The following is a 143,087-nucleotide window of genomic DNA, read 5'->3' on the forward strand; positions in this document are numbered from 1 at the left end:
GTTTATTTAAAAATAAAATTAAAAATCATGATTTTTTTTCTTTTTTCCAAAATTTATCTACGAGTAATTCTATAAATATTTTATGATGAATAAAAATATTAAACTCGTACTAAAATTTATTCTAATAAAATTTATTTTTATTCTACTAAACGTTAAATAAATTATTGAAAAGAATTCTGTTTCCTCCATTAGAGAAGAATGATAAACTTCCATACTTCTATTATGTTATGGTAATAATTTGGCCTGTTATTTTTTAATGTACATAATAATAATAATAATAATAATAATAATAATAATAATAATAATAATAATAATAATAATAATAATAATAATAATAATAATAAACAAGTATATCACAGTAAAAAAGAAAGCACGTCACCAAATAATTTATCATCCGAATTATATATGAATCAAATTGATAATATGAGAGCTAACACTACAAAAATCGACAACAAAGTTAGAGACTTACAAAACCTTTTTTAAGATCATAGAAAAAAAACGTTTATATTTGTGTGATATACAAAGCAATTATCATAATAATAATAATAATATTATTATTATTATTATTATTATTATTATTATTATTATTATTATTATTATTATATATGAGCAAAAAAAGTCCAACGTTTTAAAGTAAAATTTTTTTTAATATTTGATTAAATGTTCTTGTATTTAGTACTTTTTTTTTTGCACTTCCTCTTAGTTAAAAATATAATCATTATAATTTTTTAGTTATTATTGCTAGGGGTGTTTACAGATGTGATATAGCTGAAATTTCGATCCAATCCGCACTAAACTCATTAGATCAAATTCGATATTCGCACTTTTTATGTTTGGATCAAATATCAAATATATTCGTAAAATAAAAAATATAAAAAAAATTATTTTTATAAAAAAAAGTCAATAATTTTTTTTGTTTACTTTTTTAAACATATTTACTTCTATCTGATTAGAGTGTGGATCCGATTCGATCCAATCCGATCATCTTACAGATCAGATCATATTCTCAAATTACAGATCAGATACAGATAAATACTGTGGATTTATATGGATATGATCTAATCTATGAACACCCATAACTATTACTATAGGTTCATTGTTGCAAAAGAATGTTTCTTTTATTATAAACTATTATTAGATTTTAATATACATTAAAATAACTGAATGGTCAACTTAATTACCATTATTATATCCATAGTTGTAAAAATCGAACTGGATCGGTTGGTTTGACCAGAAAACTAGTGAACCGGATTAGAACTGGATTATAATAAAATCGGTGTGAACTGGTAAGAACTGGTGCAAACCGGTCTAACCAAAAGTAACCTCTACTTGTCACTTAGTCATTGCACTTCTAAGTGCTATATTTGACAAATACTAATTATATAGTATACATAAATATCTAATTTAATTTAATTTTTGTTTTTTCTATTTTTAAAATTAATTATATTTTAATTATATACCATTATTAATATAAATATAAATTTCACTAAAAATTTATTAATTTACTTGATCTATTTTATTGCTAGTATTGTAATTAAGGTTATTTGTTTTGATGTTAGTGTTAAAATCTACTGATATTATAGTTAGATGATAGGCTTTGCGAATTAATTATTTTTTTATTGTGTCAAAATAAGATACTATTGTAGTATTAAAATTTTATGGTTTTTTTTTATATTAGTTATTTTTAGAAGTTGAGACTTGATTCTTCATAAAATGTTAGTGAAGATATATATTTCAAATTTTAATTTTAAGTTTTTAACTATTTTATATTTTATATTTACGTGAGACCAGTTTTATCGATTCCACCAGTGATTTATCAGTTGAACCAATAAACCAGTAAACCAGTAGCTTGATCGGTTCGATCACTGGTTCAGTTCTAATAATTATATTTCAATCTAATTTCAAAAATTTCGATTTACTCAATTTAATAGTTATGACTCACAATTGGTTCCTAATCAAGCAACAACAAATTATGTCTCCCAATTGGTTCCTAATTAGTTCTAACAATTATGTCTCCCAACTTAATAGTTATGACTCACGTTGGTTCCTAATCTTATTTTTGTCACTGTCTCACAAAATCGTTAACGACATGCTGAAATGGACTAACGACTGCTACATTATACATTCTAGCGACTATTTGATGTGACAATTGAAATTTTTTTACCTTATTATTTATTTTCAACTAAACACTTAAAATCCTAATATGAGTCACGGATACCTAAGTTAAAAAATCAAACTAAGTAAATTGAAACTTTAAAAATCATATTAAAATTCGAATATAACTTCAAAACAGAACTTTAACTTATGTAGTGATTAATTTAAATGAAAATCAAATAAATCAAAATTCAACATAATTTTTATCAATGTTTTTAAATTCGAAATTTCTATACCAAAATTAACTAGGATTTTTCTTTAAATTAAAAATTTAATGAAATAGTGACTTTAATTATCTTAACCAATGTCCTAATTAATTACTTTTATGTCTTAAAAAAATCGTATATGAGAAGAAAATAATTAATTTGTCTACTTTAATAAATAGTTATTTTACTAAAATGAGAAACAATTTTTTTTAAAATTTTTAAGAACTAATTAATATTATATATATTTTGTTACACTACATTTAATTATAAAAATTTTATTTATTCTAATATTTATATTAAAAAAAAAATTAAATTAGTGAATCTTAATCTATAATATAATAATAATATAGTAATTATTTTATATATTGTACGAATATAAATTAATTATTTTTTTATTTATAAAAGTTTTTAAACGCTTGAGCTTGTTTTATATATATATATATATATATATTGATGAATGTGATATATTTTTTTATGTAAATAATCTTTTAAAAAAAATCTAATAGTTAATCTATTACCTTTTTTGTTTTAGTCCAAATTAAATGTTTTTTATTGTTTTTAGAAAGAAAATCTTTTGAGGAATTTAATAATATGTGACGAGGAACACCGAATAAATTATACCAAAACCAATTAAAACACAACATAAAGATATCTTTAAAAAAAGACATTTTAAGCGTGTTTATCTGAGTGGCCTCATTAAATATAATTTTACATTATTAAAAATATTAATAATAATTAATTGATGACTATAAAATATAAAATTTACTGTCTCATTCTTTAGCATTTCTCTTTCTACTTTATATTTAAAATGGTTAAATGATTTGATTTACCTGTATTTATTAAATAATTTAATATATTTAATTAAATTATTATTTAATAATTTTTAATATATAAAATTATAAACTAATATATATTTTTGATAAAAACTAACATATGTGAAATTAGATTATTCAATTTTATTTTTAATATTTAAAATTAGATTATTCAATTTTACTTTTAACAATTAAAAATACTATTATCAAGTAAAATCCTATTATTTTTTTAAATAAAAAATTTAAATCAAACATTCTAATTTCTATTTATAAAATAAAAAAAATTTAAAAATTAAAATCGTATTTTTCAATTTTTATTTGTAAAATTTTAAAAAATATATAATTTAAAATTAAATCCTTCAATTTTACTTTTTGACAAATGACTCCTGTATAAATAGCTTAAAAATTAATTATATATTATTCTCAATCTCTGCAACGTGTTAGTTATAGTTTGTTCTTTTTTCTTATGACTTTCAAGTTAATACAAAGAGAAAGTAATATATTATATTGTAATTAGTTGGGGATTAGTTTCCTAAATGTCGAAAGATCATTCATAAACAAAACAAAATTAAAAGGGTGGGTATGTATATATGTGGTAGTCTATACGATTTAGTAATGGATAGTACTGTCATCATGAATTCACCCAAATACGAGAAAAAAAAAAAGAAGAAGAAGATATAGTACCGTCATAGAAATGCATTTTATTTTCCAGATTTAAACATTTCAATGACAATGAACGATGGACTTCACTTAATTTTTTTTATTTTTTATTTTTTTATTTTTTTGATGAGCTAGAGGATCAAAGACTCCAAGTAAAGAAGAAAGACAAGAAACAACTATCCAGGCTAAGAGCCTCTAGAGTGCATAAAGTCAAAATAGTCCAAATTTAAAGTTAAGCTAATATGAGGAGGAGTCACATAAAAAATGTGTAGGCCAAAAAGAAGGGTATGTCCATTTTTAGCAAGCGTATTTGTAATATAATTTGTCTCTAAGAGTATGTGATCATTCAGATACGTTAAGCCGTTGGATATGAGTATTGATATCAGCAGGAATTGGTGCACAAAGGTGACTCGCAGGATAACTATTCTTCACAAATTCAAGAATAGAAGATGAGTACGTTTCAATAATAATTCGCCTGAAATTGTTTGCCACGGCAATCTGAAGGCCGCATACAACCCCCCAAAATTTTGCCTGTATAATAGAACAGCTATCCAAGTTAGAAGCAAAATTAATGATATATCTCCCCAAGTGATCTCTAAAAACTCCACCGCACGCCGCACTATTCTGGTTAGTAAAACAAGAGCCATCAACATTTAGCTTAATTTCATTATCATGAGGAGGGAGCCAGCGGATAAGGGTGTTTGAGGTTGGAGTATTGTGCTTCTGCCTCTAATATACATTCATGACATGTAAATATTTCTCATGCCTAGCCTTAATCTAGATAAGAGCTGTAGCGGAAGAAATCAACATATCTTAAAAAACAAGCTTGTTATGGCAAAACCAAAGGTGAGATGCTACAATGCCAAACAGATTTGACCACTTAGATCTCTTCGAGAGATTGCTTTGTAACTAATTCATCATATCTGAATTCAGAAATTAGCGGAACCGATCATCAGTCATGAGATTTCTCCATATACTTTTCGCAAAAAAACAGTCTCGAACGACATGGAGAGTAGATTCAGTATTGTTCCTACATCGGGGACAACGATCATCATTGGTAAGATGGCGTCTTTTTCTCTCGGCATTTGTAAGAATGGAGTCATGAGTAATCAGCCAAAGGAATAGACGCACACGTTCTGAACCTTTCCAACTCCAAACAAGGCTGAAGATGTTGCTGGAGCTGTTGACGGTATTCTGGATATCTTGGTAAGCGAATTTGAGCTTGAAGCATCCATCCAAGGTGAGAGCCCACGCAATCTGGTCTTAATCTTTTCAAGGGAACCGCGAGAGAATCGCAACAATCTTGCTGACTACAGTATCTGAGAGCCATTCTTTAATTTTATCAGCGTCCCACTCCCCTGAAACAGAGAAAAAATCTATAAGGTTATTAGAATAATCAATGCTACTATTGCTTACCTGATTAACATGCATATCAAAACTCTCTAAGTTAGGGATCCAGTTATGTTTCCAGAAGTTAATGCTTTCACCATTGCCAACCCGTCAAATGGTGTTTTTAGTAACATGCTCCCAATTAGCACAAACTCCTTTCCAAAAATTCGAGTTACTTTGTTTTCTTTCCACTCGAGGGACAATGCCATCTCCTCCACCGTATTTGAAATATAATACTCTTGTCCATAGGACATCCTTCTTCTTAATAAGCCCATCCAACCTTCATCATAAAAGCCTTGTTAAGAGTATGGGCATGGTGAATACCAAAACCTCTCTTTTTCTTTTGCTGACCCACTTTTCTCAAACTTAACAAGTGGATTTTTTTTGTTTGTTCAATTTCTCCCCCAAAAAAATTCCTACATCTGCGGTCAATAAAATTATAAGTAGTAATAGGGAGTAAAGCAGTTTGCATTGTATATAAAGAAATAGCAGAAAGGACATATTTCACCAGAATATTTTTTTCTGTCAAGAAAAGGGAGGATGCCTTCCAGGAGTTGATCCTAGTGCTGAGCTTGTTGAAAATTTTATCAAAGGTGTTATTTGAGACCTTGAAATGGTGAAGAGGAACCAAAGTACTTCCCTAAATTGTCAGTTCTGGTAAAACTCAAAGCTTCACTGATTTTCTCTTTGATTGGCCCCCAACATTTTTAGAGAAAAAAACATGAGTTTTGTGCTCGCTGACCTTTTGTCCGGAGCTAGGGGTGTACATGACCCGGCCCGACCCGAAGGCCCGGTTCGGTCCCAAACACTTTAGGGGCTAATTTGGTGTAATTTCATCGGGTTTAGAGCTGGGTAAGGGTCTCAAAAATAGACCCTATCATTATTTCGGGTCGGGTCCAGGCCATAGCTCGGGTCACCCGAAGTCGGCCCAGTGGCCCGGTCATCATGCACAATTAATATTTTGTGTTATTAGTAATGGATCATGACTATTCTTATGTGGAATTTAAGTATTGTAAACCTTAATATTTTGTGTTATTAGTCATTATAAGACTATAAGTTAATGTTTTATGTTTAGAATGCATAAGACTTTAGACTAATGTATAATATTGTGTTATTTGTATTGATTTAAATATTTGGTATAATTAGACAATATTAGTATTGATTGTGGTTATGCTTTAGTATTGATTGGGGTTATACTTTAATTTTGAAGAATGGTTGGTTCTTGTTATATTTTTCTAAGTGAATTTTACCATGTTAAATAATGGTTAGAGTCTTGAAAATTTGGATATTTTTACATACTAGCTTACAAGAAGGTATCAACATAATGTAATGTTAACGGCCCGATTTTCACCCGGTTTTCACCCGGTATAATTGTGGCCCAAAAGTGTATTGGTTTCATCGGATCTAGGGTCGGGTTCGGGTCTAATAAATAGACCCGATGTATATTTCGGATCAGATCTGAGTCACATCAAACCCAGCTTCACCCGATCCATGTGCACCCCTATCCGGAACTCTCACAAAAGCCATTGAGGCATCTATTAATGATACTAGTTTGCTCTATATTTTATAATATGTTTGTTTAAACTTTAAACACCAAATAACACACAGATTAACTCACTGCTAAAACATTAACAATTTTTGTAAGGATTTAGTTAATATATACTCTAAAAGAATAAATTTATTATTAATAAAAAAATTTAAATTTTTTTAATAAATATTAATTTAAATTTTTATATTTTTAATTAATTTTTTTTAATTTATAAACTTAACATGTACTTTATGATACGAGATAGATAAATTCTTTTGATAAATGTATTATTATATGAGTGATATTTTTTGCATATAAAATAATATTATTTTTGTGATTAGGAAACCAAATAAGTGTTGATTTTACCTGTTATATTTGAATCAATATAAATAATTTTAACCAGTATATTTAATAATTTTTTTTATATAATTTAACTAACGTGGTTTAAAGATACGTATTAATATAAGAAGATATGTTAGTAAAAAACTTTTTTATGATAACCCTAAAAGATGCTTTTGTAAAGATACGTACGAGCAAATTCATGTTTGTGTTTTTTGAAAGTGAAAACATAGGAGACTAATTTTTTTTAACCAACTTAAATAATAAATTAAAAAATAAAAATTAATTTTAATTTTAAAAAACAATACATTTTACCCAAGATCTAGCATAACTCTAAACACGACAAATTTCAATTAATGATGAGATGTTAATTTAGTGCAGTAAAGCGACGCTAGGAACATTGACGTTCAAATAAAGGCCTTGTGTTTAGTAAATATGGCTAAAGAATTCCGGATACATTGGTTATGGGGCTAGATTAAATGCTAAATAAACTACGCTCACAGTTACAGTCACAAATGAATGACATTTGTTATATCAGTGCTTTAAATGTTAAAAATTTGTATAATATTTAAAAATTATTAATTTATATTTTTAGAATATTTTATTTAATTTAACATATTTTAATTTTATTTATTTAATTATTAAATTAGACTTTATATTTATAATTTAGAATTTTTTATTTAAATTTAATAAGAGATTGTAAATATTTTTTAATTATTGTAATCATAACATAAAAATGATTAGAAGAATGTCAAAATATATTTTGATTTCGTAATAAAATTATAACGTGGACAAATAAAGTTAAATGAATCTCTCTTGTTGCATAAAAAAATTAAATATAAAATTAAATAAAATTTTTAATTTAATTTTTAAATTATAGTGTGAACAAATTACGTTAAAAAATTATTTTTTTGTTATATTAAAGAATAGATAAAAAAATAAAGTATTGTTTTTACATTTAATTTCAATCTATTCCTTTTAATATATATTTTTTATTCAATCTGAATTTTTATCTTTTTGTTTTTTTTTTTCTTTATCATGTTCATTTATATGGAATATTATACAAAATATATCAAATTGGTATATTTAAAAGGGAGCCACTTAGATAAAGATATCTAAAACATCTTTTTTTAAAGATATTTTTTAGTAATTAAAATTTAACACATATAATCAATTAAATCGTGTTATTTTTGTCAAAATTAGGCCAGACAAATTAATTTGACTAAAAAATGGTGAATCAAATCTTGAACTGAACTAAATTAATATTATTTTTTATAAAAAATAACTACAATATCCTTATTATAAAAAATAACTAAAATACTCCTATTATATATATATATATATATATATTGAAAACTCTAAATCCTAATCCTATAACAGCGGAGAAGTAAAGGGCTAGAATTTAGGATTTTCAAAATTAATATTATATAATAAGATTATTTTAATTATTTTCTATAATAAGGATATTGTAGTTATTTTTTATAAAAAAATAATATTAATTTAGATCAATTTAAGATTTGATTTACTATTTTTCGGTCAAATTAATTTGTCTGACCTAATTTTGACAAAAATAACACAGTTTAATTAATTATACATATTAAATTTTAATTATTAAAAAATATTTTTAAAAAAAGACGTTTTAGACGTCTTTATTTGAGTAGCTCCCTATTTAAAATTATTAGCTAACAAATAAGCATATAAGAATAATAATTTTTTAAATTTTTAGTACATTTAATACAATAAACTTAAAATTTTTTATTTATTTTTGGTTATTATATACTTTCTTAACAAGTGTCTTTATAACAACTTCTAATAAAACCCTATCTTCATTTTCACATATCATATGAATTTGGAATAAATGAAACATATGGGTGGCATTTATTTTCCATGAATACTCATACTCCGTATCTTAGCATTCACGGTGCCCCAATATATTGTATTTAAATCTCAAATAACCCTACATCTTAATTAATATTGTTCTTCGGGCTTTTGCTTGTGATTAAAAGATTCTTTTTGTGTAAGACAGCAATAACTTCAATTACAGCATATAATAATAATAATAATAATAATAATAATAATAATAATAATAATAATAATAATAATAATAATAATTACAAATTAGTAAATTAAATGGGTCTCTTCATCATTATTAAATCTCTTGCTCTACAACATAATTAGCTAGCTATAACAATAATACACAATTGTTAATTTATAAGACCAATTTGATTCAATTAAAATTTGAGAGTTTAATTGATGTTCACTTCTATTATTTATACACATATATTAATATATAGTAGTATATATAGATAAGTTTTATATATTATTAAATCAACGAACCTTTTTTTTTAAGGGGGATAGTAGGGCGTTAAAATAGGCCAAATCTATTGAGGTAGTCTGTTTACTCATTTAAATGGTCGAATTTTACTTCTAAAATTAAGTTCGTTTAAATTTCGAAATAAATGGATTGAACCCGATTAACCAAAAAAAATATAACGGGTAAAACGGACTAATCTACGGGCTAATTAAACGGGTGGCCCGTTTAACTTTTTTTTACATTTTTTCAAAAAAATACCACATCCATCCGGTACTTCTTCCAACCCGACCCGAAAATCTGATATATTAACTAAAAAATATTGTTTGTTTAAAGTTTTTGACTTAAAAGTGATATTTTTCAAAAAATAAAATAAAAAGATAAATGAACTGACTCGTTTAACCCATCAGGCTGACAATAAACGGACCGGACTGAAAATTTATGGCCCTCAAATAAAACGAGTTTAAATGGTCCAACCCATTTAACCCACGGACTTAACGGGTTGGGACTAAATAGGCTGGGTTAGCCCGTTTAACAATCCTAGGGGATAGTACATTATTAGAACACTTAATTTTATTTCCAAGATTTTATCATATTAAGAAAAAATAAAAGAAAAAATTTAGGGGATAACATTTTTGTTGAAATCTGGCCAGAACTTAACCATAAAAAAAATGATTAATCTTACACTATTAGATTTCATCTCACATCATTAAAAATATTGATAATAGCTAATTGATAGCTAAATATCACAAATTCTACTGACCCTAGCACTCCTCAGAATAAAATTGTCAAATATTTTTTCAATGTCCACGAGAATAGGAGATAGACAAAACCCTACTATAGCATTTAAATAATGTGCACAGTATCTTGAGAAGTAACATAGTCGCATGTAATTCATGAATGCTACCGAAATGAATGTAATGTGCCTCACATTTGGAGTCAGAAATTAAAGTAGTAATGACTCCATGCATGAATTGGTAGCAAATAATTGAAGGTATATAGTGTATTGAATGTTTTTGTTATACCAGTTATATATATTGGGAGTCCAAAAATGGAATGGGTTCCACAAATCTTAAGGACTAAGAACCATATATGAAGAAATTTTTGGTGCTGACAAACAATAAGGTTGGTGAAATCAAATTTAAATTGAAAACAGGAAAACTGAATTTCCCTCGTGACTTCCATTAAAATTGGCTGAGTCCCACTAGCTAGCAGGTTTTGAGTGGGGGCATGCAATTACAAGTCTTATATTTAATTGAATTTATTAATTAATTATTATTTATCCTTTAGATAATTCTATATATGCACAACATATTTTAAATGAGTTTTTTTTTTAATGAATAATTAAGTATGTGATAGAAGATAAATAAAATATTTTACGAATGTAAATATTCTAAAAATTCCTTTGTAATATATAACTTAAGTGACAAAATAACCAAAAATGGCATTATTTATATATTTTTGGATCCTATATTAAGGTTACTCAAATTAAAAATATCTAAAATTTTTCAAATAATAAATAAGAAAAGTATAGATAGACAATGAGAATACTAAACAATGTGAACAATGAATATGTCGGATGCTCAATTCAATAGGTATGCAGATGATTATGTTTATTATTTTTAATTAGATGGTTATTTCTTTTGATTCTATTTACTCATACACAGTTAACAATGACTGGATGTTCAATTCACTAGATGTGTAGATGGTTATCTTAATGTTAAGGTTTAGGAGGTAATTTAGAGGTGGAGTGTTTTTTTTACTTTATTAGATCAATTCTAGAGTCGATTGTTCGCATTATTTACAAAAGTCATTGTCTATTTAAGAAAACTGTAATAAATATTCATGCATGCATACAGAACAATGATGCTAGTCATCATCATAGAGGAGGGGGGTGTTTTCTTTTTTATTTTCTTTCTTTTTTGGGTATATTATTGTCTTTCTCTTAAAGTAGACACGAGACGTTGACCTACTATTAGGTCAAAAATTGAAGATTAATATATACCTTTACACACTTAGAAAGTAGAGCATGCATGCATGGGTAAAGGCTAAAGTATACAAAAGAAGGCAGAGAGTGATTATTAATTTTTGTTATGTGTATGTTACGGTTCCGTGATGAACAGAAATGATTAGGTAAAGTCTCTGTTTTTGAAGATTGATGATGGCAATGTCACCCGCGCCAAAACAGGAGAAGAACCTAATAGTAACACTCTCACTATAGCTGTTGGGAGTGTGAAATGTTTCACACTTTTTGTCTTTTTGTTTTGTATATGAAATCAAGCATTATTGGCTATGTATCATTTTGTGAAATAATCGAAGAATATATTATGACTCAAGTAATTGCCTTTCCACACTTTATACGACATACTTGTAGCAACCAACAACCATAAAGTGTTAATTCTGAACACCACCGACCCCCTATTTTCTTTCTTTTTAATATATATCATATATTTTTTTTAATTATTTTTAACTAATTAAGGTATTCAATTAAGTAGCTAAAGCACCTTGTTGTCGTCCATGACACCTTATAAACTATGTTTGAATTTAGTAATAGAAAAGTTTGTAACAGGTTTCGCATTTTGTTTTCTTTTATCAGGTAGTGAAAAAGGAACTTAGTGGTCCAACAAACACAAACTTAACACTTTCCTGAATCCAAGGTGATCACATCTTGTTTTCTTTCAATATGGTGGAGCCCCAAACAAAAGTGTTTAATTATAATTTCCAAATTTAAGTATCACATATATATAACTTAAAAGATTTTAATTAGATCAAATCAAAAGATTAATACTTTTAATTTGGAAAAAAAAAAGGAAAATCTTAAAAGATTAATACTTTTAATTAAAAAAAAGAATTAATTAATGCTGATTTAAATATAATACGAAAGTAATAAAAAAAATGACGGTGGATCCAATAATCCATTGATGAATCTGTTCCAAAACATGCACAATATTATTGTTGTTTATCTTGCTTTAGTTAATGTTCACACTTCACACTTCACGTACATACAACTTTAGTGTCTGAACTGTGTGATGAAAAGTGGATAATTTTTTAATTTTGCCCACTCTACTTTGGGTCTATGTATGTAGCTTTCTCTTCTTTTGTTATGAAGCCTCTTTCTTTATTTCCTACTACTGTATGTTGTGAATGATTATTAGAGATTTGGAGTATTAAATGATATTTGGGAAAGATCCCACTGTTGATGTTCTTAATTCCTCTTATCTTATATATATATATATATATATATAAAGAGAAAATCTCTGCATACAAGTGATACAAGAAGTATTTTGTGTTTACAAGTTTGAAAAGAATGAAACTCACTAAACGCGCTGCTTATGTTACGTGCTTTTTTAACAGACTTTTAAATCAATTCAAATCAATTAACGCGCAAATATATAACTTCTATTTTTCAAAAGATTTCGTTTCTTTTTTCGAGTTTTTTGTCAAATTTGTTGGATCTCTTTCGTGCGTTCTCTATTTGCATTCATTTTTTTTTTATTTTCATGGTTTCTGAAATCAAGCTTTGAAATCGTTTTGAAGATAATAGAACTTCAGAAATACACCCAAACAATTACATAAATACACCCAAACGGTTACAGAAATACACCCAAACGGTTATAGAAAGGATTACAGAAATACACCCAAACGGTTACAGAAATACACCCAAAGAATTACAGAAATACACCCAAAGGATTTAAGAAATACACCAAAAACAGGGGGAGACAATATATTTCTTCTTGAAATCTTTTAATGTTTTGCTGGTTAAGGATGAGGCACATGGAAGAGACAATCTAGAAGAAAAACCTAGAAGAACAGTAAAACAGTACCTTGAATAATGTTTCTTCATTTTTTCTGGTAATTTTTTATGGAGATTTGTATCTTTTCTTCTTGATTTTTTTCTACTCTTCGCGAGGAGTTAGAACGTTTTTGCAGAATCGTAGTTTGTTTTGGGTGTCCCTTGAATTTTGACGGTTTGCGTTTTGATTGAGGAAGAAGAGGAAGAGTAAATGTGTTATGGAAGGGTGATTAAGGCGCGTGCGTTGGACGCTTGATTCTAAAAGAGTGGTGCGCGTGCTTTTTTCTTGGACTTGGAGTAACTTGTATAGCTTGTAAGCCAAAAAGACTTGTATGTGTAGCAGGCCTGATAATTTTTTTTTTAAATATATCGATATATTAGTGTTTCAATAAATTTTAATAGTTGATCTTAATTATATATCTTATATATATTTTTATAATTAAAATTAATAATTAAAAATTATTAAAACACTAATATATTAATACACTTAAAAATTATATATATATAAAATTAGCCAGCTAGCTAGTTTTAACCTTTTATTATTTTAGTTATCCTATCCTCTCTCGACCATACTATAGATATTTGTCATTTAGAAACAATCATTGAGAGATCAAGTCTCTTCAAAGTGGTGATAATTATTTCAATACCGCCATTTCTCTATGTCAAAACAAGATGGGCCAGGGTCATGAATTGTTTCATCATAGAAAGTGGTTACCTAGTATTAAATTCTGTGCTCAAGAAATGTCATTGTTGATTTGAACTATATATATTGTGCATTGCTTCTTAATCTTGTGTCGCAAAGAACACACATGGTTTACTTCGTAATCTCTTATATCATATACAACGATACAATTAGAGGAATGTTATTAGGTTTCTAATTAATTAATAATAATTTCCTATTTTAGATACCTCAATAATACCCATAATTAAATTCATATTTTTGGAATCAAGTAAATAGCTTCCATATTATTATGTATAAATTAAAAAGGCATGTTATATGCAATACTTTTTTATATATATACACACAAAATAATATAAATAATATTTTTCTAAATTAAGTAGCAAAATATTTTTCTTATTCTTAGGCTCTATCAACTAAATTCCGAAGGTTATATCGGAGACACTAGTTGGCAATTGAGATCTGATAAGTGTGACAAAATCAAAATGACCATTGAAGCCATGTGTAAATCAATTTCTAATCATAGAAACATGAATGACATTAGCCAAAAACATACAAAGTGACACACCATAACACGATAAGAATGGCGAGCCCTATAAAGGCCAATGGAAATTGGAAAGTCACCTATGGCATGGAATGAAAAGGTTCTTAATTAGAGACTATATAATTATCATTATTAGAATATTTCAATAATAATAGACAATTGATTGATGGATGGAGAGTGTCTTGTTACTTGCGTTTTGCATTTATCTTTCTTATATGATGCATCCATGCCCTTCCAAGAATACCCTAAAGTGGAATTAGACCTTTTTCTTTTATAATATATATATTAATTTACTATTATATTAAATAAATACACTCTTTGACATCATTATTATTAGTATAATGTAGTATAGTAGTAGGCCTCGGAAGTGAAGTGTAATGGAATTGATTCCTTCAAGTCATTTCTATTTGACAAGTCAGAGCTATGGTGTTAGGGTGACCCTTGATACACAAACTGAGTAGAGCACACTTCTATTATTGAGAGCACCATGATATGTAAAACATTGCATGTGAGAAAAGTCTTCATTGAATAAAGACAAAAAGAGACTAATATATATCTTCTTGTGGTAGAAAACATAACATGCATGTCGATATATAATGATTATACATGCATTAATACACGGATCATGCTATGTATGTTTGTGTGTGTAACACTATCATGTTTACACTATGAATATGAATCAATGTACTATAGACTATAGTGTATGTGGATAGGGCTAGCAATATATACCTTACTCGTGGGTACTCAATCCGGACCAACTCGTTCGGGTAGAGTTGTCTACTCTATCCACTGTAGGTAGAGTAAGATAGGGTACAAATTTGCATGCGGGTAGGGTAGAGTACAGGTTTAGAGTATACCCTACACTACCCTACTCGCACCCTTAATATATTATATAATATATATGTAAAAGTTATGTTATGTAGGAAGAAAGTGAGTCTTGTACTTGCAATATTCTTCTTATGTTGGATTTTTTTAAGATTTTATTATTTTTAATTTTAATTTGAACTTAGTTTTTATTTTATATTTTATATTTTATTAATATGTATAAAATTTGGAATGGTTGAATTTTATATTTATTTGATTTTTTTTTTGTTTCTGCGGGTAGGGTAGGATTTAGAACTTTAGGATACGGGTAGGGTTAAGGTTGAGAGATTCTCAACCCGCAAATAAGGTAGAGTATAATTTTAAAAAGATTTTCAACCTGCGAGTAGGGTTATGGTAGAGTCTAAATCCTACCCTACCCTACCCATTGCCAGCCGTATATGTAGACTTATTATAGAGGAAACAGAAAGTGGAACCAATTTAACGAAAAGGGTTCAGGGTGTCAATCATTAAGGAGGGGGGAAAAGATTTCAACTTCATGATTTTGATGGGTTATATTGGTACATCAACATGCTTGTTTGTGCTAAAGTGCCATTTATATATATTGCTATGTAACGTAAAGATATGGAAAAACTTTTTACTTTTTAGAGTCCATGCAACTACTCATATAATCACTTCTTCACCTACACCTTTCCCTCGCTTCATCATTAAAATGTAGATTATCATTCATAAAGTGGATAGTTAAGGGCTTAATCTCACCAACACTTTAAGAAAAAGTGAAGAATTATTGGTTAGTGTTGATTTAAATACAAGATAAAAATAAGAAAAAATAATCGGTCATTTAATTTTTTTTTTCTGAAAAATAACAAAAATAACCAATATAATAATCAATTAACAAAAAATTTAAATACATACAAAAATTATTCATTTAAAATTTTAAAAAAATAAATATTTAAAATTTTTGCTGCTTAATTTTTTACTAATTATTGTTATTCGTTTGTTCCTTCAAATTTATTCTCATTTCCTCCATCCATTAGTTACACGGAAGGATTGACCTTATATATATATAAGGGTCCACTAAATTGGGGCCAGCAATTTGATGGTCCTTAAGACATAATTTAGAGTAGTAATTATGGATAGGCATGATGATTAATCCTCCAAATTCCATGCATATCCAGTTTTCATCAACAAGTCACAAAATGTTCAACATCTTTTTTCTTAAAAGAATTATTTCAATTACATTTATATTTCCTGAGGATTTGATAATTAAAAAAAAAAAGGATTGGTATTTGAATTGAATGAATTGTCCAGGCTCTGAAGTTCAAAATCAAATGCAACTACTTAAACCTAACACCCTCACCTGCGACCAGATTTTTACACTTCACTGATCACTGAAGCTCCTGTTCCCTAAAGATTCCTCCTCACAGGAGAATAAAATAAGCCCTAACAAATAAAAAAATTACTTAAATTATTAATGTGGAGCAATATATGATGAAGCCTGAAGGACTGAAAATGACATATAAAGTACTACACCCTTGTAACAAAACAAAAAGTGCTAATAGCGGGTGTACATGAATGAATCGGGTGAATCGGATTTATCTTAATTTAGGTTCGATCCTAAATATATACCGGAATTATTTTTTAGATTCTAATTCGACCCTAAACCCGATAAAACTTAAATATTTTTTAACCATAATTATATCGGATACAAACTGAGTGAAAATTGGGCCTTTAAAGATTTAACAATAATTTATAAAAAAAATTTATTTATGATGCACTTATTTATAAAGAAAAAACTTATTACTGAGAAGTTGATATTTATATTTGAACTTGAATTTGTTCATAAATTTTAATTTGATATTTTTTTATTTATTTTCTAATTCAACAAGTATAATTAAAAATAAAACAATAAACTTATAATTAATATAACATAATATTGGAATTAATTTAAAACATATATACATTTTTAATTTTCTTAGGGTACACATGGATTGGGTGAAGTTGGATTCGTCTTGACCTGAATCCGGCCCTAAATAATGACCGAGTCTATTTTTGAGACCTTTATCCAACTTTAGACCCAATGAAATTATATCAAATTAACCCCTAAAATAATTGGATCCGTCCCGAATTTTCAGACCGAACCGGACCATGTAGACCCTAAGTGCGGCTAATACCCTATATAAAATCTATAATATTTTGAATAGAATGCATGTGTTATAGAAAAAAAAGATGAGTTATTAGAAGCATTATTGAGCTAACCCTAGTAATAAATTAAATTATGACATTGCACCTTGCTAAAATCACCATGCATGAATGTCTTGAAAGAAATTAAAGTTAACCTTTCTATATATATATTTGGAGCCCTTTTCATTTTAGGAAATTCTACCTTAAGCTATAGTTTCGGTAACCCTAGAGAAGTAGAGGTTATGTAGTTGTCACATAATAAAAGCCTCCTCATCATTCGTCACGGAAAAGCCTAACTACAATTCTAACGAATTAAACCTTCTCCAACATCCAGTAGCTAAAATCATGATTAACAAGATTAAATTATGATTACTTTCTTTGCGGCAAATTAAAGTCATGACGATAAGTTGATAACACTCAAGAATAAGAATAGAAGTAATATTATTAGTATTAGTATTAGCTCTACTAAAAATACCTAATTTCAAATGCACTTATTATATATATTTTTTTGAGATAAATTATGTGAGATAGAAAAAATGCTACAATAAGATTAAACTCATCTATTGATTGGCTTGGAAGTGTATGAAATAAAATTGCTGAATAATTAAATTTAGAGTAAATGCTCTTTTCGGTTTCTAACTATTTGCTCGATAGACTTTTTACCCCCTAAGAAATTTAAACACCCAAATCGGTCTCTATCTACTTTGATATATGTACTTTTCGGTCCCTGGTTAGGGATTGGAAAGGGCATTTACTCAAAGTAGACAGGAATTGGAACGTACATATATCAAAGTAGATAGGGACCGATTTGGGTGTTTAAATTTTTTAGGGAGTGAGAAGTCCATCAGACAAATAGTTAGGATCGAAAAGGACATTTACTCTTAAATTTATGTTACTGTTCATTAAACCACCAAAAAAAAAAATTCCCCCCTTAATTATGTATGTGATATCACCATGAAGCTGTTTTCATTATATATAACAATCAATCAAGCTACGGTTTTTGCTATATAATAATAATTAAAGGTTTGTGGTTGAGGTTGTTTGACAACTAGAGGTACACTAGTTACATAAAGTCAATTTGTCAATAAAGGAGGTCATCTAATCTTTAATAAACTGATCGATGATTAAGGTTTAAGGTACTATATATTCTGATCTTTTATGATTTTCATAGCCATATAATAACTTTGTAACGACAAATGCATGCTCTCTTAATCAAATCCGAACCAACGATATGGTACTTTCAGGATAAAGCCATGATGAAAATCATTTCTGTTGTGGGGAGACCAGTCAAAGTGGATCTGGCTACTAAGTTGGCGGAGAGGGAAAAATTTGCTCGGACTTGCGTGCAAATTAATCTTGGTTTGCCGGTGGTCCGGAGTGTGATTATCGATGAGTTTGAATATAAGGTGGAGTATGAATGCTTACACCTTATTTGTGACAAGTGCAATTGTTTCGGGCATCCAGCAACTGACTGCAGAATGACCCCAATAGATTCGGAAAGGGTGGATCGAAAGGAAACATCAGTGACCGAGACGGCGGCCCGGGTGGTGCAGCCACAGGAAGCCTCAAAAGAGAAAATTTTTGAATTTGGATGCAATCCCAAAGAGTCAGTGATAGTTGCAGAAATTGGGGAGGAATTAGATGATACGTTGCATGGGAAGGAAGTGGGGTCCCAGCATTTGGAAAATGAGGCTGGCTGGACCAAAGTCAGTGGTAAAAGGAGAGGAAAATTGAGTCAATCAAACAAAGCCCAACAAACATCTAAAGATAAAATGTCGGTGCGCTCAAATCAGAAATTGGACCAGAACCGTGACTTTGGGCTACGTATGAGAGGAGCCGAATCAGGGGTGAAGACCGGGTCGGTTATCGGATCTAAGGCACGCATGGCATCTTCCAAACAGCAAGGGGTGAAGGGCAAAGCTGTCTCCGTTGCGGTGCCGACTTTCACTGCCATTATCAAAAACGGACACAAGAGGTTGCGCCCTTCTTCTTTGCAGAATTCGCCGTCAACTCCGGACTGCCTTGGCGACACCAGCAAACAGCAAATCGGCAAATTGGAAGGGTTGTCAGTGGAGGGACACAGACAAACCGGGCAACAACCGGACAAGGACAAGCAAGGCTCAGGGGGATATGATGGTGGATCTTCATCATCTCGTTAGGGACTTCAGCTGAGGTTGGTCCTTTTTACAATACAAATTGTTTTATGGATTATTTAGATTTAAGCTTTCTATTTTGGAATATTAGAGGTGCCTCTAATAAATTGGCCCGAATTCATAGTAAAGAGTTAGCGAATAAATTTCACCCTACTTTTTTCATTCTGTTTGAAACCCATATTGCTTTCGAGAGGATGAAATCTTTTTGGAATAATCTAGGTTACCAGGGTGTTGGTATTGTTGAGGCTAATGGTCATAGTGAGGGTATCTGGGTTCTATGTTCTAATTCAAATATTTCTGTGAGAGTATTGGATGTAGTTGATCAATGTATCAGTTTTGAAATCACTATGGGCAATACATCTAGTTACTGCAGTGCGGTGTATGCTAATCCGCATATACATCGGCGTAAAGAACTGTGGGGTGATTTGACAAGGATTGCTAATATGATCCACGGACCTTGGATTGTGTTAGGAGACTTTAATGATGTTCTGTTACAGAGTGAAGTTAGAGGGGGGCAATTTAGACTTGCCAGAGCAGAACAATTTGTGGAAACATTGGAGGATTGTGGGATGTTTGATATGGGGACTATTGGGAGAAGATTTACTTGGTATATGAAGGTGAAAGGTGGGGTGCAGGTGGCCAAGAAGCTTGATAGAGTAGTCATCAACCAGGACTGGCGACTAATATTTCCGGAGGCTTATACTGAGGTGCTGGTGCGCCTTCACTCTGATCATTGCCCATTATTCACTAGGTGCAAGATGGCAAAGAGGGCTACCAAGGGCCATCGTCCGTTCAGATTCCAGGCTGCGTGGATGACTCATCCTCTTTTTAGGAATGTTGTTGATACAGCTTGGAATAGAGGAGCTCCGGATGTAGTCAAATATTTGTTGGAGGTTCAAAAAGATGCAACTAGCTTCAATAAAAAGGTTTTTGGTAATATTTTTGTTAAGAAAAGGGGGTTGGAGAGGCTTTTGAATGACGTTCAGATTACTCTGGAGAGTCGGGAGGATCAACAGCTTAGGATCAAAGAGCAAGTTTTGCATCAGGAACTGAATGCTGTCCTTCTTCAAGAAGAGTTGTTGTGGTATCAAAAATCTAAAGAACAATGGGTGAGATGTGGAGACAGAAATACAAAATTTTTTCATCTGCAGACAGTTATCAGGAGAAAGAGGAACAAAATTCATGGGTTATTTTTAGAGGATGGGTCTTGGGCCACGGAGACTATGACTCTAGAAATGGCGGCAAATTCTTTCTTTCAAAAGCTCTTTTCTACAAGGGAGGATATTGACCTGGACGCCATGAGGCCTTTTCCTTGCCCGTCTCTTAGTACTGAGTCTTGTCAAAAGTTAGTGGAACCGGTGACGTCTGAAGAGGCTAAAAGAGCTGTGATGACCATGAGTTCGTTTAAAGCCCCAGGGCCAGATGGATTTCAAGCAATTTTCTACAAAAAGTTCTGGGACTTTCTTAGCAACGATGTGTGTGGACTGGTCAAGCGAGCCTTTGAGGGTGAGTTCTAATTCCTAAAGTGGAAGTTCTCTCTTTCTTATGGGAGTTTCGGCCTATTAGCTTATGTAATGTAATTTATAAAATTATCACAAAGGTTCTAGTTAACAGGTTCAAACCTTTCCTGTCGGAGATCATTGGTCCTTTGCAAGGAGGGTTCATTCCAGGAAGAGAAACCACAGAGAATATTATCATTGCTCAGGAGATTATGCACTTCATGAGGAACACCAAGTCTCGAAAAGGGACCATGGCATTCAAGATTGATTTGGAAAAAGCTTATGACAGGGTAGACTGGCGTTTTCTGGAAGCTACTTTGGTCTAGTTTGGGTTTTCAAAGGCTACCATTAATCTTATATTGAATTGTGTGACTTCCTCTTCGTTGGCAGTTTTGTGGAATGGGAACAGGCTCCAAAATTTCAATCCGAAGAGAAGGTTGAGGCAAGGAGATCCTATGTCTCCTTATCTATTTGTACTCTGTATGGAAATGCTTGCCTGCTTTATCTCTCATAGAGTTTCCCAAGATTTGTGGAACCCAGTTGCGGTTTCTAGGAATGGACCACGACTCTCTCATTTGATGTTTGTAGATGATCTTTTGCTTTTCTGTAAGGCATCAAAAGCTCAAGTAATAGAGGTCATGCATTGTTTGGACTTGTTTTCTAAAGCGTCAGGTTTAAAGGTAAATCTTCATAAGTCAAAGGCCCAGTGTTCCAAGAGGGTGTCGGAGAGGAGAAAAGGGGTTCTCTCAGGGTCTCTAACATCCGGTTCTGCAATGATTTGGGTAAATACCTGGGAATTAACATCGGTCATGCCAGAGCTTCCAGGAAGACGGCTCAGGAGATTATTGAAAAAATTTCGAGGAAGCTCTCCAGTTGGAAAGGATGCCTACTGAATAAGGCAGGGAGGCTTTGTCTTGTTAAATCGGTTATGGCCTCTATCCCAGTTTATGAAATGCAAATTTCTCTTCTCCCGAAGTATGCATGTAATAAAATTGATTCTTTGATGAGACAATTCTTGTGGAAAGGCCAAGCGACTGGAAAAGGGCTGCCTCTGGTCAGGTGGGAGGTCGCCATAACTCCTAAAAAGGCAGGATGATTGGGTATTAGGGATACTTCCTGTGCTAACATGGCGCTTTTGGAAAAGTTGGTATGGGATATAATAGTGAGAAGTTATGGGTGCAGGTTCTGAAGCATAAATATCTCAGGAATCAATCCGGTATGAACGGAAACAGTAGAAATTCTTCATCGGCTACCTGGCAGAACATTGTTAGTGCCTATGAGCATCTCAAGGAAGGGCTTCATTGGAATATTGGAGATGTCCACAAATCAATTTGGTATGATGAGTGGACTCCTTTTGGTAAGCTTTGCAACCTTGTTCCTTATGTACATATTTCTGAATCAGATTTCATGGTGGCTGACTTGTGGAAAGGGGTGCCTTGGGAGGTTGATAGTCTTACCACGCCTATTTCGCATGAGATTAAGCAGTTTATTTGTGGTCTGAGATATCTTAGTTTGACTGAGTTGGAGCCACAGTGGAAGTGGTGGCCTGCAGCAACAAAAAAGTATAGTGCAAGGGAGGGTTACAGATGGTTATTAAAGAAAATATTAAATTGGAATACCAACAGTAATTGGAACTGGTTGTGGAACACAAACATTCCAGAGAAGTTCAAATTTACTATGTGGCTTAGCTTACATGATGCTCTACCAACTGAGACCTTTCGATTCAAGCGGCATTTAGCTTCTTCAGATATGTGTAAGAGAAGGCGCAGGAGACTATGGAGCATTGCCTTAGAGACTGTGAACGATCAAAGGCAATCTGGTATATGTTGGATCCTAGTATCCTGGACTCGACGGCTGGTACTGCTCTTGAAGAGTGGTTTCGGAAGGCCTTGGCTAACAATGAGGCGTCCTTTGGTGCAGGACTTTGGTGGGTATGGAGACATAGGTGCAATGACATATTCAATACTGACAACCCTTGGACAGACCATAAGGTTGTTGCCTTGGCCAGAATTACCGCCAAGGACTTACAGGTTTACAGGAATCAAAGCAATGCCTTTAGGTCTCTCCGAAATTGCCTGTGTTGGGAACCACCGGTAGGCAATAGTTTTAAAGTTAATTGTGATGCAAGCTTGCATATGGATTCAAATTTAGCGGGATTTGTGTGTATTATTAGAGATTCTAAGGGAGATTGGATCTCGGGCTGCTCTGGAAGCATTCCCCCTTGGTCTATAATCAGATGTGAATTATTTGCTGCTTGGAGGGGGCTGGTTTTAGCTTGGGATTGCGGTTTGATGGATATTATATGTGAAACGGATTGCCTTGACATTCTGCCCATCATGCATGAGCTTACAAGTGGATATTCATCTGAAGTAACAGATTTGGTTCACAAGATTCAGGAGCTTTTATCTCGTCCTTGACTTGTTCATGTTGAATGGGTGTCCCGAGAAGCAAATAGAGCTGCAGATTGGATGGCTAAATATGGTGCCAAGAGTAACTCTAATCATGTTATTTGGTCTGAGCCTGGTGTTGATCTCCAACGAATCATCCGCTCGAATTTAGGATAGTTTTTGCTTTGTTTCTTTCCTTAGACAAAAGAAAAAAATCGGAACCAACCATACAGCATGCATGCATAATGCTTTAATTTTCTTAAATAGATTGTAGCAAATTAAATTTGTGAAATTTTCTAAGTATAATAGAAGTAGAAGAAGCTGTTGGGAACGGAGGGAACAAGACCAACTGTGCTAATCTATTGAAGTGAGTCAGCCAACATATATTGTGGCAGCACCACTCACTCACTCTCTTATTAATTAGGGTTTTTTTTTTTTTTGGGGTCAACCTTAGGAATTGGGATAAAACCAAAAATAGCGGAAACCCTTCTGGGGTGCATATGGAGTCATGTTCAGACATGATTCTATTTTCCATGACCAAAAAAGAAAGACATTTCTATTTTTATTTTTCAGACATGATTGATGATTCCCATTATGTTTTTAAATTTTATTTTGGGTACAAATTCTCTTATTATTTTGAATGACTACCTCTCTTTTTTTTTTTTTTTTGGTTAGAGAATGACTACCACTCTACCAGCAGCAGATTTCAGTAATTTTTGGTCAGGGTCCAGGCCCACATATGAGCCCAAATCGCCGAAAACCAGGAGCCCCAACCCTATACAAGTCCAAAGAGTTAAATAAAATAGAATGTGTCCAGAAAAAGACAAGTTGCCAAATTAACACCAGGTGTTACTGGGCCTGGGCCTGTTTAAATACCAAAAAAAAAACATGCGTGTCTGGCATATACTCAAACCTGGTGAAGTCATGGCCAAAAAAAAAAAAATAACACTTGTGAAGTCATTAATTCAAGCGTGTCAAGATGATGACAAATAAAAAAAAAAGCGTCTCAACCAAGTTGGGTTGGTCTAGTGGTTAGCTCACTAGTCCGCTTAAGCAAGTGTCGGGGGTTCGAATCTCGCCTTGTGCATGCAGCAACCCATTGGCCAGCGGCAAACCCTTAAATGGAGCCCAGTACCGCGACGGATTAGTCCTTGACCTGCCGGGTTGGGGGATACCGTGGAAAACCAAAAAAAAAAAAAAAAACCGTCTCAAAATCATATATTTATTGTTTATTTCTTATATAATATAACAAATACAAAAAAGAATTACAAGTTAAAGGATTTACATAACACATACTAATTTGTAGTGATCCGTTAAATTATTTGCAATAACTAGTTGCATGCAATAAAAGCGAAACATAAAGAAATACATGTGTCTCTAAGGAATATAATGGATACTGCATCATCAAGTTTTGAGTTTGTGTTCCTTGCAAGAAATAACAAACCTCCCTTCACATACTTTCCTTTCTTTTCCCCACTCTTTATCTCCACTCAAATGAGCTCATTCTTTTTGCCTCCATATAAAGCTATGCTGCAAAAACACAACAACAGAGTTAGCTCAATCTTTTAAGCCATGGACATCAAGCTTGAACATGACAAAGATGAGGAAAAGCTCCCTCTTCTGCGAAACACAGAGGTTCCAGAAGCAGAGAGGAACCTTGTTCAGCAAGCAATTAGCCAAACATTTGAGAGCACAGCACATTTGGCAAACCTTCTTCCTACAGGCACCGTCCTCGCATTCCAGCTTCTGTCTCCGATATTCACAAACCTTGGCAACTGCGACTCGACCGCGAAGACAATGACTTCTTTCCTTGTAGCTATCTGTGGCGTGTCCTGCTTCCTTCTATGCTTCACTGATAGCTTCAGAGACAGCAAGGGAAACATCTGCTATGGTTTTGCCACGGTTAGAGGCTTGTGGATCATTGATGGATCAACCACTCTTCCACCTGAAATTGCTGCTAAGTATAGCATCAGGTTTATAGACTTCATGCATGCAGTGATGTCGGTTTTGGTGTTTGCGGCGGTTGCATTGTTTGATCAGAATGTGGTGAATTGCTTCTTTCCAGCACCAGATAATGAGACACAGGAAATACTCACTGCATTGCCGGTTGGAATTGGTGTCTTCTGCAGCATGTTCTTTCTTGTTTTTCCTACAAAGAGACATGGAATTGGCTTCCCACTTTCAACAAATTAACAAAAATGCTAGAGAACCAAGAGAGTACCAGCCAAAAACCAGCCAAATGCCTCTGGGTGAATCCAAAACCTCTACGTGGATAGTGCTTATGCTAAGCATTAGGATGTTTCTTGTATCAGAATGTTTCTTTTTCATACTAAATGGATGTTCTTTTATATATTTTATAAATTTTTTTATATACTAAGAATCATGATTGTTGGAAGTTCTGTGATCCTCGTTCCTATTTCTCCAACGTATCATTCAAAATTTTAATTTAGGGGTGAGAATCAATTAATATCAAATATTATAAATTAAAAACAAATAAAATTAATTAAATATAATTATAAATTAGTTAAGTTGTTTACTTTTTAGCTAATCACTTCTTAGTTCCATATACTTTTCCTCTTGGTTCCATATTCGTGTGTGTAAACAATGAGATAATCATGTTTGGAACAAATTATCCGTGAATTCAAGTTACACGTTATTGAAAAATATAAAAATAGTAAGTTTGCACATGTAAGCATTCTGAGATGTCATATGTTCAGAGGATTTCAGTCTTGAATTACATTCCCTTCTTTTTCCGTTATTTGAAAATTCTGTACATAAAATACTCAATATATTCTAGATACAATTTAAGTTAAGATATACTAAATTATCGATCTACCAAAATTTTTGAATGACAGATATCTTGAAAGAGAAAGAATATCAACAAAAGTGTTGATATAGTGGCAAAATCATAGAAAAATAGTATGATTTAGAGTAATAAGGAGAACTTGAATTATACTCTGGGAAAACGCCTCTAAAAAGAGCAAGATTAACCACACTTAGAATATTAATTTAAACCAATATGAAGGTTTACTAGTGAGGGATTCCGTAGTAATATTACACGTGCATGAGATCTTAAGTTCAAATTCTATTTTCTTGTAATAGGAAGGAAGGAAGGAACCCTTGGAATTCCTTAAATATATGGATCATATTGTTAATTTTGACCATCATCTTTTCATAACTCCCAGGAAATAGGGAAAAAGAAAATTCAACTGGATCAATGTCAAGATATGACAATGCAAAATCACCACGTTGGTAAATTTCAACATAAAAAATAGCAACCTGTTTCTGTTTTATTTCATAATTAATTACTCTGACCTATTCCTCCAATCTACCGTGTATAGCTTTCCTCCGTGAGCAAGTTGAATTCATAAATCATAACTGTCATGCATGCTTTCAAGCAATACAAAAACCCACATGGGATACAAAAATTATTCTACTTTGAAAAATACAGCAAAAAACATCATTATCATGTTTTTCAGTTTGTGTTTCTTTCACGAAATGGCATATAACCTCTCTTAGCATTCCTTTCTCTCTCTTTGGAACTACTCAAGTTTGCCTAACTATAAATTTCCAACAATCCAATGCTGCAAAGGCACAGCACAAACGTGACCAAAACAGAACAGAAGATAGAGGCAGCTGAAAGGTCTTTCTATAAGCCATGGATGCTGAAGCAAGTGGTACCCAGAATCAAGAAGAAAAGCTCCCACTCCTGAGCAATGCAGAGATTCCGGAGGCAGAGAGGAACCAGATTCAGAAAGCCATTACCCAGACATTTGAGAGCACAGCAAACTTGGCAAACCTTCTACCTACTGGCACTGTCCTTGCTTTCCGTCTTCTGTCTCCAATCTTCACAAACGAGGGCAGCTGCGACTTGGTCAGCAAGACCATGACTGCTGTACTTGTAGCTATCTGTGGTGCCTTATGCATCCTGCTATGCTTCACAGATAGCATAAAAGACAGCAAGGGGAACATCTGTTATGGGTTTGCCACATTTTCAGGCCTGTGGCTTATCGATGGATCAACCACACTTCCACCAGAATTTGCTGCTAAATATAAACTGCGGTTTATAGATTTCATGCATGCAGCGGTATCAGCTTTGTTGTTTGCAGCAATTGCATTATTTGATCAGAATGTAGTAAGTTGCTTCTTTCCAGAGCCATCTCTAGAGACAGAGGAAATCCTCAGAGTATTGCCTGTGGGCATTGGCATTTTCTGCAGCATTTTCTTTGTTGTATTTCCTACAAAGAGACATGGAATTGGCTTCCCACTTTCAACAAGTTAATACTCATCTTTTACATTCATGTTTGTAATGAACTTCAATTTCAATAATTTTAATTGATTAGTGATTTATCATGTTGGGAACATGCTATATGTGGCAGTCATGTATACTTATTCTCAAATGTGGATAAATTATATAACTACTTCGCTTAGAAGCAGTTGAAGTTGGTTAGTTTCCCATTTGTATGTTGTAATGCTCAATATTGTATTGGAACCGTGTATGTAACCCCAGTCAGTGAATGGATAATAAACCCTTTTCATCATTTTCTTGTCCATGTGGTGATATGTATATTCACTTGATGGCAGAACCTCGTTATTTATATGGCATGTTATCCAATTTAGTTTTCCCTTTTCAATAATTTCGTTTAATATTTAAGGCTGTTCTAAAGCTATCACAAGAAAGACTTATCTATCAACTCATCATTAAGCCAAATATTCTACGGATAATTGATTGCTTCAGAAACCCCTAAACAAGTTGAATCTACCTTAAATAACTTGTCTTGCTCCTTGTCTCATACTTTCACAACCGTTTTCCAGAAGAGATTTGATGCATAGTTAATTTATCCTCACCATAGACTTTTAACATTAGCCTGTCATCTTCCCCTGACACAACCAGAAAGAGGATGGGTCAATATTGTCTCTTCAATGAACATTTATTCAGCATTCAGTAATAGCCATCTAAATATTGACTGTGTTTGGAGTAGATATCATTGAATAAACTACCAATAGAAACTATTAATTCCCTTAGGTGGAAAATTGCATTATGAAAAGAGTGAGGAGCATTTGGAATATAGCCAATTTATTGTAACTAGAGTATCAACTCCTCTTATACCTAAAACAAGAAGAGAGCAGATTATGAGTCATAACAAGTAATTTTGCAATTACCTGAATTTAATTTACCCATTACCCAAGACTTTGGAAAATGCAATGCGCATACATGTGGTATAAAATTTTACAAGCTTCAACTTTCAGCTTCAACAAATTTCTGTTTCAGTTCAGCAAGCAGTAGCTCAGTGGCTTCTCTAACTCTTTTCCGATCCCAAAGTCCAACTATTACTGCATTCCATATTCCCTCATCTGGAATGCAGCCATCTAATACCATCTCATCAAGAATTCGAGCAGCTTTGTGCAGGTCTCCCCTCTTGCAAAAACATTTGACTAAACAATCAAAAGTGCCAACTTCAATTGAAACACCTCTAGTTCGTGTACTAAGATACAACTGAAATGCACGGGGTGGATCAATACTACTACAAAGGCCTTGGATCACCATGTTATGCATTCTAACATGAAGCCCCCAAGTCACTCGACTTGGCTTAATACCGCCAAGCACCATCTCATCGATGAAGTTCGCAGCTTCTTGATAGCTGCATTCAGCACAGAAGCCCTTTATGATTTTCCCGTACAGCCCTGCACTTGGTTTCAAACCTTGAAGCCTCATCCTGTCAAGAACATCCACAGCTTCCCTATGCTTTCCTTCTTTGTATAGCCCATCAATTAAGGTTGTATAAGTGACATTGTTAGGCAAATGACGTTTTATAATCATCATTTCTAAAAGCTCTAATGCTCGTAATGAATGCCCACTTTTACATAAACCGTCCATCAAAGAAGTATAAGTAAAAACATTTGGCTCAATGCTGTTTCTTTTCATCTCTTCAAGCAATTGCATGGCTTCATCCAAGTTATTAGATTGGCACATCCCATGTATCATACTACTATAGGTAACAACAGATGGTGCATATTCTTTCTGCTCCATCTCATCGAACAGCTCTTTTGCCTGACTGACTTTTCCCAGTTTACATAGCCCATTAATCAATGTGCCATATGTATAAGAATCTGGCTGGCATCCCCGGTTTGGCATCTCGCGAAATATCTGCAAAGCCACGTCAATGGTTTCATTGCTCTTACAGAGGGCTTTGATTAAAATGTTGAGGGAAACAACACTAGGGGGAATGCCTGTTCCTCTCATCTCCCTGTAAAAACCAAGGGCCCTCTTTAAATGGTTTTCCTCCACAAGAATATTCATTATTGTAAGATATGACTTCACACTGGGCCGCAACTTAAAGTGTTCCATCTTCAGGAATACCCTCATGGCATCAAGTGGCCTATGCACACGTCCATAACCTCTGAAAATAGTTAAGAATATGTCCTCTGTAACCTCACAATTTTCTTGCTTCATTCTCTCAAGCAATCCTTCTGCTAACCGAAACTGGTTCACAGTAACCAACTTAGAGATCATGATACCAAAAGTCTTGTGATCATGACGAAAGCCATTGCTATATTCAGCTGTTGCTGAGTCAAACACAAGAAGAGCTCTGTGTATATCCCTTTCTGTTTTTATCAGCTGCTCAACCAGGGAATTTGTAATTTGCTTTGGCCACTTAAACAATGTTTTGGAGCCCATAACTCCAAATCATAACACAGAGAAAGAAATGACAGATTTTGAAAACTTTCAAAGGCAAAGCATCACGAACAACATTGCTCAAGGGTAGGAGCTTGTTTTATGCATAAAAGGTGTATGGAGAATTTCATCAAACATGTGTCGTGCATGATGAGGTGGGTGACCAATTCAGCCTCAACCTGGTAGAGCCGGTCAATAATCACATATTAATAATTGGAAATGATCAAAACAACAATAAATAAACAAAGTAATATTCAAGAAGCTCAAAAAAATTTCACCTCACTTACCTATTAAGCAAGTTGTCAAATCCGACCGGTGATCGAACCGGTCAGACTACTGGGTCATTGGTTTAACCGGTTGACCCGGTCTTATTTAACTAAAAATCAAGGTTTTGAAAACCGGACCGGTCATCGAACCGTTTTAGTTACTAGTTCACTGGTTCATCGGTTCAACCGTGGTCTAACCGGAAAAACCGTTTAATAATAAAATAATAAATAAATTATAAATAAACGCCTAACACATACTTGTAGTGTAATACAAACTTAGTCATTCCATAAGAAAATCACCACCATCTATAACAAAATGCAATTCCAATCATTGAATACTATTCAATAGGTCAACACTATTCAAACAAAATGCAATTCTAATCATTTAATAAGTTAATACTGTACAATCTTACAACTGAGTAGCAAGACCTCTTCTACAATTAAGCTCAACCTAATCACCGAACCAAACCTTCTCAAAACATAACAATTATCAAAATTTATCACAATCTAAACTCAAGCTCAACCTAATTACTGAACCAAACCTTCTCAAAATATAACAGTTATCAAAATTTATCACAACTAAACTCATCTAACAAACAGCTCAAAACTCCAGGCCATCAACAAACACTAACTAACATAGGCAACAAAGATCAATGGATTTAAGGTGAATCAAAGAGCTTCATCTAATATGTCTTCTCCATGAATCCTAAGATGTGAAGCTTCATATAAGCTTAAGAGTCCCTCAACATCTGTGGCAAATTTTTCATTGAAATTAATAAATCATTCACAAAATTAAAAACAGCAGCAGCACCGCCAAAGAATTAATAGCAGCACAGAATTAATACTACCAACAGCATTCAGCAACAAAAATTATCATTCAGCAACAAACAACATTTGATTTGATTTCTATTTTACCATTAAGCAACAAACATAACAAAACAGTAACAGCTAATCCCTAACAATTTATAAGTAACAGTAACAATTTATCCCTAACAAAACAGTAACAGCTTATCAGTAGCAATTTATCATCAATCAATAAGCCAGTAACAGAGTTAATCAATCAAGAGCAGGCCAGAACAAGCCAGAGTAGTGAGCAAAGCCAATCAACTAAGAACAAGCACTAAGCACTGACAGAGCATTCAATCTCAAGCACAAAGTAAAAAAAGAAAACAGCAACGCATCACTTAATCAATAATCATCAAGCAATGAAAACAAAAACACTAGAAATGACTATCACTGACCATCGATGAACAAGCACGAAGAGGGTTTGATTTCTGAACAGACAATAAAAAAAAAAAAACACAGAGAACAAGCCACTAGCAGTGAGTATTGACCTTCGACGGACGACGAAGAGCTGTTGAGCGCGCGGACGACGGCGACCAGGCGATTCTTGAGAGCGAACAGGGGATGGAGAGCGAACAGGGGTTGGTGAGATCGAAGTAGCGAACGCCGATAGCACGAAGACGGAAGTTCTTGAGTGCAACGGAGGCGGCAGCAGCAGTTTCCCACTCCTATGAACAATGTAATACAATTACAACAAATTGAACATTATTGAAGAGGATAAAGGGGATGTTTTACGTTATCTGAATTGCCAATGAAGGAGAGGAAAAGACAGCATAGAGCCAGCGAGGAGAGGCAGCGACGACAAGAATGGCGGGGAGACGAGAAGGGGCCACATCCAAAAACGACGAGGAGGTGAGAAGAAGAAACGACACGGCAAGAAGGGGAGAAGCAGTGACGACCCACGGCGAGGAGTGGAGAAGCGGCAACGACCAACAGTGAAGAGCAAAGAAGCAGCGACAAAGAGAGCTCGGACGGAAAATCTTGGGTTTAGGGTTTCGCCGTTTAGGAGAATCTTGGGTTGGTGAGGGTGTGTTTGTTAGAGAAAGAAAGGGGATAAGTCAGCACTGGGTTTTTTGTTAGAGAAAGAAAACGGCGACGCCAACAACAGCCCCGAACCGACCTTAGCTTCTGGCGGAGCGAGGAGAAGAGCAGAATGAAAGGGGAGATGGTGATGGTGGCTCTAACAGGGTTTCGCCGTTTAGGAGAATCTTGGGTTGGTGAGGGTGTGTTTGTTAGAGAAAGAAAGGGGATAAGTCAGCACTGGGTTTTTGTTTTCTCTGGAATCAAAACGGCGCTGTTTTGATTGTTGGATCAGCGAACCGGGACTTGAAAAAACCCGTACGGTTCGCTCGGTTTGCCGGTTAACCACCGGTTCAGCCGGTTTTTTAACCGGTTTTTTGCAGAACGGTTCTATAGGCTAACCGAACCGGCCAAATGACCGGTTCCCGGTTAATCCGGTCGAAACGGCCGGTCCGGTCCGGTTTTCAGAACCTTGCTAAAAATATAAAATAGTCAAAAACATAAATTAAAATTTGACATACATGTCTTCAATAACATTTGAACAACAATCAAGTCTCATTCTAAAAATAACTAGTACGAAAATAGACATAAAAATAAAATTAGTCGGTGCTACTACAATAGTATCTTAATTTGACACAATAAGAATAACAATCCATAAACTATGTCCAAGGAGTAATTTCAAAGTCTAGGTATCTATCTTCATTTGATGTTCTTGGGATGATGGTGTTTCTGATGAAGCCATCTTAAAATCCCATAAAAGAAAAAAAATTCAATCAACTAACTATCTCATAACAAAACAAACCAGCATCATTACAGCAACAACAATCAACAATCAACAATCAACAAAATTCATAATCAGTGAAACCAATTCATAAACCAATTCAACAATTAACAAAACCATTGCATATTCAACAATTAAACCATATTCATAATCAGCAAAACCCCTGCATATTCATATTCATAAACCAATTCAGAAACCAATTCAACATTTCAATTCAACCACTGCCATATTTATTTCTAATCAGCTCATAAACCAATCAACAATAAAATTCACAGCAACAACATCAATGAATCAACCTGGAAAAAAACTGGAAAATAAATTAAATGCTCCCCTGTTGTTACAGAGGCAGAAGGTGGGCGACGAGCAGCAGTTCAGGCGGCAACAACCACGGAAGAGAGGCGAGGGAGGGGCGGAGGCGCGGCGCGGGGAGACATGAGTACTCACCAGGAAGCACAGCTGCAGGAAGAGAAGCAAGATACGGGCAGTGAAGCACACCAGGCGTTGGGTGTGTGATGGTGGACGACGACGACACGCTGCATGGCCGCAGGAAGCACAGCTCGAGCACTCACCCACGGAGGCGCGAGCGGCCGAGCACACAGCACAAACGAAGGAGAGAGGCGAGATGCGACTCGCGAGCACACGATGTGGAGGATCTGCAAGAGGCGCAGCAGACAGCGGCGAGCGTGTGGTGGCGGTGAACCGAGGTGAGCTGCCAGCGCTGTGCCTCTGTGTGGTATGCTGTTTTTGAAAGTGAGAGTGAGAGCTGGGGATGGGGTGGGTTCAGAGTTCAAAGTTTGCTATAAGAGAAACCAAAATCCTTTCTTCATCCTATAAATCTTTGTTGTGATGACATTGATCAATAAAGCAATTACATAAAAAAAAAAACATGACCAAGTGAAGAACAAGTGAGCACTGAGCCACTGACCTTCAAAGACTATGCCGACAGACCGTTGATTCAAATCCACTTCAAGAAAGTAATTAACTAATTATCCAACAGAATCAACAATACCTCAATTGTAATTTTGGTATCAATCCTAGGGCTAGACAGAAATGTGTTTATGAACCAAGGAGATTTCCACCCTGAAGGTGATTCAAGGCTTATCCTAAAAGGTGTTTCACTAAATCTAAAATCAAACAAGCAGTCAGTCAGAAACAGTGCAACAATTGTCATCAAATAATCAACAGAGTCACAATCTAGGTACAATTAAATCACAAAACAAAATAATAAAACACAACACACAAAATCAGCAAAAAATCAGAGCTAATCACAAGACATTCACTAGTCAATAAAATCACAACACACAAAACCAGAGCTAATCGCAGAAAAAGAGCATAAAATAGTAAATAAAAAAACGAAGAATAACTGAACAAGTGAAGAACAAGCGAGCAAGACATTCACTGACCTTCGAAGACGATGGCGACAGACCCTTGATTGACGGACGACGCCAACCAGATGATGGCGAGAAGATGAAGAGAGCAGGGGATGCGCCGAGAGCTCGTGGAAGAAGAGAGCAGGAGTTGCAGACTTGGGGGCAGTGGCTACACGGACGGATGGCAGCAGTGGATCGACGGACCGGCGGCGGCAGCGGCAGCTAGGGTTGGAGAAGGGGGAGTGATATGGTTTAGATCATTATTCTGAGAACCGGACCGGTCATCAAACTGCTCTAGTCATTGGTTCACTGGTCTACTCGTCCAACCGTGGTTCAACTGAAAAAACTGTTTTAGAATAAAATAATAAATAAATTATAAATAAACATCCTAAAATATAATTATAGTCTAATATAAATCTTAAAATATCTTCCAAATTTAAACACTACATGAAATGTCATCAACCAAAGCCATATGATCTTATTAAAATACAAACTCAAAAGTTAAATAGTAAAAGAAATACCTAAATATTAAATGCCAACATGAAAATTTGTCATCCTATCATCAAAATTCACAAAAACTTGTTAAGTACTCAACATTAGAAGCCATTAGTTTCAACTTTAACAGAATACAAGTTCATGAACAATTAAGAAACTCTTTCAATTTTCAAAACACTTTCAACCTCTTGGTAACAAATAAAATGAATAAATTACCTCAATTCTCTTGTAACTCCTGGTCTGGGGGCTGTAGGGCACATTCTTCGCTTTAGTAAAGGGTTAATCAATGATGACTTTCCAGCTCGAACCTTTACAAAATGACATGAATAATTCACTTCAACTTAGTTATATTCATTTGAAACAAGTACTAAAGAGTGAGAACTAGTGTAAAACTTAAAAGAAAAATAAACTTATTTTCGTAAAATGAAAAACACAAGAAATAGCCTAAAGATTATACACAGCAATCAGATAGATTATTTTGGTTATGCAATTTACTGATCCAAACTTTCACTCAAACAATGTGTTTCACTATATTTATATCATTTAGGAGTTATAAGAATGCTGCAACAGATAAAGAGGTACAAAATTACTACCCATACCGTTTAAATTATGTTTTCCTTGTATAGATATTAGATAAGGAAAGAAATTCTTTTGAGCAATAAGAGAAATTCTTTTGCCAAATAATTATTAAAGGAATGACACAACTAAAATTGACACTTAATTGTTACATAACCCATTGGACGAGGAAGCAGTCCTTTGGCTCTGCGTTTAATATATACATCGGCTGCTAATTCCTTTGCTAACCGGCCTAGCTTCATTGTACCCTTTGCAATACATACTACACAGAATTAAGTATGTGGCATGTGAAACTTCCTAACAAGAGGTCAAGAGCTAGAAAGAAATTAGTTTATAGCAGCAGCAGCATAACAAATCCATTTTTAGCACTAATTTCAACAACAGTTACCTATTCCATAGTCAAGTGCAAAACCTGTTCACAAGAGCAGAACCTGTTCGATTCACATCAATTTATATTTTTTTCTTATTCATTAGAACAAAGATACTTAGTAATGCAATGCAGCAAACTGAATTACCCATGACATTATCAGTCTACAACTTCTATGTATATATCATCTGCAATAAAAGGAAACAGTGAAAAACCCAGTAAGCAGCGCCACTAACCTTCGACGGAGAGCAGGACCATGAAGAGACGATGGCGAGCGGCGAGACGACGCGAGCAGCTCGAAGCTTCGAACAGAGAAGCCACAAATGGATGGACGACGTGCCGAGCTAGAACAGAGTCTGGGTTTGGGACAGGGGAAGGAGGAAGCATCGGAGGCGCCGACAACCACGACCGGCGCCCGCAGAACCGATGAAGAATGTAGGGTTTGGTTTGGGTTTTGAACTTTGAAGAGAATGGCTTTGCTTTCCCTTTCTTTGCTGGGGGAAGGGCCGTGGGGGTGAGGTTTCGTTTTTTTGTTTTTAAATTAAGCAAACGGCGTCGTTTTTTAAGAACCAGCCGGTTCCCGGTCCGGTCCAACCGGCCGGTTCTCAAATTTTAAGCGGTTTTCAAATTTACGGTTTTAGACATCGGATTGAATCATTTTCATCACCGGTTTTTTATTGGACTAGTTCGACCGAACAATTCGGTCCAATTTTCAGAACCATGGTTTAGAGTTCTGTAGCTTAAGTGAGTGAGTAAGATGTGAAGAGAGCTGCTCGAGTGCTTAAGCAAAAAATGACACCGTTTTCTTTGAACCGGCCAGTTTCAAGTCCGATCCAACCGGGCAATTCTTGGCCAGCTCAGCAGTTCAATGGTTTTCTAACCAACGGTCAAGAGGCTAATCGGACCGTGATTGCTACCGGTTCACTGTTAGATCGGTCAAACTGACTGATTTGGTTCAATTTTTAAAACCATGGTTCAGACTTCAGAACTAGCCTAGGGGTTTTTGGTTTTTTAAAAATACGTCAAACAACATCGTTGTGGGGTTTTAGGGGCAAGGGTTTTAAATATTTCAGAACCGGTCCGAATTTCTCAAATATGATGGTTCACTAATTTTATAAATTTAACCGAGTCAAACCGGTACTCACCGGGTTTGTTTCTTATCCAGTCCAATGTCTAGACCCGATCAACCTAGAGGCCAAGTTGTCGGCTTTTCAGTTTGACTACTCGAGTCAGTCTGGTTTTTTCAACTATGTCTATTATCAATTCAAACATACTCTCCTAAGTGTTACAACAAAAGAAACTAAGGCTGCATTTGGAAGGAAGGTTGAGATATAGACACTGAGAGATAGAGACTAAGAGACAGAGACCGAGAGACAGAAACTAAATTAAGTTTTTGTATTGTGTTTGGTGTAAAATAAACTAAACTGAATTATGTTTCATTATCATGTTTAGTTTAAGATAAATATGGAGACTGAGAAATATATTTAGATTTTGAAAAGTTAAACGATATTATTTTTTAAAAAAGTATTATAAAAATTTCAATCACCATCTTTATAAATTTCAATTATTTGTGTCTCTATTTTTTGGAAGTCTCAAAATAGTGTTTGGTTGATGCATATGTTCGTTATAGACATAGGCATAAAAGTACATGTCTAATGTTTGTTTTGTAAGGCATAAATTTATAAAGGACACGTTTACTCACACTTGCACACTAAACACATGTAATTTGTGTCTCTTCAAAATGATGACACAAGAATTTTTAAAGCTGGACACATATTATACTATTTTTTTTAGGCAATTTTACCGTTGCTAAATTTATAAAATTCCTTACACTACCATTCTTCCTACATCCCCTCCCACTTCATCTTTCTAAAGGAGTCTCGATTCCTCCATCTCCTCACCTCCATTTTTCTTTTCTTCATCTTGATATATTCCTCTTCCAATATAACTAAATCTTTTTTTCTTCCTCCTCTTCATCTTCGTCCATTCACCTTTTTTCTTCTTTTTCTTTGGCTATTTCTCTGCCTCTTTTACTTCTTGTTGCATCAAACTTCATTTATGCCCAAATCCTCCATTGTTGCTGCTCTGTGTCGTATCTATCATCGTCTCTAATACCATCAGCTTTCAGATCTACCATTATTCTTTTTTTTTTTCGACTTGCTTCTGCCTCTGTCTCTCTTGTTCAAAAACTTCATCATTTTTGCCATATTTGAGCTCGAAGTTACAACAATAGTTACTAGCCTTACTGGTGGATCTTTGAACTGAAGATAAAAGAAAGATCTTGGTGTTGTTGGAAGCAAATGGCTAGAACCGTTTGATGATGGAGCGTTCTTTGCTTTATATATATATTTTATAATTTAATTTATTTTATTTATCTAAATTTTGATTAATGTTTGTTAAATATCTTAGGTTATTTTGTTTGATTAATTTTTTTTATTAGTTCAAGAGTTGTTAACTATGGTAGAAAAATGAAGGTGTTTGTTTAGACAATGACAGAAAAAAATAGTAATAGTAGTGGTGGTATAATAGTATTTATTGGTAAGGACAATATTGATATTTTATAAATACTTAATTTATTGTTGTATTTTGTACTTACTTATTAAATAAATTGAAAAAATATTTGTGTCACTATATTTATATCTTCAATATTTATATATTTGTATTTATATTAAACTATACATAAATCAAATATTAGTTATAATCTCTAGCTATCAAATTCAATATTATGTCTCATTTCTCTAATTATAGGAGTTAAACCCCAAAGTGGTTTCTGAGATTCACAAGTTGCACCGATTTAATCCTTGACTTACCAATTGCACTGTTTATGTCCCAGACTTTGTTAAAAATGCACCACGTTGGTCCCTCTCTATATCTCCGGCCAATTTACCTGCGGCACATGGCACTGACATGCCACGCTGGCGTATATAACGGCTAGCTGAGGTGGCAATTGGAACTATTTGATCCATTGTGGTCCTTTTGCCTATTTTCAGCATCCCATCTCTATCATTCTTCATCTTCTTCTCTTTGCTCATGAAGTTCTTCTCCAGCTTCTTTGTTGTTACTCTTTGAAACTGAAAGCAAAATCATGATTGGATGTTGCCCACCTTATAGAGGCATCCTTCTCCAACCACTAGAGCCTTGTGGATGCCGTCAAGAAGGTGGATGTTGTCATCAGTGCCATCTCTGGTGTCCATATCAGGAGCCACAGCATTGGCTTGCAGCTCAACCTCATTAATGCCATTAAGGAAGCCGGCAATGTCAAGGTTTCATTCAATTCATTTTAGTTTCTAATTTCATCATCAATCAATTAATAGTCTAGTCTTGTATGTCCGTAGCGCTTTTTGCCGATGGAGTTTGGATTGGACCCAGCGAAGATGGGGGAAGCGTTAGAGCCATGAAGGGTGACATTTGAGGACAAGATGGTTGTGAGGAAGGCGATAGAGGAAGCAAATATCCCTTTCACATACATCTCCGCCAACCTATTTGTGAGCTACTTTGCGGGCAGCCTGTCTCAGATGGGGTCTTTTGTGCCTCCCAGGGAAAAGGTCCACCTCTTCGGAGATGGCACACTCAAGGCCATTTTCGTCGATGAAGACGATGTCGCCACCTACACTATAAAGACCATCAATGACCCCCACACCTTTAACAAGATTCTCTACCTCAGGAGACGGTCGAAATACCAAATTTTTCACACTGTTCACACGAACAAGGCTAGTGAAGACAAGAGCTTTAGCTGCGTTAAACAAGAAGATGATGCCAATGGCAAAGTTGGTGTCACATTATCAAAAGAGAAAAGACCTTATGACAATTGCAGGGGATGCTTTGAAAACCAACATCACCATCACCACATTAAGCCCTCTTGTACTTTCAAAATTTGAGCAGTTGCTAATCTTTGCAACATTGGTTGCCAAGAAACTTTTAAAGACGAAAGTCAAAGCATATATTCTAGATTTCAAGCTTGCATTCGAACATTTTTGCATCCACGCAGGAGGCAGGGCCGTTTTGGATGAGTTGAAGAAGAACTTACAGCTATCTCTATGGCATGAATTGGCTTACACATAAGCCAACAGAAGGGTCAAGACGTGATAGAGTATGGCAAATAGCATTTGGTTCTGGATTTAAGTGCAATAGTACAGTATGGAAAGCTCTCAAGACCATTAACCACAACTTCCCAATTAAGGTTCCAAGGGTTTCATCATTCTAATTCTAAACAATGCAATTTCACATATCATTCCTTGACCTTGACTCGCATATCTAATCATGATTTTGCTTTCAGTTTCAAAGAGTAACAACAAAAAATAGGAGAAGAACGTTCTTGAACAAAGAGAAGAAGGTGAAGAGCAATAGAGATGGGATGCTGAAATTAGGGTTGAAAATAGGTAGAGAGACCATAATGGGTCAAATAGTTTCAATTGCCACCTCACTGGAGATGTGGAGAGAGACCAACATGGTGCATTTTTAACAAAATCAGTGATATAAACAATGTAATTAATAAGTCAAAGATTAAATTGGTGTAATCCGTGAATCTCAGGACCACTTTGGGGTTTAACTCCTAATTCTAGTCCCAACTTTCAAACACTACCCTAGAGAGCGCTGCAGAATCCAGACCAATAAGGATGGGAACTAATTCACCTAAGTATGAGTGTATCACGCATTGGGCCTTTCTTGTTTCGGAAAAACACATGACAAATGAGTATACAAAAAAAAGAAGCCCATTGGGCACCATCCAAAAAGGGAAATGGGGCCCACAACAACACGAACCTCAAAGGCTCAAAACATCAATTCGATCATTGCACGCTTTTGAATTGAATTGAGCCTTCAAAAACACAAAATACAAACTTTTCAAAGAACCAAATCCAATGCAAAATTGCAACAAACACAAGCACACTCAGTAAATATTCTCTCTCTCCAATTAATTCGCCAACTATAAAATCAAAATAAAAAATATTAAAAAGAAACAAAATAATAACAAAATTCGCAAAAGCAAAAGCCGAAAGAAAACCTGAGGGTGAGGGGGTGGAAAAAAGGTTCATCAAAATTAAAAACAACGTGGGAAGAGAGAGAAGCACTCACACATGCACACACTAACACAGAGTCAGAGTCAGAGAAACATTTCATTTCATTTCTTCTCATTTTTGTTTTAAAAAAGGAAAATTTTGAAACATAAACAAAAGAAAAAACAATTCTTCTTTCTTTGTGTTTGGTTTTTGTTTTTTAGTTAAAAGGTCCTGTTTGACACGAACATCAAGCAATCGCACCGTTCGTTCATAAAAACGAAATAAAAAGAAAGAAAGAAAAAAGAACAAAAACAGATTATTATTATCACAATTATTAAAAAAGGGGGATTAATTATGAAAGGTGGTGATGGAGTTATTGTAGTCAAGAGCAACTGTTGTTGCTTTTGGTTAATTATTTTAGGTTTTCGATTATTATCTTTATTATTATTATTATTGTTTTTCCTTTGGCTTTGGTTCTTTTATTCTTCTGCATGCTTTCATTTCATTGTTCTATCTTTTCAATCCCATATTACACGCTGCTTTTCCATTATCCTTTTTCAAATTTCCAAATTTATTCACCCAATTGATGATTTTTTGTTATTTATTTATTTTTCATCTATCAGGATAACAATCCTGTGCCTTTTCCATTCCTTGACTACTACGGAATTTTGATTTTTCAAGAGAGAGAAAGGCCTCAAATCAAAGAGAGAGATAGAGAAAAAAGAGTAGCATAAAAAAATTAAACACCAAAACGATTCCTTTTTGGTTACCCTAATTTTGTTTCTGTGCTGCTTTGTTTTTCTTCTGCTGCTGCTGCTGCTACTGGTGCTGCTCCTTTTTCGTTGTTTTGTGGGTTCTGGATTTCTAGGGTTTGAAAGGGGAGAAAGTTTCGATCTTGATCGGGTTCGAAAATGGAGGGGGAAGCTGCTTCGGACGCAGAGATTGAGAACAATAATACTCAGAAGAGGGAAGATGCTGTTGGTGATAACAGCAATGAGAACAACAATGGAAGCAACAGCAAAATTGGTAACTCGAATGAGGGTCAGAGCAAGCCCAAGCGACAGATGAAGACCCCTTTTCAGCTTGAGACACTGGAGAAAGCTTATGCTTGTAAGTGTGTTATTCAGTTCTCAGAAATTTTATGCTGTTTATTTAGTGATGTTTTTGAAGTTGAAGGGTTTTAGTTTCCTCTCCTGGGGTGTGTTCAGTTTTTGTTTTAACTGTTATGTGTTAATTTTGATGGAAATTTTGGTGCTTTTTATTAGTGGAGACTTACCCTTCAGAGACAATGAGGGCTGAGCTCTCTCAGAAGTTGGGGCTGTCCGATCGGCAGCTACAGATGTGGTTCTGCCACCGCCGGCTGAAGGACAAGAAGGATTTGCCGCCTAAGAAGCAGAAGAAGGCAGTGCCGGCGCCAGTGCCAGTGCCAGTGCCAGTGCCGGCACCACCTGTGCCAGATTCTCCTCCAGACCTCAGACTGGGCCCTGAGCAAGTTAATGAGTATGGATCCGGGTCAGGTTCGGGCTCCAGCCCGCTTACCCGCCCTGAGTTTCGAAATGTAGTTCCCCGGGGTGGTATGCTGGGGTACTATGAGCCACCAAAAGCTATGATGGAGCTTAGAGCAATTGCTTGTGTGGAGGCACAGTTGGGGCAGCCACTGAGGGACGATGGACCCATACTCGGAGTAGAGTTTGATCCTTTGCCCCCAGGTGCTTTTGGGGCACCCATAGGTATGTATACTTGTGTCGCTATCTTTGCTTATATTTAAGTGATGTATTGTATGTTATGCTTGTGTTAACTGTATGATGCATTATGTGTTATTAGTTTATTTACTTGGACTTTAGCTCTCTTTGCTCCTGTGCACGGAATGTGATGTTCAGCTTTGTTTGCCATCTGTATGGCTGATTGATCGACATTTTCCTTGTTTGGCCACTCAAACTTCTGGTATTTTCTTGTGATGCAGCTGTTACAGAACAGCAAAAGCGACCTAGTCTTGCTTATGACAGTAAAATGTATGAAAGACACGATGTTAGAACAAATAAGGTTGGTTTTCTATATCCTGTAACTGCTCAATATGTTGATGACTTGGTCAGTGAAATGAGCCTTGTCTTGAGCATCATTTTGTTTTTTTTTTTTTTATATCATGTTGTAAAGATTGGGTGTTTTTTTTTAATCTGTTCCCTTTTATGTCAGAATCTAATCTATAGTGCATATACCTTTAATTCCTAATTGGTTTACATTTTCACCTTCCCTTTTTTCCCTGAATCACTTAACTGTTCTGGCTTCAATATTGATATGGGCATTTTGTTTCTTTAACTTCTACACTTTTACACACATTTTATATAAAAAGATAAACATCTAATGTTGCTATTGTAGAATTTGGTGTTCACTTGGCATAAATGTGTGTGGTTTGTTTGAGTCAGGATTGCCCTTTGTTCAATCTTCCAAATAAAAACAATTTGGATATGGTATAAATAAGTTAAAAAATGTAAATAAAAATAGCATGTAAAAAATTTTTCTAATGAAATTAGTCGCAAGTATTGACACAAATGATATATGTCAATAATGTTGCATAATCCTTTGACTGAGCTTAGAAAATAGTGAATATCCGTAGTTTGCCATTTATGAATACTTGAAAACCATATAAATGTTGATGTCTCTGTCTGGGTCTTGCCATTTTCAAATTTGTGTCTCTGTGCTGTTGTCATGTGTCCATGTCATTGTTGGTGCATCATAGGTTTTTCATCTATTTCCAATTAGCAATTTGAAGAAACTAGGCAGCTTTTATTTATGTTTAAATTAATTTTCCTGTCTGGGATGAATATCTTAACTTCTTGGTGTTTTATTTGATATTCTGATTTTAAATTTTAAATGAGCCTTTCTTTTTCAGGCTATGGCGAGGACATTACCGGAATATCCATTTCTTCCAAACCAGCCTGGCATTAGGTCAGATGCCTTTGGACAATTAAATCCACCTCATTTACATGATCCAATAGACGGTCCTTCCAGAACTTCCTTCCCTATAAATGAACAGCTGCACAAAATTCATGCTACCCAAAGTCATTCTGCTCGTGTTCGCGTTTCATCTCAGCAAGACAAGCAAGTGATTCCTTATTCATCTCCTCCTCGAGAAGTTGATGTTGCCCTGCCAAGGGAATCATATGCAAACATAGCTAATGCTGGAATAGACTCCCACTTCGCCGATCATCCGATTGCTGGTCAAGAAAATCCTTATGCTTTACCCAGTGGACAAGTTTTGCAGAACGATATGACAATCCGAATAGAAAAGAAACGAAAGGTATAATTGTTCTGTAAATTTTACCAATATATGCTATTGTCCTCAAGCCATGAAGCTTATTTTAATAATATTTACATAAGGCTGATTTGGTGGTTTTAAAACTTCATTTAGATTGATGATGCCAAAATTGCAAAGGAGGTTGAAGCCTATGAAACGAGGATGAGGAAAGAGCTTGAGAAGCAAGATAACCTTAGACGAAAGGTATTATTGAAATGGATATAGCCTTTTACCGTATTCGTGCAGATCTTAAAAGGAATCTTTAGCTGACCTTTTTTACCCTCTCTCTCTTAGAATGAAGAGCGACTAAGGAAAGAAATGGAGAGACAAGAACGTGAAAGAAAAAAGGAAGAAGAGAGACTGATACGCGAGAGACAGCGAGAAGAGGAAAGATCTAGGCGTGAACAAAGACGTGAAATAGAACGGAGGGAAAAGTTTTTGATGAAAGAACACTTGAGAGTAAGTTTTAGTTATGCCCAATGGTTATATTTTTCTTCTGTATGTTCTTATACAACTTATCCGATTATCCTTTTTCTATTGTGTTCTACATTAAAAAAGGCTGAGAAAAGAAGACGAAAAGAAGAGCTTCGCAAAGAAAAAGAGGCTGAGAGAAGGAAGGCTGCCCTTGAAAAGGCTGCTGCCCGTAGAATAGCTAAGGAATCTATGGAGCTTATTGAGGATGAACAGCTGGAATTGATGGAGCTGGCTGCTACAAGCAAGGGACTTTCCTCGATTATACAACTTGATCTTGATACATTGCAAAACCTTGAATCATTTAGGGGTCAGCAATTTATCTTTATGTTGCTTATGCAATCTAAGATTTGTGATTCATCGAACTTTCAATGTACATCTGTAAATATAAGAAACAAAGAAGGTTCTTCTACTGATACTGTATTATTGTAATGTAGATTCATTGTGTTTTTTCCCACCTAAGAGTGTAAAGCTGAAAAGGCCATTTGCTATCCAACCTTGGATTGACTCTGATCAGAATGTTGGCAACCTCCTCATGGTATGTTCTTATACCAGTCTTGCTTTCAGTGGCAGTTATCTATTGCTATGGTTCTGTGGAGAGTTTTTTTTTTTTTGCTTTCAGTTATCTATGGCAGTTTGTTTGTATAAGATAGTGATGGTTATTTAAGTAAGCCTATATGTTACGTATATATGCAAATCTAGTTGTGTACCACTGAAAAATGTGTTTGCATATCTTATTATGTGTTTTATTGATGTTCTTTCAGGTTTGGAGATTCCTGATTACTTTTGCTGATGTTCTTGAGTTATGGCCTTTCACTCTTGATGAGTTTGTGCAAGCATTTCATGACTATGTGAGTCAATTCAGCATTTGCTCATGATTTTTATGTCAAATGAGTTGTTTTCATGTACTCATTTTCTGATGGTGGATGTTCAACTCAAATCATCTGATCACAGGATTCAAGATTGTTGGGTGAGATACATGTAACTCTTCTTAAAGTTATAATAAAGGACATTGAAGATGTTGCAAGGACACCTTCAACAGGATTAGGAATAAGCCAGAATGGAGCTGCTAATCCTGGAGGTGGCCATCCAGAAATTGTGGAAGGAGTAAGTTGAGATATTTTTAAAATTTTATCCATCCTTTTCAGGCAAATTTAATAATAGTTTTTTCTGTTGCTTTTCACTCTAGTAATACTGTATTTTCTATGCTAGGCATATGCATGGGGCTTTGACATCCGAAATTGGCAGAAGAACTTAAATCAGTTGACATGGCCAGAAATTTTCCGACAGTTAGCATTGTCAGCAGGATTTGGACCAAAGCTGAAGAAAAGAAGTATTACATGGTCATATGCAAATGATAAAGATGAGGTTTATTTTCTTTCTTTTGCTTTGTAGTTATACTTGGTTACTCCATAGTATAGGGCATATTTATGGTAGCATTTCATTCTGCTTTCTTGAGTTGCCTCTTTTACTGTTGAATATTTTCATTCCATTTATGATTTTGCCTGCATGTTAAATCAACATTCAATTTTATCTTTATTTTGACAGATTAAGTGGATCAAAATGTATTATAATTGCAGGGAAGAAGTGGTGAAGATATCATTTCTACACTTCGTAATGGTTCAGCAGCTGTAAGTGCACTGGCAAAAATGCAAGAGAAAGGTCTATTAGCTCCTCGAAGGTCAAGGCACAGGTTAACTCCAGGAACAGTTAAATTTGCTGCCTTTCATGTTCTCTCACTTGAAGGTAGCAAGGGTCTAACAGTACTTGAGCTAGCGGAAAAAATTCAGGTTAATTATTCTTCATTTTAAGTGTTCCTTTTAAAACATTGTCAGCTCTGTTCTAAAGTGTATTTTCCTTCCAGAAATCTGGTCTTCGGGACCTAACCACCAGCAAGACACCAGAAGCATCAATTTCTGTTGCTTTGACTAGAGACACTAAGCTTTTTGAAAGGATAGCTCCATCAACCTATCGAGTGCGTACTGCATTTAGAAAGGATCCTGCTGATGCTGAGTCCATTCTTTCCGCAGCAAGAAAGAAAATTCAGATATTTGAAAATGGATTTCCAGCTGGTGAAGATGCTGATGATGTTGAAAGAGAAGAGTCAGAAAGTGATGAAGTTGATGAGGATCCTGATGTTGATGATCTAGTAAACCCTTCAAGTGCTGATCCAATTTCTGGACAGTTTGATGAACCAAATGTTTCCACACCAAATGGAAAAGAAAATTTGGATAATGATGTAAAACTTGATCAAAATGAGTTTGAAATGGATTTGCCTTGTTTTGTTGAGGATGGTTACAAGGAAGCTGATTGTCCTGGATCTGTCACCGAACAACCTGTTGTTTGTGAAGATTTGAATACTGGAAATCCTGATCAAGACAATATGGAAATTGATGAAAGTCAATCTGGAGAATCCTGGGTGCAAGGACTTGCTGAAGGAGAGTATTCTGATCTCAGTGTAGAGGAGCGTCTAAATGCTCTAGTTGCATTGGTTGGTGTGGCAAATGAAGGAAATTCTATTCGTGTTGTTCTGGAGGTGAACTTTATTCCTTGTAATGTATATCTATCTCTGAGTTGATTTTTGCGTTAATATTTTTATCTGGTGTGCTTTTCAGGATCGTCTGGAAGCAGCAAATGCTCTGAAGAAGCAGATGTGGGCTGAAGCACAGATAGATAAAGTTCGTCTGAAAGACGATACTATTAACAAACCAGATATTCCATTACTTATTGCCAACAAAGTTGAAACACATGACACATATCCTGCTGCTGTGGAGGGCAGTCAAAGTCCAATGCTTGACATTAATATTAATACTATTAATATTGAAACATCACCTGGCACTGCAGAAAACCAAAAGCCAGCACCTGCTGCACAGAGCTTGCATGGTGAAAAGTCCTCCCTAATTCAAGATTTGTGCACAGGCACAGGTCCAGATCACCCTCAGGTGCAGGTACCTCCACAATATTCAAAAAGATCACGTTCACAGTTGAAATCTTATATTGCCCACATAGCAGAGGAGATGTGTATCTACAGGTCTTTACCCCTTGGCCAAGATCGCAGACGTAATCGATATTGGCAGTTTGTTGCTTCTGCTTCTAGCAATGATCCTGGTTCTGGTAGGATCTTTGTTGAATATCATGATGGCAATTGGGGGCTTATTGATTCTGAAGAGGTAAATTGTTTATTCAATATTCCATTGTTTGATCCTTGTTTTGCTGCTCAACTGCATTCTAGATTGGTTTTGACATAGGTGCAATGTTTCTCCCAATGTTAATGGGTTAATAGTTTTGTCTTTATCATTATAATAAAAATATTATTTATAAATTATTCTATCATTTCTATACAGGCCCTTGATATTCTTTTGGCAGCATTGGATTCAAGGGGGATCAGGGAATCTCATCTGCGATTGATGCTGAAAAGGATTGAGAAGTCCTTTAAAGAAAATGTTCGAAGGAATACACAATGTGCCAGTGCCAAAATAGGGAGCAAAGATAAATTTTCGATCAAAAGTGAAGAAAATAATGGACCATATTCAACACCTGATCGCCATGTTGGATCTGACAGTCCTAGCAGTACTCTTCGTAACTTGAACTCTGACAAATTGGAAACATCATCATCCTTCAAGATTGAGCTTGGGGAAAGTGAGAATGAGAAGAAAGCTGCCATACAAAGGTATCAAGATTTTCAAAAGTGGATGTGGAAAGAGTGCTATAATTCATCAATATTATGTGCAACAAAATATGGGAAAAAGAGATGCAAACCTCTGGTGGACGTTTGTGACCTCTGTCTGCAACCTTATTTTGTTGAGGACTCCCACTGTAAATCCTGCCACAGGACTTCCGCTACAAATAATGGATTTAGTTTTACTAAGCATGCATTTCATTGTGGAGACAAGTTACACAAAAATGTTTCTATGGAATCTTCTCTTCCCTTGCGGACAAGATTGCTTAAGGTTCTGTTTGCTTGTATTGAGGTGAGTTGATGATAACTTTGCATTGTTAGAAGTTGCTTCCCCGTTAAATTGTTAATGGCATCATAAAGTTAGGAGTATACTGTATTTACATTTGGAGTTACAGGCATCAGTTCTCCCCGAAGCATTTGGAACAATTTGGACGAATGATGCTAGGAAGCATTGGGGTGTGAGGTTGAGCAAATCATCCTCTGTTGAGGAGCTTTTACAGGTTCAGTTCTTAACAGTTTTATCTTCTGTATATTTGCATCATTTTAAAATTGGCAATCAACCCCGGACATTAACAACTCATTTTTCAGATATTGGCCTTGTTTGAGAAAGCTCTACGGAGAGATTTTCTATCATCAAACTTCTCTACAACAGATGAACTATTGGGACTGAGCAATATGGGTGGTAATGCTTCACTTACTTCCACTGATCCTGAATCGGTAGCTGTACTTCCATGGGTTCCACAAACTACTGCAGCAGTGTCTCTCAGGCTTCTTGAGATTGATTCATCTATCAATTATGTACATCTTGAGATACCTGAGCCATGCAAAGAGAAAGAAGCGAAAGAGTACATCGTGAGTTTCTCTCATTTTTCAATTTTAGTAGACTGTTTTGAGTCCCTACTTTGATAATAGGATGAAGTTCTCTTGAAAGTTTGATCTATTTTTCTATAATGCAAGAAATACAGTGGATACTAAATCTTTCCTTAAACATATGATCCTGATGTTTTACTTTTTACTTTTGAGCATGTGGGTGGAGGGCAGGAGATCTTTTATGACATGTAATGAAACTCAGAAGCATCTAACTCGCTCTTTCTTTCTAGCAGAAGCTTCCTTCAAGATATACGTCCTTCAAATGCAATAGAGAGGTTGAACCAGCAGAGTTAGGGCATGGTGAATTCATTAAAGATAAATCTGCTTCAAAGAAAATTGTTCGAAGTGGTAATAAACGTGGACGAGGGTCTAATGATCAAGGACGGGGTAAAAAGATGTCTAAAAGAATGTACAGTTCCAAACGAGATACTGGCCGCCGAAATGTAAAGGTCAATGAGAATCTAAGTGACAAGCTAAAACAGCAGGGACGAGTACTACAAGGATCAGCTGGTGGTCGTGGTCGCCGAACGGTAAGGAAACGGAGAGTGGAAAAGAGAGCTGTTGAAGATTTGTTGCTGGGCCATACCGCAGTGAGTCATAGCCCCAATATTGACAGAGAACCATTGAGAAGATTTGATGAGGAGTGGGATGGTGAAAGGGCAAGTCCCATGACTCCCGTCCACATTGAAATTGATGACAATAGCAACAGTGCTGAAGAGGTGGAATCTGATGACAACGGCCAAGCAGTAGAATATGATCAAGGTAACTGGGAGGTGGGTTATAATGGCATTCCCGCCAACAGTTGGGGTAGGGACTTTGCTGGAATGAGTGATGAAGATGCGGATGCTTTTGAAGATGACAATGACAACAACAATGACAACGGCATTGAAGAGAACGAAGAAGAGGATTCGGAAGCAGATGTTATGAGTGAGGGTTCAGATGGCATGGCACATAGGGTCATAAATGAAGAAGGCTCAGACTCATCTGAATCTGAAGATTCCTATGATTAGAACATCCATTTAGTTGATCGAAGGAATATGATTTGCATCTCAAGGCTGTATTACATTTTTTCGATATTGCAGCTTCGCAAGAACCTGAGCTCCAAGTCATGTTGCTTGAAGAGTTAGTAGCTGAGTAGATTTATAGTGGTATATGATCCATGCAGAATGGATCCCTGTATTTTTAAGCATGTTGAAGCAGAGGGCCCTGGCAGCCAGCCTCATTTTGTTTTTGCTCTTCTGTTATTGGCCCTTGTAATAGACACTCAATTGATTAATAAATCTAATTACACCTTGATTATCTTTTTGTTGCTTGGACTAGTTACTAAATGAAATTACTGTATGAACTGTAATTTCAGAGTGTAATGCTTCCATCTTCAATCTAACATTGTAGGGTTTTATTTGCATGGATGATATTACAGTAACACAGCAATCACAAACCAAACCCATCTAAAATGCAGGACTAAAAGGGAGAAAAAGAAGAATGGGAACAAAAAAAAAAAATATAAGACTATTATTATACACAACATATACTCTGCAATTGTTGCACCCGAACTTTCCTAGTTTTGATTTTCTGCCCCAGCATCAACCTTGTCTGTGACTAGTATGTTGAACTTGATCCTAAGGTCACCCCTCTTTGAAGGATCCTTTGGAAACGGCATACCTTCTCCTGCAACCACCTCTTCATAGTTTGGACTAATCACATTGTTTACAGCAATGGTCAGATCCCTGCCATCTAGAGTTGTAAGATGGACAGTGTAGCTTGATTGTGCTTCAGCTTCGGTAAGTGATATCTCTTCTGTGACAACCAAATCATTACCGTCTCTTGTAAACACATTGTGAGGCTTCTCATCAATGATGAACACAATATCTGCAGCAATTACATTTGGCTGCTGGTTTCCTTTCTCCTGGAATGTGACTTTTGTTCCCTTTTTCCAGCCAGGTTTGATTTCAATGGTCAAGATTTCCTCCACATGAATAACTTTCCTGCAAGTAACAAGTCAAAACGACGAATTAGTTTTCCTTTTAGTTTCAGATTCGTTCAGTATAGAAGAACAATCCAGCTAAACTCAACTAAATAATTATACAACTATGAACTATCTAAAGTTGGAAACATGTACTTTCTTACCTTAAACATAAAACTAAATTTTTGAGTCCAAAACAATAGGACTCACTTTCTATTCATGAAATTTACCAGAGAAGACAGTTCAATCATAAACTTACCCACTTGCATCCACAACTTCCCTTGAAATCTTCATCTTTTTGGTAGTGCCCTTGTAGAGTTCCTCAAGGGTGCAAAGTAGTGTGTTTTCAATGGGAGGAGCCCTGCGTGGACTTTGATTCATGGGTGTGGCTTCTTCTCTAGCTGAACTGAACATGTCACTGCCAAATATTCCACCAAAGGATCTTGACACCCAAGATCCACCATAACCACCCCTCATGCCCCTTCCCCTTCCCATTCCCATTCCTCCATAGGGGCTTGAAGATCCAAAAACTTCAGCAAAGATGCTTTCTGCATTTCTGGGGTTGAACCTAAACATTGTTGGTCCATCCCCACCATGGAAGAATGAAGCTCCACCACCACCACCACCACCAGGAGGTTGTCTTTTCCCTTTAAGGACATCTTCTCCATATTGATCACAAATTGCTCTCTTATGCGGATCACTTAGAACCTTCAACAAAACCAATATACCAACTCAGAATTCTATCTATTCATAGCATCAAACTCCAGAGGTTTTAAAATCCCTAATAATCAACATCAATGATCATGATTACTGAGTATCTAGCAATTCAAATCTAAGAGGCTTGAAAGAAGGTGTACCTTACCTCATAGGCTTCAGAGATCTGTTTGAATTTAGTCTCAGCATCTTTGTTGTTGGTTGGATTCTTATCAGGGTGCCATTTCATGGCAAGCTTTCTATAAGCTTTCTTCAAGTCTTCATCTGTGGCAGTTCTCTCTACCTCCAAGGTCCTATAGTAGTCCAACCCCATATCAATTCCGATTTCTTCTCCTTTTTTTTTCTCTCTTCTAAGAGGTCTTTCCTTTGTTGTTGCTCAAGTGTAGCTATATTTTGTTCTCTGTTATTGTTATTATTATTATTGTGTTTTTGACATCAAATTTTCTGACGGTTGTTTTTAATCTATTCTTCATCTAGTTACTTTAGTCTTTAGAACTTAAGTCCAATTTAAACAAACAGTTTAATTGAACTCTTTTTAAAAAAATAATTTTATTTTAATTTTTTTCTAAACTCCTAAATAGTATTTTAAAAAACTACAATTTAATTTTAAAAATTACACTAAATATTAATATTATTATTTTTTATAAATAAAAAATTAAAAAAAATATTTTTAAAGCTTACCAAATGGCCTTAATAACTTTTCAGCCTCTTTCTTAAGTCCTAGTAATATGCTCATCATGATGATAAGATAAAATAATAATTGTTGGATATCATTGTATTTAAAATTGTTTTTAAGTATCCATGTGATGCACGGGTGGAAAAAAGATGGGATAGCCGATAACGTTCAGTGAGAAACACTGAAACACAGTAGGATTGTAGGAACGGAATGCAACTCTTTTTCCTCGTTTTCTTGCTTTCCTTATTTTTTTTTTACGGTTTCGCTACGTTACTAACAGCATTTCTGTCAATTTCTGTCAACTTTTATGTATAATTGTGTTTAATGAAAGTATCTTCATGGATGTGTCTAATAAAAATGTCTCTTTTATGACTGTGTTTAATAAAAATGTCTTTATAGATATATTTTCTGGATGTGTCTTTTTATATATGTGTTTAAAATATAATATGTTTGATACCCTATATTTTTCTTTTTTTTTTTTATCTTTTGGGTTGGGTCAGGGACTGGGCCTTGTGCTTTGGCATATGAAGGAATAAATAAGTCTTGGTAAAAAAGCATGACAGAAAAAAAAAGTCTTGGTAAAAAAGGGATAAAGAGACTATTACCCCCTCTATTTTGTCATTTTGCGAGACATTCCATTCGAAATTATATTTTTACAATTATAAAAATATTATTTATATACTAAAATTAATAACTAAAATAATATAAATATATATAATTTAATTTATTTTTAATATATATTTTATATTTTTATATATATTATATATTAAAGACTAATTTTAATAATTAATTTTAATATATATGTAATATAATAATAATTATTATTATGATAAAAAGATTTGACGAAATATATAAGTAGATAACTCATAAAAGCATGTCATCAACGTACTTTGATCCTATGATAATCGATTTTTTTTTGTGTGCCTTTTTGTGTTGTATTAAATTTGGATACAAGAGGATCGAATCAAGAATCCAAAGGAGGATACCCACTGTGTTAAAACTCGATGCACCATGTTGAAAGAGCGCAGTACAAAAAACAATGGATTACTATACACAAGAAAGATACACTTTGCAACATGATTAGACGGCTAATCTAATATAGTCTGGTCTAATTCCACTATGGCCCCAGAAGTTTCTTAAGTCCAGTTTTTTGGTCAGAAGTCAACCTTGCTGGGAACTTGATATCAAACTTGATCCTAAGGTTACCCTTCTTAGAAGGGTCTTTGGGAATTGGCATTCCTTCCCTAGGAACCACTTCTTCATAGCTTGGATGAATCACATTGTTTATGGGAATGCTAAGAACCCTGCCATCTAGAGTTTTCAAATGGACAGTGTAACCTGTTAGAGCTTCAGAAAGTGAAATCTTGTGTGTCACAACCAAGTCATTTCCATCTCTTGTGAACACACGGTGTGCTTTCTCATCAATCACAAACACAAGATCTGCAGCAATCACATTTGGTTGCTCGTTTCCTTTCTCCGGGAACGTTATCTTTGTCCCTTTCTTCCACCCCGGTTTGATTTCTATGGTTAAGATTTCCTCCACCGGCAAAGTTTTACTGCAATGAAACAAACTTTTAACATTCAACAATGGCAAACATTAAAATTGGAAATCATTGAAAAGATAAGGAATGATTGGAGTGCTTACCCGCTTGCATCAGCAATTTCCCTTGAGATCTTCATCTTTTTGGTAGTGCCCTTATAAAGTTCTTCAAGGGTGCAAGGCAATGTTCTTTCTATAGGAGGTGCCTTCCGTGGACCCTGACTCATTGGCCTTCCTTCTCCAAATGAATTGAATATATCATCACCAAAGATTCCACCAAATGACCTTGTTCCACCACCCCTCATCCCGGCACCGGAACCACCACCTCCCATTCCCCCGAAGGGGCTTGAAAATCCAAAGAACTCGGCAAATATGTCATCTGCATTCCTGGGATTGAACCTGAACGTTGTTGTCCCATTACCAGTTTGGAAGAATGAAGCACCACCTGCACCTGCTGCATCTGGAGGTGGCACTTGCCCTTTTAGCCCTTCTTCTCCATATTGATCATAAATTGCTCTCTTCTGTGGATCACTCAGAACCTGCAAGCATCAAAAACCAATGCAACTTAGTTGCATAAGAACAACGAGACATAAATATAATATAATATAATGATTGGAGGAACATCCTATAATTCATTACATACCTCATAGGCTTCGGATATCTGCTTGAATTTAGACTCGGCTTCTTTCTTATTGTTTGGGTTCTTATCAGGGTGCCATTTCATGGCAAGCTTTCTATAAGCTTTCTTCAAGTCATCATCTGTGGCACTCTTATCAACCTGCAGAATCTTATAGTAGTCTACCCCCATGATCACACTAATGTAACAACCAACTTGATTTCGTTCTTTTAATATCAATTTGCAAGTTTCGATCGGAGTTCAACTCAATTCAATTACAAATAGCTAACAAGCTGGACTTAATACTGAAGAAAATGATGAAACGATTTGTCCAGAAGGTGCGCCAATGCTTCCAAGACCAGAAGCATGTAGAACTTTCCATCAATATCTCGATAATGCCACCTCTTTAGATGAATGGCCCTTTTTGGGTAGGCCCGTTTTCGCTAAAAAAGCCCATAGTTGGCCCAAAAAAATCACAAATTATTATTTTATCGGGCAAAAAAGTTAGTTAAAGATCTTGCAACTCACGTGAGATAGAGATTATTACGATTCATGGCATGAATGCATGAGATGAGGTGAGGTATGTCCTTTTAAGGCAAAAGGTAAACACCTTTTTTGTTTCAGGTGGTTATAACTACTCATAACTAAGAGAGAGAAGGTTGATTAGAGTATTAAATTTGTGTTTAGTTAGTTTAGTTGCGCGGCGCGCTTCCCGCGACAACAACCCTCGTCATCGATTTCCGCCATTTTGAATCGTTATAACAGACTGATACCGAGCTGAAGAATCAAACTAACTTTCTGGCAAAATGCAAACCGTTTTGATTTCGTTTCCTCTCCTCACTCCCTTCAACATCTCATCCTCAGATCCGCACACTTCCTTTCGTCAAATTCCTTTCTCCTCCACTCGCTTCTCCTCGCTTTCCATTCCCTGCGCCACCGCTCGCCGGAGTTGCAGCGTTCCAGCTTCTACAGGCGAATCCGCTCCCTCCACCGTTGCTCCAACAATCTACGTCGATAACAACGATCCCGGCGATTGCACTGTGTTCGTGATCCGGGCTCACAACTGGATCGGCCTCCTCCAGATCATCACCAACGTTTTCAAGGTCCTCAACCTCAAGATCGACAGAGCCACTGTCGAATTCGAAGGTGAGTTCTTCACGAAGAGGTTTTTCGTCACTGACTCAGATGGAAATAAGATTGAGGACTCCGAGAGCTTGATGAGGATCACGCGAGCGCTGGAGGAGGCCGTTGGTGCCGCCAGCAATGGCATCGGCGTCCGGACGGTTCCGGCGTTGGCCAGTGCAGGGGTGAGCAGAGGAGTTGTAGTCCGGAGGCCTGGGTTTCTAGAAGGGCTTGGGGAGCATCGGGCTAAAGCTGAGAGAATGTTCAGCTTAATGGACGGGTTCTTGAAGAACGATCCCATCAGTCTTCAGAAGGATATTCTTCATCACGTTGAGTACACCGTAGCAAGATCGCGGTTTAGTTTCGATGATTTTGAAGCGTACCAGGTAAGCTGCCTTTAAGCTTAATTGCATTATCATTTTGTTCGGCATAATGATTGTGTATGCGCAAGTTGTTACCGGATGGAATTCACAGTTGAGTAATTCAATAATGCCACTGGAAATTTTAGAAATGTTCTTAGCGACTTTGTAATACGTGTTCCTGGATATCAAGTGAAGGAAGTTGCCAGCTATTTTGCTGATTGATTGCTGCCAAGCAATCCCAATGGAAAAACCAGAAAATAGTTGCCAATTATGTTCAAGCAGTTAAAGAAGGGTCGATTGGTGATCTAGTAATTTTGATGGTAGATGCATCATTAGTTATTGAAATTCTTATGAGGTTGCGATTTGAAGAGTAAGCTGGTGAATGAATGTATGGCATAGTGCGGTTTATGCAGTTATGCTTGAATTTTTTTTATGTGAACTTGTCATTGAAGGAAAAGCTTATCCCGTTAAACTTTTTCTCTGTGATATCCTAATACTACAGCCTTGTAGGTTATAGAGCATAAATGATATAACTGAACTACCTTGGCTTAATGATTGTCATATTTTAAACAGTTTATCATTAGAATATTGAGCATGTGTAATGGTATTTGTAGGCATTGGCACATACTGTAAGAGATCGATTGATTGAACGCTGGCATGATACTCACATTTACTTCAAGAGGACAAAACCTAAGCGCCTCTACTTCCTCTCGCTTGAGTTTCTTATGGGTACTTAAATTGATCCGCTAAAATATGATTTACATGTTACAACAAATATCCTTATTCAATCTTTATTTCCTGTCTATTTCTTTCTCCAAGTTATTTTTATTTATAAGTGCTTGCAAGTTGTGAATATAACTTCCATGACTTATTTATTAAATGAATAAACTAAAAGTATAAACCAATGTGTAACTAAGAACACCTGTTATTTGGATATCAGGCAGGTCTTTGTCAAATAGTGTCATTAATCTTGGTATCGAGGATCAATGTGCGGAGGCCCTAAACCAACTTGGATTTGAATTTGAAGTTGTGGCTGAGCAGGTATTACTAACATTTGATCTAATCTTTTATTTTATTTTATATTTTTGCTTTTATCCAGAAAAGACCCACTCTACTTGTTGTAATATCATTTATCCAACTTGGTACTCGAGGTGGTTATGAGTATTTGTTAACGTTCATGTACATTAAATCTTTGACAAGGAAGGAGATGCCGCCCTAGGAAATGGTGGCCTTGCTCGTCTTTCAGCATGTCAAATGGATTCTCTAGCAACTTTAGACTATCCTGCGTGGGGGTAAGGTGTTACTATGTGATTCTATTTTGAAACATTATTACCTTCATAAAGTTTTCCATTGTTAAGATTTTAAACATATATATTAGCTGTGAACTTGGCCTTATGACCTTGAATGTCTAATGCACTTTGTTATTGGGCCTCATTTAGCTGTTGTGATGCACCGAAACATTTTCAAGCCTCTAAACAGTATTATATAACGTGTTTGCATGATGCTATATATCCAATAGCATGATAGCGGTTTGTTTGGATAATTTAATTTCTAAATCACGGTTCTCATTCTTGGAGTGTCTTTATCCTAAAACTTTGTGGATTTGAGAGTTCTGCTCTGTATGATCAGAAACATCTTATGTGAACTTCTGTAATAATTATTCATGCAAAACCCTATGAAGCACAAAGGATTAACACATCCTACAGAGAAATCAATTTTTCTGTGTCATTATTATGCTTATATTAAGTATCAGATACTGAATGATGTCAAAACTGGGAGTAAAAGTATAAGACTTCTTATGTTTGTGCTTTGGTGTGGACAAAAATATTCCCTTAACTAATGATTGGGTGCTGTGAGCTGAATTTCATTGAGTTGATTTTCATTTTGCAGTTATGGATTGCGTTATGAATATGGATTGTTTCGTCAGATCATAGTTGATGGCTTTCAACATGAAAAACCTGATTACTGGCTGAACTTTGGAAACCCTTGGGAAATAGAGAGAATTCATGTAACATATGAAGTGAAGGTTGTCAAGGGCTTCCTGTTTTCTTCTTTTTGCTTCATTTTAGTTTTTCTACTTTCTAGTGATGTAGCCCTTTATTTTTATCAACTGAACATTACAATCTATATCATCTCTATGTTTTGCTGGTTGGGTTAGTTCTATGGGACTGTTGAAGAGGTAGAAATGAATGGAGAGAAACAAAAAGTTTGGATCCCTGGAGAAACGGTAAGCTTAGTACTTTTTACCTGATTTAAAATAGTATTCCTGATTCCTCTTTTCAATATCGAATGTTCATTGTTGGACAAAGAATCTGTTTTCTCATAAAAAGGTGGTACTAATAATATTTGGTAACTTGTTTTCACAATTCCAGGTAGAAGCTGTGGCTTATGACAACCCAATACCTGGCTATGGGACAAGAAATACCATCAACCTTCGGCTTTGGGCTGCTAAACCTAGTAGTAAATTTGATTTGGTGATTTATTCTCTTATTACATCATCTGCTACAAATTTAGTTATTGTTATTGTTGTTATTAACTTTATGAGCTATTTAATCATAATCATATATGATCAACCAATACTCAAAGTGTACCTAGATTAGAAACAGATGAAAGTTTGTTTATTTTAATCCATTCTTGCAAGTGTATTTTGTCATCTCTCTCATTTGATATTGATTCAGGGTGAGTTATTGAGTCCTTTATCCCACTGTTGTTTGCAGGAGGCCTATAACACTGGAGACTACATTAATTCTGTTGTCAATAGACAGAACGCTGAAACCATAAGTAATGTCTTGTATCCAGATGATCGCTCTCATCAGGTATTCCCTCCAAATGAAAACAACTAAAAAAATGATTTCCTCATTGTTATTATCTGTTCAGACTGTTTTATTTTCATTTTTAGCTTTGTCTCCATGCTTGACAATGAAAGCTAATATCATCATATTTTTATTTGTTCAATTATGATTGGAAGAATGAGTCTCCCATACTGCTTTTTCATAGGATTAATTGCTATAGTTATGATATTCTCTTATTGTATCAGTTAATTTGATAACAAAACTTTGCTATGTTGCTCGTAGAATCTTTTATAGAAGCTTAGTTTATAATTAACCTTCCTGTGTCACGCAGTTCTTAAGTATCTGTTGAAGCTTGTCTCGTGTGTGCTTTTAAATTTTTTGGCTCAACATTATTGTTCATAGAATCGATTATCTACTATTTAGGAGCAAAGGCTCAGTGAAGGCACTAGGTTGTATTTCCTCTGCATTTTTTGTTGTTTGCCTTGATCTTCCCTTGTTAATGTGCGCTATAATGCATTGTTGTATATGTGTCTCAAGTTTTCATTGTTAATATTCCATGCTTTTTAATTGTCATCTTCACAATGTTTATTAGTTCCATTTGTTTAGGAAGTTTGTTTAGTCTATTGTATCTTTCATAGTAGGATAAATTTGTCCAGTATAATGTTTTTCCCCTATTCTGAAGAATATTCAACTCTTCTTCTCATATTATACTTTATGTTCAGGGAAAGGAGCTGAGATTGAAACAACAATATTTTTTTGTCTCAGCATCTTTACAAGACATCATGCGAAGGTTCAAAGAAGAACATACTAACTTTGATGAACTGCCAGAGAAGGTTTAGTTTCAAATGTTTTGGGATTACAGACATTCATTTGTTAGTTAGTGTGTGATCTATAGTAATCAATAACATGTTATTTTTATTTTATTTACTCATTTTTATTGTTCATCAGTGATGCTGAGAGAAAATTATGAGTTCTGTCTCATAACTTACATTATGCCTTTCCTCTAAGTAGGTTGCTCTCCATCTAAATGACACCCATCCATCTCTTTCAATTGCTGAGGTCATGCGGATGTTAGTTGATGAAGAACATTTAGGTTGGCATAAGGCATGGGACATTGTATGCAAAATTTTCTCTTTCACAACCCACACAATGGTAACTGATGGAGAGAAAATCCCTGTTGAGCTACTTGAAAATCTTCTCCCTCGCCATTTAGAGGTATGATCTGCTAAGATAGTAAGATATTTGTTTTCTGTATTTTATTTAATATTGTACCTTAATCTGTGATTTATTAGTCATTTGAGTGGCAAGAAAACAGATACGTTCACTCATATTGTACCATTATATTTGGCTAAAGCATGGGATTATTTTACTTCATGGTGCACTAACTATTCAGAAAGTTTTCCATATTGAACATCAGACTTTACTAATCAAGATGGGTTTTTTTGTTGTTCTTTTGTTCTCATGAAAATAATTCCCTTTTAACTAACTAATTAAATTGAATTATTTACCGAGTATCTTATCTGCCTTTTTTCAGATTTTATATGAAATAAACTTTAACTTCCTGGAGGAGATGAAGAAAAGGATTGGTCTAGATTATAGTAGACTAGCCCTGCTGTCCATTGTTGAAGAAGGTGCTATGAAGGTACTTTTGGAACAATCTGTCTATAATTGATCTAGTAATGTTTAGTTTGCTATAGTATCTTTCTTTTTATCACCCCTTTTTCTCTATGAATTGTAAATTACATAAGTCCATATTGTACTATCAATGGATGCCCTGTTAATAAAAAAGGGTAGCCCGGTACACAAACATCCCACATTAACGTAGGGTCTGGAGAAGGGCTGCACCCTAAGGGTGTAATGTATGCAGCCTAACCTGATAATTACATCAAGGACTATTTCTACGGCTTGAACCTGTGACCTTGAGGTCACATGGAGAATATGCAAGGCTCTGTTAATGCAAGGCAAAATATGCTGGGAAATTTTAAGCTGTTAAGAATCAGGATTAAGTCATCAATTTATATATAGCACATGCAATTTAAATATATTTTTTTCATGGCTCAATAGCAACTTCAATGCCAATGGTATGTCCCCTATCAGTTCAGGTTTGCCTGTGTTCTCGTTCTTGCTGTGTTTTCAGTTACTAGCCTTTCTTACCAAAGTGCTTTGCCTTCCCTTCTTGTCTCTCTAAAAGTTGGGTCTATTGGTTAAGTAAACAACCTTAATTTGTTACCCAATCCAAACCTAAACGATTTCATATATATAGACTTCTGAATGTGTTATATTGTTGTAACACTTGATACACAAACCTTTGTTTCTATTAGCAGTTTGGCACTGAATTCAAATTTCTGCAATGCATAAGCTCACTTAAGTTGGCAGCTGGAAATGAAGGGCCTTGATAAGTAATATGTGAATTACAAGTGGACTTCGTATAAATTCATATGATACAACTTAGAACAATCTTTTTCTCTGTAAGTTAATAAATTAGGTAACTTTTAAGCTGAACAAAAGCTTCATGCTTTTGAATCCTTCGAATTTTTGAATGGTAAGTCTACTATGAAAATGCTTGTGAATTCCAAGATCTATGATCATGATGCTTACAGTCTTGAACATCATATTTAATTAAATTCTGTTTAATCTTTTATATGCTTACAAATAACCAGATTTTTGTGATTATATGTTGGATTTGCAGAGCATTCGAATGGCAAACTTGGCAATTGTTTGCTCCCATACTGTGAATGGTGTTTCAAAATTACATCTAGAAAAACTGAAGACAAAAACATTTAAGGTATGATTTCATCATTGATAATAGTCTTTTTCACCTAAGCTAGTGTGTAGTCTTAAAGTGATCAAGTTTATGGCTCAACTTTGCAGGACTTCTATGGGCTATATCCAGAAAAATTTCAATGCAAGACAAATGGTGTGAGCCAGGTAGGTAATTGCAGTAGCTGTTATAGGATGTGTGTAAACTTTTGTTTGATCTCCTGTCTCATATATGTATAGCTATATGAAAGGATTAAAGTGGCTTACTGTTGAATTGGGCCCGTATATTAGAGTGTAATCAATGTTTGTAAGTGTGTTACAAGAAAGGTTGTCTATACAACTAGTTCTACTCTGACATTTGTTTCTCTTTGTTGTTGAAAGGCTTGAGTTTGTTATTTACATCTTAACTCATTGGCGTATAACATCAAGATGCTTATGCCTTATTGTACAAATATTTGTACATATTTTTCTTAGAAGTAAAATAGATTTGTGGAGAACTATGAATATTTGTATACTTGGTATACTATTGAGCATTTTATTTTTTATTTTTCATTTTTAGAAGTGCAATTGCATGTGCAGCAACTAATAATCCAGTAAATTGATATTTGTCAGCGTCGGTGGATTGTGGTGAGCAATCCCGGTTTACGTGATCTTATATCAAAATGGCTAGGGACTGAAGCTTGGATCCGTGATGCTGACCTTCTGTCAGGATTGAGAGATCATTTGGACAATGCTGATTTCCATCTAGAATGGAAAATGGTAAAATTCCAAAGCTTATTACTATCCTTCGAGAAATTTCTTCAGATTTGAGAGAACTAGATATGATCTGATCTAATATACTTTAGTGCCGTTCTGATACTGTAGGTTAAAAAGGTTAATAAAATGAGGCTTGCTGAGTACATTGAAGCAATGAGTGGTGTGAAGGTTTGATTGCAATAATTTTACCTAAACATTACTTCTGTCTTTGATTTCTATGGTAGAAAACTAGAAATCACTCTTTCCTGACTTTGTCTTTATTGCAGGTCAGTTTAGATGCAATGTTTGATGTTCAGGTCAAGCGGATACATGAATACAAAAGGCAGCTGCTTAATATATTTGGAATTATCCATAGATATAATTGTCTCAAGGTGTGTGTTTGTGGGTGCCTTGGTACTAAAAGAATTTACTGATATACAAATGCCAATTTCAATTGACACAATTATCCTTTTCCCTCAAATAAAAATATATTTGTGGTTACTATATATATTCAGGTAGCTGTTGTTTTGTCTTAATCTGATATCTCCCACTGTTATGGTTTGGACGCCTGATCACCTACATATGAATTTGGAGATATACTAAGCCATAAACTGAGACTTACATTACTTGCTTTCTTGCAGAATATGGATAAGGATAGTAGGAGAAAAGTTGTACCTCGTGTTTGCATAATTGGTGGGAAAGCTGCTCCTGGTTATGAAATTGCAAAGAAGATTATCAAACTTTGTCATGCAGTGGCAGAAAAAATCAATAATGATACTGATATTGGAGATCTTTTGAAAGTGGTATGTTTAAAATGTTCATCTGTATTGATTTTATCACTCTTGCACCTTTTTTTTTTTTTTGGATCTTGAGTATCTTAGTCTTATTATCAAGAACTCAATTAATTTTGGATGTCCCGACTGAGTTTTCTGAAGGGGGTTGGGTCTCCCAGTAAGAACTATTTCTATCCCTAGGGATCAAGGCACCTATCACCTTAATGAATCCCTCATCCGTCACTCTTGTTCTTTTTATTTATCAGTATTTGTTCTGGTATTTATCTTGTTTGACCCATACTCATTTCTATTTGATAGGTTTTTATCCCTGACTATAATGTTTCTGTTGCCGAATTGGTAATACCTGGGGCTGACCTTTCTCAACACCTGAGGTTTGCAAATTTAGTGCTCATTTATTTTAATGCCTTTGTCAAGTTTGTCAATGTTGCTGATTAGTATCTGTCTTTTGCTTCACTCCTTATCATGTTTTATCAATAATACTGTAATACTGTATTCACGAATACCAAACGACTCAGGGCTGTATAGAGCTAGTTTTGCGAAATGCAGTGCAGGCATTTTGCTTATTGACATCAATATCTTTCTTATAGCACTGCAGGAAATGAAGCATCGGGAACTGGGAACATGAAATTTTTGATGAATGGATGTTTGCTTTTAGCAACAGCAGATGGATCCACAGTTGAAATAATTGAAGAAATAGGGGAGGATAACTTGGTGGGTGATAACTTTTCTTGTTACTTAATGATATATGTGATCTAATAACAATAGAGAAAGGATTTCAAATTAAGGAATCAGGTTGCATAGGCTTCTATTTTATTTTCTCCATTTTCAGTTTGTTTTTGGCGCAAAAGTGCATGAAGTTGAAAAACGGCGTCAGAAAAGATTATCTAATTTGGCACCCCTACAGCCTGCGAAAGTACCCCTACATTTTGCACGGGTATTGAGGTATGAACAAAATATATTACCATCTCTAATGAAATTATATAGGTAAAGGCTATGGTGTCTTTGAGATTACACCTAACTTACTAAAAAAGATAAATACATAATATTTAATAAATTTTAAATATTTTATTTTTTATTTTAAATATTTTATTTTTTATCTTTAAAAGTAAGTTAAGCAATTTAGACACCATAATAAAAGACACCATAGAACTCACCATTATATAAATGGATCTATGTTTTCCTTCATTTCATTTTATTTTACTTTTGGCGGGTTGCTGCTATTAATCTGATACTACAATCAGGATGGTTCGAGATGGATATTTTGGGCATAATGATTATTTTAAATCCTTATGTGAGACGGTGGAATTTGGATTTGGTAATGATTACTATCTTCTTACCTCTGATTTTGGGAGTTACCTTGAGGCACAGGTACTTGGTTCATATGCTTTTGAGGAGTCTCCAAAATACTCATATTCAGTCAGTTTTCTGCCCTCCAATATATTAATATTTTAATTTGATTATTTATGAAAACAGGCTGCTGCTGATAAAGCATTTGTTAACCAAGACAAGTGGACGAGAATGAGTATCCTTAGTGTTGCCGGCTCCGGGAGATTTAGCAGTGACAGGACCATTCAAGACTATGCTGAGAGCACATGGAAAATTAGTCCCTGCAGATGCCCCCTCTGATTTGTAGCTAGCGTACCACTATAATACTATATTGGGACTAACTATGCTCGTATAATGGCCCTTGGCCAACATAACCGATTTGGTAGATTTAGACTCAGTATAACCGGCAGAAAGAAAATAGTACTATATAAATAAGATGCTAGTAATTGAACTTTAAACTTTTGCTCTCAAATTCTTCAAATTTTCACACTTTCAACGCTGATTAATGATTTTTAAGTGGTGATTATCTGATTTCGACCGACCGACCGACCGACCGAAGTACATAATTTATTTAGGATGGCTATTCTCATGAAGATATTTTTATGTAAAATAATATTAAAAATCGTTAAATAATTTAATAAATTTTATTAAATTACTTAATATAATGCGTTAATATTTTAACTATTATTTTCGCATGATAATATTTTCATTTGAATAATCATTTTTATTTATTTTAAATCATAATTTTAGAAGTTTCTTCGTACAAATCAATGGAGATTATTTAAGACTAAGTGCTCGTTCATCTTTCAATTGTTTTTGTTTTATTAATTTGTTAACAGTTTGAGTAAATAACATAATTAAATTTAAAAAAAAAATAAAATATAAGAATTTAAATTAAAAATAATTTATAAATAAATAATTTTGTATTTAATTTTTTAATTTTAAAAGTATTTATTTTAAAAAAAAATTATTTTAAGAGAAGTCACTTTTTTTTTTATTTTTTTATAAATATTTAAATAATTTTTTAAAAAAGTATAAATTAATTTTAGAAATTATACCAAATTTTAATGTTAGAATTTCTTATAAGTTAAAAATTAAAAAAAAAAAAAAGTTATATATTGCAAAAAAGGTATTTATTTTCCAAGGACACACAAAAAGGTTGCTAGTTACTGCTCCATTGCAAAAATAAGAATATTGTTACCTAGCATGTTATGTAAACCAACCTTACAATAAATTGTGAAATTGTCATTCAATTTTTTTTATTAAAACAAGGGCATAACATTCTAGCTTAAGAAAAAGGCTTGATAAGATTTTCATAACATAAAATTTTATCTTTTGGTTCTATAAATGTTTATATATAATTTATGAAAGTTATTTTTAAAAAAGTTTTCATACAAGCTTATGTTATTAGTAAACTAGACTATGGATCCATTTGAAAAGCTTAAGAAAAAGGCTTGATAAGATTTTCATAACATAAAATTTTATCTTTTGGTTCTATAAATGTTTATATATAATTTATGAAAGTTATTTTTAAAAAAGTTTTCATACAAGCTTATGTTATTAGTAAACTAGACTATGGATCCATTTGAAAAGCTTTACAAGTAAATTTTTTGTGGTTTTAACTTATAAAAAAATTATAATATTAATGTCTGATGCAATTTTTAAAATCAAATTACATCTTTTTAAGAAGTTATTTAAGAACTTATAGAGAAGTTAAAAAAATTACTTCTCTCATAATACTACAATATTTTATCACATTTCTTTTAAAATAAGTATTTTTAGAATTAAAAACTCAAACACAAATAACTTATTTATAAACTACTTTTAATATAGTTATTTATTATTTAAATTATTTTTTTAGAAAAGAGATTAATTAAACTGTTTACCAGGTTCTTTCTTTTGCTGTAATTAACACAATTCGCAAGAAGTACTTGTTAAAAAAGCTGTTGTGCTAGATCTTTCATATGTTCTGTTTATTCTAATTTCTTCATTTTTTTTGTTCCACATATACTATCTACCTTGCTTGTGGAGAACTGACTGGAGTTTCTTCATGGTGCAGTTCCCACAAAATTTGGTGCAGAAATGATAATATCTTTAGGTGTATACATCTCATTATCTTAAAATTAATTTACTTAGAGCTTAATCTTAAGATACAGTATTTTTAAAAAATTTTACAGTATCAGTTAATTACAAATCGTCATACGAATAATTTCTTTTAATAATTATTACAAAATATGAACACTTTTAATAATAACTTCTACTTGAATTGTGATGTGAATCAAAATTACACTATGACATGGGAGTCGTTAACTAGTGACTGCTGCTGAGTGCTGTCTCTGCCCCTCTGAAGAAAGAAAGAGAAGGAGGCTGAAGGCAGTAATCAGTTGAAGCAATGGCGTTTGCGCGCTCTCTTCTTTTTTCCGATTCCATTACCGTCGTCGTCTTCTTAGCCTTCTCTCCTCTCCTCCACTCTTCCCTCTCAGCTTCAGCTGAACCTACCAACCAATTCACCTCCCAAATTCACCAAATCAACCTCAAAATTGCTCATTTAGGTAACACTTCGTAATTCTTTTTTATCATCTTTCGTTACTGCTTCAATTTATATGCATCATTGAGGAACAAAAGTTCTCTTGAACTTCTTGCTGAGGGAAAATTAATAATTCGAATGCAGAATCGGTTCTTGAAGAGAATAATAACAAATTAAAGGAAAGAGATGCCTATCTGGAACAGGTTGAGAATCGAATGAATGAAATGTCGGAAAAAATCCTCCTTCTCCAATCTGCTCTCTCTAAAATGAAGGTTTTGTCTTCCACCTGTTTGTAATTATGCCATTGACTTCTTTTCTTAAAAATTCTCAAGTTTTGTTCTCTTATTGTTTTGTGCTCCTCTCACCTACATTTTTTAGTCTAACTTTGTTTTTATGTGGGAAGCAATAATATAACTCGATTTGATTTTTCCCTCTCAATTTCCGTATTTGAGTTCCATTTGTTGCTCTTTTTTGAAGACTGATTCATTGGATGCCGAAAAACGAGTTGAAGCTTTGGAGGAAGAGGTCTTTCTTTTCCTGCAAGCTATTTATATAAGTGAATAATTTCACTACTTTATAACTTTTTGGATCGAATTGAAAGTTCAACTGATATGAGAAATATGCTTGGAAATGCATAGGTACAACTTCTTTGGTCTGCCCTGAGAAGGAACAACTTTGAGCTTCATATTCTGATATCTAAAGCACAAGATACTGAAAAGACACTCGAGGAAGTCACTTTAAGAGTTGAAAAGGTAGCTGATATAATGAATTTTTTCACTTTATATCCATTTTAACCAAAACATTAATTTGATGCTTGGTTGAGACATATCGTTGATTATTGCATTTATGTTATTTCGTTCAGATGAACAATATTGTGACTGAACAGTGGATTCAGGTTCAGCATCTTGAGCAGGCTCTTCATGTTACCAAAGTATATCAAGTTTATTTACTAGAATATAGATTCTACTACACATTAGAGTATTCTTTTCACATGCTTTATGAACTTCCAATTGATTTTCCTTTTGTAATATTTGTGTGTTTTTATGTGTAAAAGATGAGGACTCTAAAGGCTCAAAGGCTAGCAAGCTTTACAAGATGCACATTCTTGAGGGTAATTTTGAAGTTTTTGGTATTGTTGTTTATCATAGTGTATTATCCCCTGCTAGAAGATACTGCCCAGCAGTAAGCACATTTTGTATATGCCATGACTCATAACTTCTGTCTCGTCTCTTCCCATGACATTTCTTTGTTATTGTTCTATAGATTACCAACACCCTTCTTGATGATCTTCGAGCACTGCATTCTTATGTATCTCGTGAAAGGACTTCAGTCAGTTCACTTGTCTCACGGGCTATGGATCAGTTCAAGCGATACTCTTCAATGGCTAAAAAGTATCACCATCAGGTTTTCTAGAAAACACACGTCTTTAGGAACTAGTGTCTAGTGAAACAAGATGATCCCTTATTCACTTATGAGAATTTGAAGCACTATCTGTGTGGAAGTTTAATGATAAATAGATTTTATATGATGTTTATATGTTTGTTGGTCACTTGGTGTTTCAGACTACTATTCCAGTATCGTTCATTATTATTTGCCAGTTTTTTTGCGTTCCTGCAGTTTTTCGATGCTTTTTAAACATAAATTTTACTCAATGGTTTTGGGGATAGGGTGAGGCCTTTTCATTGTTTAACACGTAAGGCATTATTAGTTTAAGAAGCCAATGCAGTTATAATTGTCTTAACACATGAATGTATGTGCAGCTTCAAGGTTTCATAAAAAGTTTGATGAAGAGAAATGAATTCACTGCATCTCTTGCAAACGATGAACTGATTTTCTTCCTGGTAAGCTTTCAGATTACTTATCAAGAAAAGGAGGGAGGAGGAAGAAGAAGGGGAGGGGAGAAAAAGAGAAGGGGGGGGGGGGGTCATTCTAAGATGTTGATAGCTCTTTATAACCAGAGATTATCATTCTTTGAACAAAAGCACATATTTCCATTTCAGGCTTCTGCTGTTATCATCTTCCCTGCAATTAGTGTCTGGGTATTGCTCTCATCATAATTGGTTCTTACTACTTTCTAAGGTAACAACTGACAAGTTTCTTCCGACAACTGTGTTGAAGAACATGAGATACGTTTCTCAGTGGTGGACAATGTAATCTTGATCTTGTGTATGATATACTTGGTTATTTTGATTTTGTACAAATTCTGAATGACTATAGGGAATAAATAAGTGGGTCAGTAAAAGAAAATGAAGTAGATTTGCTTTAGTCCATTACTTTTTCTACCTTTTAGTTCATTTATTTTGTACTCTTATTTCTGTTAATTATATTAGTCATATTATTATTATTATTATTATTATTATTATTATTATTATTATTATTAGTCTCTTAACCAAACACACACTTTTTTCTGTATCCCGTGAAAGCGCAATATCTTATCCGATTCACAGAGAGTCTCATGTTTGGCATGGAAGACACAACATGGGAGCAGAGACTCCAAGCCCTAACCCACATCATAACCAGCCCCACACACGAACCAGGCCTCCACTCTCAGCTCTTGATAGCCACCCAGATCCCCTGTTACCTGAAATGGGACTACCCTCCATTCCTGTGCCCCTCCGATCCCTCCCTCCTCAACAGATGGGGCTTCTCACTGTTCCTCAGAAGGGTCTTCAGAACGGGTCCCCCTCAAACCTCTTGGAGGAGCAAGTGCCCTTTCCAGCAGCCACCACCACTGATTCTTGCACAGGGGGTGGAGGAAGCTCAATGGGGCCACCAACAGAGAAGGCTATACGCTAGGAAGAGGCTTTCTAGGAAACCCCTTGGCAGAGATGTTAACCCACTCATCCCCATCCTCGTACCCAATGTTCTCTTGTTGTCCCTTGTCTTTTGGAATCCACTTCGCAATCCAGATTACAACGATTGAAGAACAAGGTAGAATTCGTTAACATCCTCCTAGCGGCGATTGTACGCTAACACAATTAACATGTTACTGCTTATTGGGCTATCATGATATGTCATTCTTTGTCCCTCCGTCTTACGTTATCCAAAATTCCAATGCGAGTTTTTTGTTAAAACATGGAGTGAACTGTGGGCCAAAAAAAAAACTAAGCTTTGACAATTCTAAGATTTTATACTTATAATAAATGGTGAGTTTTTAAAAATGATAGTGGAATGGCTCAAAGGAAAGAAGGTGATATGATCCTTTGTGATTTCTGGTGTCATAATTCCAGATAGTGCAACAAGCTTCAAGACATTTTGGATCAATGACTTGCAACATTTTTAATCTTTTGAAGTTACAATATGTTGTCATATAGTATGGTAATTTTTTTCTTAGTTTTGCCTTATTCTCTGTTTTGGATGTATGAACTGATGCGGAGATAAAATCAACTTTCCCATTAAAAGAAGACTCGAAACCTTCTTGTCATTAGGATACAATAGTATAGTGTTTTTTTATAATTTTAAGAAAAAAAAATGGTCTTATGCTAAGTCTTTGTCTCTTGAAAATGAATTGGATTCGATTGTTCCTTTTGGACTAACGCCTCTTCCTAAGCGTTGCCTTTCTATTTTGATTTTTTTTCCCTTTCGGAAAGGCAGGCTGAAAATGTAGTTCCGCTAGTTACGGAATCAATTTCAGTCAGTGCAACAAGGCTGAAGGCTCCAATAAAGAACAAAAAGTTAACGTCATGAGTTTCAAAATTTCTCCACATATCATGCTCAAGCTCAACCATTACACATATAAATGATACATGGCGCCTGCCTTTTAAACCATATTAATTACTTACTTCACTCACTACTTTTTTAAATAAGGAAAAGTCTACGGGACCAGCAACTTTTCCAACAGCAAAAAAAAGTGAGTCATAAGATAAAATCTCACGCCAATCTCACACCATTAAAATCATCATTGATGGCTACAAATCACAAAAGTTATTGGCTCCTAGCACTCTGCCATTTTCTTATCTTAGGGTCACAAGTCACAACATTTAACAAGGAAGCTTCTTTGTCATTTATGTTTCCTTTTCAAACCGTTCATCATTCTCTTCCCACAATCCTCCTTGTGATTCCGGCCTATGATTATTGATTTCTCGCCTTTGCTTTACATTTGAGCTAACACAAACCAACTTTCTATTCTTTTTAATGTTGACCCCATAATAATAATAATAATAATAACAAAAGAAAAGATAAAGAGGCATCAAGAAAATAGTAGCATCACCTTCCCTAATTATTTTAAAAATGGGTGACCCAAAGTAGTAGTTGTTGAGCATGGCCAACAATGGCTCCCAAAAGACACATCCACAGCTGGTTAGTAAGTACTAACTGTATCTCCTACCCTACCAAACACCATTTTCCGATTAAAAGGGACAAAATTAAAAAAGGTAAGTAAAAACTAATTTCATCACCCTATTCACTAGTAGCATTAACATATGGGCATGCCACAGTGTCATGTAACACACATAGATAGATCATAATACATTTAAGATTTAAGACCCTACAGCATACATTTGGAGTCCTAAGTTGTAGATTTTGTAGTCTCAGAATTCAGAAACCCATTGATCGATCAACCTAGATTTCAGAGCCTATGCTAAACGAAAAGTCTGAAAGCTAAAATCTATGTTAATTATATTTTAAATTCGAAAATGTTTGCTAACAAAAAAAATTAGTCAAAGAAAGGAGCAAAATGACTCATAAAAAAACCAGAGTTAAGTTCAGTTATCAGCATTATAAATGTGATAGATTAAACTCTAATTTGAGTTGAAACCCATTTTGATCCCTGAAATTTGGAGTTGGCCTCAATTTCAATCCCCAAACTTTTAGTTACTCAATTAACAGCTCCAAATATTATATCATGCCTTACGTTTGTCCCTATAGTTATCTCCGTTAATGGAGAGCTGACACGTTAAGTTGACACGGTGTGTATCTACGTGGCACCCAACTTGCCAGAATGGATGTGTGATAAGTGAATGATGTGATAACAGTTGTTTTCAATCAATATGAGTCCATGCAAATTAGGGTTTTGACATTTACGTAGAAGTCAAATTAAGTGAAAACAACTTTTTGCCACATCATTCACTCATTACACATTCATTTTGGCAAGCTGTGTGCTACGTAGATGCACACTGTATCAACTTAACGTGCCACATCAACTTTTTATCAACTGAGATAACTATAACTACAAAGACAAACGTGAGATACAATCTAATATTTGGGGGGTGTTAATTGGGTAACTAAAAATTTGGGTGTCGAAATTAAGGTCGAGTCCAAATTTCAGGGACCAAAATGGATTTCAACTCACTTTAATTTAAATGGTAAAAAGTAGTAATAAGCCAAAGGAAAAGAAAGTGCAGTTCAGTTATGGATCCTTACTGAAATGTGCTAAGGAATTGGCATAAACCTAAGAGTAAGATAGATATGGAATAACGCAATTTTGAACAAAGTATGAATGAAAATGAATGCGGGTTTTCAGTAGTGCCATCACTCTCAATCCTCAACAATCAACATGCACACGTTCTTGACGAATGGATGTAAGGCACATGCTATGCTATGTGCAACAAGATGCCATCATTATTTAATTTTTGGTGTCCCATTCCTTCCTCAATTCACGCATAATTACTAGCCATGTCTCATTTTCACACTCCCCTTAGAACTTAGAACAATAACTATTATTATTATTATTTATTTATCTAGCTTTTATATATTTTTGAAATCAAAGTGTATGTAATGAATCTCTTGTTTCTCTTTGGTGCGATATTATGATGATTTATGGAGCTACAACCATCACCGTCTTACTTATTAAGGCATAAAATCTCAGAGCTGATTTTGGCTTCTATTTAACCATAATTAATACAACAGCTCCATATCTACCATGTGCATCCATTTAAATATTTAATTGATTGCAAACATTTTTTTTAGGATCTTTTGGTAAAAACAAGTTTAATAAGGAGGAGGTAGGAGTTCAATTCTGTTCTATGATAAATTAAAAATATGCGAAAACTCACATGCAATTGTCTTTATATAAAGTTGCTAATTCAGAACCGTTAGATAATGTGACATGTTTGACTAAGTTATTATCTAATAACTATCAACTATCAACTTCACGTAAAAACAAGTACACGTGAGTTTTCACTTTAAAAATATTTCTGTCACATGTTTCTTGTTACTTTCTAGAAGAGATTTATATATGGGAAACCGCATCCAAGGGTGGATAAATTTTAACTTTGATCACTCAAGTCAATTTATTGACATATGATAGCACTGGTTGCAATGGTTGCGTCATGATGCATGGTGCAACTACTAATCAATAATGAGGTTCGTTAAAAGATAGGGAATTATGGAAAAATGATATTGTTTTATTTTTCTATAAAGATACAATTATATTAATTAAGAAGAGTCCTAAGTCACATATATATATATATTAGTCAAGAGGGACCACAATAATCAAAAACCTCATTCACATTTTCCACCTAATATTGCAAGGAGAGCCTAAAAGTCCTCTATATAAACACATTTAGGCAAAAGCATAGTTGCTCATCAAACCATTCTCTTGCCACTCACTACCTATGGCTCCATTCTCAAACTTCATTTCCTGCATTTTCTTAACAACCCTTTTGTTGTCTCTTGAAATAATCAATGCTAGAGAGAGCCAATTCTTCAGCAAAGTCACCCCTGTCAAAGAAACTGAACAACTTCCAAACAAAGAGTTTCCTTTGATCAACAACAACAACAACAATCCTCAGCAAGAACAACCATCTTTTGTTCCTGAGACTACTGAGAACAGCTATGGCCTTTATGGCCATGAAACTTTTGAGCATCACCCTCCCACCACCACCACAAATTACAAGCCATACAACACTGAGTTTGAGGACACAAGCAGGTACACCAACAACTATGACAACAACCATGAATTCTCCAACAACAATGACCAAAATGAAGAATTCATCAACAACAACAATAACTACTACAACAAAGATTCTTATGGCAATTACCAGAATGAGTTGAGTGACACAAAGTACACAGAAGAAGGATACAACTCCATGGACAACCATAACAACTACAACAACCACATGTTTTCCTACAACAACAATGCTGGAAGCAATGGCAACAACAACAACAGGTACAATCCTGAGAGGCAAGGCATGAGTGATACAAGGTTTTTGGAGGGTGGAAAATACTATTATGACCTTGAGTCTGAGAAGTACAACACCAATAACCATGGTGAAGCATACAGAGGAGTAATGAACAACCACAACAACAACAACAATGACAACTTCAACAATTACAATAGTTACAACAACCAAGGAGGCAATGCCTACCATGGAAACTACAACTCAAACCAGAACAACAACCAGGAGTTCTTTGAAGATGAGATAGATGACACTCAGCCATGATAGTGAACAATTCACTTTAACTATTGTTGTGTTTTGGTGTCTGTGTTCTCAATTGTGCTTTCTCAAAAAACAAATACAAAAGTTGAAAGAAATAGCTTAATTAACTTATGGAGAGCTTTTACTCCCTTTTTTATTTTATTTTTGTACTTAATATCTTGTGTTCTGGAATCCCATTGTCTCTGAATTGAGAATCAAGTAAGTATTATGCAAGCATGTGTAATTTTTTGCTTATATACCATCTAATAAGTTGTATGATGTCAAGTAATTAAGCTTGTTTGTTTGTTTCTTGCTTTATTTTATTTTAATCTCTCTAGTTAACAATATTTTACACAATTTTCCAAAGCAGCGCAATATGTGGAAGATTAACATCAGTGGTCCATGTTACCTGACCCTACCTGCATGCTAAGCTGCTACCATGTTGGATACCAATTTTTTTGAACATTATTATGATGAAGCATCACTAAATCTACTGATGATGTCTTTTGGACATTGTGATGAGGAAGCAACATTATTTTGTCCAACATGGTGCATGTCCTTTTGGAAGTGTCTTAGTTAAAAATGAAATTCTGATCACTTCATTCTATACACACTATTTTAGGAAAATGATACTTGGACAAACTTGGTAAAAATGAGGCTCTGTGCATAAGAAATTTCCTCAAGATAAAAAATTGGACAACTATTCACTCATTCATTCATTCATTCATCAATGCTTCACTTACTCTTTGGTGTTGATGCTACTAATGCTTCACTTACCTTCTTGCAAGTTTCAACAAACAAATTTAAAGGCCGTCTTCACCTACATTAGTGTACAATAAATTGTCGAGAAAAACTCAAAACAGTCCCTGACAATTATCTCGAAAGACAACGAAGCCTTTGACAAAAAAAAACCCAACCCGACTCTGACAATTACCTTGAAAGGACAACGAGGCCCCTGTGCCAAAAAAAAAATCAATGTTGTTTTTTTTGACACAGGGGCTAATTAGTCAAAAAAAAAAAAGATCAAAGGCCGAATTTGGTGTTTTTTTTTTCTTAGAGGCCTCGCTATCCTTTCGAGATAATTGTCAGGACCGGATGAGGTATTCACTCTAAATTGTCCTATTAGGAGTACCGTTTTGAGAAAATAAGTAAGAACCATAATGGTCCTTATTATTGTTATTACCCCTTTTGCCACTCTCTTTAGCCATAATTGTCACTTCAATTTGTCTTTAGAAGATGTGTTTAAAACAAGATTAGCGCCTGATGGTTGTTCTACCATTGTCAATGACCCTAGAAGTAGTTATTGATTAGCATCCTAATCAAATTGAAAATAAAATGTTGAAACAAATCAATTAGCCTTTGGTCCCTCCGCAATTAACGGTATTACAATTCCTTTTTTCTTTTTCTTTTATTTTCTTTTTAGCTTTTTGCTTACTAAACTACTAAACTAGTAAACCTTATTCTTTCTTCACATCACATAAGTCAGAAGCACAGGTGAGCCAACTCAAAATAAAAATAAATTCTTATTTTACAGATGAAATTAACCAGCTCAGTTCATATTTGAAAGTGTTAGGTTTCATAAGAATTGACTGCTAACCTAAAACACCAAACCCTAAAAAACTTCTTGCCATGAAGCACATGCAAAAATTATCACTACACCTACTTGTACTTCTTGCCACAGAAACTAACTTTATATATAATTAAATATCAACCTTTTTATGTCTTAGTAGCATAGCTATGGTCTATTAATCAATTTCAGAAATTAGTTTATGCATATATTTATGTAACAGTAATTTATCAATACAGTGTAACAAGTCATTTTGTGATCACAATACAATTGAAATATCTGTCATAAAATGATAGCTATCTTGAGTTTTGACTTTTGACTCTCAAAAAATCAATATTCAGCAAACTTCCTATTTTTGTTTTGGGTTTGCAACTTAGGCCCATTGTAATAGCTTAAAGTACCAATAAAAGCCCAGATTGGAGTTTACATACTTAGTGTTGGCCCAAACTGTTATAATTCTGGGCTGGATTGCATTTCTCTTCAGGGACTGGGCCAATTTTAGTAAATATCCTAAGATAAAGATGAATGGAACTTGTGCGTATAAAAATTATAGAGTTTGCCTAACCTCCTAGTGAACTTCTTTTTAATTTTTTGAATCCCACGTTTTTAATCTATTTTAATTTATTATTATTGTTCATACCCTAACCCAATAATAAAGGTCCAGGATCCAAGCAAAAAGGCCCAATCCAAAGGGTTGGCCCTCACCCAGTACCAGCCTTCATCCCCAGAAGTCGGTACTGAACACGACCTGCTCCAAAGAAGTCGGTTACGAGGGTTAGCTGGCAGATAACACTCATTCGAATGAGTAACTGCCCCTAGGAACTCTCTAACCACTTCATAGAGCCATATCTTAACCTCCCTAAGATATAGGAACGGTTATCCACCTAAAAAGGTGGCACTACTTCAGCGGTGGTTATTGGTTCACCACTATAAATACACTGACACCGTTCAGGTATCTCTAAGCCCCAATACTCTCTAACCTGCTCACACTCTTGCTAACTTAGGCATCGGAGTGTCTTTGCAGGTACCACCCCCCATTCTCTCACACGTACAAGTCGGACGGAGGAACACCGAGTAACAGATCCACCCGAAAGCCACCTCCTTCATATGTTTGGGCCAACCAACGCCATCCAGCCCATTAATCTCCGGTTACCCACCGTAACATTGGCGCCGTTGCCGGGGACCCGAGAGATCAACCAGTGATGGCGGATAGATCCCCTGAAGAGGGTCATGTGGAGACAGATTCTGAACAAGAGAATCTGAACACTGGAAACAATGAGGCAGACCAGACCCTTCACCAGGAAGCCAATGATCAACACAGGGAAGGCACCTCCGGAATCAAAAACCCGAAGGTGAATTCCTCGGAGGGGCGCGAATCAGAAAAAGAAGGACCATCCCACGCAATTGAGCTCATGGGATTAGTCCACAGTCGCCTCGAGCAGCTAGAACAGGAACGGGAACGACAAAAGGAAACCGAAAAAAACCTAAAAGAGGAGATGGAGCGACGAAAAGAGTTAGAAAGAAAACTCTTAAAGTTAGAGTCCTCCCTCAAAGGTCAGAACTCCCACGACGGTAGAGAAGATTCGCCCTTAGGGGAGAAAGATCCTTTTAGCGAGGACATAATGAGGGCAAAAGTTCCGAGAAACTTTAGAAGCCCCGATATGGACCTCTACGACGGAACCACTGATCCAAAGCATCATCTGAGCAACTTTAAAAGTCGGATGTATCTGGCTGACGCTTCTGATGCTACGCGATGCAAAACTTTTCCGACAACCTTATCAAAAGCAGCGATGAAGTGGTTCGACAGCCTCCCTCCGAGGTCAATTACCAGTTTTGAAGACCTCTCAAGAAAGTTCTTGATGAGGTTCTCCATCCAGAAAGACAAAGTAAAACATGCACCAAGTCTCCTGGGAATAAAACAGGAGGTCGGGGAGTCCTTACGGGCCTATATGAAAAGGTTCAACAAAGCATGTTTGGAGATTCAAGACCTGCCCACCGAAGCAGTCATCATGGGGCTAGTCAATGGTCTTAGAGAAGGTCCCTTCTCACAGTCCATATAAAAAAGACACCCCGCCTCTTTAAGTGATGTACAGGAAAGAGCTGAAAAGTACATCAATATGGAAGAAAATGTTAGGCTAAGAGACCCGAGTTTGCGACCCGGTCACCCTCCCTCAACGAAAGAGAGGGAGAGGGAAGCTAAGAAGAAGGAAGAACTCGGCCTCGATAGGCCAAGAAAATATCACTCTTATACTCCACTGAAAGTTCCTGTAGTGGATGTATACAGAGAAATTTGCAATACCGAAAGGCTGCCTCCTCCCAGGCCCATTAAAAATAAAAGAGGGGGGAGCCGCGGTGATTACTGTGAGTACCATAAGATATATGGGCACTCCACAAACGACTGTTACGACCTTAAAAATGCGATAGAAAAACTGGCCAGAGAAGGTCGGCTTGACAGATATGTCATAGAAAGGTCGGACAGTCATGAAAAAAGAAAGCGAGATGATATGGATAGAAGAGACCCACCACCACAAACTCTGGAGAGACATATCCATATGATCTCAGGAGGGTTTGTGGGAGGGGGACTCACAAAATCTTCTCGTAAAAGACATCTCAAGAGAGTTTACCAGGTCGGAGAGGGGTCCTCTGACCTTCCAACCATTTCATTCACAAAGGAAGATGGGCGAGGAATAATCCCTGGGCACGACGACCCAGTGGTAATTACCATGATCCTGGCAAATGCCCATCTACACAGAACACTAGTAGACCAAGGAAGCTCAGCGGACATCCTCTTTAAGCCCGCTTTCGACAAACTAGGTTTAGATGAGAAAGAGTTAAGAGCCTACCCCGACACCTTGTACGGATTAGGCGACACGCCAATAAAGCCACTAGGATTTTTGCCCCTCCACACCACCTTTGGAAAGGGGGAGAAATCAAAGACCCTGAGTATAGACTTCATAGTCATCGACGTGGGGTCGGCCTATAATGCTTTAATCGGCAGAGCTACCCTTAATCGACTCGGAGCGGTGGTATCGACACCCCACCTCTGCATGAAATTCCCGACCTCAGCGGGGATAGCAACGGTGAGGGGAGATCAGAAGCTGGCAAGGAAATGCTACAATGAAAGCCTAAACCTGAGGGAAAAAGGCAAAGAAGTTCACACAATAGAGCTCGGTGGAGCAAGGATTAAAGAAGAGCTGCGACCACGACCCGGAGGAAAAACCGAGGAGATTCAGGTCGGAGAAGAGGAAGGAAAAAACACTCACATAGGAACCAACCTGGGGGAAACCCTAGGACAAGAATTGATTAAACTCCTAAGAGATAATTCCGATCTCTTCGCCTGGAAGGCCTCCGACATGCCTGGGATAGATCCAGAACTCATGTCCCACAAGCTCTCGGTCTACTCGGGATCTCGACCTGTACAACAACGAAGGCGCAAGCTCGGCCCAGAGCGAGCTCTAATAGTAGAGGAGCAAGTACAAGCGCTCCTAGAAGCCGGTTTCATCAGAGAAGTCGAATATCCAACATGGCTAGCCAATGTGGTGCTAGTCAAAAAACAAAATGGTAAATGGAGAATGTGCGTCGACTATACCGACTTAAATAAGGCATGTCCCAAGGACCCTTATCCACTACCAAGCATTGACACCCTAGTAGACTCTAGATCGGGGTATCAATACTTGTCGTTCATGGACGCCTACTCAGGGTATAACTAAATCCCGATGTATAAACCAGACCAGGAAAAAACATGATTCATCATGCCCAGAGCTAACTTTTGCTTCGTGGTCATGCCATTTGGATTGAAAAATGCAGGGGCCACATATCAGAGGCTGATGAATAAGGTGTTTGCCCCTCACCTAGGGAGCTTAATGGAAGTGTACGTCGACGATATGCTGGTAAAGACCAAGAAAGAAGTCGACCTCTTGTCTGACCTTTCACAAGTCTTTGACACCATAAGGTTGCACGGGATGAGACTAAATCCTGCAAAGTGCGCCTTCGCGGTGGAGGCAGGAAAATTTCTAGGATTCATGCTAACACAAAGAGGGATCGAAGCCAATCCCGACAAGTGTAGAGCTATCCTAGAAATGAGAAGCCCGACTTGTTTGAGAGAGGTCCAACAGCTGAATGGCCGACTAGTAGCTCTCTCCAGATTTTTGGCAGGATCAGCACTAAGATCCCTTCCACTGTTCTTCCTATTGAAAAAGGGACACCAATTTGAATGGACTCCCGAATGCGAGGAGGCGTTCCAGGAGTTCAAAAAGTTTTTGAGCCAACCTCCTATTTTGACCCGACCTGTAGCCGGAAAAGACCTCGTCCTATACCTATCCGTGGCAGACAAGGCTGTCTCAGCAGCCTTGATAAGAGAAGACGAGGACGGTCAACACCCAATCTATTTCATCAGTAAAGTTCTACAGGGCCCTGAGCTAAGGTATCACAAATTAGAGAAGTTTGCCTACTCCTTAGTGGTAGCCTCTCGAAGGCTACGGCCTTACTTTCAAGCTCACACAATAAGAGTCCGCACGAACCAACCCATGAAGCAAATCCTCCAAAAGACGGATGTTGCAGGAAGAATGGTTCAATGGGCAATAGATCTCTCCGAGTTCGACTTGAAGTACGAAACTCGGACGGCGATTAAAGCCCAGTGCCTCGCCGACTTCATTGCAGAATATGCAGAGGATCAAGAGGATAAACCAACTACATGGAACTCTATGTAGATGGATCCTCCAATAAAACAGGAAGCGGCGCAGGCATAATATTGGTAGATGAAAGGGGAACCCATATAGAGGTTTCCCTCAAGTTTGAATTCCCAGCTTCAAATAATCAGGCAGAATATGAAGCCTTGATTGCAGGATTGAAGCTGGCAGAAGAAGTCGGTGCTACGAAGGTAATGATATACAGTGACTCTCAAGTGATGACCTCCCAAATAAGTGGAGAATATCAGGTAAAAGACCCAAATATGAAGAGATACTTGGAAAAAACTCTGGAACACCTTGGGCGTTTTGCAGAAACCGAAGTCACGCACATAACTCGGGACCTAAATAGCAGAGCAGACGCCCTATCCAAGTTAGCAAGTACCAAGCCAGGAGGAAATAACAGAAGCCTGATCCAAGAAACTCTCCAGGAACCTTCAGTGGTAAAAATGGAAGACAAACAAGAAGTCTTTGAAGTGGTCGGATTAAACCTCGGATGGATGAACCCCTTGGTCGAATACCTGAAATTCGACATCCTCCCCAAGGAGGAAAAGGAGGCCAAGAAAATCCGAAGGGAAGCACAACACTATACCTTGGTGAAAAATATTCTCTATAGAAGGGGGATATCAACACCATTGTTAAAGTGTGTACCGACCTCAAGATCCACCGAGGTATTAGAGGAGGTACATAGTGGAATCTGCGGGAACCATCTCGGAGCAAGGTCATTAGCCAGAAAGGTGATCCGAGCTGAATTCTACTGGCCAACCTTGCAGAAAGATGCCACAGACTTTGTGAAAAAGTGCCAACCGTGTCAAATGCATGCAAATTTCCCCATGGCCCTTTGCAAAATGGGGAATGGATTTGTTAGGTCCTTTTCCCCAGGCGCCAGGACAAGTCAAATACCTAATAGTGGGAATAGATTATTTCACAAAGTGGATAGAAGCAGAACCACTGGCCACCATCACTGCACAAAGAAGTCGGAGGTTCCTCTACAAAAATATAATCACAAGGTATGGGATACCTTATTCCATTACCACAGATAACGGAACCCAGTTCACCGACTCCACCTTTAGAAGCCTAGTAGCCAGTATGAACATCAAACACCAGTTCACCTCAGTGGAACACCCACAAGCCAATGGGCAAGCCGAAGCAGCCAACAAAGTCATACTGACAGGGCTGAAGAAAAGATTACAAGATGCGAAAGGGGCTTGGGCTGAAGAGCTCCAACAAGTACTATGGGATTACAGAACAACCCCCAAATCCGCCACTGGAGAAACACCCTTCCGACTAGTCTATGGCGTAGAAGCCATGATCCCAATAGAGGTCAATGAGCAAAGCCCAAGAGTGATTTTCCACGACGAGATCGGGAATATACAGGGGCACAAAGAGGAGCTCGACTTGCTCCCCGAAATCCGAGAAGAAGCCCAGATAAGAGAAGCAGCGTTGAAGCAAAGGATGACCGCGAGATACAACAAAAAAGTCATTCGAAGGAGTTTCACCCCAGATGACTTGGTCCTAATCAGAAACGATATTGGAGTCAACAAATCGGGGGAAGGAAAGCTCGCTGCTAATTGGAAAGGACCATACAAGATCAACGAGGTCTTAGGAAAAGGCTATTATAGGGTAACCGACTTCGATGGCAACGAGTTACCAAGATCATGGCATGCTTGTAATATGAAAAGGTACTACAGCTAAAAGCGAACCCTACTCCCTGATGTACTCTTTTCCCAATTTCATGATTTTTTTCCAAAATCAAAGGATTTTTTCTGAAAAGGGTTTTTAACGAGGCATCATAGTAGGGGCTAAGGGAAAATAAATTATCAAAAGCCCTTAGTAGCAATAAGGTACCTCCTCAATTAATAAAGATCTCTTTCATTTTAAATATCTCTTTTAAATTCCCTTTTTATTCTCTTTCTACGAAACGCGCCGATTTAAGCTCGACAAAACGTGAAAATCCCATTAACCGACCTAGATGGTCGTCAGGATAAAACAACGAGGTACAAGTCGGCGTAAAGAGGCTATAGAAGTCGATCATGATAAACTCGGGAGCAATCCGACTCATAAGTCGGAAAGCGAAGCCGAGTAAAATTAAAATGAATCGCAAAAGTAGCCTAAGTCACGAAAAACTCAATGAAACAAAATTGAGTACTAGGAATAACAAAAAGAGATAGGAAAAACTAAGAAAAAGTTATAAGACTGCCTTGAAGATCAAAAAAGATTCAGAAAAGCAGGCAAGCCCCAAAGGAAAGGTTTTTTCCAGAAAAGATCAAAGAGTCAAAAGAACCACGAATAGAAAAGCATGCGCGCATAAGGTAACTCAAAACCCTTATCCAAAAAAGGGCATTTATTTAAACGCTAAATTAAACCCTTATTAAAAAGGGTATCGAAAATTTGTTTTGTTTACGGCCCTAAAAGGCCAAAAAATTGTTGCAAACATCAACAAATAAAAAAGAGTTTAAAAAGAGGGGCCCACAGGCCAGGCCCCAATAGCCAAAATCACTTCTTAGCAAGAGGAGTAGAAGGATCACCACCACCAGGACCAGGAGTTGGAGAGAAAGTCGGAGGAGCGGCAGAAGAACTCGGAGCGTCCTTAGAGCGAGGAGGGGACTCTATGGTCCTCTGCCCCCGAGTCTTCAAATCAGACTCAGACTCCACCACGGGGACAGGAGGATCCACGATGGCACCATCAATAACAATTTTATCAGGATCCAAAGGAGAAAGGTCCAAGTCAGGAGCAATGACTCCGACCTGCTCCTTAAAAACCCTCCAAGCCTCATCAGCACCATCCGCAATAGAGTCCTCCAACTCGGTATAGGCCTTCCGGGCATTCAGCAAGTCATTCTTTACAGACACAAGATCAGCAAATAAACTGTTGTAGCTGGCTTGCGCTGCTTTCCTCAAATCCACCTCCATGTTGCATTGGGCTTGCAACTTCTTCTCCTTCTCCCGGAGGCTGTCCCTCTCCTCCTTCAGCTTGGCAACTCCCCCCTCCAACTCCCTCTCATGCTCCTGATATATGCGAAGCCTGCCTTCCAGCTCCTCGACCCTCGAGATCGTCCCTAAAGAGCTGAGAGGAGTCTTCTCAAATATATCTAAGAGTTTGCCACAAACCCCCGCCGTCTTGAGACTCTCCTCAACCACAGTGGTGAGGTAGTGCCGAACAGAAACATCATCCATACTCATACGAGCATGGGGATAAATGTTCTTTCGGACGAACGTAAGAGCGTCCGCCTCACCAGAAGCGCCAGACTCTAAGGTCTTGCGCTTCTTTGGCTCTGGTTCAGGAGCAGGTCGGACAGAAGGGGGTGGCAGAGAGGAAGCAGAGGAAGAAATTACAATAGGTTGGGAGGGAGTCCCGACGTTCCGAGGAGGAGGAAGAGGAGAGACAACCGCCCTAGCACCACCAGATCTGGCACGAGACCTTGCCTTGGCTTCCTGAACCCTCTGGTAAGACTCTTGAGCGTTTTTCTTTGCCATCTCTGCAAAAACAAATTGGTAGCTAAAAGTCAGACAAGTCGGTAAAAGAAATTGCAAGTCGGAAATAAATGAGAAACGCAAAAAGCTACCTAGTTGTGACTGGACAAAAGTCGGCGACCCCTGGAGAAATTTTTTAGTATCCAAGTATGGGGCCCTCCCCCACACTTCTCGGAGGAACCCTACGATGGCCGCCTCCACTTCGTCCAAGTCGTCCAGACCATATTTCTCACAGGGGAAGGCCTCTAACCAGTATAGAGGAAAGCGAGGAGAAGAACTCTCATCTAAGAAAAAGGGGTGGTGACCCTCTACTGCTTGAACTTTGAAAAAATAGCTTTTAAAATCGTGAAAGGATTCGTCAAAAAGGGTAAAAAGCCTCCGACCTTGTATGGCTCGGAAGGACACCCACTGTTGCTTATTATTTAGCCCACTGAAGGGCTTGGTCATATGGAAGAGATAGAAGAAAATCCTCAGAGAAGTCGGGAACTCTAAGGCCTGGCTGATAAATTGGTAAATTTTCAAAAAACCCCAAGAGTTGGGGTGAAGCTGGGTGGGAGCAACCCGGCAATGACGTAACACAGACATTTCAAACTCTGAAAATGGAAGAAAAACGCCCAAACGGGTGACCATACTCTCATACATAAAAAAGAAATGAGGGGCCACCTCGTCGGCCCTCCCGAAGTAAACCCGGTCTTCTGGACCCGGGACTACCAACTCATACTTCGGCTCATCCTCTTCAGAAATCAGAAGTACAAATTCTGTGGTGAGTACGAAGGTGGGTGATAAACTCGGTATCGACTGAAGGCTCCTCCCCTAGGACCGTGACATCAACCCACTGAGAGAGAACATCTACGGAAGCTATTTTCTTTTCTTAAAAAGGGTGACAAGAAACCTACAAAAAGAAAAGGAAAATCAACACACGGTCTCTAAAGGGAGGGGGTACGGAACTAAAGCCTACAAACCAATCTACCTACAAAATAAAGGCACGCAAATAGAAAGCATGTTACAGAAGGGGAAAAAGCTAACCTTTAAGTCTGAAATCAAGACTGGAGGAAGTAAAAGCCTTCGAAACACAAGAATGCAGCACGAACGAATGCAAGGGAAATTTGAAAGATCGCAAAAATGAAACAACGAAAGAGAGGGAAAGTATTTATAAGAACGTTAGGGGCATAATGGTAAAATTAGGGCAATCATTAATGAAGATGCACCGTTACCAAGGCCATTAAATCCCTACGCACACCCCTAACGGACACGACGCTTGATTAGACGTAACTGTCAGAACCAAAAGGTCACGAAAAATCACGTCGGTTCTTAAACCGTCACGTCGGTCCTCTTGCAAATCGGCTACGACCCCGAGTTGAATACTCGAACCCAAATCCTAAAAAGAAATTGGGCTCGAGTAGGGGCATTGTTCATACCCTGGCCCAATAATAAAGGTCCAGGATCCAAGCAAAAAGGCCCAACCCAAAGGGTTGGCCCTCACCCAGTACCAGCCTTCATCCCCAGAAGTCGGTACTGAACACGACCTGCTCCAAAGAAGTCGGTTACGAGGGTTAGCTGGCAGATAACACTCATTCGAATGAGTAACTGCCCCTAGGAACTCTCTAACCACTTCATAGAGCCATATCTTAACCTCCCTAAGATATAGGAACGGTTATCCACCTAAAAAGGTGGCACTACTTCAGCGGTAGTTATTGTTTCACCACTATAAATACACTGACACCGTTCAGGTATCTCTAAGCCCCAATACTCTCTAACCTGCTCACACTCTTGCTAACTTAGGTATCGGAGTGTCTTTGCAGGTACCACCCCCCATTCTCTCACACGTACAAGTCGGACGGAGGAACACCGAGTAACAGATCCACCCGAAAGCCACCTCCTTCATACGTTTGGGCCAACCAACGTCATCCAGCCCATTAATCTCCGGTTACCTACCGTAACAATTATCATTTTCAAATAGTATATAGATCTACAAACAGTATATAGGAGTATACAAAAATACACAAACAATAAACATGGCTTCTTCAAGAATTTTTTTAATTATAAATTAAAAAATAAGTCATATTTAACAATGGCAACCATTATCATCGTCTCCAGAAATATACAAGTACACCAGAATAAGCCATATTTAACAAGAGTTTTTTTAATTATAAGTTGTATGTTATTTTGAAAAAATTATTTATATTTTTAAAAAAAAATTTATGGTTTGACTAAATTTTCATCCAACAGCTCTTTCAAGAGAAATGGATTCTTTCCAGTTTTTTTAACATTTGAATAAATGAAGTGTGATCTCTCACCATTAACTTTATAAGTGGGACCAAAAATAAATATGAGAGAGAGAGTAATAAAAGATGAGAGACACAATTGACACCATCCAATTTTTTCTTCACTGGAAATGATCCATTCTCCTCTCTCAGATATCACGTGAAATCGACTTCCCTCTGAGTTTTCAACTTGAGATGGATATGATTTATATTAAATATTTTTTTTTTGTATTATAAATTGAACAATTTTTATTCTTCATTAAAAGATGTTGTAACATTAACCTACATATTATTGGTCTCTAACAACGGCATTTATAGGAATGCAAGCAAATATCATGAGTTTTAGGTCTCATCTGTGTGTAAAGGCTAACGTAAACGTTCATCAGATGGCGCAGTTCGAATACCAACATCATCATTATCATAAGTACGTACTAAGTACTTCACTTCACTCATGATTTTCACGTACCATTGAAAATAGAGAACAACTAAACCAGAGAGGTGGTAGGAAAAAACAAAAAAATAGAAAAATAGCCGTTGACATAAAATTCGAGTAAATGACCATATTAGTTCGTAAAAAATTATTGGATTAAATAAATATTAAATTAAAGAATTCTAATGCTTCAAAACTTTTTTAATTAAATTTTGTTTTAATTTAATTTTATAAATTAATTATATAAATAACAATTAAAATTTTTAAATATATATTATAATATTATTTAACATATTATATTAATAAATTTTGGAAAAAAACTCAAAATAGCCCCTGACAATTACGACAACGAGGTTCTTGACAAAACAAACCTCAATTTGACTCTACAATTACCTTGAAAGGACAACGAGGCTCCTATACTAAAAAAAATTAATGTTATTTTTTTTGGCACAAAAACTTCAAAAAAAAAAAAAATCAGGAGTCGAATTAGGTATTTTTTTGTTTATTGGGGTCTCGTTGTCTTTCCGAGAGAGTCTATCAAATATATTTCAATTTCGTGTGTTCATGGAACACGAATTCGATAATCTGCCACTTAACGCAGCGGTCAGTAAGTAACATTCTACGATGTTGTTGACCTGTACTTTAGATGCTTCCTATGGCGATCAATATTCCATTGCTTCAAATAATTAAGCAACATAAACACAATACATCACATATCTTCTCAACCGTTTTGATATCTGTTTATTCACCAAACTCATAAGTTAAACAATAATAATAATAATAATAAATAATAGTAACGCTTCTCTTATTTTCTTTTTACTCATAGCTGTTGAAGTGTCACCCCTGAGAATGACTAAATTAACTGTAATGCCATTCTTTGATTACATGTTACTCCATTTATGGCACCACTTTTTAATTATACAATTATAAGCACTTTAAATATACTTGATTTAATTATACAATTATAAGCACTTTACTATTTATATAAGATAATGGTTAAAAACTAACCTTTAGAACATAAAATATTTAAATTTTTACTTCTTACGTTATAAATTCACAATCACAATCATTGAAACTTAAATCTAAGCGTTCCTATTTATAAAACACTGATGAAAATTCCGATTTCTTGAGATAAGATCAAAAGCTTAACTCAAGTGATGTTGAAGTGGGACCAGACTCTTAAATGTCTAACGTTTAAAGGAGAATGCAAGTTAGCAGACACATAAAAAATTCACCCTTGTTTTCTCCAAAACAATTCTTTATATTTTTAGCTCTGTTTTCTCTCTGAGACTGTGACCATCAATTTGCCATCAACTTCTCCTGTGGAGGACAGAGAGACGCCATGGTTGCAGAGGTAATAGTTCCATCTTCTCCATTATTCACTATTTTGTGTCCATTGCACGAACAAGAACAAAGACACTGTCACATTGTGCCTCCATTTCTTCATTTTTTTTTTCTGATATTCTATATTTCTTGTCTTGTTTTGTCAGTAAAAGATAAAAATCATATTTTGTTTTCTGGGGTCTATTTGAAGCTGAAGCTTTTTCTTTGCCTCTCCCTGGTTTTGCTCATTGAGAGTGTATATTGTATAATGTAGGTTTCTGTATGTATGTTATGCAATCTTCTTATTTAATCGATTGTTGGTGGTATTCTTGCATGTCATATTTAATGAAATGTTGATTGAATTTATGTTATTGTGCTTTTGTTTTCTGGGAATTGACATGCTAAACTTGCATGCTATCTGTTATCTATGTATGTAAAATTTTGTATATTATTCCATTATTCCTATTGGATTGACATAACATGTGCATGAAATTTGTATTTTTCCGAATGGACTGACATAAGAAAGAGAAACCCTTTTCTCTCATGCAGTGTGTTTAGTTTGAATCATAATGTTAGTTGTTGTTAAATAAGTGGCCACATGAGCTAAGATATAATTAAAATGCAAACAAGAGTTTGTTGTCCACACTTTATTGTAAGAATGTGAGTTGAACTGATACATATCAGTTATATCAGTCCTAATAATATCAACATGTCCTTTCATCTGACTATGGTCCCCTCTGAAGACTATTATTATTATTATTTGATCAATTTTGGAAGCTAAGAGTATAGCCAGGAATTCCAACAGATCTAATTGTTCATTTTTAGCAAAACATGTCAAAATTATATGGTTTAGGATCACAGTTTCATTGAAGTGTCTGCTACACTTTAAGAATGGTCTTTTCAACTATTCATCACATAATTTTCCATACTATATTGTTTATGATGATATCCAAACTTCATATCAAAGGAGGATAGTAACAGAACTCTTAAAGAAAATGGGGGATATGGCCCCCCAAATATTCTATAAAAAGAAAATACTATTACCACTTTTTCTTCTTGTATATTATGTTGTGTAATTGGTTATTGATCATAATTTCCATATTTCATCACTACCTTTCTGTCATTCTAACTTAGTATATGTTTGATAGCAACACTAGCAACTTCTCCAATTTAGTACAAATTTTAATTTATCTTAGGTGAATTAGGAGTAGTATACTAGTATCTTGCTTTGATAGTTAGAAAAGTTATTCAGATATGAAGAACTTAACTATACACAAATTGGTATGTTTATCTTACTAATTATATTTCTTCTCAGAATGATGAGATGGCTATTGGTATTGGATGGCCACTTGGGCTTGGCTTCTTCAATATGAGACTTAGAGTTGTGGATTCTCTTCCATCTGCTTATTCAGTTGCACCATACTCATTGCACATACCATCCACCAGTTTCTCTTCATTCTCATCCTCAAATCTAGATACTGAGGTATTCTAAATTTTCATGTGCCTCAATCATCTTTAGTTTTTGAAAAATCTTTTTACGTTCTGTGTGTTCAATTGAAACTATCAACGACGCAATTTTAAGGAACTAAGAGCATCTTTTAAATAAAAAAAAAGATTAAAACATATTATGAAATATGCTTTAGACCAATCCAAGTACACATTAACATTAAACCAAGAAAGTTTATCAGAAGCTTGTAAAGTTCTCTATTAGTTAGAGTTTCTTGTGTTGCAAGAAACAGTCGTCGGCTTCGTTCTTTCAAGACAAGAGTGTGTCTCTTGCTCAGCTAATTGGAGCTACACAAGGAGAGAGAGAAAACTTGTATTTGTCAAACTCAATGAGGTTGGAAGAAGAGAGGCAGAAGAAACTGGCAAAGGGTTCTTACAATGGCTCTGAAGAACAAAGTGTGGAGGATATGTGTAGAGGCATTTGTATTCCCATATTGCTTCATACCCTTCAAAGGATTAGCATTAAGACTAAGAAGACTTGAAGGAACTAACACATTACCAAATATATCTACTTCTCTATCATTTAAGACTACTACAAATTTCTCAATTCTGTATTTCTGTTATTTTCCCTATTTTCTTAATCAACAGTTCACTGATGATCTGGACCCATTTCATCACTATTTTTTAGTTCATACTTCATACACCATGGGAAATATATATAATAATAAAATCGTCTACTTTTTGTTGTTTGTTACTCTGATCTAAGTTATGGAAAAAAATTTATGTCCTAAACTATTCAACCAGGAGAGAGAGAGGGGGAAAGAGTGAAAGTTAAGCGAGAAAGAAAATTTGGTTATTTTCATTCAAAAATTTCCAATGAATAAATTCTAGAGAAAATGACAGATAAGTTCCTGACCTTTTGTCCCACGGACATTTTCGTCTCTGACCATTGAAAAATACTTTTAAGTTCCTGACCTTCACAAAACTTGGACGGATTAGTCCCTGATGGAGACATTTGGACGGATCAGTCCGTCCCTGACGAAGGCATTTGGACAGAGGGACTGATCCGTCCAAGTTTTGTGAAGGTCAGGGACTTAAAAGTATTTTTCAATGGTCAAGAACAAAAATGTCCGCGAGACAAAAGGTTAGGGACATATTTATCTTTTTTTCTAAATTCTATTGATCTTGATTGAGTGAATTTATTTGTAAGTGAATTTATTTATACCTGTAACCAAGAGTAGAAAATGCAGAAAACAGCAATTTGTTCAATTCAAATGTATTGGTTTTTTTTTTTAGTATTGCAATATTTATTTAATCTACTAAAATTAATTTTTTTTAACTAATAAATATGAGGTGTCATCTCTTTATTAATTTTTTTTTCTTCCAAAATAAAAATATTATTCTTTAATATATTTATATTTATTATTTACCAATTTCTTTTATTTTTATTTCTCCCATTTGTTAAAGATTTCTTTCCAATTATTAATTTATTATTATTTAATTTACTTATTTTAGGTATTAATTATTAAAATTTATTAGGTAATATAGGATAAAAAAAAATTATTTAGTTTCAATCATTTAATAATGTTTAATTTTAATTGATGTGTTATTCGTGTTATTTTTCATTAATATCTCTATTCATTAGATACTATACTCTTTATATTTACAGTACATATTAATTGTAAAAAAATAATAATAATATTAATTTGATTTAATATATTAGTATAATATATTAGTGGCTATCTTATTAAAATTTATTAGTTATATTGTAATAATATTCATATATTCTTTGTATCTCCTTAATATTCAATTATTGTTATTTATACTTATAATATTTATTTAGAGTAATAATTAAATATTATAATTGTAACAAGTCTCTACAATTATTTTTCAACTATTAGTATTATTGGTATATTAGTATATTTTTAGAAATATTAGAAGTGAGATGTTAATTTTTCATGAGTTTTTTTTTTTCTTTTAAAATAAAAACACTACTTTCAATATATTTGTATTTACTTTTTTCTCAATCTATTTGAAAAAAATATCTTTTCATAATTATATAAAAATTAATATTTAATGTATTATTATACTAATTATCAATCGTTCAATTTTTTAACCATTCTAATTATTATATTAATTTATATAATTCTAATTCTCAATTATTATACGAGTTGATACACACGTATGTTGATACTAATTATTATATTAACTAGTATATGTTCCATACACTATACAGGATAATTAATAAAAATATATAATTATTTTTATTAAAAGAGATTAAACAAAAATATATATATATAATTATTAATATAAATATTTTACAAAGTTATAATTAAAATCAAAATTTAATTATTTATAATGTTAAAAATATTTAAAATAATTAGTATGTCTTAATTGATTTGGATTAATTGAGTGGTCATCTCACTCGTCTACCTAAGAGTATTAGAGTTTTGAATCCCGCCTTGTGTATGTAACAACTCATTGGCTAGCGGCAGACCCTTAATAAATGGAGCTTCAATTCGTGGAGGATTAGTTCTCGACTTGTCGAGTTGGAAAATACAGTGAAAGAAAATTGTATTTGTCTTGAAAGTAGAAAAATTCTCATTGATGATAGCAATATTTATGGAGATTTACCTTTGTTAAAATTTGATTGTGACAGTTTTATTTATTGGTATCATATCATTCAGGAAGTCAAACAATATGATCAATGTTATTACCGGTTAAAATTTTATATTTTATGACATGATTTTTAAGTTTCTAAACTTATAAACTTATGTCATTACAAAAGCTATTAGATTGATTAATATCTTTTGGTAATATTACCAAAACACCGTAGTTGAGTATATTAATTTGTGTAAAAAGAAACTATAATAACTTTTGTTATTCAATATATAATTTATTCTATTGAAAAATGAATTATTATTCATAGATTGGAATATATTTTTTTCTCCATTTTTATATCATTTTATTTGACAATAATTTCCATTAAAGAAAAAAATGAATGACTACATTATTTTATAATATGATGTACAAAATAATTTTTTATTTTAAAATTAATTCTAGTTAGTGAAAAAAATTTTAAAATATTTTCTTACACAAATTTAAATTTAAATTTGAATTCAGAATTGATTAACAACTCACCTTTTTAAAAATTTTAATAACAAAAACAAAATTAGTTAGCTGGAAAATATTCAGCATATAATAATTTCAATCATTTAAATTTTAATTACCAAAAATTGAGTTATAAATTAATTATAACTTAATAATCGATAATATATATATATATATATATATATATATATATATATATATATTAGTACACAAATAATAATATCTAATATATCATTTAATTTTTTTAACAGAGCTAATATATAATTTATTGAGGATTAATTTATTGTCTAAATTTTTTTATAAATTTTTTATTATTATTTAAAAAATTATTCATAATTTTTTATTATGTAATTAACTTAATTAATAACCTTTATTATTGTTTTTCTACCAAAAATATCATGTTTATATTATTTATATATTTTTTAATACTAATAAATATGTAGGTATTTGTACTATTATATTTATTGTCTTAAATAGTGGCTCAAGTTACTTATTTCGTAAGTTAAATAATATAAATTATATTTTATATATTAAATTCATCAATTTATCCATATTAAGAGGAGAAAAATTATACAATAGATAGTATGTATGTTATAAAAATTAATTAATTTACATATAAATTATCTTTAAAAAAAATAAAAAAATAATTTATCACATATAATAATCCTTGATATATGTAGTATCATGTATATATTAGGATGATCTATTTTAATTATATAAGTGATTATTATTATTCACTTTTTCAATAAGATAATAAATAATACTTAAAATTAAAAAAATAATTAGAATTTTTTAATTATATTAATTATATAAGATAGTAAATAATACTTTTTCAATAAGATAGTAAATAATACTTAAAATTAAAAAAAATAATTAAAATTTTACTTATTCACTTTTTCTAATTCTCAATCATTATACAAGTTGATACACACGAACGTTGATACTAATTATTATATTAATTATATAATATTAATGGTCACTCATTAATATTTTTTAATTATTATTTTTAATCAAACATAATTAATAATAAATTGATACATATATTGATGGTGACAAATTGATATTATATCAATTAATAATAATAATAATAATAATAATAATAATAATAATAATAATAGAAAATATTTAAACAACACACACGTTATATTTTAAAAAACAAAATATATTTTTAAAAAGATTAAAATATCAATAATTAAAAATAAAAAACATAAATTTGTAATTTTAATTGCCATAAATATGATACTAATGTTGATAGTAGTAAATTGATATTGATATCAATAATTAATTCATATAATTATTTTTGTACTATTAAACGTTATGTATAGTGTTTTTTTTGCGATTCGTGAGTCTAGATCTAAGAGTCAAAGCATTCTTTTTTTTAATTTGTTAGTCTTTTTTGACTACTTCATAAAAACAAAATGTATTCTTCTTTTTTTAATGAAGTTGATCTTTTTAAGGTACAAATTACAATTTTTTATGGTATTTTTTATATAATAGGCATTCTATTATATATATTATTCTTTTGATAATTTGATGATTATTTTTATTTCAACTTAATCTTTTTCGTCTAATGTTTCAGTGCAATTTTTTTTTGTCGCAATGGTTTATAATACACTACATCCATAAAATACAATATCGAATTGTATTTACAATTAATAGTAATATATTCTTTTGAAAGAGTTAAATGGGATATATATATATATATATATATATATATATACTGAGCAAGTATTTGCATTAAATTAATCATATACAAAGGTTAAAATAAAATATAATGACATAATTTTAATGTAATGGTAGCAAGTATCTTCATAAAAAAATATTAGAGTATATAATTAGCGTGTGTGTATATATATAATGAATGATAGTAAATTTTTGTTCATATTTATCATTTAGAGAATTCATAATTTAGAAATAATTTTTATTCTGTTCTTTTGTTTTTCATATCTAATGGTTATCAACTACGATTCTATCAATAATATCACCTATGGTAGATTATATAATGGAAAAGTATGAAAAATAAATGCAAGAATTATAAGATTATGAAAAATTCCATCCAAATTTGACAAAATTAAGATGGCTTACATAGAAATAGAAATAGTTCTAATGAATGATAAGATTAGTTAATTATTTTCATAATTCTTTCGAGTGATGCTAGGTCCAATTTATAAATATTTTTTGTTCGTATTTTAAGTTTATTTGATAAGTAAACCTTACATGAGTAAAAAACAGTGCGATTTAATAGCTTTACAAGTGCTAATATCTTTTATATTTAATTTGTTTTATAGTGTGATAAAATTATTGTTCAATCAATAATGTTTTGGCAAAGATGTTTGAGAATGAACTGATCGAGGAGAAGGTTTATGTCTTCTCAAATTTTGTGATTGAGAAATCAAGTGGAATATATCTTCCTACTGTACACGTGTGCAGAATAACTTTTAAGAATGAGTCATGCGTATAGTAAATACAGTCGATGATAGTAAAATTCTTGATAATCATTTCAATTTTTTTGCTCTTGCTCATGCTAATATATTGAAACAAATAAATGAACGATTCCATTTATTTGGTATGTAGTTAATTTATATTAACCGACACAAAACTGTTTTCCTTTTAATTTTAATTTTTGCAAAAAAAATTGTCTAATAGCATCATTTTATTGATAGCAAAAATTTTAACAATTTATTTATTAAAATGTTTAAAATTTTATTCTAATTTTTTAAAGGTATATTTTTATATTAATATATTGTTATTTTTATCATTTAATATAAATTAAATTGATAAATTCTCTTTAATTTATACACGTATAAAGTTATAATTTCTTATATTATTCATTCATTTGTTTTTAATTTGGTATATTTAATTCATTTTTTTTCAAAGAGATGTTATTCCTCTTGCTGGAAAAAGAAAAACTTATATCATGGTCAAAAATAGAGATAAGTAGTCAGTATATTGTAGTTAATCTTCATGATTTGCAATATATAAAATTTTAATATTTCACAATAAATTTTTTTGTAACAATTATCTTTTTTTATTCAAACTCTTTTATATTTTTCATTATACTTATATCTATTCATTTTCGCTTTCATTTAGAAATGAGAAAAAAATAAGGTGCACACTGTGAGATTAATTTGCAACCGAATTATTCAAACATCTACGTAATCACCAAGCAACCGAATACATAATTATTCTCCAATTTGAAAATTTTAACAAAGGCATTGGTAAGCATATTAGTTTAACCTTTTATTTATTTAATTTATTTATGTTATATTTGTAATCATATTATATATATTTTTACAAATAAATCTTTTTTAGAAAATACTTTTAGTGTTAACACATGATGTATTAAATAAATATTTTAAATAACTATAATCTATGATAAAAAAATTAAACTAAATAGATATTATAAAAAATAATTCTATATGTTCTACTGGGCTATGTTATGCACTTAACTAAGCTATTTGGGTGCTTTTTTATTTCAGGTCCCTTAGTAATTACTTACAGAAGAGCTTTTGAGTCAACTTTAACTATCAATTTAATAATTGCTACCTGTTACAATCAAACTCACAAACAACCCTAAACCAAATAAGTAGTCAATTGTATTTATATGTTGCGTTATCAAGAGTAAAGATGGTTTACAAATGCTGATGCAAGATCATAGACACTTGAAAAATAATCGTATATGGTATATAGAAAAATTTTTTAGAGCTTATAATGAAAAGATATTTTCTAAATCTCATAGTCAAACTTATTAAAATTTATTACTATCAATTAAAAAGATTAAAAAATTTTATGTACTAATTGGTAATACATTCTTATTTCATATTTATATTTTGAGGATATTAAATATCATAATATTATTTTAGGTACATATTTTATCGGCATAAAAAAAAATATTGAGTTATTTTTTAATAATTTTTAAATTATTTATTGTTTATTAAAAAAATTTGTGCATTCAAATTCTTTACTAATTTACTATTATTTATTTTGAACTAATTTTTATATATTTTTATCTCACAATAAAATAACATATAACACTTTTTAATAAGTTTAAGTATTACTAAATTATTAATTTGATATTAAGTATATATATCTAATTTATTAAAAAAATAAATTAATAAAAATGATTAATAACTATATTAAAATTGATATACTTAATAATAAATTAAAAATATTTTAAACATATAATATATTACTTTTTTATTAACTAAATTATTATAATTTAAATTAATTTTAATAAAACAACTTAAAATTATAATTTTAACGTTATTACACTTTGTACATATTAGTCATTACATACAAAGTATAGCTCTTACAAATTTGGGCCCAAGTAAAACCCAAGCCTATAACTCATCGAAAGAAAAAAAAAAAAAAAGAAAAACCCCAGAAAACAAAACAAAACCCCATCGTAGCTCGTTCATGCTAAAGAGCCTCTGTAGAACACGATGTCCGCCGCGTCAGCCGCCAGGTCATTTCTGCGCTCCGCCGCCTCTCGAACTTCCGGGACGGCGAGATTAGCTGCCGGAGCTAGAGTAAGGCCCACCGAACCGCTGTTTCGTGTCCCGAAGCAAAGCTCACTCTCTAACCGCATTTTCAGGTAACACCAATCAATTGATTCCAAGACCTCACCCACCTTATGTTGAATTACATCAAAACCCTAATCCTGATTGCTTTACACAATTAGTTTAATTATTTTGTGGAATTACGGTTACTTTTTAGGTCGCCAGTGGCGTTGAGTAGCTGCGTGGAATCGATGCTTCCTTACCACACTGCAACTGCTTCGGCATTGCTCACTTCCATGCTTTCTGTATCTCGCCACTCTTATGGTTGGACCCCTGAAGGTATTCCCTCTACGCTCTCCGCTTCTTGATGCTGATGTTGTGGCTGTTTGTTTGTTTCATTGTATTGTTCAGTTCTTCATTACACAAGCTATGATTCTTTTTCTTTCTTTTTTTTTTTTGAAATATGAGGTTGTTGATTATACAAATGTTGGTTGTGGATTTGTATTTTTATTGGACATGTCAAGGGTTGTTGAATGATGCTTGCTGTGAAGCTGAACTCCCAGAATTTTGATATGCTTTCCTAAATCATACCAAACTCTATACTGGCTGGATCATCGAGTTTTTTAAAGTGTGGTTTCCTCTTTCATTTGGTGAAGAAATTTTCATTGTAGAATGTAGGGGCTAAAAGCTTTTTGGCTTTACAAAGCTGAAGACTATTATATGTACTCATTGTTAAAATCCCAATGTGGCATAAGTAGTGCTACTTGTCCTGAAAATTGATTTTGTGACATACTGTTAAAATTCAAAAGTTAGGCTTGTTATAAACTTATAATACAGTACCTTCACCTCCTTGATTTTGCTATGTTGTCAGAAATAGTAAAAAGTGGATCTGGAATAAGCTAATAACTTTATGGTGTGCTAAAATATAAAATTTTTAGAAACAAAATGCAAACATCTCTTTTACAAAAAAATGTTCACTTGTTACAAAATCTTTCGTCTTCTCTTGTTTTTTCTTATTTGTACCCCTTTTATACGAAGATAGAATTTTTGTGTGAATCAGCCTTTGAAGATGAAAAATGTAGGTGGATACGAACAAATATTTTTGCTTTTCAAACATTTCTTCTATTTCTCTAAAGGAAAAATAGGCTCTCTCTTGCTCTCAAAGTAAAGGTGTGCATTTTTTCCCCTTTGTAGGGCAAGAGAAGACTAGATGAAGATCAAGCATCAAAGATGGTGTCACATGGATTTATTTCAAATTTTGGGTTTCGAAGCATTGAGAACTTGTCTTCCATAGGTTTTTGAGAGGATGAGATTTCTAAATTGAATGTGGAATGATATATTGAACAACTTTAACAGTTTGTGTGGTAGTTTCCCTGAATTATAATTGGTCTGGAGCAAATTCTTGTAAGCAGTAACAAAGGAGCTTCATTTTGATTTATTGAGCATCTCCCACCCTCTCTATCTGTCTTGGAAAAGTTATTATGGTTTATTGTATTTACTTATTTAGTGCACTCTGTTTCATTTTCGTTCTGATTTTAGTTTGTCACTAAATGGATTATTTACACAAAATAATATAATTCCTTTCAATTTTTTTTCTGGCTGCTGATGTGTTAATTGTTAGGCTTTTGATATTATGTGCTAAATTCATTGGTGATATTGTGTGATCATGCAAAGAGATCTATGGCATAGAATCTGATTTAAACTTCACCTCCATTATGAATCAACATTCACTAGAGATAATTCTACAAAAATCACACTGATTGATTGTATTCACTCAGATTGCAATGATGATGTATGATGATTGACAGAGGGTTCGAGCAAAGTTAAATGTAGATGCAACTAGAAAAGGTGGTCAAACTTTTTTTTTTTTTCAGATTTGGAATTCATTTTTATTCCCGTTTGTCTAAAACCATAGTTTATTCATTATGATATTGCAGTTTTAAAATTATCTTAAGCAAGATCCCAGATGACATAATTGAATAATGTGTTATAAACCCGATGTTTGTGATTTTACTTCCTCTATTTTACTTCCCTTTCTAACTGAATAGAAATAATAATAGATACAACATTCAATTCGTACTTTTTGCATTAACAGATTGGTGGAAGTAGATTTTTCTTTCTTCTTTTGCAACTTTTCATTTTGACCTGGCTGTTTTCTTGTTTAGGGTCGTGATCATTTGCTGTTGGGCTTTAGGCTTGGGGACCTTGACGTGTAATGTTTCTTCATTTTCCATTTACTGTGCTTTGCCTTAATCCATAGGTTTATGTTTTGGATATAAATGATTTTGTAAAACTTGGATTATGGATCATATTGACCTTTCTGGTTGTGATTGACTATGAAAGCAAATATATTTAAATTTCTTAAGTTCTTTTGTTTTTCAATTCTAGATGGATGATTGTTGTGTTTGGATGCGGTGCATTGCTCGTACATTGCATGGATTTCAGTTTACATTGTTAGACATGCTTAGAGGATTTTCTTCTGGTTGATTGTGAGAACACCCAAGACTTAAAACTGTAAAGCATCCAGAGCTGGTATCATGACTTAGGTATGATTATTATTATTCTATTTCAACATTGTTGAAACACTTTCTAAGTGCAATTTACAATAATTTATTTTCCAACCTTGTAATACAAGCAAGGCTTACCCAGACTTGGGTAACTAGTCCAGCGTAATCCAATCAAGTGAAACGCCGAACAACGTGGAGCACATCAAAGTTTGCTTAATATACACGCAAACTAATGAAATAAGAAAACCATAAAAATGGCCTTCACTAGTGTGATCTTGCTTAACCTACCTTCTGCCGCAACCTTATTCCGTTACACGAGACGCGAAATGTGGTTCTTGACGTCCTATATTTGTTTTTTCTATTTACCCTTCTTAGATATACTCTACCTCTACCAGGTTTATGTTTATCCGATTCGGATCATATTAGCATGGTCCAATAGTTAAAACACTACAATACCATCTATATGGCTGCGTTTGTTTACATAGATAGGACAATGAGACAGGAATACTGAGACACAAAATCGTATTTGGCAGAGGAGGACATTGAGACAGGAACATTGAGACACAAAATCGTATTTGGCAGAGGAGTCATGGACAGAGACAATGTGTCCAGAGACACTGAATTAGTGTATTTTGTGTCTATCCTGACAGGAAGGACACGAAGATATTAACAAGGGACACAACTTATTTTTTATTTTTTCTTTTATTATTCTTGTTAATTTTTCATAATTATATTTTTTATTGTTATATTTTTCATTCAAATTTTTTGAATGGAAAAAAATGAGAATAAATTGAATTTTCATAATTTGTTCTAGTTTATCACCAAACAGAATACAAGAATACAAAATTTTGTGTCTCTGTCCATCAGTGTCTTGTTCTGTTCTGTTCTCAGTATCTTATCATGTCCTGTTCTTAGAAACAAACGCAGTATCTTATCATGTCCTGTTCTTAGAAACAAACGCAGCCTATAGGAAGAATGATTCCATCTTATGTATATCCCAAATGTCTTGATATAATTGTTTTTCTGAGATCCTCACCCGATTGATTTAAACTCCAAAAATTTTATCAAGCTGGTCTAAAATGAGAATATTATTACCCTTGAATTAAAGTTGCAAGACTCACATATCATAAAAATTATAAATTTAACAAAGAATTAACTCCTTACTTTATTATTCTACAAATCTCCTCATAGAAGATTTTTTTTGTTTTGTTTTGAATAACTATGTTCTTAGTTGAGGCAGGAACATAACTGATTAATAGAAGCATAAACATCGTTCGCAAGTCCAATTCGATATATCGATGATTATATTAACACGATAAGATACTTCTCTTTTAAGTTCATTGGATACAGTTGCTGATAGAGATAGTAGCAAATCTATATATAGCTTGGCACACAAGATTGTTCAAGTGCCATGAACTTTTACCCTAAATGATGTCAAGCGTGTTGAAAGGAAAATGCCGGCAAATTAAAGTGAGAAAGTATACCAATCCATCCATCCATGACCAGTTAAGTTTCACCCTTCACAGTATCCATTGCACCATAGATCAAACCATATAGCTTTCTTTTGCATTCTTCTATGGGAATTATTCTTCAACCACATTCACCAATTCATATTCAACCAGAGAGAGGTTGTTATCTTCTTTCACTGTGAATTTCGCTGGTTCAGTTACCTCGATCCGGCCCCATTTGTCAACAGCTAGCCTCATTGAACCCTTGAACATGTCAATCTTTGCATTACGAAGAATTACGGTGGTTCCAGCCTTCATTAAGTCAACTGCACAGAAACAACAACCGGGACATAAGAAATTTTAACCATGTTACCCATCAAGTGACATATATCTGAAATATAATGATGTATAAGAAGGCATTCCATAATGTAAAATCCTTATACAGATATGCAGTATGGCCTCAGCAAAGAACAAAAACCAATTACTAATTAGAATTTCTTTGTGAATGAAGAAAAGAATGAGAAATGGGTGAAGAAGATTAAATTTTTTTATACGATGTTCATGTGCATCACATTTTTATTACTTGTTATCATATGTATCATCACTCATGCATCATCAGACAGTCCCAGAAACTGTTTGATCAGGATACCATCTTTAATGTTCACATCCTTGGGTAGAACAAGTTATACTAGGGCTGGTAAATTGAGTCATGACTCATCCAATTAAGGCAAAACCCAAACCAATATAGTTTCCAGGAGTAACTCATCCATAAATAGAAACCACAGACACATTAGTAACTAAAGGAATAAAAATGCTCAGTTAAGCCCCTGGAAATTAATAAAATTGGAGACGTTAGTGCTTTTATAGGGACTCATGAATGGGCTCATATGAATAACATTTTCAATTATCAAAGACTATGTAAGCCATTTTGATTTCTCAGGGACTAAATGGATTGTGATCTAATTTCTAAGCAGATTGATTCCAAGGTCCCAAATGCAGTCTCCCATAACACGGTACAAATACAATGCAGATCCCATTTCCAAAGTAGAAACTGTAAAAATCATAGAGATAAAACACTGCCCAGATAGAAAGTTTCTATTTTTAAAAACAGGGAAGTAAAAAAGATCCGAAATTGAATTAAAGTGAAGAAAAAGGAGGACAAAGACGGGTGGGGGTAGTGAAATGAAGACCTTGTTGGTTGCGAGCGGTGAAGATGATGGTGCCGGTTTCGTCGCCGATGAGGCACTCGGCGATGAGAGTGGGGCGAAGAGAGGGAGGGGTGGGTCTTCCTTTGTGGAGAACAGTGTTTGAAGATAAAACATTAGCGACCAAGGTGTGACCGGTGGTACCAGGTTTGAGCTGATCCACTTTGGTGAACACTGGTTTTCTCTTGGTTGGCTTCTTGTTGTTGTGTTTGCTGCTGTCACTTCCTTCTTCCATTGATTTCAGATTCTGAAGGATCGATCAATGATAAAAAAGCAAGCCCTATCTGTGTCTGCTCCTTAGCTCCCAAGTTAATGGATCATTTACAAAGGCGTCCATTGCACTTCTTTGTATTAATGACTTTTTAAGTGACACGTCGTTTCTCAACCAATCCTCAAATGTCGCGTGACTTATCTGTAAGTCTTTCCATTCGTCAATCTTCATGCTAACTTGCTAAATCTTTAACTCAATAGTTCGGAGATATCAATATACATAAATAAAATTTAAATTTTAAGATAAGTGAGCTGATTTAATATAACATATAATTCTATATTGGTAGAAATTTAAGTGCAAGTAATCTTATATAAAGTATAATAATTTGATATCTAAGAGCTGTTAAATGAAAATTTATTCAAATCAGTCAAATCATCTAACAGTACTTAAGTATTAACTTCATGTGAAAGTCAACTGCACATGAGTTTCCACCATATTGAATAATAGAAAAAGAGAACCAATTCCTAAGTAATTGGATAAATATATTGAGTAATAGAAAAAAAAAAGCAACAATTAGTTGAATTAATTATTTTTTGTTGTAAAATAAAATATATATATAAAATAAAGTTGTATAAATAAAAGATTCTAGTATTAAAATAATTAGTTCAATAATAATTTATATATATATAATAATATTATATGTTGTAATGTATATATATATATATATATACAAAGATAGAAAGAAGTATTAAAAATAAAGAGAGAGAGAGAATTGCATATGTTTATTGTTACTATCTCAATATAATAAAGATGATTAATATTGCTATTAATATTATATGTAAAGAGTAATAGAAAAGAGAATTTAGAATACTAATAAAATAAAAGAAGAGAAAGAATTGTAGTAGAAATATAAAGAGAAAAGTATTTGATTGCAACATAAAGAAAGAATTGATTTTATTATTACTTGCTTGTGTATGAAAAGAAAGGGAGAATGGTATTTTTTTGTTCTGTTACATTCACAGAGATTCACCTCCTATTTATAAGCTTATGAAAGGGATATTGTCAACCTTCATTTATTTCATTCTCTTTTGAGAATGTAAACTTTATATAGGAAATGGGCATCCACGTCCCATTCCTATCACAACACTCCCCCTTGGATGACCATTTAGGATTATTGCCTCATTAAAGCCTTACTAAAGAAAACCCTATGGGAAAAACCTTAGTGAAGGAAAAAGAGTACAATATCCTTTGTGATGGGGACTGCCTCATTAAAAACCTTGTCAAGAAAAACCCAATGGGAAAAAACCTGACCAAGGAAAAAAGAGTACAGTCTCCCCCTCTTGCCGACATCATTTAACGTCTCGAAATCGGCGCATCCCAATCTCATGTACCAATCTTTCAAAGGAGGATTTTGGGAGTGACTTTGTAAATAAATCTGTCAGATTGTCACTTGAACGGATCTGTTGGACATCAATTGTCCCTTGATTTTGAAGATCATGAGTGAAGAAGAATTTGGGAGAAATATGCTTTGTTCTATCACCTTTGATGTATCCACCCTTAAGTTGAGCAATGCATGCTGTATTATCTTCAAACAGGACAGTTGGAGCTATCTTATGATCAATCAGTCCACATGATGACAGAATATATTGAATCAGACTCCTCAGCCAAAAACACTCGCGACTAGCTTCATGAATCGCCAGTATTTCAGCATGATTAGAGGAGGTTGCTGCTATCGTCTGTTTCGTGGACCTCCATGATATAGCTGTACCACCATATGTGAATAGGTATCCTGTTTGAGACCTCCCTTTATGTGATCAGACAGGTATCCGGCATCTGCATAGCCAACTAGTTGTGACTTGGATCCATAGGGATAAAACAATCCCATATCAACTGTCCCATGAAGATATCGAAAGATTTGTTTGATTCCACTCCAATGTCTTCTAGTTGGAGAGGAACTATATCTTGCTAGTAAATTCACAGCAAATGATATATCGGGTCGCGTATTATTAGCAAGATACATTAGCGCTCCAATGGCACTAAGATATGGTACTTCAGGTCCAAGGATATCTTCATTTTCTTCTTTAGGACGGAATTGATCCTTTTTCACATCCAAATATCTTACGATCATTGGGGTACTTAATGGATGTAACTTATCCATATAAAATCTTTTCAAGATCTTTTCTGTGTATGTTGTTTGATGAATAAAGATCCCACTTTTTATATGCTCGATCTGCAGGCCGAGACAAAATTTAGTATTTCCAAGATCTTTCATCTCAAACTCTTCTTTTAGAGTTTTTATAATTGTTGGAATCTCTTCAGGAGTCTCAATGATATTTAAATCATCAACGTACACAGCAATTATAACGAATCCAGATGCAGATTTCTTTATAAAAACACATGGACAGATATCATCATTCTTGAATCCGTTTTTGGCCAGATACTCAGTAAGACGATTATACCACATTCGTCCAGATTGCTTTAGACCATATAAAGATCTTTGCAATTTGACTGAGTATAACCCTTGCGAATATTCATTGGATGGTTTAGATATCTTTAGTCCTTCAGGGACTTTCATATAGATATCTCGATCTAATGAGCCGTATAAGTAGGCTGTTACCACATCCATTAAATGCATATGCAGTTTATGATATGCAGATAGACTGACCAAATAACGCAATGTTATCGCATCCACTACAGGGAATACGTTTCTTCATAATCTATACCGGGCCTTTGTGAAAAACCTTGTGCCACAAGTCGGGCTTTATAGCGCACAACTTCATTTTTCTCATTTCGTTTTCTCACAAATACCCACTTATATCCAACAAGTTTTACATCTTCAGGTGTACGGACTACAGGTCCAAAGACTTCACGTTTTGCAAGTGAGTCTAATTCAGCCTTCATGGCTGCTTCCCATTTTGGCCAATCATTTCTTTGTCGACATTCTTCAACTGATCTTGGCTCAATATCCTTACTTTCATGCATGATATTTAATGCCACATTATATGCAAATATTTCATTGACAATTGTCTTATTTCGGTCCCATTTCTCTCCTGTAAATACATAATTTATCGAGATCTCGTCATTTTCACAATTTTCAGGTACCTGAACGTCTTCTGGCGTTATATCAGAATTTTGGACAACTGCAGGTGTCTTTACTATGTCTTTTTCAACAGGAATATTATTTACCTCTTTTCTCTTTCGAGGATTTTTGTCTTTGGAACCGACAGGCCTGCCACGCTTCTGGCGTGTATTTGCTTCCGTGGCTATTTGCCCTACTGGGACATCAACTCGAATTGGGGCATTTTCCGCCCTGCCACGCTTCTGGCGTGAATTTGCTTCAGTGGCTACTTGTCCTACTGGGACGTTAATTCGAATTGAGGCATTTTCCGCTGGTATGTAAGATTTGGTTATCCTCTTTGTATCGGAAAATGCATCAGGCAATTCATTTGCTATTCTTTGCAAATGTATAATCTTTTGAACTTCTAGTTCATATTGCCCTGATCGAGGATCTAAATGCATCAACGATGATGCATTCCAATTAAGTTCCTTTTCAGGAAGCTTATTCTCTCCCCCTAATGTTGGAAATTTTGATTCATCAAAATGACAATCCGCAAACCGGGCTTTAAACACATCACCAGTTTGTATCTCAAGATACCTCACTATAGAGGGAGAATCATATCCAACATATATCCCCAATTTTCTTTGGGGTCCCATTTTGGTGCGATTAGGTGGTGCAATGGGAACATATATCGCACACCCAAATATTCTTAAATGGGAAACATTTGGCTGCTGGCCAAAAGCTAATTGTATAGGAGAGAATTGATGATAACTCGTTGGTCTCAAACGAATAAGTGCTGCGGCATGTAAAATAGCATGCCCCCAAACCGAGGTTGGGAGATTTGTTCTCATAAGCAAGGGTCTAGCAATTAATTGGAGGCGCTTAATAAGTGATTCTGCTAACCCATTTTGTGTGTGAACATAAGCTACTGGATGTTCAACACTTATTCCATTAGCCATACAATAAGCATCAAAAGCTTGGGAAGTAAATTCACCAGCATTATCAAGACGAATTGCTTTGATTGGATTTTCTGGAAATTGTGCTTTTAATCAAATAATTTGAGCCAATAATCTCGCAAACGCCAGGTTGCGAGAAGATAATAAGCACACATATGACCATCTCGAAGATGCGTCTATTAGGACCATAAAATATCTAAAAGATCCACATGGTGGATGAATAGGTCCACATATATCACCTTGAATCCTTTCCAGGAATTCAGGGGACTCAAATCCAATCTTTACTGGTGATGGCCTTAAAATTAACTTCCCTCGAGAACATGCAGCACAACAAAATTCACTAGTTTTAAGAATCTTCTGATTCTTTAGTGAATGTCCATGAGAGTTTTCAATAATTCTTCTCATCATGGTTGTTCCCGGATGACCCAATCGGTCGTGCCAAGTTATGAATTCATTTGAGCTAATAAACTTCTGGTTTACAGTGGCATGTGATTCAATTGCACTAATCTTGGTATAATACAACCCAGATGAAAGTGAGGGTAATTTTTCTAATATAACTTTCTTATTTGAATCATGAGTTGTGATATATAAATACTCATGATTTCCCTCATTCATCGTCTCAACATGATATCCATTTCGGCGAATATCTTTGAAACTCAACAAGTTCCTCAGAGACTTGGTAGATAATAGTGCATTATTTATTATAAATTTTGTTCCTCCAGGAAACAAAATTATAGCTCTTCCGGAGCCTTCTATCACATTGCCTGAGCCAATAATAGTATTAACATATTCCTTTTTTGGCACAAGATGGGTAAAATATATATCACTTTTGAGAATAGTGTGCGAACTTGCACTATCCGCAAGGCATACATCTTCATTACATATCCTTGCCATTCTCTTCAAAAACAAATAATAATAAAATGAGTAGTATGCACAGTTAAATTGAATACTTGATCAGAATTATTTTTCTAAGAAACACTGTACATAAAATAATGTCATATACTAAAATTTTATTTTAAAATTTGACACATTTAATAATTTCAAAATTCATATTAATATTTCATTATTTATGTACATCACATTTGAAACTTAAATACATAGAAAATAAAACTTAACAATAAGTTCTTTACATTATTTATTTACATATATACTTCACAATCCCACATATTAAACTATTCCATCATTGATCAAATGACAAATATTTTCTTCAGGGTCCTCAAAGAAATCAAATACATCATAATGAGTGGTGGAGTTCTCAGCATCATTTGAAACAAAATTTGTTTCCTTTCCTTTGTCGTTCTTTTTCAAAGATGCCTGGTAAAGATCGACCTTGGGGTACGACAGGTACGAGACCAATGGCCCTTTCCACCACAACGAAAACACTTATCCTCTGTTGATTTACTCTGCCCGATATTTCTTTCTCTATCCCACTTCTGGTGAGATCCTCTCTTTTGAACATAATTCTTTTTCCTTCCATAATTTTTTTTGTTATTAAAAGCTTGCCATTTACCTCTTCTGGGGTAACGATTTGCCGCATTTACTTCAGGAAATGGGGCGGCGCCAGATGGGCGCGCTTCATGATTTTTCAATAACAACTCATTGTTGCGTTCGGCAACAAGAAGGCAAGAAATTAACTCAGAATATTTCTTAAACCCTTTCTCTCGATATTGCTGCTGCAGGAGCACATTCGAGGCATGGAAGGTTGAGAAAGTTTTCTCCAACATATCATGATCAGTTATTTTTTTCCCACACAATTTCATTCGTGAGGTGATTCGAAACATTGCAGAATTATATTCATTTATAGATTTAAAATCTTGTAAACGCAAATGCGTCCATTCATATCGGGCCTGAGGAAGTATCACCGTTTTCTGATGATTATACCTTTCTTCAAGGTCTTTCCAAAGATCTGCAGGATCTTTTAATGTAAGATATTCATTTTTCAATCCTTCGTCAAGATGACGACGGAGAAAAATCATGGCTTTGGCTTTATCCTTCTGGGATGCATTATTTTCAGCTTTAATGGTATCTCCAAGATCCATTGAATCAAGATGGATTTCAGCATCTAGTATCCATGATAAATAATTGTTTCCAGATATATCAAGAGCATTGAATTCAAGATGAGAGAGCTTCGACATAATGAAAATTTGTTACCTGAGTCTTCCTAAAAATTTGATCAGAGTCTCGTGCTGATAACGTGTTGTAAAATAAAAGATATATATAAAATAAAGTTGTATAAATAGAAGACTCTAGTATTAAAATAATTAGCTCAATAATAATTTATATATATATAATAATATTATATGTTGTAAGGGTTTTTTACTTAAATAAATTGTATGAAAGTCAAAATTACCTGATTCCCCTGAAACAGATTCTGCAACGTAAATCCCCTCTTGGTATTATTATATAAATCGTCCTAGGCTGCACAGGGTTACATAAAACGTGAATCATCTCAGTCTAGGACGATTAATGCATGAACATGTAAGGCAAATCAAACGTAAATCGTGGTAGGGTCTCCAGGGTTAGAAGAAGAGCATAAATCGTCCCAGGGTGGTAGGTTTCACGTGTTAATGGGCTAACTCTCACTGGGCTGCCACGATTTATGCATTATTGAGACCCTCTTCAGCCTGGCACGATTTATGTGTTAGTTTGTAACACTAACTGGGCTGGGACGATTTATGCCCAAGTTAGTAACCCTAAGAACTCAAGGATTTAATGATTTAGGGTGTATGTAGTTTAGTATAAGACGTTAGAAATTAGGCTTTTTAATAGCTTAGTTAACACTCTTACTATAGAGTGATGGTTGCATAATAGGGTACTCTTATCTATAATATTTTAATTTAAATTATATCTATTTAAATTTTAACTTAAAAAATAAAAAATATATTTTTTATAATTTCAATTACTGATTTTATTGAGAAGATTAAATTAAATTAAAAAAATACTAACAAATTATAATAAAAGAGTACTAAATTTTAATACATAAATTTAAATTTTTTCTTTAAAAAAAGTCAAAAGGTGTTAAAAAATATTAATTTTGCATAATATAAATTTATGTTGTTTTAAATAACATAAATTTAAGTTTTTATGAAATTTTTAGTATTCGTTGTTTATATAATTCTTTTAATCATTTTTATTAATGCATATTTTTTATTATAATTTGTTAGTATTTTTTTTTATTTAGTTTGATTTTTTTAATAGAATTAATAATTAAAATTATAAATAAATAATTAAAATTTATATGAAGTCAAATAAAAAATGACAAAAAAAATTTTTATAAAAAATATGCATTAATAAAAATGATTAAAAGAATTATATAAACAACGAATACTAAAAATTTCATAAAAACTTAAATTTATGTTACTTAAAACAACATAAATTTATATTATGCAAAATTAATATTTTTTAACACCTTTTGACATTTTTTTAAAGAAAAAATTTAAATTTATGTATTAAAATTTAGTACTTTTTTATTATAATTTGTTAGTATTTTTTTAATTTAATTTAATCTTCTCAATAAAATTAGTAATTGAAATTATAAAAAGTATATTTTTATTTTTTAAGTTAAAATTTAAATAGATATAATTTAAATTAAAATATTATAGATAAGAGTACCCTATTATGCAACCATCACTCTATAGTAAGAGTGTTAACTAAGCTACTAAAAAGCCTGATTTCTAACGTCTTATGCTAAACTACATGCATCCTAAATCTTTAAATCCTTGAGTTCTTAGGGTTACTAACTTGGGCATAAATCGTCCCAACCCAGTTAGTGTTACAAACTAACACATAAATCGTGCCAGGCTGAAGAGGGTCCCAATAATGCATAAATCGTGGCAGCCCAGTGAGAGTTAGCCCATTAACACATGAAATCTACCACCCTGGGACGATTTATGCTCTTCTTCTAACCCTGGAGACCTTGCCACGATTTACGTTTGATTTGCCTTACATGTTCATGCATTAATCGTTCTAGACTGAGATGATTCACGTTTTATGTAACCCTGTGCAGCCTAGGACGATTTATATAATAATACCAAGAGGGGATTTACGTTGCAGAATCCGTTTCAGGAGAATCAGGTAATTTTGACTCCCATACAATTTATTTAAGTAAAAAACCCATGTTGTAATGTATATATATATATATATACAAAGATAGAAAGAAGTATTAAAAATAAAAAGAGAGAGAATTGCATATGTTTATTGTTACTATCTCAATATAATAAAGATGATTAATATTACTATTAATATTATATGTAAAGAGTAATAGAAAAGAGAATTTAGAATTCTAATAAAATAAAAGAAGAGAAAGAATTGTAGTAGAAATATAAAGAGAAGAGTATTTGATTGCAACATAAAGAGAGAAGTGATTTTATTATTACTTGCTTGTGTATGAAAAGAAAGGGAGAATTGTATTTTTTTGTTCTGTTACATTTACAGAGGTTCACCTCCTATTTATAAGCTTATGAAAGGGATATTGTCAACCTTTATTTATTTTATTTTTTTTTGAAAATGTAAACTTTATATAGAAAATGAGCATCACGTCCAATTCCTATCACAACACTTTTAAGGCGTATAGACACCCAAAAAAACTACTTTTAAGGCATATGCACGTTTTCTAAAGTCTCTTGATATTACATTTGTTACGTTTTTGCATATTGAACATTACACCTTACTTTCTTATACTGTAGTTATTTGGAAACTAATTTTAGTGAAACGTGATGTTTAATCATTAAAAAAAACACTAAAATTAAGCTTATAAGTAACTGTTGCAAGGTGAAGTAAAGGCATGAAACAGCGGCAACACATTTCCCATGAAATCCAACGTTGTCGCAAGCCACAAAAAGAATAGAGACAACAAATCTCTCTCTCTCTCGTGAAGGTGAAGCATACCTCTCTTGTTCAGCATTTTTAGATAACAACAAATTCAAGTCACCACCTTTTTTTCTAACATTCAATCCTTCAATCAACAAATGGATTCTGATTTCTGGACCTCGCGTATCGCCGCCGCCAAACGCCACCATGCCCTTCACCACCATCACCAACCTTCCCACTTTGGTTCGTATCTCTTTCTCTCTTCTCACATTTTCCTGCCTCTGTTTAGATTAATCTTTGGGCACTGTTAGATCGTTTAGGAGTGGATGATTTTGATATGGAAGATGGGGTTCGACCTGATTTTCCATGCCCCTATTGCTATGTGGAACTCGACATCCTTTCCCTTTGTTCCCATCTCGAAGACGAGCATTCCTGCGAATCCAAAGTCACGGTATGGATCTTGTTTCTGAAATTTATTGGAACCTTTATCTACATGTGCATAATAATGGAAGTCAATGCTGGTTCTGTTGATGGATGTGTTTTGTTGTGTAAATTGAAAATCATAACAAAACAAGAGGGGTTGGATTAAACTAGCACAAGATCCTTATTATTATGGTACAAATTAAAGAATGCCAATAATGTATATAAATATAATTGCCTAGTTTATTTAAATTGGATGGAGTATTAGAACTTGTTTGTCAAAGAGGATTTATTATAAGTGATCCATAAACATGGTTATAAGTTATAACATGTGATAGACTCATGATTTATTGTTTTATCATGCAGATTTGTCCGATATGCTCAGTTAAAGTTGCGCGGGATATGTTGAGTCACATAACGCTCCAGCATGCGCACTTGTTCAAAATATCCTTTGTGTGGTTATTCTGAGCGGTAGAAACTCGGATGCAGTTAACTTCATGTAAAGTTGATAATTGAGAGTCGATAAATGATTTGACAGGTTTGACTAAATTGTTATCTATTGGATCCCAGCTATCAACTTCACATGAAGTTAACTGCATATATGTTAACTTGTAATTGGTTCCCTTAACTGAGGATTACTTACAGCGACGACGAAGGTTAAGAAGAGTTGCCATTCCTAACAGTCAGGCATTGTCTCTTTTGGGCCGAGATCTTCGCGAGGCTCATTTGCAGGTGCTTCTTGGTGGTGGATACCGAACAAGCAGCACTAGTACTGTGACTAATGCTATTACTGATCCCTTACTATCCTCACTTATTTTTAATTTCCCTGCTTTGGAAGCAGAAGAAATTTGTAAATCTGAGGTAACACATGTTGAAGATTCCTCTTCGAATCCGGCACCTGTACATATCTGGAAATCAAGGTGCTCTTCATTATCCTTTTCTGATAAGAAGACAATCAAAGTTCTTGGGAGAAAATCATATTTGTCTCTTGATAAATCTTTGTTTTGCAGTTTTGATCCCTCATTGACATTGAGTAGTGAAGAGAGAGAGAAAAGGATGAGACAAGCTGCTGGGAGATCCGGTTTTGTGCAGGATTTGTTCTTTTCAGCATTGTTAGGAGACCAATGAAATGAAATCAAAGAGACTAATCATTAATCAAACTAACTTATATTGCATTTTGCATCCATCATTAGGATACAGTGCCTATTCAATGTTGGCCTCATTCATATTTTTGAAGCAGTGGCACTTTTGGCTTAGCTTTGATGATATATGATTATATTTACTAATGCTGAATTATGAAAGTCAGTTTTTGCTGAAGTTGTATCATGTTCCCTATCAGGCAAAGAAAAGGAAATTATCAAATTAGTGATTCAATTATTATTTATGATTTATTTCAGTTGTGCAACACACATCCATGGTATCTGAAAGCATTGTGAGGCTATTGATTGGTATTTTATGATACTAGCTTTACTTGCAAAATGAGTTGGCAATATCATTTCTCTTAATCATAGTAATGTTGATCGCCTCCAACCAAATAAAAAATAAAATATCACTTTTAAACTGTTGATGATTTGTTTTTTTAATGGACTCAATATTCGCCTTAATATAATTATATTCTAGAAAAATGATGGTTGTTAAATATATTATGTATTTATAGCAACAATGACATGGAAGGCACCTATAAATATTCTTCCTTATAAACTTGAATATCAGATATTTTTATTCCTTGAAATGATTGGGGTAATATAATTGAGATTGGTCCAAACCTCTGAGCTTAGGTGTATACTGTATATATTTATTTTGTGTGTTTGCCATATCTGTATGTATGTATATATATGGCTGTTGCACAATCATTCTCTCCATTAAAGAATATATTATATAACCTGCAATGCAAGTCATCCACTGACACTTGACCCCACCCTCCAACACATACTACCAATAATCCAAAATATATAAGTGTGGTTAGTGATGAGTTTTGTGGTTCATTGAAGAAAGTAGATGATGGTGGAGCTATTCGTGTTGGGGTGCACAGGAATCGTGGTGTTCCTTCATGGTGCCAATTTCTTCTTCCATGCTCTCACTCAACACCTTGCTCTCAGATCTCTCAGGTACCCTTTCCTTTCCAATTCTCTCTCTATTGCATACATGTTGATTGTTCTCTGTTTCATCTTCGTTTGCAGTTTCTTGGGGTATGTAGGGTGGTAGATTTTTGAAGACAACAACTCAGCAAAGTTAATTCCATGTGCAACCACTTGCAAATGTCTTTACGCTTTGTACATACATAAATATGTTTCTTCAATTTGTAGTTACCATTAAACGTTATTCAGTCTTTGTTCAATTCCTCAAAACTTGTTACGCTCGTTTAAACAAAATTCTAAAAGGTAAAAAGAACAAGAACAAGAACAAAAAGTGGTTTAATTGAATATTAGGTGAATTTGGTATGCGTGAGATCCACTTCTTATTATGAACAATATCATAACTCTTGATATTTCACACATGGATGTCTAAATCTGTTATATGATTAATGATTTGTACATAAAAGCAATAAGAATATTTGGTCCAGATTTTGTTTTTGATATTGGAGTAGCAACGGTATTTTTTTAAAATGTGGGTTTACGGAGTGTTATTCTCAAATGTGGAACCGTTTAATTAGATAAACAAAAATCGGACCGTTCAATTTGTGAGAAGTAGAGAAATCGGACCGTCCGATTTGTGAGGATACAGAAATCGGACTGAAGGATTTGTGAAATCGGACCAAGGAATTTATGAGAGAACAGAAATCGGATCGAGAGATTTTTGTTAAAAAAAATTTAAAAATTTGAAATATAGAAATCGGACCTCCGATTTGTGTATCTTCCACATTTTTGAAAAACACCAAAAATTACAATGTTAAAGTATATCACCACTTTTACTTATATATACAAAAAAAAAGAGTCATAATGTGCCTATAGACAACTTTGCCAGAGCACAAGAAATCATTGCTCTTGTATAGCAGCTGATTGGCATGAACTGCATGCAACAGGGAAAAGCCTGTTAGAATGTTAGTTGCTTTCCTTGCAAGTCATTTTTGCTTAAGTAACACAAACTATAACACTCAATTTGCTATTCCTTGTACAGTTGTACTTTCAATCAACTATATAAATTAAAGATTCACTTTTACTAATATAGCTGTGAATGAAATAATCATTTACTTTTTTCAAGAAAAGACCGAAATTCTTATTAATTAGGCTTATGTCGTTTAGCCTAAATCACAATGGGCTAAGTATTAACAGATTGAACAGGACTAAACTTGCAATATATAAGCTGTTCATGAGTTATAACTAAAAAATTGGCAAGAGAATGAACCACAGAAGAAGATACAAATCTTGCACAATAATAAATTGATATTTATGCCAATTTTAGGTCCAATTAAATAGTTAAAGAATAAATTTTGAGGTGGAAAGAAATAAGTTTTAAATAGATGGTTAGTTTTAATCCATATAAATACATTTTTGTTAATATTATATATATTTAAAGTAGGTTATTAGATTGGTTTGCTAAAAATACCAAAAAAAAAAAAATTGGTCTACTAAATCGCGGATTCAAACCATTTAGTCCATGAATTAAATGGTGCGAATTACGGATTCATTATGTTTGGTTTGATGGAAAATGAATGGAAAGAAAATAAATGGAAAGAAAATGGATGGGAAATGATATTTTCCTTTGTTTGGTTATAAAAAAAAATAGAAAGGAAAGAAAATTTTTGTGAGTCCCACTAAAAAAATTTTCTTTCCATCACAAGCATGAAAACAAGAAGGAAAGTGCTATAATTTTGTATTTCCAATACTACCCGTAGTTATATTATTATTGACAAATATTAATATAAATTTATTTTAATATATTATTATAATAAAAATTTATATTTAAACATTATATGTATTAGATAAATAATTTAAATTAAATATATAAAATTATAATATTTTATAATATTTATAAAATATAATAAAATATGAATAAATAAAAATATATTTTATTTTATTATAAGGGTATTAATGTAATTTTAGACTATTATAATTTTTTTTCTTCTTACTTTTCTTTCCATCCAAACAAAAAAAATTTTCTATTTTCTTTCTATTTATTTTCTATTCATCCAAACAACATACAAATAGCTCAACTTTTTCTTCCATTTTCTTTTCTTTCATTTTCTTTGCAACATCCAAACAAAGTGTAAACGAGTTAACCCATATACCATGATACATTGATACCTATACCTAGCTCTAGCTATATCTATTGAGATTCCGTAATAGATTTAGCAAGATTAAATTTGGGCCAGTTTCGATCAACCTACGCATAAAAAAACAGAACTTACTCCATAAATACACGCTGGTTAGGCACATGTTGTTTTCCAAACACAAAACAAATTGACTTTTCTCAAGAGGAGACCAAGATTTTTAAGCGATGAAAGGATTAGTAATAATAAGGATGTTTTGTTTTCTAAACTATTTCTACTTTTGTGTTCTGTATAAGGATAGTTTATTATTACTCTATTATTTTTGCCTTATTTTCTCTAATGCCTAGGTGGAATGTGACGTTTGTTGCACTCTTTTATTTCATATATACTAGTATTAAGCTACTCTAAAACTGTATATGATGAACCACAAAGAAGTTCCAAAGTCCAGAAGAAATTCATTTGAGTAATTTCTCTTGAAATATAAATTATTCTAGTAAACAATTATTTGTTTAGTTTAATTGGAATATTCCTTGTAAGGAGTCAACCCCGTTGTTATTTTCATCAGATGCGTGGCAGGTCAACTATGTATATTTCTAACTTATCTGTAACTCACCATATTCACTACCTTCACATATAATTGCTTGGAATATAATAACAACTTATGTGTTAAGTTTACATAGGATTGTGCTGATACATACGGATCATTCGAAGTTCAAAACAAATCTTAACATATCTAACATCAAGTTTAATTAATTATTAATTAATATGGTCAACACGTTTCGGACGGAAACAATTCAGAAAGAAAGAAAAGGCAGCATGCAACATATGCTGTAATAATGAAACTCAGTTATAGTGGCAGGCTAGCAGCCCACATTTATGTTTATTATATTATATTTCTTATTAAAAAAATACAAAAAAAAAAAGTTGGATTGATCTAATGATTATTTTTTACTCAATAGCAATTAACTTCATGTGAAATTGATAACTGAGAACAGTTAGATGATTTGATTGATTTGATTAAATTTTCATCTAACGACTCTTAACTATCAACTTCACGTAAAGTTGACTGCGTATGAGTTTTCACCTTATTTTATACATACAATAACTCATTGACCAATGACAAATTTTTAAATAAAATTTAAATTTACTACAAATTAGCAGTTAACATGACGAGAACATCGTCAGAAAAAAAAAAAAAACCAAAAGAATCATTTTATTCCAAAAACGAATCAAGTCAAGAGCATGCATATATATGTGAATAGGAGGGCAATAAGGTAGTCAAAGTCAATAAGTGGGAAAGGGAAACACGTGATAGTCACGTGGTCAAGGTTGCTGGATGAGCAAAGCTTATGCCATGTCGTAATTAGTGGTTGACACGTATGGATGGCTGCCGAGTAAAAGGGATGTGGATGGATTCTCATGTCGTATTTTTAATATTTTATTAGATAAAATATATTTTTTCTTTAAAATTTGTCAAAAATAAAATTTAAATTTAAAAATATTTTCCAAATTTTTGACAAACTTCAACAAAAAAAAAATACCTTATTCAATTTTATTTATCGCATATCTTCAATTTTTTTCCCCAATAGGTGATTGATACGCTCATATTCCTAAGCATTATTATTTGTTGGGTATTGTATATGACTAAATTATTCCTTCGATATTAGAATAAAAATCTTTAAAATATTTATAATTGCCTACACTTGTTTATAATATTTTAAATTTGTATGAGCGAGATTATTTTCATAATAATAAAGGTTAGCTAGCGGCTAACCTAAGATCAATTTACCACATTTAAATATATAATTCATGTTGCTAATTTGTTGATGTTATATGTACTTTTCTTAAAACTAATATTCTCCGTTCAACATGTTCTTCTTTTAGATAACTATATAGTCCTATGATATCAATTATTATTTTTGAATTCAATTTTTAAAACCCTAAAGTACGATTCCTTAATCCTTATGCCTTATAGTATTAGTGATATGAAATCAATATTATTAAAAACATATATAGTATTATTTTATATAGTATGAACATATGTGAAATATTAAAATGACATGTGAATAATGGTCATTGTTTTTGTCGTATATAAATGAAGCTTGTCTATTTCTTAATTACTTGGAGCTGGTGGAGGGTTTTGATTAGGCTATAGCTAGCGTGTACGCTCGGTGGGGAACTCGGAAAATGTTGGCCTTTGGTTGAAAATTGACTATGTGGTATTTGAATTAATCTTCTTACTTGGTTCTTTTTCAATTTGTTTTCCTCGTGTGTCACTTGACACACATATTTCCTCGTTTTAATACATATATACTACATAACTTTATATATGAGAAATTAATTTCCTTAGATGTTAGACCTAGAATTAGGCAAAATGAACTCATGTAGTAAACGTTATTCTCATTATCGTTAGGCAATAAAATTCGCTACACAAAGTCCATTTTTGATGGCTGAATTAATGACCTCCATTTTGATCGATTGCTCATAAGGATACACCAACTACTTTAGTTCAAATATTCCCCCCGTTTAAAAATCTTTTTTCTCTGTTTCCAAACATGCTCCTAATATGATCTTCCTGTAATTATGTGGTGATCTTAGAGGCTTAAACTGCAGTGTTCCTTAATTAAAATTCCTTTTAATTAACAATATTATTGTGAATATACATCATGATAATTTATAATATAAAAAGAATTTTAAATATATTAGATAGGTACACTAATATTCTATTAATTTTAATCATTAATTTTAATTATAAAACATATATATAATATATATTAATTAAAATAAATCGTTAAAATTATTAGAACATGATGTTTAAAAACTTTTGTGTAGTATAATTAATGTACAAATAATTGACCTTTAGCAGCACATAAAAACAATAGTACATGGTTCTAACGTTCTAGAATTTAATGCGCGCGGCGTATATTGGAATCACCAGATACATACATGTAACATATGTCCGTGTGAAAAATTTTTAAGTGTATCGGTATATTGATATTCCAGTAATTTTTAATTCGTTGATGTTATAAAAAGTATATATAATATATAATTAAGATAAATAATTAAAAATTAGATATATTTGTGAAAACTTTCCTATACGTGTATCCATTGCTTCACGTCTCCATACTCAAATTTGATTATCCATGAATGGCATACTTTTCATTGAACCTATACGTACGCATGCATACATACATACAGTGTGGACATATCAGTTAGTACTACGGTAAGTAGCTTGGTATATGGTACAAGAATGTGTCTTAGTTTAAGCTACATACGTATGTAGAAGAAGCAAGGAAGAAACACACATACATGCAACAGTCAAGACGCGTAACTGCACGCGTGTCAAGTGTCAACCACTACCCACTACCACCCCCTTATATTCTCCTCCCTTTTCCATTTCTTCAGAGCCACTGTATTTGTTAATAATTAAAAATTAATATATATAATTGATTTAATTGTATTATTTTTGTCAAAATTATATCAAATAAATTAATTTATACAAAAAATCGGCAAATCAAATTTTAATAATACTATTATAAAAAAATGACTAAAATACTTATATTATATATATTTTTTTAGATTCTGAAAACTATAAATCATAACTTTATGATGATAAAATAGAAGAGAAGGGTTACGATTTAAGATTCTCAAAATTTATACATATATACAATAATAATAAGAATAAGAGTATTTTAGTTATTTTTTATAATAAAAATATTGTAGTTATTTTTATAAAAAAATAATAATTTAGATCGATTCAAGATATAATTTATTGATTTTTTAGTCAAATCAATTTATCTAATCTAATTTTTAACACAATTTAATTAATTATATATATTAAATTTTAATTACTAAAAAATATATTTAAAAAAATATTTTAAAAATATCTTTATTTAAGTACTTCCTTTCTTTAATTCCAATTAATTAATAAAACAGGAAAGTTTTTACATGTATCACTGTACTTTTTTGGTATATTGGTATTCTATTCTTTTTAAGCATTAATATATAATCAAATATTTGTAAGGATGAGATTGAATAAAAAATGTATTGACTGATTTTGGTTTTTTTTTTTTTTTTGGGAGAGCACCATGACGAAGAGTTGTTTTCTTAGCCTACAAAAAAGAGAGGAAATTATATATAATCTTGCACTTTTCTAAACAGATGACTTCCTTCTCTTTATTAACTTAATTTTTTTGTCTCCTTTTCATTTCTCCAAAACAAATGACTCCCTTTGGCACGGACGCACTGTATATTTTATTTGCCTATTTATTTTATAGGATTATTATTATTATTATTATTATTATTATTATTATTATTATTATATAATTTAATTTTGTTTATTTTATACATATAGTACTTACTTACTAATCCGATTTTCTCCACTATATTAAAAATATGTTATTTTACTAAATGCATATTATTTGCCAAGATTTTAAATATTAATTGCTTTTAATATTAAATCTATTTTTATTAAATTATTTTAAAAAGTTATATTTAATTAAAATTACTTGCATATATTAATTAATTGCTTACATTTATAAGTTAAAGATAACTATTTTTTTAATTAATCCTCTTATTCTAAGAATAAACTTCTCTTATACATTTTAGAATTTAAGATGAACACATAATTTAAAAAAATATTAGCTAAAATATAATTAGTTCTCTATTAAATTTTTTTAATTAGTAGAATCTTTAAGCTTAAACTTAAAATTTTCCCTCCAATTACTTTTGAAAACAGATTTAACAAATTTCATGCTTATAAGCTCCGAAGCCATCAAACGAGTTTAAAAAAAAAAAAAAAGAAGCTACAATGCTATATCTAAAGTTAACTGCAGCCGTTCACTTTTCGTCTCATATTTCATGTGCTTTTTAGTCATTTTCTGTCTATTATTTTAAACATTAATACAAACTACCTGTTCGTACATGGAGCATGGATGTTCCAACAAAGTAAAAGGAACATGTGAAAAAATTCCAATAAAATAATGCAAATAGTTAATAATTGTAATTAAGTGCCGCCGCAGATTCATATGTCCATTATGTATGGCAAATTGGCAATGCATAAACAATAGCAGCCATCATACATATACATGCGGCCCCTCCCATCCCCTCATTTCAAATCAGTCCTTCTCACTCCTATAATTATTTAATGAAAAAATATAGGTAACTAACAAGATTTTTGAACAATGTGTAAACAATGTGAATTAATAGGGTTAAAAGAATAAATTTAATTAGTAGCATTAAATTAGGGTGTAGTGTATTTTCATTTGATTGGTGGTTGTTTATGTTGTTCAAAATTTTCATTGTTCCCCTAGCACTTCCCTTATTTAATTAATCCCATAAGCTGCTAGAATTAGTTTTAATTATAATATGGATCTACTACTACTAAATATACTAGTACCTTATCAAGTCACGCGGCGAGACACATGATTCCGCCGACAACTTTTTCTACGTACTGTACCCCATCGCCCATCTCATGTGTTGTTTTTTTTTTTTTTTTTTTTTCCAAAAGGTACGAATGACCTTGAGCTCCTATTAGTATGACTATTTGGTTGATACTTGGATTTGATTATGTTACGCCTCCACTATTGCTATTACTATATTTGAAAAAAAAAGGAAGCTGATTAGAGGTTCACGAAATAAGTGTGTTGCAGTATTCTATTCCGTTGCGGAGCCATCAAGGAAAAAGCTGGCCATATTCCGACAAATCACTACCTAATTCGTGCATTCAAATAAGGCCCCCACGCCCCGCCTTAAGCCCCCACTTTATATCCGCAAATAATAACGCTCATACCACAAAGCAATAATTAATAACTAACTAAATGCAAGATTAAAAATAAATTAAAAAACGATTGCAGCATGTACAGGGTATAGTTATGCTAAAAAGCGCGCGTGAGAGAGAGTGCATTGAACCCAACCATGAGCAAGAGGAAAGGAAGTATCAGAGAAACAAGGTGCGGGAGGAAGAGAGAGAGAGAGCATTGTCTGCTATGTAGACAACCCACATGCCACGTAATTCGGGGACTAGTTTCGTAATTTGGCACTCTTTCTTACCAGCAGCACACCACAGCATATGTACAGTCAAATTCCTTGTTGACTCTCTCCATCGTGTTATCCATCATCATTCATCAGAATTCATAACCGCATAAGCCCATGCCTCATATCTCTATATAAACGCTCACTTGCTCCCCCGTTTCCTCTACACCTTATTCCCTCTCTTACCCACACTCTTCCCAACCAAAACCAAAAATTAATATTACTCATTATGGCTCCCAGGGATAAGACGGCTGCCGTTAAGGTTAACGGCAAAGGTAGCGCCGGCGTCAAAGAGGTACATTTTAGGGGTGTTAGGAAGAGGCCATGGGGAAGGTACGCTGCTGAGATCAGAGATCCAGGCAAGAAGAGCCGCGTTTGGCTCGGCACCTTCGACACCGCCGAGGACGCAGCGCGTGCATACGACGCCGCCGCCCGAGAGTTCCGTGGCCCAAAGGCTAAGACCAACTTCCCCTTTCCTGATTCCGACGACAACAACAATAACAACATCGTCGTCGTTAAGAACAACAACCGCAGCCCCAGCCAGAGCAGCACCGTCGAATCTTCCAGCCGGGACCGCGACTCCTACTCTGCCGCTGCCACCGCAGCAGCTGATTCGTCGCCCTTAGACCTTAACTTGGCCCCCGCTGGAGCTGGATTCTCCGGATCCATTCGGTTCCCATTCCAGCAGCCGTTCGCTGTGTTTCCCTGCCGGATGCCGGCGGCGAAGCAGGCTCTGTACCTCGACGCGGTGCTGCGCGCCGGCATGGTTGGTCACGGCCAGTTCGGTTTTGGTTATAACCGTCCCGCGGCGGCGGGAGCGCAGAGTGACTCGGACTCTTCGTCGGTAATTGATCTGAACCAGCACGACCGCGATGTCGCTAAGAATAACGGAAGAGGCTTAGTTCTAGACCTGAACGAACCTCCTCCACAAGAGATGGCTTGAACCTTAGGGTTCCGTAATTTTCAATGTTCCCGGATTATGAGTCTCTCTATCCTTTTTTTTTTTTTTTTTGTTAAGAAAAAATCTAATTAAGAAGAGGTAATCGTTTTGTGAATAGAATAGATAGGCGATTGTTGTGTCCAATTTTTTGCGACTGGGAAACTAAACGATCCCGTTTGGATCTCTGTTGTTCCGGAAACCCCAATGTTAATTACGAAACTGCCACTAGTTTTTGTTAATGATGATCATGAATTAGTTGTAATAAACTAATAATGCATGGTTTTTTACTTGCAGTGCAGTGCAGTGCAGTTTTTGCCTTCAATAATAGTAGTAAGATGAAAATGTTTGATGATCCATTTAAGTGCGTGTGTGTGTGTCTGTATTATTAATTGGGTGTTGTTAAAGAGGCGGCCAGACTGGTTGGAGTATTGGTGGTGGTAGAAGGGGAATGAATGGTGAATGATTGATTGAGGAGAGGACGCCACGTGACAGATGTCTATTGCGTGTTGTGCGTTGAAGCTGACTCCAATGCCTAATACAGCGTGGGGATTCAAATCTACATCTCCCTCTCACACGTGGCCTTATTCCATTGCCTCATCTTTGTCCCTTCTTCTAACTATACGACGTTCAACTATAAATCACTTGAATCAATCAGTATCTATCATACTACACGTACACACATGCTTTTCATCTCATCTCTGCTAATTATCCTTCATACCACTTGTTTGCTTTATTAATTTTAATTTGCTAATTTCAGATTTAATATACAGCAACATAGATCTTGAAATTAAACAAAAAAGTCATAAATAGATTGAGGATCAGAGTTAACGAAACTGCAACATATGTATACCAATGATCGCGTAATATAAGCTAAATTCGCTTTATATTCATCACATCTTAAAACGGGATAGATCGTGAGCCAAACATTCTTTTCTTATTTTTTGGACACGTAATATTATTGTCCACAATCAAGACTCTCCTTATGATAAGTTGTGTCATACAAAATCAATAATAGGGCAAAACCAAATTGAGATGAAGCTATATGTATGATGCAATAATAATAATACTAAAATATGGTAATAATTATGATGAGGAAGTTCTTTAGGGTTAAGCTGGCAGCTTGCATTGTGCGCCTGCCGACTTATTGTAAGGGTCCCTCAAGAGGACACGTAAGTTGGTAACGATAGGTTGGGTAGCAACCAAACGAAAACCATTTTTGTTGAATTCACATTCCTATTAGGGAACCAACCACTGCAGCATCATCTATTAGCTAGGTATACACTATACATAGAAAGCACATACACTCGTTTTCAAACTTTGATTTTCGTTTTGTGGTCCTCTCCTGTGCCCTCACTTCTACCAATTTTTGCCAACACCGTCCATTCCATTCTTTTGTACGCACCATATATTGTATAATAATAATGAGATACTTTTAATTTGCCGTATAAATTAAACAAAAATTATTAGACTGGCGGTGTTAATTCATTTTAATTTGTCAATGCTTTCAATTTGGGTTTGTTTTTAGTAAATACTATCCTAAGTTTGGTAGTTGAAATGTTCAACTCATAATGTGAATCAGGCAGGCCTCAAATACAAAACTTGGAATAAAAAAGGTTCCTTAGTGTATGGTCTAATACAATGGAGACATAACGCGAGAACTATACATGCATTCACTTTTGGAGAGAAAATGTCAAATGGAAATCGATGCATGTCTATTGGCATGGCATAACATGTGTAATCCGCAGATCCGCATCCAAAAATAATATAATTAAATAAAATTAGATTATATATTGTCAACTTGCCATGACTTGGCGCACTTCGTTTGCAGCCAAAGGCACTAAAATAATTGGAACCAACAGAATGATAACCATGTATATTTGCATCTGTAACGCTGTGATGGAGGCGCGTGGGAATTGGGAAAAGGATGGCGCGTACAAGGGAGTGAAGGAGTAATGAAGCAATAAGGAGCATGGAGGCGGAAAGGGTTTGCCGCAGAGGGGGCCCACCGGAGCAGTGCAGATAATAGCATTTGGCATGCACGTGTATTACCTGAACAAGGGAACACCAGTGGGACCCACTCCAACGCCTATTGTAACTGTAGTCTGTAGTACCTCCCCGGCTGCTACTTTTGCTGCCCGCCCTTGTGGGACCCTCATCCTTTCATCCTCCATATATTTTTCTCCATATTTAATAAAAATATTAGCTTATTAAATCAGCTTAAATAAAAATGGTATTTTTTTTATTGGGATAAGTATTGTTTTGGTCCTCACGTTGAGGGTCGGAATCGAACCCATTCCCGATTTAATTTTCGATTTAGAATCATTCTTAACGTTTTTTTTTTCGTATTAAAATCATCCTTTTTAATTTTTATTCCTAAACTACCCTTCCTTTTTAATAAAATTTAAAAAATTAAAAAAAAAAATAAAACACGGTTGGGATGGGGGGAGGGGAGACAAGGAGGGGGAGACCGGGGGGTGGGGATGGGGGTGGGGGTGGATGGTGGTGGGAAGGGGAGACCGGAGGGTGGGGGAGGGGGGAAGGGGAGACGGGGAAGGGGAGACCGGGGGTGAGGTGGGGGTGGGATGGGGTGGATGGTGGTGGGAAGGGGAGACCGGAGGGGTGGGGGAGGGGGGAAGGGGAGACCGGAGGGTGGGGGAGGAGGGAAGGGGAGACCGGGGGTGGGGTGGGGGGAAGGGGAGACCGGAGGGGTGGGGGAGGGGGGAAGGGGAGACCGGAGGGGGAGGCGGGAAGGGGTTTTTTTTAATTTTTTAAATTTTATTAAAAAAGAATGGTAGTTTAGGAATAAAAATTAAAAAGAACGATTTTAATACGAAAAAAAACGTTAAGGATGATTCTAAATCGAAAATTAGATCGGGGACGGGTTCGATTCCGACCCTCAACGTGAGGGACCAAAACAATACTTATTCCTTTTTTTATCTAGAGTAAACTATCAATTTGGTCATTGTTTATTTTTTAAAAATAACAATCTGACTTCTTAAAATAAAAATAAAAAAAAGAACTCTACCTCGATCCTTATCTTTTACATCCGTAATACAATGCAATCTTTGAAGACGTTTCTCCTCTTTCGTTAAGTTTTGATAAAAAAAAATTGACCTATCACATTAGGCCTCTAACTTAGTGTGTGAGCTCGCTAACATATCTCTTTATGTGCTTAGTTGGACAATATAAAATCAATAGAGGCTTAACTTCCACAATTACATAATAAAAAAAGACGTCGTTTTAAGTGGAGAAAAACCTTTTAAAACTTCTTCTTGCTCGTTTTTGGCATTGTTCGTAACTTGTTAAATCCTTACACACTATGAGCAGCAATAGAGAACATGGGTCGACATCCATTTGCAAGAATAGAAGAGAATGTATTAATGAAGAAGGTAGAGTGTTATAGTATGTTCTGTAGAAAGAGTTGGCTTGAAGAAGAAGAAAAAAAAAAGATGTTCGTTGCTCCACAAACAACACCACTTTTTTCTCTCTCTCACTCTCCCTCCCTCCCTCAACCACTTGTTGCAACTTCTTTACGCTTCAATTAATCACTATCTATGTCATCTAAAAGAAGGAAAACAAAAAAAAATGTCCATTAATAATAAGCAACAACAAAAGGGAGAAAAATGTGGTGATCTGTTATCTAAGAACTGACCCACAACAATAACTTCAGAATCAAATTCCACCAAAACGGATAATCTCCCCGAGATTCTCTCCAACCAAAACCACTAAAACCGTAAATACCGGAGTATTAACAAAGGACTCCGTCAAACCAGTAACACAGATACTAATAACTACCACAAATAATATAATATATACGAGTAACTCATTCAATCACAGATACGTTGTTCATTCCGTATTCTTTTGAATAATCTCTTACTCTTACTTACTTGAGCATTGGAGTCCCTTTGCAAGTGCACAACGCCGCCGCCCTTACAAGAAGATGACGTTCCTTCCCCTTTTATCCAAGGATAGCTAGTTTGAGCATTAGCAAAACGAGCTATACTTCGGAGATGTCTTTACACACAGGAACATTTGGTGCCCACTGATGCACCACTATTTGGTGGTGCATTCTATGCTAAATTTAGGGGATTTTATCACCCTTTTTTCACATTTATCCACCAAAATAGCATGGTTTTATATATTCTCCCTAATTTGCGCTTAAGAGTGAAAACATGCTTTTTAGGCCTTAAATTGGTTAGTTTCAATTCACCTTTGATTCCACTAGATGCCTTGATGTGTTTGTTGAGTGATTTCAGGTTGAAAAGGCTAGGAATGTGTCAAAGGAGTGAAGAGAAAAGCATGCAAAGTGGAGAAATCATGGAAAATCAAGGATTTTGGATGCACTCATCGATGCGCACGTGCAACAGACGCGCACGCGTGGATTGTGAAGTCGCATGGCGACGCGTACGCGTGGAGCGCAAATTGCCAAGCGATGCGTACGTGTGACCCACGCATACGCGTCGACGCTCGCACGTGACTTTATTAAAGGCAAAACGCTAAGGCGAATTCTGGGCTTCCCAGGCCCAAATCCAACTCATTTCTGAGACTATTATATGCAGAAATCAAGAGGAGATTAGGGGGCTTTTAGTTAATTGAATTTTGGAGGGAATGCTTTAGTTAGTTTCTAGAGAGAGAAGCTCTCTTTTCTCTCTAGAATTACGATTAGGTTAGATTAGGATTTCTTAGATCTAGGTTAATTTCATGCTTTGATTCACTTTTTCTTTATCAATTCTTGTTCCTCTACCTTTCTTCTCTCTAGTTTAGCATTTAATTCTTGTCATTGTTGACTTTTATGTTGATGCACTTTTGTTTCTTCTATTTCTCTTTTAATGCAATTCATGTTATATGTTCCTTTATTGTCAATTTGAATTGTTGTTGTTAAATTCCTTGCAATTAGTAGTTGTAGATTTACTTTTCTTGCAATTCTATTTTGCTTTGCTTTTATGCCTTCCAAGTGTTTGACAAAATGTTTGGGAGGATGTTAGAGTAGATTTTTCTCCTCTTGGCTTTGGTTGAGTAATTGGAGACTCTTGAGTTATCAACTTCTTTTGTTGATTGATAATTGGAAGTTGCTAATTGATTTGAATTCTCCTAACTCTAGTCTTTCCTTAGGAGTTGACTAGGACTTGAGGATTCATGTTGATTTATCCACTTGACTTTTCTTCATAATTAGAGGTTGACTAAGTAGGAGTAATGGACCATTGATGTCATAATTGAAGAAGATAATGATGATAGGACTTCTAGTTCTCATATCTTGCCAAGAGCTTTCTTATTTGTTAGTTTTATTCTTGCAATTTACTTTTCTTACCCCTTATTCAAAACCCCAAAATGTACATCTCATAACCAATAAGAAGAACACTTCCCTGCAATTCCTTTGAGAGACGACCCGAGGTTTGAATACTTTGGTTATTATTTTAGGGGTTTGTTACTTGTGACAACCAAATTTTTGTATGTGAGGATTCTTTGTTGGTTTAGAAACTATACTAGCAATGATATTTCATTTGTGAAATTCTATATCGTCAAAAATCCATTCATCACCCACCGTGGGGCCTGCTTTCTAACCCTGCAACTTTTGAAAATATTTTTTGTACTTTTATCTCTTTTTTGCAGTTCATAACATATGGCAGACGAGCATAGCCACGCTCCCTCAAACCCTAACCCAGCCGACTTCTGGCCATCAATGAATCCCTCAGAACAGATAACCAAAGAATGGTCGAACTCTTGCGCCAGAAGCAGCACAGCCAGAGCAAGGGAGGAGGGCACAAGAATGCTAAAAACAAAGACGACCATGATGAGCATACGTCGGAGGCTAAGCACGTTATACTAACTCCCCCGAAAATAATCACGAAAAGAACTAACACCTTTTCAAAGGAGATTATGAGATTTCAAATGTCTAAGAACTTTACCGTACCAATGACCCTGAAACCTTACGAAGGGATAGGAGATCCCAATATCCACGTCACCAAATTCCACACAATGATGTTTATGATAAAAAATCCAATCCAATTTTATGCCAAACTTTCCAACGGTCTTAGATGGAGCCGCCCTGATTTGGTTTTCCAACCTACCCGAAGGATCTATTTCCAGCTTTGATGAGTTAGCCAATCTTTTTGTCAACAACTTCGCTGCATCCAAAATATATGTGCACAACTCCGACTACCTGAGCACCATAGAGCAAGGACTACAAGAGAGCCTGAAGGACTACATGACAAGGTTCGTTGAAGCAACTACAGAAATACCTAATTTAAATCCAGAAGTACATCTTCATGCCCTAAAAAGCGGCCTCCATCCTGGGAAGTTCCAGGAAACCATAGTCGTAACAAAGTCGAAAACCCTAGCTAAGTTTTGAGAAAAAGAGACAAGCCAAATTGAAATTGAAAAATTCCGACAACTGCGGAAAGCAAAGAAGTCTACCTCAAGCAGGGAGGATGAAAAACGAAACAAGTATGCAAACAATAGAACAGACCAAAGATCATTTAAACTCATGCCAAAGTTCGACAGTTACACGCCTCTCAACACTAAAAGAGAGGGCATCATCAGAGACATTCCGCATTCAAAACTCATCAAACCTCCAAGCAATGCAGGCACATACCAAGACCAGCGATACGTGGACAAATCCAAATACTGCACCTTCCATCAGAAATACGGACACACGATAGATGATTGTGTCATAGCAAAGGATCTACCTGAAAAACTAGCTCGACAAGGCCTATTAGACAAATACATTGATACCCGAGGACGAAAATGGAACATGGAAGACTTCGACTAACATTCCAAAACAACTGACAATTCTCGAGATAAAGGGAAGAAGGTAAATGAAGATATTAATCCACCACGTAGAATAATAAATTGTATCTCTGGTGGGTTTGCAGGGGGAGGATGTACCAACTCGGCCAGGAAGAGATCCTACCAAACTATGATGTCAGTAACGGGATCAAACTCGTCCCAACCTATCAACCCAGACAAACCAGAGATCTCATTCCTCCCCAAAGACTACAAAGTGAAAAACCGCAACCTCGACGACCCAGTGGTCATATCTGCACAGGTCGGAGAACCATTGGTAAAGAAAGTCTTGACGGATCTTAGGAGTAGCACAGATGTTCTATTCTACTCAACATTCCAGAAAATGAAGCTAAGTGATAAAGCCCTCCAACCATCAACGGGAGAACTGGTAGGTTTCTCAGGTGAGCGAGTTCCAATACGAGGTTATATTTGGTTACAAACTACACTTGAAAATTATCCTGACTATAAAACCATGGACATACAATATTTAGTTGTCGACTGCAAAAGTCCCTATAATATAATTCTAGGCAGACCTTCTTTGAACGCCTTCAATGCTATTATCTCCACTGTACATTTGTGTGTTAAGTTTCTCTTACAGGATAACAAAGTAGTAACAATTCATGAAGATCAGAGAGAGGCCAGGTAGTGTTACAACGCCGGCCTAAAGAATGAATATTTGAGGCAACCTGAGCAACAGTACATCCAAGCAGTATACAACTCAGAGAAATTACCCCAATTGGCAGACTTAGATCCTCGGACCAACCATCAGGAGCAACCAATGCCAACAGATGACCTCACAAAAGTTCAATTAACAAACGAGGCAAGCAAATATACATACATCGGAAACGCGCTAAACAAAGAAGAGCAAGAACAACTAGCCGAACTGTTGAGACAAAATGTCGATCTCTTCGCATGGACCCCAGCAGACATGCCTGGAATAGACCCAAACGTCATCTGCTACAGACTGGCGACCAATCCATCAATCCGACCTATAACTCAGAAAAAAATGACACCTCGACACAGACAAAAAGGGCAGCTTCTTTGGAAGAAACCCAGAAGCTCCTCAACGCTGGGTTCATCAAAGAGCTCAGATACACTACCTGGTTAGCAAATGTGGTAATAGTTAAAAAGAACAACAGTAAGTGGAGGATGTGCGTGTACTACACAGACCTCAATAAGGCATGTCCAAAAGACGCATACCCCCTCCCATGTATCGATAAATTAGTTGACAGCTCTTCCGGTTTTCAATGTTTAAGCTTTATGGACGCTTATTCCGGTTATAACCAAATATTAATGTATTCGGCTGACCAGGATAAGGCTGCTTTTATTACTGACAATGGAAATTTTTGTTATAAGGTCGTGCCATTCGGACTCAAAAATGCAGGTGCAACATATCAGAGACTTATGGACAAAATCTTTTCAAACCAAATTGGCCGAAACATAGAAGTCTACGTCGATGACATGGTAGCAAAAATACTACATGCGGCAAATCACATTAATGACCTAAAGGAGATCTTTCAACAACTTCGAATGTACAACATGAAACTCAACTCCGAAAAATGTGCCTTCGGAGTACCAAATAAGAAGCCAACCCTGAAAAATACCAAGCAATACTAAACATGAGAAGCCCAAAGACAGTTAAGGAAGTTCAGCAACTTACCAGTTGGCTTGCTGCATTAGCCCGATTCCTACCTCATATAGCACACCGATCACATCACTTTTTCAAGACACTAAGAAAGCAAGAAAAGTTTGAATGGTCCAAGGAATGTGAGAAGGCCTTTACCGAGCTCAAGACCATATTATCAGAACCCCCTATTCTTCAAATATCGGAACTTGGTAAACCTTTATACATCTATTTATCAGTTACTAATTATGCTATCAATTCTGTCTTAATAACAGAAACAGGGAAGCAACAGTACCCAATATACATCATTAGCAAGTCACTCCAACACGTCGAGGTCAGATATCCAAAATTAGAAAAATTAGCCCTGGCCTTAATAACAATAGCCAGATGTCTGTGACACTATTTCCAAAGTCATACCATCATAGTCAGAACAGAACAACCCCTCTGGTAAATTTTAGCAAAGCCCGAGCACTGGAAGACTAATTAAATGGTCAATTGAATTATCCGAGTATGACATTCAGTACCAATCCCGAGGAGCCATAAAGTCTCAAGCGCTGGCGGACTTCTTTGCAAAACTCACAGTAGACGAGCCTAGTCCAACCACAAATAATTAGATACTATACATCAACGGAGCTTCAAACAACAAAGGTTCTGGACCATGAGTATTGCTCGAAGACGACCAAGGGATAGCCTTCGAACAATCCCTACAATTCACTTTCCATGCAAGCAACGATCAGACAGAATATGAAGCACTCATAGCAGGACTCAGACTAGCCCACACAATAGGCGTCACTCAACTGAGCGTCAAATGTGATTCTTTACTTGTAGTACAACAGGTAACAGGTAACTTTCAAGTAAAAGACCCACTGTTAGAAAAGTATAATGCTATTGTCAACACTCTTGTTCATGGTTTTCAAAAATTTGAAATCTCCCACATACCTCGGGAACAAAATGATAGAGCAGATATTCTTTCAAAATTAGCAACAACTAGAAGCCAAACTAAAACACCCTCCTTATCTCAACTAACACTTGATGAACCTAGTGTTATGCTAGCAACAGTTTTGAGTATTTCACAGGAAGAAGACTGGCGAAATCCTTTCATATATTATCTACAAACAGGTCAAATACTCGACAGCATCCAAAATAAGAAGAAATTTAAAAGAAAAGCGAGTTTCTACACACTACTCAGCTCCGAACTATACAAGCGAGGTTTCACAAGACCTCTTCTAAAATGCCTGGACGCAACAGATGCTAAGTTGGCAATGAATGACGTTCACAAAGGCGTCTGCGGAACGCATATAGGAGGACGAAGCTCGACCTCCAAAATACTTAGAGCATGCTATTATTGGCCAACACTGCAACAAGATTGCATGTATAAGGTTCAACACTGTGACCATTGCCAAAGACACGCACCAGTCATTCACAACCCAGCCGAACAATTGCATTCGTCAGGAGTAAGCTGGCCCTTCGACAAATGGGGGCTGGACATCCTCGGACCTTTCCCACTAGCTCCAGGACAAGTTAAATTTTTAATTGTTGCTATTAATTATTTTACAAAATGGATAGAGGCAATACCATTGGCAAAAATAACTTCCGAAAAAATGATATCTTTTGTATGGAGACACATACTCTGTAGATTCGGTATTCCTCATTCCATTATAACTGATAAGGTAGACAATTCATAGACCAAAAATTCACAACTTTCTTAACAAATTTCAAAATCATTCAACAGTTCTCATCCGTAGAACACCCACAAACTAATGGTTTAGCCAAGGCTGCCAATAAAATTATTTTATAGGGACTTAGGAAAAAACTAGAAGATTCCAAGGGAGAATGGGCCGAACTCATTCCAGAGGTACTATGGAGCTATAACACAACAGAACAATCATCAAGAAAAGAAACTCCTTTCAGGCTGGTGTATGGGTGTGATGCCATGTTACCTGTCGAAATCTCCCTACAATCTCCTCGGACGAAAAGCTTGAATGAAGGCGACAATATAGAAAACAGAAGAATCGAGCTGGATCTCGTTGAAGAATATCGAAACAAGTCAACACTTCAACAACTTGCTACAAAACGAGCAATAGCTCGGAAGTATAATAAGAAAGTCAGACCGAGAACATTCCAAGAAGGCGACTTTGTTCTTAGAAAGATAGAGAATGTACGAAAATCATCAGGGCATGGAAAGCTAAGTGCCAACTGGGAAGGCTCATTCCGGATTTACAGAATTATTGGCAAAGGAGCATACAAACTCCAAACACTGGAGGGAGTAACACTCCCAAACAATTGGAACATTTCTTCTTTAAAGCTGTACTACAGTTAGTCTATAAGTTGGACACGGTGATGTACTCATTTTCCTACTACCAGATTTTATCCCTAAGTTGGGTTTTGATGGAGAGGTTTTAATGAGGCACACCACCCCGCATCTTTACAATTATTAAAAAATTTACAACACAGCAACAATAAGTTACTTCACATATCTATTTCCTATCTTACTCAGCCAAGTCGCATAACAAATAATACTAACTCATAAGATGAGCATTCAATCATCCAAAAAGATTTTCAAATAAGACAATAACATAAATTACCAAATACGCACTAAAAGTGCAATCACAAACCAACAGTTAAATAACACCAAATATTTTTGGCTAAACACTAAAAGCCAATAGTACCAAAACAACTACACCAAACAATTCCTCGGCTGAAAGCCAGAAGTTTTAAATACATACACAACAAACAGTGTATAAAGACTAATCCATTACAAAAGTACATTAAGCATCCGGATTGTCACCCTCCCCCTCTTTATCATTTTCCTCATCCTCTACCAATTCTTCACCAACAACAACCTTGCACGGATTCATCGCAGACAAATCTGCATCACGAGCTAGAAGCTTCGCCTGCTCAACAGCCCTATCGAACCCGGCAGCAAACATTTCAAGGCTATGATCCTCCTTATCATTCTCAAGCTGTTTATTCTCGATGCCAAGCACCACCAACCTAGCCTCCAGAGCAGTCTTCTCTTCTTCAAATTTCTTTCTAGCATCCTTAGCGGCAGTTAACTTCTCTTACAACGAATCCACTAAGTTCAGAGCAGAGCGAAGCTTATTCCCTTTGTCCAAGTTCTCCTGCATCAACTGATCAACAACAGCTTTGTCGAATACATCCCCCTCTTTCGCATATAACTCACCTTCTTAACAGGAGAGGGTTGATTAACTTTGGCCCCCTTCTCAGCCTTCACATGACTGATAGACCCTTCACATGACTGGTAGCTCTACGTTTTTCGTCCGAAAATAAGCCCTCAAACTGCTAGACGTCACTTTCGGAGCTTTCTCAACTGCAAAAAATACAAATATAAGAAAAATGTCAAATGTTACAAAACAAACCAGTAAAGTTTAACCAAAGGTTTACCTATATACTTTGACACAGCATCTTTATCAGACTCCCACTCAAGAAGTTCCACGACAGACAACAAATCGGAAGACGAAACATTGTTAACCAAAAATTTCACTATCATTTCGTTTCTATATTCCATCTCGTCCATCCCCAATATCTACCTAGGTCTAGGACACCAAAATAAAGGAAAATTCTCCATCAAACATTCATTAACGTACCAGGGAAAGTCATCTTCAGCAGCACTAACCTTCAAAAACATCGACTTAAATCCCTTATAAGACGACTTTTATAAACTAAAAATAGCCCGACCAGGAGCACTCGCCAAGTTTAACCAACCTCCTCTTTTCACACCTTTACACTGGAATAGAGCAAAAAACACCTCCAACGATGGTTCAATCTTAAGATATTCCATCAACACCTCAAACGCCCTAACAAAGGCCCAAGAATTTAGGGGCAATTAAGAGGGCGCACATTTAAGTTGCATCAGTACTCTACATTGAAATTCAGAAAAAGGAAATCTAACACCAAGGTCTACAAAAACGCAACTATACATGAAGAAAAATTCGAAACTTTTACCATGGTGGTATACGCGATCAGCAGCATTACACGGCAAAAACTTAAGACTAATACCACCACCCTCCTTAACCCACGAAGATGCTAAACTCAACTGAGTCACACTACGATCATTATAAAAAATAGAAGCCCATTTTTTCACCGAATCAGCTACCCATGCAAAGGGATCATTTGGATCCCAGAACCACACTTCTTCCACAATTTTATCTTTTTCATCAACAACTTCCCTTTTCCCCTGGCTCCTAGCCTCCTTTCCTAACAGAGCCTTTTTTCCTTTCTCCATGCCAAAAATGCAATGAAAGTAGTAAGACGAAAAGAAACTAAGTGAAAATTACTAACCTTTCCTGCTCATCTTCAGTGAATACACAGAAAATGTAAACCCCAAATGGATAATCAAGAATCCAACAATAATCCACCCACTAGCCCACTACGCACACCTTCAGAAAGCAAGTTAAAAACCACAAAAGTCCACAACCGTCAATTGAAAAAAGTACTTCACAAATCAACGGCCACCATTCATAGCTGTTCCCCTACCCAATGTGCATTAAATACAGATGTCTTTTCCAATATCTTCTCTCTCTTCCAAACACTTTCATTTAGTTACCGCCAAAATACCAAGCTTTCCATATTTTTCAAATCTCGTGATGACCAAGTCGACCTTGGGAGCTACCACAGTATCCGATTCCGAGCTATACATAAGCTCGACCTGTTATAGCTCGGTTTCGCAAACTAGGTCAAACTTGGGGGCTATGATCCGTTACCTAAGAACTGACCCACAACAATAACCTTGAAATCGAATTCCACCAAAACGGATAACCTCCCCGAGATTCTCTCCAACCAAAACCACTGAAATCGCAAATACCGGAGTATCAACAAAGGACTCTGTCAAACCAGTAACACATATACTAATGACTACCCCAAATAACACAATATATACGAGTAACTCATTCAGTCATAGGTACGTTGCTCATTCCATATTCCTCTGAATAATCTCTTACTCTTACTTACTTGAGCGTTGGAGTCCCTTTGCAGGTGCCCAACGCCGCCGCTGCCCTTACAAGAAGACGACGTTTCTTCCCCTTTTATCCAAGGAAAGCTAGTTCGAGTATTAGCAGAACGAGCTATACTTCGGAGACGTCTTTACACACAAAAACATGTGGTGTTTTGAAAATGGCTAAATCAAATTGGGAACAAGCTTAATCGAAAAATGCAAGAGAATAGCAATTAAAATGAATTAAAAAAAAAAAAGCTAAAAGTGTAACGAAATGAGAAATTAGGGGAAACTTTTGAAAGAGAAAAATGAAAATTAAGAAACCCTAAACCTTATGGAGGAGATAGAAAATTATCCATGAAGGGGAAATGAAGGAAATTGCTGCTAGAACAAGATTAAAGAGAGTCACGAATTTTCTCCATTTAAAACGACGTCGTTTTTAACAATGTAGTCGTGGACAGTTAAGTCCCTATCTATTTTATATTGTTCAACTAAACACACAACGAACATGTTAACAAACTAACATGCCAGGTCAGAGGCCTAACATGACTGGTCAGCCTTTTTTGTTAAGACTTAACGAAAAAATACTTGCAAAAATTGTATTATATCACAAAAATAGAAAATAGGGATCGAAATAGAACATTTTTATTTTAAAATATCATATTGTCATTCTTAAAGATGAACAAAAATCAAATTAATAGTTCACTCTTTTGTTTATATCTGAAACAAAAAGCCTTCATTAGAATTTTTTTTAAACTTCATATTTGATTTTAATAAAACCTTTTAAACACTAACAATATTCCTCCTTTCTTCATCACCGATCTTTGCAAAATAAATTTCGTTTTTTTATCATGATAAATTCCTTATAGTGTTGGTATTACTATAAACAAAACTTGGTTATCATGCTATATCATCATTTAATTCAAAGAATAGGTAAAAACCAATCACTCTTCGCGGGGCTACACGGCGCCTCCGCCAACAACACTTTCCTTGGCATTGCCACATTTCACAAATTAAATTTAAAAAAATAAGTTGCATAGCAACATTTTTCTTATTTTTATTTCATGGTTAAATTAACACTAATTATTTTTTTTATGTTTAAAGATATTGATCGTTACCATTTTCTATCTTAAAATAATAATGATCTAAAACGAATAAAGTGATTTGCGCTCTCTTTAGCCAAATTGATAAGGTATTACTGTCTGATTTGGATTTGATATGCCAACGTGCTGCTTTATTGTCAAATATCAGATGAGCAAGTGGGGAAAATAATTGAGTATTCTCATTTGTTTTTGTTTTAGAATAATTAAGGATTTTGTTCTCTACTTGACACCTTTATCCCATGTGTTGAATTGGACAATCGTGTCACCAATCATTATTACCAATATTTAATTATTTTTAACCGGAGGTTTTCAATACACATATATTACATATATTATTTGACCGTGTTATTCTCATTTTTATCATGTGAATCCTATGTAGTATAACAGAGATAGACGCATATAGACTATAGAGAGAGAAAAAATAGGAGTGCAGCGGTGGGAGATAAGATGATTTTTTTTTTTTTTAAGTAAAGAGCTCAACACACAAAGTAGAACATTAACAGATAAATCAGAAAAAATCAACACTCAATACGTGACAGTCCTTAGTTATTTCTGGCATTACCATCAACAACTATAGGTTCACCACCAAACTATTCATCAGAGAAATTGAAGGACCTGTTGATAATTTTCACCACGTTAGAAGCTTGATTTTTGAAAATCCTCTCATTTCTTTCTACCCAAATTGCTCATATAACTGTAAAAAAATCAATGAACCACCGCTTTTTCTTGTCCTTCCTCACTGAACCAGTCGTCCAACTTTGGAAGTGCTCCTTTAGTGAACCTGGCATTGTCCAGAGCCTCCCAAGAGCGAACAGCCAAGCACTCCACACTTGCCAAGTGAACTCACACCCAATAAACAAATGAAACGCAGACTCTACAGACTTACAGCATAACACACACATATTATCGTTTTGTTCAATAACGCCTAGTCTACACAATCTATCATTGGTATTCACCCTTTCGACCAACACAAACCAAGAAAACAGTTCGATCTTTGGAGGAACGAAACCTCTCCAAATAGCACTAGTGAAGCTATATCTCGTGATGTCCTCCGAAAGAACTTCTGCTTGCATCACCTGCACAAAGGAGTTAGTCGAAAAAGAACCATATTTATCAAATTTCCAGATCATACTATCCTCTCTCTCACTTGTGAGCTTAACTTGTTTCGCAGAAATAGACGAATACGCCGAGCATGAAGGCAGCTCAGCCATATTCCCTAGGAGTATGCGGCCTATTAAGTAAGATGGTTTTGATAAATAGCTTTTTTCGTTTAATAAATAATTTCTAATATGTTTAGAAGTTCTTTTAATTTAGTTTTTGTATAATTAGATTTTAATTCAATAAAACAATACTGCCAAATAATTTTACCAATTAAATCCCAATTAAATTGGATACACGTGTTTTATTTTTGAATGTAATGATTGTCGTCTCTTCTTTTTTAATAATGTCGTCGTTTTCAATCACTTCTTCTTTTTCAATAACATTGCTTTCATCATCATCATTTTCTTTTTTTTCTTCAACATCAGTATTGTTCAAAAAATTAGAGTATATAAATTTTAATTCACAACACAAAAATTTTAATACACAACTCAAAATTTTAAAGAATCATATATCTAGAACATTGACATTCAACTAACAAAATACGCACATCGCATAAAATTTAGTATATTACAATAAAAAAATTTGGTGCACAATACAAAAATTTTGGTACATAGCACAAAAATTTTAAAAGATTACGTGTCCAAAACTTTAACATCTAACCAATAATAATCTCAAAAAAAATTTATATTCAATAAATTTGATAAACTATCTTAAATATTTATTTGTATATATTTAGAGCAGATATAGAACAAATATATAATTTGACTGTTATTATTCATCCTAACGTTATACCTGAACGATTATATACTAATGCTAAAATTCAATCAATTATTAAAAAAACTGATCTTATTAAAAAACGAGACAAGTCGAATTGGGTTAAATTAATATCTCTACTTTGAATAAAATCCAAATCATTTAAACAATTAATATATACGTATACATACACCACAGGACAAATGGAGGTTAGCGGCGGTTTAAGAGCTGATTTGCGGCAGTTTTAAACCGCTGCTAAACATAAAGCCAGCAACACAATGGTGTGGTATTTAGCGGCGGTTTCCAGCAACCGCTGGCATAGCCTCCACAAATCAAGTATTTTGCATTGAACCGTTTAGCGGCGGTTTATAACCGCCCGCCGCTATATTACCAATAGTATTTCTCCCATAGTTTTGCGACGCTTATTAACCGCCGCAATTTGCTGTAGCGTGTTTTATGCATTTTAGTTGCGGCGGTTTAAACCGCCGCTATTCCTAGCATTATTTTTTTAAAATATAATATTCTTTTTATTTATTTTACAAGCCTGGGTTTTTTAAATTTTTTTAAAAATATAATTTTTTTTTCAATTTATCGTTCTTCTCTAAAATTCTAAATTGCAGAAAAAAGACTCATGAATATTTAACTGCGAAATAAACTAACATGTTTATTTTTTTAGTGACTGAAATAAATTAAACAAAGAAAAACAAAACAAAACAAACAAAACAAGGAACTGCCTAAATAGAGGGACAGTCCCGTTTAAGACTACTCTTAAACTCCTCCCAAGGTAAAAGAAGCTCCACATGCGAAAGTTGTAACTTCATCGCCATCTTTACCATAGTATCTGCCACCGTGTTTGCATCTCTCATAATCAAACGAAAGTCAACCCGCCAATTCCAATGCATGATATCTCTTATTTTGAGCACCAGTGGATCAATAAACCCAAAACCATCTTGAGTAACAAGATTAAATGCTTCCACACAATCCGTCTCACAAATAACATCTCGTTGACCCACATCCCAAGCTAAGAGATATCCTCTCCAAATAGCAAACAATTCAAAAGTATTTTAATATCAATAAAGTATTTCAAAAGTCACCAAAAAAGTAAAGTATTTTGCTAATAATTAATGCTGTATAGTTACCATAAACAAAACGTATACTGAAAAATAAACTATCACATATATCCTAATTTCTATTTTTCACAATGTCCATCCAAAGAATTCATCCGTGCAGCAATGTCTGGTGGGAGCTCCCCACCATGCTGTTGGACCAGATAACTCAGCACACTCTCTATTGCCTGCCTCTTCATTTTCTCCGATGTTACTTCATCCTCCATTACTTTTCTTTTCAATTTTTCGGCCGTCACCTCTGCCTGTAGTTCACACAACATCATTTGGGCCTCTTCTAGTTGAGCTCTAAAAACTGTGTTCTATCCTGTTCAGATGCTAGTTAATTTTAAAAAACATAAAACGACAAAAAAGGCATATGGTGGAAAGAGCTAACAATCGAAGAACAAGCAGGAAGCTTGCAATCGAAGAGGGGTTTTGTACATACCAGAAGGCAAATTGACGAAGCTGATAGGCGATGGACCCTTCGGCGACGGGAAGCGCGATGCAGCTGGTACTGGGACCGGAGGGAAACGGCGGCAAGGATTTGCGCGCGGAAGGGTCGACGGATCTGATTTTGGGAATGGTCCACCGCAGGGGGAAAAGGGTGGATCGGCAGCCATGTGAGTCAACGGTGACAGAGTAGGGCAGGGTGGAGCAGGAAAGAGGTTCGCGCGCTCTGCACTCTCCATTGGCGGGTTCCTCGAATTCTTGATTTGTGGATATTCTGAAGTGAATTGGGATAAAATCATCTGCAGCTGAATTGGGGTTAGCGGCGACCATTCTGAGTTCGACACTAAATCAGAGAGATTCGGCGTCAGTAGGCTGATTTAGGATGGGATCGCAGCTATCCTCCATGAATTGCTACAGTTGGAAATTCTGCAGGTAGTTTGCAGCAGGCATCCCCCGCTTCTATTGTAGTGATAAATAAAAAAATGTTTAAAATTATTAATTAAATAATTAATATATACGTATACATAAATAAAAAATATCACAAATTATTAATTCTATAAATCAATCATGTATAATTAAAATGATATATTCTGAAAATAGATAATTAAATTAATTTAACATTAATAGAATATTTTTATTTCTAATTTAAAATAGATTAATTGTATAATATATATGCCTTCTTAGTGTATTATATGATTGTAAATTTTTTATTTGAGACTTATATTTTTTAATAATTATTGTAGCTACTAATTTATATTTTTATTTATATTCTTTTATCTGTTTATTTTATCTTAATTTTTTTACAAATATAATCTTATTAAAAAATTCAACACAATATTTGAACATAAAATTTGAAAACTTAAAATTAAGATATTTCAATACAAAACATAATATTTTTACTTAATATTTATATAAATAAAAAATAAATAATTTTTGTATTTGGCACCGATACATAGAGCCCGTTTGGGAAGTAGCAGAAGTTATTTTTTTTTACTTTTGGATTATAAAAAGTTACAATATGCATGTTTGGCACCATTTTAAAAAAAGCTTTTAACTTTTGGAAATGTTAATTCACAACTTTTTGAAGAAGTAGAAATATATGACTTCTATGCTTATCGATAAGTCATTCTACTACTTCCTTAAAAAAATTTAACTTCAAAACAAAAAAATCTACTTTCCCTCCACCACAAAAAAATCTGCTAGAAGCACCGGCCTTCCACCATCATTCTCACGCAATGTTCTATCTGCTGGAAGTAAGGGTCATCCATCACCATTTTTACGTAATGATTCATCTGTTGGAAGTATTGATCATCCACCACAATTTTCAAACAATATTCCATCTGAACAACCTACTGCATATATTCCTTCTATGTATTTTTTTTATCACTCTATTTTTATTATTAAATTTATATTTAACTGTGGTATGAAATTTCAGTTTTAATTTTATTTTTTTCACATGTGATTTTATAGCTTGCTATTATTTTCATAATTAATTATAGCAAGTTCTTGACCTCAATAAAGGAGAAAGGAGTTCTAATAGGAGTAAAAAATAAAAATAAAAAACAGCAACAAAATATACATTGACACACATTTTATATTTATTTTTTATTTTCACCTACCATATCATACACAATATTAGTGATTAAGTTATGTAAAACCAACATTCAATATTGGAAAGTATTTGTTATCATCATTATTTTAATATTCATTCTCTTGTTTAAAAAAAATTATATTTTTTGAGTTATTTATCCAAACGCTACAACTTTAAAATAAGTACTTTTATATCTAAAAATCCAAATACAAAATAACTTATTTATAAGCTGCTATTAATAAAAGTCCTTATGCTTTAAACTCTTTTTCCAAAAGAGCTTATTTAAGTTATTTATCCAAACTGGGCCATAGGACCGTTTGAAAAATTTCAAAAGCTATTTTTTAGCTTTTGACTTATAAAAAGTCACATTAATGATGTTTGGTATAATTTTTTAAATATATTTTTTATTTTTCGAAAAATTATTTAAGAACTTTTGAAAAAATAAAAAAAAACTGACTTTTATCCTTCTTGAAAATGATCTTACACTCCTATTTATTACACAATTTTAAAATAAATACTTCTATAATAATTTTTTAAATACAAAATATAACTTATTCAACTATTTTTCACATACA

General features: G+C 34.5%; 16 protein-coding genes, 1 non-coding gene and 1 pseudogene across 32 annotated transcripts; 13 read left to right on the top strand and 5 right to left on the bottom strand.

Annotated features, from left to right (window-relative positions):
* Positions 1-24,960: 24,960 nt before the first annotated feature.
* LOC107621932 (protein DMP6-like) lies at positions 24,961-25,840 on the top strand. Its single transcript, XM_016323898.3, has one exon. The coding sequence runs from the start codon at positions 25,033-25,035 to the stop codon at positions 25,651-25,653; it is 621 nt and encodes a 206-aa protein (XP_016179384.1). The 5' UTR covers positions 24,961-25,032; the 3' UTR covers positions 25,654-25,840.
* A 1,038-nt stretch (positions 25,841-26,878) lies between these two features.
* Positions 26,879-32,504, bottom strand: LOC107621548 (Pentatricopeptide repeat (PPR) superfamily protein). 3 transcript variants are annotated; one of them, XM_021112976.2, is made up of 5 exons: positions 31,981-32,504; positions 31,737-31,913; positions 28,624-30,315; positions 28,224-28,341; positions 26,879-27,698 (listed from the first exon to the last, which is right to left on the bottom strand). In XM_021112976.2, exon 3 carries the CDS (start codon positions 30,137-30,139, stop codon positions 28,700-28,702), a length of 1,440 nt encoding a protein of 479 aa, XP_020968635.1. In that variant the 5' UTR covers positions 30,140-30,315; positions 31,737-31,913; positions 31,981-32,504; the 3' UTR covers positions 26,879-27,698; positions 28,224-28,341; positions 28,624-28,699. The 3 variants fall into 3 exon arrangements, with proteins under 3 accessions (XP_020968635.1, XP_088359696.1, XP_088359694.1); XM_088503570.1 differs by having other exon boundaries at positions 26,879-27,720; positions 31,981-32,479; XM_088503568.1 differs by having other exon boundaries at positions 26,879-27,727; positions 31,981-32,479.
* On the top strand, positions 27,119-27,824 carry LOC107621550 (protein DMP6). Its single transcript, XR_015904789.1, has one exon. It is a non-coding gene; the product is annotated as a protein DMP6 (transcript).
* A 4,142-nt stretch (positions 32,505-36,646) lies between the features above and the next one.
* On the top strand, positions 36,647-39,732 carry LOC107619968 (isoflavone reductase homolog; annotated as a pseudogene).
* Positions 39,733-40,808: 1,076 nt separating this feature from the next.
* Positions 40,809-50,465, top strand: LOC107621546 (homeobox-DDT domain protein RLT1). 2 transcript variants are annotated; one of them, XM_016323569.3, is made up of 18 exons: positions 40,809-41,961; positions 42,117-42,581; positions 42,815-42,894; positions 43,742-44,149; positions 44,261-44,350; positions 44,441-44,605; positions 44,705-44,927; positions 45,055-45,155; positions 45,382-45,468; positions 45,572-45,724; positions 45,830-45,985; positions 46,198-46,407; positions 46,482-47,153; positions 47,233-47,787; positions 47,962-48,588; positions 48,692-48,796; positions 48,885-49,148; positions 49,397-50,465. In XM_016323569.3, exons 1-18 carry the CDS (start codon positions 41,763-41,765, stop codon positions 50,174-50,176), a joined length of 5,340 nt encoding a protein of 1,779 aa, XP_016179055.1. In that variant the 5' UTR covers positions 40,809-41,762; the 3' UTR covers positions 50,177-50,465. The 2 variants fall into 2 exon arrangements, with proteins under 2 accessions (XP_016179055.1, XP_088359716.1); XM_088503590.1 differs by having other exon boundaries at positions 49,400-50,465.
* A 75-nt stretch (positions 50,466-50,540) lies between these two features.
* Positions 50,541-52,582, bottom strand: LOC107621549 (uncharacterized). Its single transcript, XM_088503598.1, has 4 exons — positions 52,533-52,582; positions 51,992-52,338; positions 51,389-51,837; positions 50,541-51,151 (listed from the first exon to the last, which is right to left on the bottom strand). Exons 2-4 carry the CDS (start codon positions 52,154-52,156, stop codon positions 50,725-50,727), a joined length of 1,041 nt encoding a protein of 346 aa, XP_088359724.1. The 5' UTR covers positions 52,157-52,338; positions 52,533-52,582; the 3' UTR covers positions 50,541-50,724.
* Positions 52,583-53,445: 863 nt separating this feature from the next.
* Positions 53,446-55,004, bottom strand: LOC107621551 (uncharacterized). Its single transcript, XM_016323581.3, has 3 exons — positions 54,703-55,004; positions 54,165-54,598; positions 53,446-54,075 (listed from the first exon to the last, which is right to left on the bottom strand). Exons 1-3 carry the CDS (start codon positions 54,865-54,867, stop codon positions 53,637-53,639), a joined length of 1,038 nt encoding a protein of 345 aa, XP_016179067.1. The 5' UTR covers positions 54,868-55,004; the 3' UTR covers positions 53,446-53,636.
* Positions 55,005-55,194: 190 nt separating this feature from the next.
* On the top strand, positions 55,195-65,024 carry LOC107623631 (uncharacterized). The gene is made up of 22 exons (XM_016325970.3): positions 55,195-56,183; positions 56,774-56,888; positions 57,100-57,200; positions 57,360-57,451; positions 58,050-58,185; positions 58,318-58,386; positions 58,532-58,633; positions 58,877-58,975; positions 59,674-59,784; positions 59,963-60,166; positions 60,486-60,593; positions 61,641-61,736; positions 61,823-61,879; positions 62,324-62,470; positions 62,576-62,635; positions 62,734-62,838; positions 63,088-63,249; positions 63,538-63,611; positions 63,828-63,951; positions 64,070-64,182; positions 64,482-64,608; positions 64,714-65,024. The coding sequence occupies exons 1-22, from the start codon at positions 55,482-55,484 to the stop codon at positions 64,864-64,866; spliced, it is 3,057 nt and encodes a 1,018-aa protein (XP_016181456.1). The 5' UTR covers positions 55,195-55,481; the 3' UTR covers positions 64,867-65,024.
* Positions 65,025-66,755: 1,731 nt separating this feature from the next.
* Positions 66,756-69,363, top strand: LOC107624216 (myosin heavy chain-like protein). Of its 2 annotated transcripts, none has more exons than XM_016326698.3 (9): positions 66,756-67,118; positions 67,238-67,365; positions 67,571-67,618; positions 67,732-67,845; positions 67,956-68,024; positions 68,148-68,204; positions 68,357-68,497; positions 68,854-68,934; positions 69,094-69,363. In XM_016326698.3, the coding sequence occupies exons 1-9, from the start codon at positions 66,959-66,961 to the stop codon at positions 69,148-69,150; spliced, it is 855 nt and encodes a 284-aa protein (XP_016182184.1). In that variant the 5' UTR covers positions 66,756-66,958; the 3' UTR covers positions 69,151-69,363. The 2 variants fall into 2 exon arrangements, 1 of the variants encoding a protein (XP_016182184.1); XR_001616783.2 differs by having other exon boundaries at positions 66,842-67,118; positions 68,357-68,484.
* A 114-nt stretch (positions 69,364-69,477) lies between these two features.
* Positions 69,478-70,635, top strand: LOC107621683 (uncharacterized). Its single transcript, XM_016323702.3, has one exon. The coding sequence runs from the start codon at positions 69,549-69,551 to the stop codon at positions 70,014-70,016; it is 468 nt and encodes a 155-aa protein (XP_016179188.1). The 5' UTR covers positions 69,478-69,548; the 3' UTR covers positions 70,017-70,635.
* Positions 70,636-73,604: 2,969 nt separating this feature from the next.
* Positions 73,605-74,769, top strand: LOC107623758 (GATA zinc finger protein). The gene has a single exon (XM_016326121.3). It carries the CDS (start codon positions 73,648-73,650, stop codon positions 74,473-74,475), a length of 828 nt encoding a protein of 275 aa, XP_016181607.1. The 5' UTR covers positions 73,605-73,647; the 3' UTR covers positions 74,476-74,769.
* Positions 74,770-83,199: 8,430 nt separating this feature from the next.
* On the bottom strand, positions 83,200-84,180 carry LOC148578981 (uncharacterized). The gene has a single exon (XM_088502269.1). It carries the CDS (start codon positions 84,178-84,180, stop codon positions 83,200-83,202), a length of 981 nt encoding a protein of 326 aa, XP_088358395.1.
* A 3,819-nt stretch (positions 84,181-87,999) lies between these two features.
* LOC107621928 (uncharacterized) lies at positions 88,000-90,394 on the top strand. 3 transcript variants are annotated; one of them, XM_016323891.3, is made up of 3 exons: positions 88,000-88,225; positions 89,510-89,677; positions 89,928-90,394. In XM_016323891.3, the coding sequence occupies exons 1-3, from the start codon at positions 88,214-88,216 to the stop codon at positions 90,180-90,182; spliced, it is 435 nt and encodes a 144-aa protein (XP_016179377.1). In that variant the 5' UTR covers positions 88,000-88,213; the 3' UTR covers positions 90,183-90,394. The 3 variants fall into 3 exon arrangements, with proteins under 3 accessions (XP_016179377.1, XP_016179378.1, XP_016179379.1); XM_016323892.3 differs by having other exon boundaries at positions 89,934-90,394; XM_016323893.3 differs by having other exon boundaries at positions 89,979-90,394.
* A 6,729-nt stretch (positions 90,395-97,123) lies between these two features.
* On the top strand, positions 97,124-99,912 carry LOC107624286 (protein NUCLEAR FUSION DEFECTIVE 6, mitochondrial). 7 transcript variants are annotated; one of them, XM_088503633.1, is made up of 5 exons: positions 97,124-97,345; positions 97,468-97,589; positions 99,029-99,098; positions 99,416-99,462; positions 99,639-99,912. In XM_088503633.1, the coding sequence occupies exons 1-3, from the start codon at positions 97,194-97,196 to the stop codon at positions 99,046-99,048; spliced, it is 294 nt and encodes a 97-aa protein (XP_088359759.1). In that variant the 5' UTR covers positions 97,124-97,193; the 3' UTR covers positions 99,049-99,098; positions 99,416-99,462; positions 99,639-99,912. The 7 variants fall into 7 exon arrangements, with proteins under 7 accessions (XP_088359759.1, XP_088359767.1, XP_016182262.1 ...); XM_088503641.1 differs by lacking the exon at positions 99,416-99,462; XM_016326776.2 differs by lacking the exon at positions 99,029-99,098.
* Positions 99,913-101,030: 1,118 nt separating this feature from the next.
* On the bottom strand, positions 101,031-102,764 carry LOC107624446 (uncharacterized protein At4g28440). The gene is made up of 2 exons (XM_016326940.3): positions 102,396-102,764; positions 101,031-101,531 (listed from the first exon to the last, which is right to left on the bottom strand). Exons 1-2 carry the CDS (start codon positions 102,643-102,645, stop codon positions 101,341-101,343), a joined length of 441 nt encoding a protein of 146 aa, XP_016182426.1. The 5' UTR covers positions 102,646-102,764; the 3' UTR covers positions 101,031-101,340.
* An 8,648-nt stretch (positions 102,765-111,412) lies between these two features.
* On the top strand, positions 111,413-114,270 carry LOC107624326 (protein DEHYDRATION-INDUCED 19). Of its 4 annotated transcripts, none has more exons than XM_088503663.1 (6): positions 111,413-111,687; positions 111,756-111,895; positions 112,231-112,308; positions 112,504-112,784; positions 112,875-113,972; positions 114,045-114,270. In XM_088503663.1, the coding sequence occupies exons 1-5, from the start codon at positions 111,603-111,605 to the stop codon at positions 112,990-112,992; spliced, it is 702 nt and encodes a 233-aa protein (XP_088359789.1). In that variant the 5' UTR covers positions 111,413-111,602; the 3' UTR covers positions 112,993-113,972; positions 114,045-114,270. The 4 variants fall into 4 exon arrangements, with proteins under 4 accessions (XP_088359789.1, XP_088359780.1, XP_088359794.1 ...); XM_088503668.1 differs by having other exon boundaries at positions 111,419-111,687; positions 111,765-111,895; XM_088503654.1 differs by having other exon boundaries at positions 112,504-113,972.
* Positions 114,271-121,561: 7,291 nt separating this feature from the next.
* On the top strand, positions 121,562-123,403 carry ERF11 (ERF domain protein 11). Its single transcript, XM_016325617.3, has one exon. It carries the CDS (start codon positions 122,337-122,339, stop codon positions 123,048-123,050), a length of 714 nt encoding a protein of 237 aa, XP_016181103.1. The 5' UTR covers positions 121,562-122,336; the 3' UTR covers positions 123,051-123,403.
* Positions 123,404-129,966: 6,563 nt separating this feature from the next.
* Positions 129,967-130,476, top strand: LOC148578982 (uncharacterized). Its single transcript, XM_088487891.1, has one exon. The coding sequence runs from the start codon at positions 129,967-129,969 to the stop codon at positions 130,474-130,476; it is 510 nt and encodes a 169-aa protein (XP_088344017.1).
* The last annotated feature ends 12,611 nt before the right edge of the window (positions 130,477-143,087 follow it).

This window comes from Arachis ipaensis, chromosome B10 (genome assembly GCF_059453495.1).
Source record: "Arachis ipaensis isolate K30076 ecotype BB chromosome B10, ASM5945349v1, whole genome shotgun sequence".
Taxonomy (NCBI): domain Eukaryota; kingdom Viridiplantae; phylum Streptophyta; class Magnoliopsida; order Fabales; family Fabaceae; genus Arachis; species Arachis ipaensis.

Coding starts and splice junctions, on each gene's coding strand:
- LOC107623758 (XM_016326121.3), top strand. CDS start 73,648: ATGGCTCCATTCTCAAACTTCATTTCCTGCATTTTCTTAACAACCCTT.
- LOC148578981 (XM_088502269.1), bottom strand. CDS start 84,180: ATGGCAAAGAAAAACGCTCAAGAGTCTTACCAGAGGGTTCAGGAAGCC.
- LOC107621546 (XM_016323569.3), top strand. CDS start 41,763: ATGGAGGGGGAAGCTGCTTCGGACGCAGAGATTGAGAACAATAATACT. Junction 42,582..42,814: donor TGCTTTTGGGGCACCCATAG/GTATGTATACTT, acceptor CTTGTGATGCAG/CTGTTACAGAACAGCAAAAG. Junction 48,797..48,884: donor CTGTTGAGGAGCTTTTACAG/GTTCAGTTCTTA, acceptor CTCATTTTTCAG/ATATTGGCCTTGTTTGAGAA.
- LOC107621683 (XM_016323702.3), top strand. CDS start 69,549: ATGTTTGGCATGGAAGACACAACATGGGAGCAGAGACTCCAAGCCCTA.
- LOC107624446 (XM_016326940.3), bottom strand. CDS start 102,645: ATGGAAGAAGGAAGTGACAGCAGCAAACACAACAACAAGAAGCCAACC. Junction 101,532..102,395: donor CACCGCTCGCAACCAACAAG/GTCTTCATTTCA, acceptor GTTTCTGTGCAG/TTGACTTAATGAAGGCTGGA.
- LOC107621548 (XM_021112976.2), bottom strand. CDS start 30,139: ATGGGCTCCAAAACATTGTTTAAGTGGCCAAAGCAAATTACAAATTCC.
- ERF11 (XM_016325617.3), top strand. CDS start 122,337: ATGGCTCCCAGGGATAAGACGGCTGCCGTTAAGGTTAACGGCAAAGGT.
- LOC107624326 (XM_088503654.1), top strand. CDS start 111,603: ATGGATTCTGATTTCTGGACCTCGCGTATCGCCGCCGCCAAACGCCAC. Junction 111,688..111,755: donor TCACCAACCTTCCCACTTTG/GTTCGTATCTCT, acceptor GGGCACTGTTAG/ATCGTTTAGGAGTGGATGAT. Junction 111,896..112,230: donor CCTGCGAATCCAAAGTCACG/GTATGGATCTTG, acceptor TTTATCATGCAG/ATTTGTCCGATATGCTCAGT.
- LOC107623631 (XM_016325970.3), top strand. CDS start 55,482: ATGCAAACCGTTTTGATTTCGTTTCCTCTCCTCACTCCCTTCAACATC. Junction 58,634..58,876: donor CTAGTAGTAAATTTGATTTG/GTGATTTATTCT, acceptor TGTTGTTTGCAG/GAGGCCTATAACACTGGAGA. Junction 62,839..63,087: donor ATAGATATAATTGTCTCAAG/GTGTGTGTTTGT, acceptor GCTTTCTTGCAG/AATATGGATAAGGATAGTAG.
- LOC107621549 (XM_088503598.1), bottom strand. CDS start 52,156: ATGGGGTTGGACTACTATAGGACCTTGGAGGTAGAGAGAACTGCCACA. Junction 51,838..51,991: donor AGATCTCTGAAGCCTATGAG/GTAAGGTACACC, acceptor GTTTTGTTGAAG/GTTCTAAGTGATCCGCATAA. Junction 51,152..51,388: donor GAAGTTGTGGATGCAAGTGG/GTAAGTTTATGA, acceptor TGTTACTTGCAG/GAAAGTTATTCATGTGGAGG.
- LOC107621551 (XM_016323581.3), bottom strand. CDS start 54,867: ATGGGGGTAGACTACTATAAGATTCTGCAGGTTGATAAGAGTGCCACA. Junction 54,599..54,702: donor AGATATCCGAAGCCTATGAG/GTATGTAATGAA, acceptor TGATGCTTGCAG/GTTCTGAGTGATCCACAGAA. Junction 54,076..54,164: donor GAAATTGCTGATGCAAGCGG/GTAAGCACTCCA, acceptor GTTTCATTGCAG/TAAAACTTTGCCGGTGGAGG.
- LOC107621932 (XM_016323898.3), top strand. CDS start 25,033: ATGGACATCAAGCTTGAACATGACAAAGATGAGGAAAAGCTCCCTCTT.
- LOC148578982 (XM_088487891.1), top strand. CDS start 129,967: ATGTCAGTAACGGGATCAAACTCGTCCCAACCTATCAACCCAGACAAA.
- LOC107624216 (XM_016326698.3), top strand. CDS start 66,959: ATGGCGTTTGCGCGCTCTCTTCTTTTTTCCGATTCCATTACCGTCGTC. Junction 67,846..67,955: donor TCACTTTAAGAGTTGAAAAG/GTAGCTGATATA, acceptor TATTTCGTTCAG/ATGAACAATATTGTGACTGA. Junction 68,935..69,093: donor ATGAACTGATTTTCTTCCTG/GTAAGCTTTCAG, acceptor TTTCCATTTCAG/GCTTCTGCTGTTATCATCTT.
- LOC107624286 (XM_088503633.1), top strand. CDS start 97,194: ATGTCCGCCGCGTCAGCCGCCAGGTCATTTCTGCGCTCCGCCGCCTCT. Junction 97,346..97,467: donor CTCTCTAACCGCATTTTCAG/GTAACACCAATC, acceptor GTTACTTTTTAG/GTCGCCAGTGGCGTTGAGTA. Junction 97,590..99,028: donor TTATGGTTGGACCCCTGAAG/GTATTCCCTCTA, acceptor GTATTCACTCAG/ATTGCAATGATGATGTATGA.
- LOC107621928 (XM_016323891.3), top strand. Junction 89,678..89,927: donor CCTCAAATCTAGATACTGAG/GTATTCTAAATT, acceptor TTGTGTTGCAAG/AAACAGTCGTCGGCTTCGTT.